The sequence below is a fragment of the Bos taurus genome, chromosome 17 (genome assembly GCF_002263795.3).
Source record: "Bos taurus isolate L1 Dominette 01449 registration number 42190680 breed Hereford chromosome 17, ARS-UCD2.0, whole genome shotgun sequence".
Lineage (NCBI taxonomy): Eukaryota > Metazoa > Chordata > Mammalia > Artiodactyla > Bovidae > Bos > Bos taurus.
The window spans coordinates 33,967,222-34,111,400 of NC_037344.1; the positions used below are offsets into that span (position 1 = coordinate 33,967,222).

The 144,179-nt window shown below is 39.5% G+C and overlaps 2 long non-coding RNA genes across 2 annotated transcripts; one reads left to right on the forward strand and one right to left on the reverse strand.

Annotated features, from left to right (window-relative positions):
* Nucleotides 1–15,667: 15,667 nt before the first annotated feature.
* Nucleotides 15,668–118,574, reverse strand: LOC132342562 (uncharacterized). Its single transcript, XR_009490971.1, has 3 exons — nt 118,518–118,574; nt 20,488–20,564; nt 15,668–17,355 (listed from the first exon to the last, which is right to left on the reverse strand). It is a non-coding gene; the product is annotated as an uncharacterized lncRNA (long non-coding RNA).
* On the forward strand, nt 55,495–71,344 carry LOC132342595 (uncharacterized). Its single transcript, XR_009491027.1, has 3 exons — nt 55,495–55,851; nt 65,603–65,686; nt 66,793–71,344. It is a non-coding gene; the product is annotated as an uncharacterized lncRNA (long non-coding RNA).
* Nucleotides 118,575–144,179: the final 25,605 nt, after the last annotated feature.

Consider the following 144,179-nt stretch of genomic DNA (forward strand, 5'->3'; position numbering starts at 1 on the left):
CAGACTTTCCAAGCCTCCATCTCCCAGGCTGGTTGGCAATTAAGTAGGACCCAAAGGAAATGGACAAAAATCACTCAGTTGTGTCGGGGACTCTTTAAGACCCAATGGACTATAGCCCACCAGGCTCCCCTGTCAATGGAATTCTCCAGGCAAGAATACTGGAGTGGGTTGCCATTTCCTTCTCCAGGGGATCTTCCTGACCCAGGTATCAAACCAGGGTCTCCTGCATTGCAAGCAGATGCTTTACGGTCTGAGCTACTATGGAAGCTAGAGTTCCCTAATTAAGGGTACTAATAACAGAAGGCTTCTATATACATAGCTTAAAAATAGGAAAAGGCAAATGGAGATGATTTAAAGAGAAAGTAGGACATTTCAATGAATTACCTATAACCAAAAGTTGTTTTAACTCTAGGCAGAAGCTCTAGCAAATACTAATGATCTGAGTTTAAAAAAATAAAAAGCTACATGAACCTAAAATCAATTACTCTTTCTGAAATACATGAAAAAAATTAGCTATAAATAATTGATTCACAAGCAACATTTGTGAATCAACTTACTGGGAAGAATTAGAGAGGATTTAAAGTTATCAGACAGTAAAGCGTCTGCCTATAATGCAGGAGACCCTGGTTCAATCCCTGGGTCGGGAAGATCTCCTGGAGAAGGAAATGGCAACCCACTCCAGTGTTCTTGCCTGGAAAATCCCATGGACGGAGGAGCCTGGTAGGCTACAGTCCATGGGGTCACAAAGAGTCAGACACGACTAAGCAGCTTCACTTTCTTTCTTTCTAAAGTTACTTATAACAGGGTATTATGAATAACTTGGAAATTTAAAGTTAAAAGCAAAATGGATACTTTTAAGAATCCAGACAGGTTGAACTATCTCTATTCATTTTGAATATGGAATAGAGATGACCTTTTCATTTCCTACTTTAGATTCATCTGAAAAGTTAAATGCTTAGTAGCAGAGCAATTGCAATTGTAAATCCTTCCATCAGATAAGGGCATAGAAAGACACTGCCACCACTGGTATAGGGTCTTCTAACATGATACTTGAAGAGAGTAGAAAGTTAACTCTGATAAATGTTGCTAACAGAAAAATACCTAACACATCTTAATGTCACTGTGTTAGGCTTTTCCCCATTTCACCCAGCCAAAGCAGGTAAACCAGCCCAGAGCAGGGATGTAGGTGAGGAGATTCTGAGAGGCGCACTCACAGTTACAGAACACCATTGCAAGGCCTTAAATTTGTATTATTCTTGAACTTTAAAATGCAAAAATAAATAAAGTGGAAAAGAAAGTTTCCTAATAATTTCTCATAATCATGTCAATAACACTATAAGATAGAGGAAATCAATTATGTTACAGATGAGGAAGAAAAGCCTCCACAGACTTGCATAGGTTTTTCCAGAGTTCCAAGACCTAATAAATAGAAATTTTAGAACTAAAACAAATGTCCTTCAGTCTGAAGCCAAAGAAATCTTCCTGCTATACAGGCCACAAGCCATCCTGTCCATATTCCTAACTTCATAAGCAACTGAATTGACTTGCTTCCTCCATGCAGATGTTCCCTGGAATTCCTCTATTATTTAAAACAAATGTGTTAAAACCTTGGTTACAACAAGACAGAGGAAACCTGCAAGTTATTCTGCATCTGTTTTTGCTACACATGGTAACCAAGGAGATAAAAACACCCACAGGCTCTTCTTCTGCTACTAGTAGTTGAGTATTAGTGTTTTATGTCCTTGATGGCCATATTTGATTTTTTTAAGAGACAGAAAATAAACAAAAACTCTATGTGCTGTTTCCTCTGTTTGCAAGAACTGTGACCTTTGACTCTCATAAATCTATTCAAAGCTGAGGTCTGGAGATGGGGTGTTTCAGGAATGTTCAAAATATAGCTTGAGATTTACAGAACTGCAAACTTTTCTTGGCTTTTCTTGGTCCATTTTATTTGATAAAACTTCACTGGTAAACAAAGTGACTGCACATCCTCTACAAAACATCCATTAGGTTATCTTGCTTTATCCCAAACTAGGGTTTGTTTGCACAAAGAATTAATGAGAGGGGTTATTGAAGGACTTTAGTCCTTTCTTTTCTTCCACTCGGACAAATTGTTTGCAATACCAGTACTAATGAAGGCAAATAAAAGTAATTGACATTCTAACATATAACTCATTTTCAGGGAGTCTACTGTTAAAATAGAAAAAGATGTTTCTTTCAAAAAGTCCTTTGAGGGGCTTGATGCTACAGCGGTTGAAATTTCTATTAGTGTATATAAAGACTATGCTGTTCCAACTAGCCCTGAACTGGATCTCAGAAACTTGAATAAGGCAGTTTCCTTAAGCTGTGTTTCAGTCTTACTATGTAAAATATGGCCCTATAATCAAGGCTGTATGTTATATTTTTCATAATGAATCTACCATTGGTGTTTAAATTAGTGGGAATGAATATAATACATTTCTGTGTCTAGAAATATTTCAAGAAAAGCCTCAAAATCTAATATTTCAGAATGTATTTTAAGAATCTATCATGACTTGAAAGATGGCACAGATAAACCTACTTGCAGGGGAGCAATGGAGACGCAGATATAGAAAACAGACTTGTGGACACAGTGGGAGAAGGGGCGGGTGGGATGAACTGACAGAGTAGCATGGAAATATATACTTTCCCTTATGGAAAACAGATAGCCAGTGGGAATTTGCTCTGTGCCCCAGCGAGCTCAGCCCAGTGCTCTGTGACAACCTAGAAGGTATAATGGAATGGAGATGGGAGGGAGGCTCAGCAAGGAGGGGACATATTTATACCTGTGACTGATTCATGTTGATGTATGGCAGAAAGGAACACAATAATGTAAAGCAATTATCTTCCAAGAATTTAAAAAAAAAAGAATCTATCATGAGACCAGAACACTGAACTAGTATTGATTACGTGCTATAGACGGTGGCAGTGCTGACTCTTCTGGTTGAAATGGTGATTCCTGATAACAGAGGTCGAATTCTCACTCCCATCTTTCAGGAGTCAGTCATCCTAAAACCTCATTTGATAGCTAGCCACTCTGGGCCTTACCTGATATGGAAAGATTTCTGACTCCCCTACCTCCTCAAAGCAGTTCCTAATAAGGGGATCACCAGGTCATCCTTTTATACTTACTTTTAATTTAAAAATAGGAAAGCAACCAAGTTTACTAGCATTTAATATACAGATTGAAATAGATTCCATGATTAAGCCTATAGGTCAGAGGGCTTTAGGGATTCTATCATAGCAAATTTTGAGATTGTATTACATTGACTGGAAAAATATTTGCCACAATCTGCACTAAAATGAGGAGAAGGCAATGGCACCCCACTCCAGTACTCTTGCCTGGAAAATCCCATGGGGTCGCTGAGAGTCGGACACAACTGAACAACTTCACTTTCACTTTTCACTTTCATGCATTGGAGAAGGAAATGGCAGCCCACTCCAGTGTTCTTGCCTGGAGAATCCCAGGGACGAGGGAGCCTGGTGGGCTGCCATCTATGGGGTCACACAGAGTCGGACACGACTGAAGTGACTTAGCAGCAGCAGCAGCAGCACTAAAATGAGAAGCTGACATAAAAATCTCAAGTACTGTAAGGAGACTGGTTGTCTCATGGTAAAGTCTTTTAAAAAGTTAGAGTATCTGAAGATGAGTTACATGTTTTTCTCTTATTAAAAAAAAAAAAAAAAGCTATTCCAAATTTCTTAACTTTCCTGTGATTAAAAATGCCTGCTTAGCAGTATCTAAACACACTCACACCCTTAATATGTCCCAATGTAAAAGAGGCATTTTGAATAAGAAGTGAGAAAATTATTGTTTTGGAAAACAATTCCTGCTATCAAGAGAAATTTTTGAAAACAGATGTTTGGCAAAGTTTTCATCATTATGCAACTTTGTTACTGAAAACAAGTTACGTATGTTGATTATAAAACACTTATCTGCACGTTTTGAAAATTAGATGTTATACATTTTATAGAAATAGATAATATTTGTTCATCTGTGTTACTACTTTAGAGTTTTTGCATCTCTGCTTACAAAAGACATTGGCCCATATTGTATTTACTTTTCCTCTCTCTCTCTCTGGCTTTGGGAAGTTGGGAAACCCATATTCCCAATTTTTGAAAATATGTCCTAAATAGATGTCATCCATCCTTTGAAAATTTAGTGAAATCTATACTTTAAAACAATATACAGCCTTGACGAACTCCTTTTCCTATTTGGAACCAGTCTGTTGTTCCATGTCCAGTTCTAACTGTTGCTTCCTGACCTGCATACAAATTTCTCAAGAGGCAGGTCAGGTGGTCTGGTATTCCCATCTCTTTCAGAATTTTCCACAGTTGATTGTGATCCACACAGTCAAAGGCTTTGGCATAGTCAATAAAGCAGAAATATATGTTTTTCTGGAACTCTCTTGCTTTTTCTATGATCCAGCGGATGTTGGCAATTTGATCTCTGGTTCCTCTGCCTTGTCTAAAACCAGCTTGAACATCAGGAAGTTCACGGTTCACATATTGCTGAAGCCTGGCTTGGAGAGTTGGACTGTGAAGAAGGCTGAGCGCCGAAGAATTGATGCTTTTGAACTGTGGTGTTGGAGAAGACTCTTGAGAGTCCCTTGGACTGCAAGGAGATCCAACCAGTCCATTCTGAAGGAGATCAGCCCTGGGATTTCTTTGGAAGGAATGATGCTAAAGCTGAAACTCCAGTACTTTGGCCACCTCATGCGAAGAGTTGACTCATTGGAAAAGACTCTGATGCTGGGAGGGATTGGGGGCAAGAGGAGAAGGGGATGACAGAGGATGAGATGGCTGGATGGCATCACTGACTCGATGGACGTGAGTCTCAGTGAACTCCGGGAGTTGGTGATGGACAGGGAGGCCTGGCGTGCTGCGATTCATGGGGTCGCAAAGAGTCAGACACAGCTGAGCGACTGATGTGATCTGATACTTTAAAACTGTCTCATTTTGTGCCCATTTTGTGAGTAGATTCCTGACTACCAAGTAAGTGACAATGGTTTTAGATTAATTCCTTTTTAAATTTCTTTTCTGTCAATTTTGGTGTCATACAGTCTTTTGGAAAATTGGCCAGTTCACTCAAGTGTTTATATAAAAATTTTAATATTTTAATATTTATTTTTAATGGTCCTTCTTATTAATAATATTTGTACTGCCTTTTTAAAAATCAGTTTTGTTAAAGGAATTTCTTTTAAAGAAATAGATTTTAGGTCTATGCCTCTTTGTTTTATATTTATGTTTTTGTTCTGTCCTCTTTATTTACTTAGTTTATATCCCAAGTTTGCTTCTTGAATGAAATTTGTTCTTATGTTTCTGACTTTTAGTGCTGAACTCTTAGAAAGAACATTAATTTTCAAAGTGTCTTTACCACTATTATATGAACTTGAGATAGGATTCCCTACAAGACATTTAGCTGCCTTCCACAAGTTTTGATATGTAGTGTTTCATTGTTGCTTAATTCCAACTTTCATTTTTATTTCTTCACATTGTCATGGTTTAAAGCATAGTAACTGAAGTCTAATTATCTGGACTTTCAGGCTTAGCTCCATCTTTCGTTAGAGCTATGCTTTAATTTCCTCATCAGCAAAACAATAAGAACAGAAGTAGAACCTACTGCTAGGGTTTTATGCCATATATAGTGTACACGGCACAGTACATGACCCATATCAAGCACTCTGCTAAAATTTGCTGCTACCTGCATCATCATCTAAGTGTCATCATTATTACGTCCAAGAAATACATTGGAGAATGCTGTTTTAAAATTCAAAATACATGTTATATCCATCTATTCAAAATATATTGCTATGTAATGTTATTGCCAATGATCAGACAATATCCTATTGATTTCCTGGTATTTGTTGTGACTTTGTAGCCTGTTCCTAGGGTCAATATTTGTATAAGTTTCATGAGTGTTTGAAAAACAGTACTCTGTACTGTTGGGTGAGAAATTTTCTAGATATACATTAGACCAAATGTCTTGTGTTATTCACTCTGTCTGCATATGTATTAAATTTATATGCTTGATACCAGTACTACACAGAGTTGTGTGAAAATCTTCCACATGAATTTGCTAACTTCTTGAAATTATTTCAACTTTGCCTCATGGATTTGAGGATGTGTTGTTAGTTGCACACAGGTTGAAATTGTTACATATTCTCAGGGAATAGATTTATCATTAAAATATGATTCTCTTTATCTCTAGTAATCTATTTTTGGTTTCAAATCTATTTGGTGTGATATTAATATAGCATGTCTAACATATTCTTCCATTTGTTTACTTTCAGGCTTCCTGTGTCACTCTTTTGCCATTTCTCACAAAGTACATACATTTAAAATAAGAAAATCTGTGCTTTAACTGGTCATATGATTAATCAGTTTGCATCCATTGAGATGTTTCATATACTTGAATTACTACACCATTTTGTGGTGTGTCATTTTTGTTTGTTGGTTGGTTCTCCTTTTCTGGCATCTAATGAACTGATTGAATTATCTTCATTCTCTCTTTACAATATTGGAAGTTCTTTTAGTGGAGACCCCGATGTTTTATTTTGTTTTTAAATGTTGGACATATGAGTTTAATTATCTTCTAGACCATTCACATGGAGGTAACTGAATGGAAACAAGGGGTCATAAACTTACAACAGAGTTAAGTATTTTAGAACAGCATTTTCCCTTTAAACCAATTTAGGTTTAGATATTTACCAAACTATTCACTTTTTAACATCTAAAATAAAATGTCTTTGCCAAGTTAAAAAAAAATGTATTAAAACCGTTTTCCAGAAATAGTCCAAATAATTTTTTGAAGCATGATTCAAGTGTGTTTCCTCCATGCTTCTTTAAATCTCAAGTTTTCTTTGGCAAATGTATCTAAAATGCCACATTTTCATTTTAGAGATTAAAACTTAGATTTTTATAACAGAGTGCAATAAATTGTTGTTCATAAGATAACTCCCTCTAAGCCCTAGTGGTTTATATTTCTCCTTTAAAGGCGGCGCTAGTGGTAAAGAACCCACTTGCCAATGCAGGAGACATAAGAGATGTGGGTTAGATTCCTGGATCAGGAAGATCCCTTGGAGAAGGAAATGGCAACCCACTCCTTATTCTTGCCTGGAGAATCCCATGGACGGAGGAGCCTTGTGGGTTATAGTCCTTGGGGTCGAAAAAGAGTTGGACAACTGAAGCGACTTAGCACATCACACATTTAAAATATATAAATGTCTTTTAATTAAGTTGTCATTCTCAAGGTTGTTTGGAGAAAAATTTGTGAATAATATATCTATAAATTCTTACTCTTTGCTCTCTCTTTTCCTTTTGTATCAGCTGGATACATAATTTATGAAGTACTAGGCAAGATGAGCTGCGGTCCATGGGGTCGCTACAAGTCAGGCACAACTGAGAGACTTCACTTTCACTTTTCACTTTCCTGCATTGGAGAAGGAAATGGCAATCCACTCCAGTGTCCTTGCCTGGAGAATCCCAGGGACAGAGGAGCCTGGTGGGCTTCTGTCTATGGGGTCGCACAGAGTCGGACACGGCTGAAGCGACTTAGCATCAGCAGCAGCAGCAGGGAAGATGAAGCCACGCAATAGAAAGACTTTGGTCGCTGACACTGTGTAGAAGACCTTGGTCCCAAACACTAGGATCCTTGATCTGCTCTTACATAAGCAAGAAGATAACTCCTATTGTGTTAAGTCACTGAAATTGTAGACTATTTGTCACAGCAACGACCATTATCTTCCTGATATATATTTTTTTATTCACTTCAACAATTTACCTTTTTAGTTGATGTATATATGTATTTAAAGTGATTATTAATATTAATTTCTACCATGCTTATCTGTTCTAATCACTGCACTTATTTTATTTCCCTCTTCTTGTGCCTTTCCAGTTTCAGGTGAGCACTTCATGATTCTTTTTTTTTTTTCCTCTTTTAGCATATCAATTATACTTCTTTTAAAAACATTTTTAGTGGTTGACAAAATTTCAGCTATGCATTTTAAACCAATGTAAATCCACTTTCAAGTAACTCTATACTGCTTCATGTATATGTAATACAGCTATTTCCAATTTCTCCCTCCTGTCTCGTTTTCGCTTATTTATTCACTTCACTTACCCATATCCCATAATAACCTAATACATTGTTACTATTACTGCTTTAAACAAAGTTATCTTTTAGTGCAATTAAAAATAAGAAAAGTAAAAGCCTTCATTTTACTTTGATTTATTACTTCTCCAACATGTTTCTTTTCTTCATGTAGGTCTGAGTTTCTAACCTATATAATTTTCTTTCTCCCTGAAGAACATCTTCTCACATTTCTTTCCGGGCAGTTCTGCTGGTGATAAAGTACCTCAAGTTTTATTTGTCTGAGAAAAACAAAACTTTTTTTTCTTTGCCCTTGAAGAATGATTTTACTGGATATGGAATTATATATTGATGATTTTCCCTCAAAACTTTAAATATTTCCCTCCACTGTCTTCTTATTTCTGACAAGAAGGTCACTATAATTCTTTGTTCGTCTGTAAGTATGGTGTATTTTTCCTTCTAGATTCAAGATTTTTCTCTATGCCTTTGATTTCCTACAGCTTGAATATGATATGCCTACGTGTAGTTTCTTGATTTGTTTTTGAAGGAGGACGTGCAGTAATTCTCCTTCGTGGTGTTCTCTGAACTTCCTAGATCTGTGGTTTAATGCATGATTAATTTTGGCTAGTTCTCAGCCATTATGACTTCATATATTTCTTCTGTTTCTTCTTTATTCTTTATCTGGTATTTCAATTAAGCATACGTTACTTTTTTTCAGTTGTCTCATAGTTCTTGAATGTACTTGAATCTTTTCTCCTTTCCCTTTCAATGTGGTATTAACATATTTTTATTCTATTGACCTATTTACTCTATCGACCTATCTTTGTTCTCACTAGATCTATACTCAGGCATGTCCAATCTACTGCCGAGTGCATCAGAGACACTCTGCCTTTTTGTCTGATTTCTAACATTTCCTTTTGATTCTTTCCTAGAATCTCCCCCTCTTCATTTTCATTACTCATCTGTTCTTATATGTTTTCTGCTTTTCCTTTAATCTTTAATTTATTAATCATTGTTACATTAAATCCTGATAATTTCAGTATCTATGTGAACCCAAATTTGATTCTGATTCTTGCTTTGTTTCTGTAGAGTCTATTTTTATTGCTTTTTGGCATGCTTCATAATTTTCTTAAAGTCAGATTTGTTGTACTAATGTTTGCTATAAATGTAGGGTCCAGAGAATTCAATTTCCTCTAGTATACTTGTTTTTATCTTCCCTGTTGACTTTGGACTTCCCTACGTACTCTTCTTCAGAGATAATCTGCATTTTACAGCTCTTTCCATTATAATCCACTACTGCTACTTTGGAGCCTGGTTGGTGTGATCAAGTGTGGGAGAAGGGAGGCATTATGTAGTCTAAGCATTAAATCTCAGGTTTTAGGATGCCTGGGTCCCTGGGCTGTGACCCTCATAAGAGCATCTTCATGGTATAACTTTTTTTCCCCTTAGGTGAGACCAGAAAACTGGCTGGAGTAAGGATGCCCTTCCCCCACCTGGGATAAGGCTCTGATAAGACAGAAAAGAATCTGCCTGCAATCAGAAGACCTGGGTTTGATCCCTGGGTCAGGAAGACCCTGTGGAGAAAGAAATGGCAACCCACTCCAGTATTCTTGCCTGGAGAATTCCATGGACTGAGGAGCCTGGTGGGCTACGGTCCATGGGGTCGTGAAGAGTCCAACATGACTGAGCAACTAACGCTTTTTTTTTTTTCCCAAAGTCTTTTCCCCTCAAGCATATGTCTTTGTTATGGACAACTCTCTGGGAATATTTCACCATGATTACTCTTCCCCTTTCTCTGCCAAAGCCACAAGAGGATTTTCTTGGATCTTCACCATGAGACAGGTTGGGTTTCAGGAGCTTAAAGCTCACTGAAGACCCATAAAGCTGCGGTTCCACATGTTTCTCCCTCTCATCCTGGTTCATATTCAGTCTCCAATGTTTCCTCAAAATCACCCTTTAAGTGTCCCTACCAGATTACAGCACCAGCAGCTTCCACTTCAGTTCATGAATAAATCTTAGCTGTGACAATGGATTTGCCTGCCTCACCAACATTCAAAGTGGGAGTTTGCCCTGCAGTCTCTGCTCTCTGATGGGTCCATGGAAAGTCATCAACTTTAAGTGCATTTATCTTCATCACTATGGAGACAAGAATGACCCCCTCCAAGTCCTTTATATGTTGGAAATGAAATCAACAGTCCTATTTTAATTTTCTATCCTATAGATAATTCTTCCCATCACATGAACTGACTGCTCTTACCCATAACAACTGTGTCAGCCTCACATGTTTGTAACATGCCATGGAGTAAGAATACATGTCAGTCCTTCTCTCTCAATGTGGAACAAAATCACCCACAGAATCAAGCCCTTGGAGATTTTCTGAAAAACAAACAAATGCTGTGTCTAGAAAGCAGGGGTGACCATGAATAGAGGACTTGGTCCTGCAAGCCAAAGAAAGAGGAACATTGTCTTTAAAAAAAAAAAAAAAATTTCTAACTGAGCTTAAGATATTCACCTCGACTGATTTATGAGAGTGTAAGTGGAAGCAAGGGCAGGGCTTGGATTTCCGCAAGCATGTTCTTCGTGTCTCTATATGTTGCTGTTACTGCATTGATTTGGCACTAAGTGTCTTACAAATGCTTAGGGCATGTTCCTGTAATATTTCATTATGTGCCAACGCAGTCATCATCTCCTGCAAAGTAGCAGTGTCTAGAAACAAGTTATCATTAGGAAATAATAAAGGCTATTCATTTTATTGACATCTAAAATGCATGAGAACATTTATGACCAAACTCATATATTTTTCTCATCATGAATATGTGGCATTAATTATCAAGCCTGCTCCAGGGATAGACATGTTTATAGCATTATGAAACAGATCTTTCTTCTAAGTTAAGGATGTTTGCATTTGGAAGGAAATTACTGTGCTGGTTAATTTGGCCCAGTCTCTGATGACATCTTTCTGAAACCATCAACATTTTTCTCCATGGGTAGCATTTCAAAAATACTTGATATTACATTCTAAACAATGCTGATAGGAAACTGTGTTTAATATTGTATATTATTACAATTGAGACATTACTTAACTAGAAAAAGCTATCTGAGTTATATTTCATCTGAAAAACAATATGACATGTAGTAAAGGATAAAAATAACTTATAATAGTTACTACTACCTCATTTAAGATATAACCAATTTACTGCATTAGCTAGCATGCCTAAAAAGATAATATAATATTATATTTCCATATCATTAATATTAATGATAATTGATATTTTTAGCACTACACTGAGAATAAAGACCGTTGAATCCTCTTATTTTCACAATAGTTTATTTTTTAATTGAAGGATAATTGCTTTACAGAATTTTGTTGTTTTCTGTCAAACCTCAACATGAATCAGCCATAGGTATACATATGTCCCCTCCCTCTTGAAACTCCCTCCCATCTCCCTCCCCATTCCACCCTTCTAGGTTAATACAGAGCCCCTATTTGAGTTCACTGAGACATAAAGAAAACTCCTGTTGGCTATCTCTTTTACATATGGTAATGTAAGTTTCCATGTTACTCTCTCCATACATCTCAAGCTCTCCTCCCCTCTTCCCATGTCCATAAGTCTGTTCTCTATATCTGTTTCTCCATTGCTGCCCTACAAATAAATTCTTTGGTACCATCTTTCTAGATTCTGTATATATGTGTTAATATAGGATATTTGTCTTTCTCTTTCTGACTTACTTCACTCTGTATAATAGGTTCTAGGTTCATACACCTCATTAGAACTGACTCAAAAGCATTCCTTTTTATGGCTGAGTAATACTCCATTGTGTGTATATAGCACTACTTTTTTATCCAGTCATCTGTCGATGGACATCTAGGTTGCCTCCATGTTCTAGCTGTTGTAAATAGAGCGGCAATGAAGAGTGGGATACATGTGTCTGTTTCAGTTTTGTTTTCCTCAGGGTATATGTCTAGGAGTGGGATTGCTGGGTCATATGGTGTTTTATTCCAAGGTTTTAAGGAATCTCCATACCATCTTCCATGGTGGCTGTATTAATTTACATTCCCACCAACAGTGCAAGAGCGTTCCCTTTTCTCCACACTCTCTACAGCATTTATTGTTTGTAGACTTTTTTCATGATGGCCATTCTGACCGGTGTGAGGTGATATCTCATTGTAGTTTTGATTTGCATTTCTCCAATAATGAGCAGTGTTGAACATGACTTCATGTGTTTGTTAGCCATCTGTATGTCATCATTGCAGAAATGTCTGTTTAGGTCTTTTCCCCACTTTTTGACTGGGTTGTTTGTTTTTCTGGCATTGAGTTGTATGAACTGCTTGTATATTTTAGAAATTAATCCTTTGTCAGTTTTCATTTGCTATTATTTTCTCCCATTCTGAGGGTTGCCTTTTCTCCTTGCTTACAGTTTCCTTTGCTATGCAAAAGCTTTACGTTTAATCAGGTCCCACTTGTTTACTTTGGTTTTTATTTCCATTACTCTAGGAGATGGGTCATAGAGGATATTGCTTTGAATGATGTCATTAAGCGTTATGCCTATGTTTTCCTCTAAGAGTTTTCTAGTTTCTGGTCTCACACTTAGGGCTTTAATCCATTTTGAATTTATCTTTGTGTATCGTGTTAGGAAGTGTTCTGATTTCATTCTTTTACATGTAGTTGTCCACTTTTCCAGCACCATTTACTGAAGAAGCTCTCTTTGCCCCATTGTATGTTCTTGCCTCCTTTGTCAAAAATAAGGTAGCCATAGGTGTGTGGGTCTATTTGTGGGCTTTCTATCTTGTTCCATTGGTCTATATTTCTGTTTTTGTGCCAGTACCATACTGTCTTGATGACTGTAGCTTTGTAGGATAATCTAAAGTCAGGAAGGTTGATTCCTCCAGGTCCATTCTTCTTTCTCAAGACTGCTTTGGCTATTCAGGGTCTTTTGTGTTTACATATGAATTGTGAAGTTTTTTGTTCTGGTTCTGTGAAAAATGCCATTGGTAATTTGATAGGGATTGCATTGAATCTGTAGACTGCATTTGGTAGTATAGTCGTTTTCACAATATTGATACTTCCTATCCAGGAACATAGGAACATGGAATATCTCTCCATCTGTTTATGTCATCTTTGATTTCTTTCATTCATGTCTTATAATTTTCTGTATACGGTTCTTTTGTCTCTTTAGATAGGTTTATTCCTAGATATTTTATTCTTTTTGTTGCAGTGGTGAATTGGGTTGATTCCTTAATTTCTCTTTCCGATTTTTCATTGTTAGTATATAGGAATGCAAGTGATTTCTCTGTGTTGATTTTCACAACAGTTTTTAATTGGATACTTTGTGAGAAGCAGAGATGACCTATGGCCTTAAAGAATGCATTGATTCCTAGAGCCCTTTCTAGGCTAAAAAGGCAATGCCCCTATATTTTTAGATCAGGTGAGTAAAGAACCCAATATGTGAGCATACATCCTAAAATTCTCCATACAGCAGAATCAATGACTGAAACAGCAAATTTCAGCACCAGTCAGAGCTTGGAAAGTCTAAAATAAAAAAGAGGTATGGGACTTCCCTGGTGGCTCAGTGGTAAAGAATCTACCTGCCAATACAGGAGACATGGTTTCTATCCCTGGTCTGGGAAGAGCCTACATGCTGTAGAGCAGCTAAGCCCATGCACTAGAATTATTGAGCCTGTGTTCTAGAGCCTGGGAACCACAACCACTGAGCCCACCTGCCACAACTACTGAATTCTCCTTACCCTCGAGCTCATGCGGCACAAGAGAAGCCACTGCAGTGAGAAATGCACACACTGCAAAGGAGAGGAGCCCACACTCTCCACAACTAGAGAACACCCAAGCCGCAGTGAAGACCCAGCACGGCCAAAAATAAAAATACATTAAAAATGTAAAAATAAAGTTATTTTAAAAACTCCAAACTCAATTATCAAAAAAAGAAAAGAGGTTTGAAAGCATTACTTTACATTATTAAAATCAGGCCAGTAGAAAATGTTAAGATGTTAGAATCAGCTAAAAAAAATGAATTTTTCCTATCACACATTTTTGTGTTCTCATTCCAATGCGTCCACTTACTAATTATGTATCCTAGACCAAGTGTCTGAATTCTCTGAGCCTCATCAGAAAAGAACTCTTTATGTCTTTATCTCCAAAATGAATTTAACAGTTTCTCTCCCACACGAACAATGATGAGAATTGTATGAGGTAATGTGTAAAAAAAAAGTTCAGTATAGTGTTCAGAAAATCTTCAAGACCCATCTAAATGCTCAGACTTATCTCCTTCTTCATCTTCTTCCTTTTAATCCAACCAGTAGAAATATTTTCAACTTACTGGTTAAAAAAATCAGTATAAAATTCCCCTTGGTACTATGGTTATTTAGAAATGCTCAGCTATATAACTATTTTGTTTAGGGTTTCAGGGAACACAGTAAAGTTTAAATTTGGTCACAGCTACATGATTATGATTTAATAAGGAAAATGGGACAGACACATTTTCTGTCTGTAAAAAGAGGAGCTGCAGTGATTACAAAAGTGATGAGTAGTCTAAAGGATCCAGAATTATGTTGGTGGTGTGGAGGCCACTGGATTTTACAGAAACTGTCCTGGAAGAAGTGTGTCCTAAACTATAATCTGAAAGAGAGAAACGAAATGGTGAGGCAGAGGAAAAGAGTTATCCAGAGCAAATATTTGGATTGACAGAGAGTATCATGGTCAAGTGAAATATGGCTCTTAACATGGGCAAACACCCACCCAGGCAGGTGCTCAGGACTTTCATTCTTCCTAATAATTACCTATAACTCTCAGTTAGGCTTCCCTGGTAGCTCAGATAGTAAAGAAACTGCCTTCAATGCAGGATACCAGGGTTTGAGCCCTGGAGAATTCCATGGAAAAAGGAGCCTGATGGGCTACAGTCTATGGGGTCGCAAAGACTCCATACCTGAATCAGCCCTAAGCTGGAGGTCATCTATACTCTAGGCTTTTTTCCTCCCCATTTCTCTCCATTCTATCAAAATAGGCCTGTCCTACTTTGCAATACTTTTCAGTATTGCATTACCCTCCTCTCTGTTTTTCAAGTAGACTAAGCTCATCTGAACCCGCCGTATTCTTGCCTGGAGAATTTCATGGACACAGGAACCTGGCGGGCTACAGTCCATGGGGTCACAAAGAGTAGGACATGACTGAAGCGACTAACACAAACACACACACAAGCTCATCTGACATAATAATATTTACTCATATGAATGTAGGTATAAAGTACAAAATCCACATTATCTCACAAAAGTACTAATCAGATTTGAACATTTTTCTAGAACTATCCCAGAATCCACTAATCAAAATAAACACAACCTGTAAACAAAATATAAAAGTTGAAAGCAATAGTTGCCCATTCCAAAGAATGAGCTAACCCATACTTGAGATAAATGGTAAATATGGTAAAATAATTTTAAACATTATAAATTGAGTTACAGCATAATCTAAAGTTATATAAATATTTACTTAGATGACAAAATACTTAGCTGTAAAATAATATTACCTTTGGAGATATTTTAAAATTTACAATATGAATGATTTTAATCTCAGATGGTATAAAACAAATGCAATAATATTTTCTCTTGAGTGCTTAGACTGTTTCAGAAACAAAGATACGAGTTAATTTCTATGCAGAAACATGTTTGAAACTACAACCATTATCACAAAACACCATTATCTCAAAGCAACATGCATTTAATGAGCTCAGTTATTTCTTATCCAAGAAAACCAAGGATTTTGTAGTCTATTAGGCACCAAAATGTGAAAGATTATCATTGCAAAAAATAAATGTGTGGGGTTTTTTTTCTCTTTGAAAATGTTCTTCTATTAGGAAGTATAATCTTACTTTTAAACAATGCATGCAAATCTCACTAAATTTAGTAGTTTCATTATACACATCTAGAAGGTTTTAGTAAACCAAGTTTTAAAAATGACCGTTACATATTCTCATGTCAATAAGCAACCACAGGGACTTCCCTGGTGGTCCAGTGGTTAGGGCTTTACCTTCCAGTGCTGGAGGTGCAGGTTCTACCCCGGTCGGGAAGCTAAGATCCCACATCCCTTGCAGTGGAAAATCCAAAACATAAAACAGAACCAATATTCTAACAAATTCAATATAGACTTTTAAAATGGTCCAAATAAAAAGTACTTCTAAAAAAAGTAACACATAGAAAGCAAATTCAAACCGTAAGTAAGAGAATCACAGTGTCCTCTAGGTAGTAACAGTGTTTGCTTTATAGTTAACACCCGAACACTCCCAAGGTCTCATAGAACCATATATTCAGTTTACATCCCAGATGTACCAAGCGTGAGTCAGAGAGCTCTGATAAAGAGGTATGAAGACGTGACAGAAGCCATCTCCTGATGCCAAGGCTAAATTTAGAATCATCATCTTCTTGTTTTTGAAAGACAGAGATGAGGAAACCCTTATTTTGAACAATTATCATCAGTCTCTGATCAATATCACCTATTTAATATATTTCAAGAAATGATAACCCTGCTGCATGAATATTAAGCCATTGTGACCTGACGTATTCTACTGGAAAGGGTTTTGTTGTTTTTTTTTTTTAATAAACCCATTTACCCTGGCCAGATTTTAAATCCTGCAGCTCTGAATACAAACTGCAAATTTTGAAATCAGGAATAAAAAGTGTTGGTGATGGACCCACTGTGTATCAAAAGTATAGCATGTATGTGTACTCTCTGATTCAGAAAAACTACTGAAAATATTAGGGAAATAATTACATATAAATGTGCAATTTATGGATCTTCATTACAGAATATTTACAACAACAAAAAAATGTTCTCAAAGTGTTCAAAAATTGACAGTAAGTAAAATGTCTACAATATAAAATGAATGAAACAGAGTATTTTGCCATTCCGATAAAAGTGTTATTCTAAATATACTTACCCACATAAAAAATGCTCATGTAAATAGCTACCTGAAAAAATGAAGTGTAAAATAGTAGGCTAAATATGATCCCATTTTTATTGCAAAGAAAAATAAATACATATATTAGTGGTTTTCTCTAGAAGATTGCACCTAGTTTTATCATTGAATTTAGTTTTTTCATTTTCCTTATATGTATCTTCTAGTTTTATTCAATTAGTAGGTATTACTTATATAATGAAAAGTTTCAAATTAGTACTAGTAAAAAATGAAAAATTGAAGTGCAAAATAGAGAAGTTCTTCTCTCGTCCTCTCTCCCATATCTAAAAATATACAACACAGAGAAAACCAGATTAAACACATTAGGATTAAAACAATCAACAATAAGCACTAAAGTACAACAAGTAAAATTCAACTGCATTTGATCTGCTTAAAACAGTATAAATATACATGTTATATCATGAAAAAAATTACCAGATTTAAAGGAAAGATAAGTATGTTTATATTTGACTTTTCCTCAATGTCTGAGTGATCTTCTTGGGCAAGTCACACTTACAGTTATCATACCCATAGGATGAGATGGGAGGAGTAGATGATTTCTGAAAGAGCTTCAGATCTAATATTCTATCAACCACTAGAATGTCCTCTTATCCTCGAATATGCCCTATGTCATAGAAGGTCCCACACCAGTTTTAACAACTGTGCACAAGATCCTCTGAGCAAGGAGTGTGTCTTGCATAAATATTTACACATTAAATAAGTCTCCTTCACATAATAACAGTTCAACAAATATTTGATAATAAATCATTCTTCTTGGTATAGTCACATGTTCATGACCTCAGGAAACCTGTCCCAAGATATTTACAAAAAAATCGATTGACCTCTCTGCACAAATAGCAATGGATAATCTGGTCTAAAATCCAATCATAGTGTAAAAGCTAATTATAATAAGACATAGTACACAGGGTCTGAGTAAGCTGTTTTAGTCCAGTTCTCATCATGAGAGAACATGGCCCCCCAAAGTCACTGAACACCGTTGTTCTTATGCTCTGTTAAAGCTCTGAGACGTCTTCCACAGTGGCTGCGTTTGATCCATCTTTCTGGTTTTGCCTTCCCTTTGCTCTGCAGAGGAGCATGAAATTGTTTTGGTAATTTCATCAGCTTCAGAAGAAGCCAGCCTAAGTATGCTGGTTAAAATGTTCAGTGAGCACATCTGTCGGCATGTTCGACGTGAGAAACAAAAGACTAAGGCTGCAACCGTAGCTTTAGGAACCAGCAAACAGAACGGGTAGCTAGGGCAGCCCACAGTCAGGAAACCAACCAAGCTAGTACATGGATGCTAGGGACACAGAGCCTCACAGCCAACAACTCCTTAGCTGGGCACAGGGACAGGGCAAAGTCAGAATGGAGGGGAAGAATGGAAAAGGAAGCGCCGTCACCTCAGTAAACGGAGGCAAATCATATCTCTGTCATTCTTGCTTCTATAAATCATATTTGTTTTGTGTTTTTTTTTTTGATGGGTAAATGGAAAATATGACATATGATTTAATAAAAATTAATCAAAACTTTCAAGACATAGTGTGGTCATCATTTTGCAATATATACAGGTATTATTTTGGTATACAACTGAAACTGACATAGTTACATGTAAATTAGACCTCAATAAAAAAAAAGAGCTTTCAAGTTTCTAGTTACCATGACATATTCAATGCACTGTAAAATATTTAGCAAAACTAAAGATACTTATATTACCAGCATTATATTCTCTTTTGTAAATAAGGATCAGGAAAAAGATCAACTATTAAAATAAATGCAGTGAATTATTTTAAGTAGAAAGATACACTCACAGGGGAAAAAAAAACATCTATGGAGGCAACTGTTTTCTGGGACTTTTTAATGTAAAAATCATAGGTTCAGCTCCGGGGTCCCTTCAATACTCCCTACTATATCATAATGGACTTTGGTTTGCAAATCTTTTGTGTTTCAACCGTTCTACAATCAGTTACATGAGTCAAATCTGCAGTGTCCAAAAAGGGCCTGTTTAATTCTTAACTATATATACAGACTCTAAATATCTTACATGTGTATATACAAGATACAATTTTTTCTTTGGGGAATATATTATCATTCATAAATTCAAGTAAATGCTTATAATTGTGAGTATCAAAAAATACAAAGCAATACCTGTAACAAAAGCCTCTTTTTGAGAAATAAGCTATTTTGATTGCACTAGGTTGCATATAGATGTGTCTATTAAATGGCATACATGAAAATATAAAACATCATGAAATAAAACAGACCTTAAGTAATCAATCAACTTTAAAAATATATCTCAGCCAAGATGCATGAAATTTGGAGAATGCCACCAACCACAATAGTCTACTTAAGATGTTGCCTTTTATGTCAACATCCCATTCACTCCCTGGAAGTGGTTTTTTTCCCTTCTCTAAGCGCCTTCAAATTTTCATCTTCATCTCCACTCTTCGTGTTCTAACTACGGTCACTGTTACGTACTGTGGGATGAATTTTTCCGAGTGTAAACTCCTTGAGGAAAAGTTGCGCCTTTAAAAATATCTGTAAACTCCAGCCACATTGCTTACCATACTGGAAACAGTACATGATGTTTTGGAGATGAATTCATACCTTCTTTTCTCTTAGGTAGCTCTGGAGCCAGAAGTGTGATAACCTTTAAAGGTTTTATTTGTTTTGATTTTCTCCCCAAATGAAATATATTGGAGATCTCAAAAGCCAGGATGGACTCCAAACAGAGCTGATAAAAGGTGCACAACTTCTAACTTAGTGATCAGGAGAGGAGCTGCTTTCCTGACCCCTTGTAATCCTCAGCCATCTCTAGACATATCTTGTGACTAAAGTACACTTTATCATTCGAATAAATTCTATCCCTGTGAGAAACATGGATGGCAGCAATGACCAATCAACTAGGTGATGAGAAGTTTGGAGTAAAACACAATGAAGAAACAGGACCTGAGTTTTCACCTGGAATGAGGCTTGACCCACTGAGAGGCAAGAGCCAAGTTGGTTCCCAAATTAGAAGTCAGTGGGCCACAGAAGAAGGAATACTGACTGCATTGGGTGTCATAGGCCTTGAAGCCAGATCTTAGCTGCCACTGGGTAATTCTTAACAGGGGGAACACCACTTAATATTCCTGGCCTCAGGATATTTTAAGTTCTCTTATAAATTGAAGAGGCTAAACTCAATATGTTCTGATGTTTCTATAAACTATTAAATTCTATGATTACAAATCAAACATATCTTAAGCCTCTCAGTAACTGTGCAAACCTGAACAGTATTTTCAAAAGTTTTTGAAAGCATAGTGTCTGAAACTGATGATAATAATAGTGATGATAATAACAGCTAATTTATTCAACACATTTGTGAGATGGTTTGGGCTGCTGTCCTAGACCATGAGGATACAGAGGAGAACAAAACATACCTGGTTCCATGGGGCTTATGTTCTAGTTCAGGGAGCCAATATTTCATAATCCAGTGCATTTGATTGCAGTGAGAACCCTGGAGAAAAATAATGCAAAGATGGTGATAGAAAGTGCCAAAAGGCATTTACTGCATACAACCGAATATTTACTACACATTTTACATGTATCCTCTCATTACATCTTAATAACAATCTTACAAGATAACTGCTATTTCCCTGCGCCCTATTGCACAGATGGGGGCAGAAAAGGGTACAGAGATATCAATCATATTTTCCAAGGTCACAGAAAAATTAAGTAATGCAAGTCCAGAGCTTGTGTTCTAACCATTATGTAGTTCTGTCCTCTGCTAGATGATACCATAGTACAAATCTTTTAAAAGTTCATTAACCAAACTAAGCCTCCGTGGTGGCTCAGTGGTAAAGAATCCACCTGCCAATGCACAAGACATGGGTTCTATCACTGGGTTTGGGAAGATCCCCTGGAAAAGGAAATGGCAACCCACTCCAGTATCTTTGCCTGGGAAATCCCATGGATAGAGAAGCCTGATGGGCTACAGTCCATGGGGTCTCAAAGAGTCATACACGACTGAGTGACTAAGCAACAGTAACAACAAAACAAAGTACAGATTCTGTGCATTTAGAAAACTCTGTTTTTTCAGCTATGCTTATCACCTAAAAACTATGAAAGGGTGTCAAAATTTTTAAAAGAAGGCATCCTGACATGTGCTTGGGCTTAAGTCAGTGCATCTTGGGCCATAAGTTTCAAAAGCAGCATGCAACAATCATAATTAAAAGATCAAAATTGAAAAAATCATGACCAACTCTTCACGCCATGGTCCTCAACCTTCAGCCTGCTATGCTAGTGAAGCATCCTAAATGAATAGGCATGAGAATGCCAATATTATCTCTGTCCCTCAAGCTTGTTCAAGAAGGAACAAGGAGTCACATTTCCATGGAACATAATACCAGAGGCTGCAACAGAATCAGATTTCCCATAAAGCAAACACACATGAGGGTCATACAGAGGAGTGGTTAAGTGCGTGGGTTCTGGATTCAAACAGATCTGGCTTCAAACTCACTCTTTAACCAGCTCGATTTTCTTAGGCAAGCCCACTAACATTCATGAACCCTAGTTTCCTTATCTTTAGAAGAAGAAGAAGAATACCAACACAATATGCTTTTGTGAGAATTAAAAGAGTTAACATATGTTAAAGACCGAACCCAACACTGGCACATAGGAAATCTGCAGTAAATGTTACCTACTGTTATTATTATGAATAAATGTACCAACTTGGGCAAAGGGATCTACATTTCTGGAGGAGTAAAGGGTTTGGCATCTAACAGGATATTTAATGTCATTTTTCAAAGAACTCTGCACATGAATGTTGAAGGAAGTCCCCACTGTCCCTTCCCAAATTGCTGCTTCAGAAATATTTTTAGGCACTAATAGTTAACCGGGCTTCCCTCATAGCTCAGTTGGTAAAGAATCTGCCTGCAATGCAGGAGACCCCAGTTCGATTTCTGGGTTGGGAAGATCCTTTGGAGAAGGGATAGGCTACCCACTCCAGTATTCTTGGGCTTCCCTTGTGGCTCAGCTGGTAAAGAATCTGCCTGCAATGCAGGAGACCTAGGTTCAATCCCTGGGTTGGAAAGATCTCCTGGAGAATGGAAAGGCTATCCACTCCATTATTCTGGCCTGGAGAATTCCATGGACTATGCAGTCCAGGGGGTCGCAAAGAGTCACACACGACTGAGCAACTTTCACTTTGCTTCCCTGGTGGCTCAGACAGTAAAGATTCTGCCTGCAGTGCGGGAGACCTGGGTTCGATCCCTGGGTTGGGAAGTTCCCCTGGAGGAAGGCATTGAAAACCACTCCAGTATTCTTGCCTGGAGAATCCCCAAGGACAGAGGAGCCTGGTGGGCTACAGTCCATGGGGTCACAAAGAGTCGGACACGACTGAGGGACTGAGCACAGCACACGGTTAACAGTAGCAGCATTTTCAAAGAGAAGGGCAATGACATAACTCTGACTTGTTTCTGTACATTTATATAAATAACCAGTTAGTGGCTTACAAGAAGAAAGAATGAAGATGACTCCAGCTGTGTGTAAAAATAGCCAGAGACACTCAGCCCCCTCAGTCAATGCACAATTGCCACCGACAATCTGCTCATTTCCTCTCTGTGTTTGGATGACCTGAAGGCACTTCCCAGCAAGTAAATTCATGACACTAAAGAAACGTTCATTCCCAGTTTACACAGACTTCATCCCACCATATCAATACCCACATAGCCAAAGAAAGGGCTCTCTAACACGTTGTTTCCATGGTGTCTATGTGTTTCTACCCTAAACAGACAGATGCAGATGAAGCAATGCATGTCAATCCCATTATGAGGCTGTGAAATGGGCAGAAGTTTTGCTCCACACTCATGCAATCACACACACTGTGAACATCCTGTTTATTTGGCTCGCCTTCCGATGATTGGCTGTGGTGTATCAGCACATTACTGACAGCTGGGAATTTCTCCAGTGGAACATGCCTTTCCTATGACAAACATCCAAATAGCAATGGGAACACGTGTCTGCCCACTGTGTCCATACGAAGCAGCACGGTTTCCCCAAAAGTAGAGCACATTGGGCGCCTGCATTTGGTTGGAACGGCACCGAGGGGGCCCCTGGTGACCCTTACAGGCCATATGAGATAATACATTCTTGGACCCCTATTTCCGGACTGCTCTGGGCAAGGTCAGGATGGCAAAGATTCCAATTCCACAATATCAGATGTTACGGTAATTCCTTGGAGTTAATGTGTAAGAGCAAAGGAATGCCTTCAAACCTCATCTAGGCCCTGTGGAATCTGTTGAAAATGCATGACAGCTGTGGGCTTTGGCGAGGCTGTCTGTGAATGTATGAGATTTGGAAACAATTCAAAGCTAGAAATAACTGCACAACTCCTAACCCGGTACCGCGTCTTGCTCTCTCCCTCTCTCTTCCCATCACTCATTTCACACGCGCTGTAGCTGGGTCACCATCTCGTCCTCATGACTTTGAGGCATTCTCCACGGCTGGGAACAGTGGGTCACATCCTCCCCACACAAACACAGATGTGAAAAGAAGAAAGAAACAAGGGGTGGGGGTCAGAGCACCAGAATGATTTTAATAAGGCACAAGAACAGGATATTGAGAAAGAGCCTTTTTTTTTTTTTAAGTATCCAATTGGGAGTTGAGAAGCAGCAGCAAACTTGCACACTTGTTTAAAAGCCCATCTGCAGCGCGAATCATCATCGAGTTTTCCAGTGATTTATAGAGGCACTCATTTTCCTAAACCTGCATCGTTTTTCAAGGCTGTGACTATTTACACTTGGCTTCTCCAAGTCTTCTATGTATTCTGTGCCCTTCACCATTTACTCTCTCACGGCAAGAGTTTGCGTGTAATACAGTTGAAAAGGACCTACGAGAAACCAGTTCTGCTCAAAGACTCTTCTTTTCTTAAATTGAATGTTCAGTTCAGTCGCTTAGTCGTGTCCAACTCTTTGCTAACCCATGGACTGCAGCACGCCAGGCCTCCCTATCCATCACCAACTCCCAGAGTTTACTCAAACTAAATCAAATGACTGTTATCCAACTGCCTGACTGATTTCAACCTCAAAATTCCTACTCTTGTCATTTTGACTTGTGTCATCTCAAGATGCAAAGACCTTCTACAACCTGACTCATAAACAGTATGACATCCTAGGAAACCCTGGCTCTCCTCCTGTATCTTCAGTACTGCTACGTACAGTCCAGTTCCCCCTCAGCATCTGTGTATGTGTTTGTGTGTCTGTGTGTTGGGGCGGGGAGTGGGGGGCAGGGATTGGTTCCAGGACTTCCGTGGATTAAAAAATAATAATAATAAAAAGACCAAGGATGCTCAAGCCCTTTACATAAAATGGTCTAGTAGAGCGGATATCTGAATCCACAGGCTCTGGTCGGTTGACTTTGCAGATGCGGAAATTGCGGTTCCAGAGGGTTGACTGTATGTTTAAAATATGACCTCTTGGCACAATCAGGTTATTCTCACACAGCTTTTCCTCTCTAGTTAACCCAGCTTTGACACACATGGTCTCTGCGTGTCAGTCATTAACAACACAGACTCTTAGCTCTTAGCCCAAAACAAACCACACATTACCATTATCCAAAGTTCGGCTAAGGTAACTGGCCAAGATGGAGGCTTTAAAAGTAAGGAATTATTTCTCCAGTGAATATTATCCCGTCGATATCCTAAAATGAAACAAAACCACATATATCATATTTAAAAATAACTTAGGGCCTGGAAAACAATGTAAAGGGGGGAAAAAAACATTCCTCCTGAGAACTTGCTGGATGCTGCCAACCACCTCCTTGGCCAGCTGGATCCGTGTGAGTGTTCAGAAGCAGAGAAAAAATTGCTCTGGCCGACCATGCACTAAAACTGATTACACCTAACTTGAAGAATAGACTCCCAAAGAAACTCACTCGGGGGCACAGATGCTTGCTTGGGGGCATTTACTCTTACATTAGGATCAATTCTAACAAGCTGTGTTACTTGGATTCCCAGGCCACAATGGATTAGAAACAGTACATTAAAGAAAGACAGCATGCTGGTAAAGAAAAGTGTGTTGGGAACTACCAGTAGCACAGCTGCCCGGCTCTACAGCAAGAGAAGAGAGCCCCAGTTCAGCAGTGTGATTGTCCAAGCATTCAGGGAAAAAAGCCCCAGAACATCGCACTACAGCACAGAACAATAATGGACATGCATAACAGCAACTCTGAGTCATCAAGGAAAAGATACAGGCTATATAAGAATTCATGGACGTGCATATATTAATACATTCACAGCGTAGTCACATCCAGCTCAGTGTTCTGTGATGACCTAGACGAGTGGGGTTGGGAGTGATGGGAGGTCCACGAGGGAGTAGATATATGCATACATATTACTGATACATGTCATTGTACAGTAGAAACTAACAACATTGTAAAGCAACTACACTCCAACTTAAAAAAAAAAAAAACATATTTAAAAAAAAAAGAAATAGTCGTCCTTCCAAAGAATTGACTTCTTTTACGTCTAAAATAAATAAATGTGGACTACTTCCCCAAATAACAGATTTTTTAACTATAGGATTTAAATAAGGAGACTTCTAAGGATTTAATGTCAGTGTCTCTTATTTTTCTTATGCTTGTACCCCACAAGATATACATTACATGCCATCAGCTTCATTTCAGCACTTCTTAAATAACTTCAAGAGTATGCTACCAGAAAAGAGAACCAAAGAGACAGAGATTCTGCCTCGATTACTTAATATCTACAAATGGAAAGCTATGAACACATCACTCTATACACACACTCAGAGATACACAGCACTCCACACCAATGACAGGAAGGACTAAAAGGAGGAGGGTGCCTGCCACGTTGGTTTCACAGAGAGAAACTGATAGAGTGGATTAGGCAAGTGAGTGATCCAGGAAAGAGGAAGAGGACAGGGCCATTTCTAACACACAGCATTTATGGACAGACAGCAACAGGTAGATCTGCTTAGGGATTCATGGTTTGGATGGAAGAGTGTGTGCTCTCCTTTCTCATCATCTCTGCTCTCTTGTCTGGATTTCACATGACCTCTTCCCAGCATTGACATTCCATCAAGCAATCACCAACCTGGCTCTCATCCTATATCTGTGACTCGACCTGCTTGTAACTCCTTTTATAAATCCCTCAATGGACAACAGCTCCACATCCCCTTCTTCTGATAACTACCCTTTATGCCATCGTATTTGTTCCCTAGGGCTGCCATAACAACCACAAACTGGATGGCTTAATACAGCAGAAATTTGTTCTCTCGTAATTCTAGAAGCTAAAGGTCACAAGTGAAGGTGTGAGCAGGGCTGTGCACTCTCTGAAGACTCTAGGGGAGAAGGCTACCTTGGCTCTTTGAGCCTCTGGTGACCCCAGGTGTTCACAGCTTGTGAGAGCATAACTCCACTCTGCCTCGATCTTCACACAGCCTTCTTCTCTGCATGACCCTGCATCTCTCCTCCACTCACCCTAAATCCATTACTATGCATCCCAAAGTCCTTAACTACTGACATCTGCAGAGACCCTACATCCAAATAAGATGATGTTCTGAGATTCTAGGTGGACAAATTTGGGGGGCAATACTATTGATCCCACTACCCCAATTCACAGAATTACTTTTAAAAGCAGTCATGCTTTATAGAATGACTCTATAGCTCTGGACATGCAGAAACATCCCAATAATAGACATTTATGGAAACAAATCAGTTCTCATTCAACAGTCAGTCTTCTCCCCATCTTCCCTAGTCTTAGATACCCATCTCCAAAGTTAGCTGCTGCAAGTTTCAGACACTCACTTCCCCAAGCTCCTTGCAGCCAGGAGAGATCACATGACTCAGTTCAGCCATGGAGACATCAGAGAAAATGAAACAGAGACGATTTACTTGGAAGCTGGACAAACTTCAGCTTAGGGTCTCATACTCACAATGACCCCAGTCAAGAAGCCCTCTGCCCAATTTTGTATTTTTAATATTGATTTGTTTGAAAGAAGATCCCCAGAATTATATCTGTTCAGGCCTCACTAATGGCTTCCCAGGTGGTACTAGTGGTAAATAACATGCCTGCCAATGAGGGAGACTTAAGAGACACAGGTTCAATCCTTGGGTCAGGAAGATCTCCTGGTGAAGGGCATGGCAACCCACTTCAGTATTCTTGCCTGGAGAATCCCATGGACAGAGGAGCCTGGCGGGCTACCGTCCATAGGGTCACAAAGAGTCAGACATGAATGAACTGACTTAGCATGCACACATGCAGGCCCCACCAAAGCTAAATGCAGTAATTTCTCTCCTAACAGAAAGAGTATGTTTTACAGAGAGTCTTCTTTTGTGTCCCCTTTCTTCTGCTTCAGAGGCTGCCATGAGGATATGATTATCATAGTAACTGCAGCCATCTTTCTATCACAAGTGGAATGTTGAAAGAATCCTAGATATTCTAACCCTTGACATCATTTAGTGCTGAACCATACCTAGAGCCAACTCCCTCCAGATCTCTTGTTATATGAAAAAATATATATACAATAAAGATTTTTTTAGTTTTTTAAGTCACACAGAAAGGAGAGACATCACTTTGCTGACAAAACTCCATATAGTCAAAGCTATAATTTTTCCAGTAGTCATGTACAGGTGTGAGAGTTGGACCATAAAGAGGGCTGAGCACAGAAGAATTGGTGATTTCAAACTGATGCTGGAAGACTCTTGAGATTCCCTTGGACAGGAAGGAGATCAAACCAGTCAATCCTCAAGGAAATCAGTCCTGAATATGCACTGGAAGGACTGATGCTGAAGCTGAAGCTCCATCCAATATTTTGGCAATGTGATGCAAAGAGACAACTCACTAGAAAATACTCTGATGCTGGGGAAGATTGAAGGCCAAAGGAGAAGGGAGCAGCAGAGGATGAAATGGTTAGATAGTATTACCGACTCAATGGACATGAATTTGAGCAAAACTCTGAGAGATAGTGGAGGACAGTGGAGCCTTGCATGCTGCAGCTCATTGGGTTACAATGAGTCAGACACAACTCAGGGACTAAACAGCAACAACAAAGGTTTTCTCAGTTATAGAGCACAAATTTCCTAACTGGTATAGCACTTGACCTAGGTTGGACCAGTTAGAGTCTTGCTCTGAATACCTGGACTTGAGTCCCAGAGAATCTTGTCATTGTCCCTTTCTTGGCTAAAATCACAAGCTATGAAATTCTGGGATATATGGCTACCTAAATTCTTGCCACATGAATAAAGCCATACAGAAAGAGAGATGAATGAACTTGACACAGAGAAGCATAGCTAAGAGAAAAATAAAGAAGCCTAATGCTCTCGCCCCTGATTCCCAATGTTATGAGAGCTTGTGGCCTTTTTCCGGTCATGGTTCTCCAAATGTTTCGCAGCTTATCTTCCTATTAAAATCCCCTCTTGTGTTTAAACCAAGTCAGGAGTGATTTCTTTCACTAGTAAGTTAAATAGGCTAATTAGTAAAGCTTCCTTTCCTTCTGCCAGATGTTACCATTTCCTGTGTCATTTTCTTTTCTTATTTCTCTTTACCTTCTGCCAAGGAACTGGAATCCAATCCCATGGCTTCAAATGCCCTTGGTGATAAACAGCAAGCTATGTCGTCCGAAATACCTTGGTTGACTTCCTTACTCTGTTACTTGCCAGCAATGAAATGTTGGCAAGTAACCATCTCAAAGCCTCATTTATATTCTTTCAAAGAAAAGGATCATGGTAATATTAATTTCATGTGTCCCTAAGAAATAAATAAGCTGGTATGCATAGAGCATTTAACAAAACTACTTTACACACAGTAAACACTAAAATGTACTAATTATTATTAAAAATGCAACTGTTAGCATTATAATTTCTGAATCACAAGACAAAAATCTTTCACTAACCTCAATCTCTGGCTTACATTTTAGTCCTACATCTCTTATTCCCTTCTGAGACTTTCATTAATATTTACCTATTTCACCTTCAACTAAACTGATTTCCCACTCTTCTTTCCATCACTCATCTCCCACCCACAGTGTAATCAATAGTCACACTTCAGTTTGTGACACTATTATTACTGTCTCAATGATTCAGCCTCAGACCTCAGCTGGTCTAATGTTGGTTTTGTTAATTACCCCATTACACGCATATGTAATGCATTCCTAACCAAAGAGCAGAAACAAAAAAATCACAAGGGTTACAGTTTATTACATTGTTACATAATGAATTACAGTTTGTTGTATTTTTCTTTTATTTATTTAGTTTAGCTATTCAAAAATTTTTAAAGTAAATTTGAGACTCTACAATCTTGATTCTTCATTGATTGACTGCACAAAAGCCTTTCACTACTTGGCTCACAACAAATTGTGGAAAATACTTTAAAAAAATGGGAATACCAGACTGCTTTATTTGTCTCCTGAGAAACCTGTATGCAGGACAAGAAGCAACAGTTAGAACCAGACATGGAACAACAGACTGGTTCAAAATTAGAAAGGAGTACGTCAAGGCCGTATATTGTCACCCTGCTCATTTAACTTATATGCAGGGTATATCATGTGAAATGCTGGGCTGGGTATTTTTGCACAAGTTGGAATCAAGATTGCTGGGAGAAATATCAATAATCTCAGATATGCAGAAGATACCAACCTAATGGCAGGAGGGAAGAGGAACTAAAGGGCCTCTTGATGAAGGTGAAAGAGGAGACTAAAGAGGCTGGCTTAAAACTCAACATTCAAAAAACTAAGATCACGGCATCCAGTCCCATCACTTCACGGCAAATAGATGGGGAAACAATGGAAATAGTGTCAGACTTTATTTTCTTGGGCTCCAAAATCACTGCAGATCATGATTGCAGCCATGAAATTAAAAGACGCTTGCTCCTTGGAAGAAAAGCTATGACAAACCTAGACAGCATATTAAAAAGCAGAGACATTACTTTACCAACATAGGTACATATAGTCAAAGCTATGGTTTTTCCAGTAGTCATGTATGGATGTGAGAGCTAGACCATAAAGAAGACTGACCATCAAAAAACTGATACTTTCAAACTGTGGTGCAGGAGAAGACTCTTAAGAGTCCCTTGGACAGCAATGAAATCAAACCAGACAATCCTAAAGGAAATTAGTCCTGTATATTCATTGGAAGGGGAAGGACTAATGTTGAAGCTCAAGCTCCAATACTTTGGCCACCTGATGTGAAGAGCCAACTCATTTGAAAAGACCCCAATGTTGGGGCAGGAGGAGAAGAGGGTAACACAGAATGAGATGGTTGGATGGCATTACCAAATCAATGGACACGAGTTTGGGCAAACTCTGGGAGATAGTGAAGGACAGGGAAGCCTGGTGTGCTGCAGTCCGTGGGGTGGCAAAGAGTCAGACACAACTGAGCGACTAAACAATAACAACCATCTTGAATCTACTGTGCTAGGCACAGGTGGTGATTTAAAAAAATCAAATAAGATATCTCTCGTTGGTCATAAAGAACCTGTGTTCTCTATGAGGAGATACAAGTGGACAAAGTGTTATTGTATTTATCATATCTTTCCAAGCATGAGGAGGAAAAAATACAAAGTGTTTAGAGATTTCAGAATGATAGATCACTCCTATACTGAGTACACTTTCTTTTAGAAACTTTTCCACTTGGGTAAGAAGAATACCTTTCTTTGGGTTCTACTCTTTAGGGAGATCTGCTCATTATAAACATAGAAACTGAATTTATTAAAAAAAAATACCTGGACACCATGTCAATTGCATCCATCAGACAGAGCTGATCCACCCCAATATGTGATTTTTAAATGATGGCTTTTACATCAAACTTCTCTCAGTTCCCAAATGATTATTCCTTTAAATCTCTTGCTGTCTATTCCCAAAACAAAAGATGAGTGCATCTGCATGCTACACTGGACTTCAGAGATGATATTGCTTCATTACCTAGGGAAGATTTGAGGAGCAGAATCAGTTAAATAAAAGCAAGTGCAGAAATGCAGTAACTGGTCCCATCCTTCTTCTCAGTGTGGATGCAATAGATTCTTACAAAAGAGGGATCTTTCCCCACTTGTTGATGAGCACCCATTTTTTTCTCCATATGTTCCAGGTGTGGCATCCTGACATAGTCCTCAGTTCAGCTCAGTTCAGTCGCTCAGTCCTGTCTGACTCTTTGTGACCCCATGGACTGCAGCATGCCAGGCCTCCCTGTCCATCACCAACTCCTGGAGTTTACTCAAACTCATGTCCATTGAGTCAGTGATGCCATCCAACCATCTCATCCTCTGTTGTCACCTTCTCCTCCTGCCTTCAATCTTTCCCAGCATCAGGGTCTTTTCAAATGAGTCAGCTCTTCGCATCCTACTTTACATAGTCCTACCTTAGCAAATTAGCATATTGGCAGTAGGTCTGCATGGCAGCTAAGGAACAATTTGCAATATTAAACATTTCAAATTTTTCTTAAATTTTAGTACATGTAAATGTAGAAGTAGCATATAAATATATTACCTGGTATACTGATTGTTTATATTACCATATGAATTTAGATATTATTTTAAAAGGTGATCAAAGAAATATATTATTGCTAGCACTTTATTCAAGAAAGTTAAAATACCTATAAAATATTTTCTGTGACGACGCTATTTTGTCATGTCTCCTTACTAAAATGTTTAAGCACTATGTATAATATTTATGGTGATTTAGAATCAGATACTGTTTTAAAAATTCTATTGACAGTTCCAGTTATGCTAGGTTACCTCAATATACATACATATCATCAATATACATACATATCATATAATTCTCCAAATTGGAAATTAAAAATACAAAAGTCTAAGAACAATGGTGATTCAATAAATGCTTTCTAAATTGGCATCACTGCCAACATAACATAATTATGTAAAAAAAAATCACGATTATAACAGCACAACTGATTTTGTTGAAATGAAGGCAAGAAAAATTGCATGAAATAAATGTATCAGATCAGATCAGATCAGTCGCTCAGTCGTGTCCGACTCTTTGCGACCCCACGGATCGCAGCACGCCAGGCCTCCCTGTCCATCACCAACTCCCAGAGTTCACTCAGACTCACATCCATTGAGTCAGTGATGCCATCCAGCCATCTCATCCTCTGTCGTCCCCTTCTCCGCCTGCCATCCCTCCCAGCATCAGAGTCTTTTCCAATGAGTCAACTCTTCACATGAGGTGGCCAAAGTACTGGAGTTTCAGCTTTAGCATCATTCCTTCCAAAGAAATCCCAGGGCTGATCTCCTTCAGAATGGACTGGTTGGATCTCCTTGCAGTCCAAGGGACTCTCAAGAGTCTTCTCCAACACCACAGTTCAAAAGCATCAATTCTTCGGCGCTCAGCCTTCTTGTTTATATTTTACTACTCATCCAAAAAATGTCAGTTGATCAACACAGGATTCCCAGACATTCACAGTAATTGTGAATTTCATAATCTTGGATATTAGCAACACTGTAGTCTTACACATTTTTCAATTTTGACATTATCTGGCAAGCAAGGTTTTTAGGTAAATTTATCTTTTATATTTTCAGACAAATGGTATGTGGCTCTCATTCATACTTCAGTCCTAGGCTTGCAAATATTAACAGCAAATCTAGTTTTAAAGGCACTTTATAGGTTAAGGACAATCTGAATTTGGCTTTGAAATCCATGTACAAGCTGAAAGAATCCTGAACAAAGTAGAGTTTGGGCAAACTTGTAAGGAGCACACGAAAAATGAGCAAATGGACAAAGCTGGGGATACCCCAGAGATGTTAGAATACAAGGTCCATGAGAGCACAGAGCGTGTCTGTTTCCTTTATTGATATGTCTTTGGAGCCTAGGACATAAATATTTGATGAATGAAGTAATGAATGAATGATAACTAGGAGTCTGATTTAACTAGACTGTAGAGCGTATAAAACACCATACAAGGGAAAGGCTTAAAGGAACAGATAACGGGAGACAGAAAACAGTTCAAATGATGTTTTATCTAACTCATCAGAAAACAGGGCATTGTTGGACTTCCCTGGCAGTCCAGTGGTTAAGACTCCACCCTTCCACTGTAGAGGGTGCAGGTTTGATCCCTGTTTGGGGAAGATTCCTCATGCTGTGCCATGCGGCAAACAAACAAACAAAGAAACAGGACATTGTTTTGTAATAGAAAGTGACAGACATCACTCCTCATCCTTTCTTCAAGATGAGGACAATATTGTCCTAGAACATGGAAATCTTCATTGTTAGGATCAAAGAGATTATTGTTGAAAAAAAAAAGAGTAGTCCTTGTTGGTTATCCATATAGCATGGGGAACCCTGCTCAATGTTATGTGGCAGCCTAGATGGGAGGGGAGTTTGGGGCAGAATGGATACATGTTTATATATGGTTGAGCCCCTTTGCTGTTCACTTGAAACTATCACAACATTAATCAGCTGTACCCCAATACAAAATAAAAAGTTAAAGAGAAGAAAGAAGAGAGAAAAGAAAGGAAAAGGAAGAAGGAAAAGCTCTACGTGAAGGATCTTTAGGAGACTTTGGCTTAAGTCTAGGCAGATCTTGGAGGTTTTATTTCTGTAAGACTTCTACACACTTCTGGGAAGAACAGTGGGAAAGTGTCTTGGAAATGATTGTGAGCTTCAAGAGTGAGATATCTAGAAACAGGAGAGGGACAGAGGCCACCTCCTCACCTCTTGGGACCTGTTGCCATTGAACATAAGAAGCTCATGCTTTAGTAAGGGCATGTCACCAAGCTGTGTCCTGTGCAACGATAGTGATTCCAAGTGTTAAGAGGAAGAAACGATCAGAGTGCACTGTCACTGATCCATTCGCTATGTCCTATGAATCCGTCCACAAAGAAATTCTTTTAAGTTCCCTTATGAAAGAAGAGCCTTAAAAAAAAAAAAAAAGAAAGAAAGAAAGAGTAATTCAAATCAAAGAATAACATTGAAGGTAAAGAAATAAATTAAGAGAAGTTCATCTACAGAATCTATCCAAAAAAAAAAAATAAATAAATAAACAATCTAGCACTGCAATGAAGAACTTGTGCAGAATTCTACAGCTAGAACTATAGGGAAAAAAGAGAAAAAAATAAGAGAAAATTTTATGAGCTGTTCACTTCTCACCCATATTCTAAGTTGGTTGTTTACAATTTCAAGTTTTCTGTTCGGTCACCAAGTTTCTGTAGAAGTCTCATTTTATTCTTTTAGTTCATAAATATTTTATTGCTAAAACTGAGGCTTCACTCTATGCCTCTTGAATCTGGGTTCCCATTTTGTAGTTGAAAAAATTATATAAAATCTAAAAAAATAATCAAATTGTTTGAATTTTAAGTTCTTTGCACCTAAAATAAATAAATGCCTAAGTTTGCCTAAAACGTGATCCTAATTCCCCACTGTATTGGGGGACAAATTTTTCAGCTAATCTGGCACAAAGATAAGAGTTTTTAATGATACCTGAGACCAGGTGAATTTTTTTAATGATTTTAATGCTAAAATTTCACAAAGCTACAGGAAACAAAAATTTTCCATTGCCAAAATGTTTATTTGGTGATTTTTAAAGACAGAAAATAAAGTTTCTTTGAGTAAGTTGTCCTATAGTACAATTCTTTTGTATTTTAAACTGTGGTTTCCCCAAGTAGGCATAGAATAATTTCATGCTCCCCTGTGACTGAGGTCTCAGTTAAGATTTTGAAACACAGAATAGAAGTTCAACTATTTCTCTCTATTTAGTGATTTCTTCCATCCAAGCTTCATAAGCCAAGGTCAATAAGAATAAATGTATGAGTGAATGGAGATTTTGAAGCAATGGATTATTTATACTATGGTTGTTATTAAGACGTAAGGTGGGGAAGTAAAACGAAATTCTATAAACTGACTTCATGAAGACTTAACAGTTTTTTTAAAACCCAGAAACTAGAAATTCCAATGGGAACATAATTTATCTTAGTTCTAAAATATTAGTAAATTGCTGAGAAGTAGATTTGCATACCTAACCAGGGAAGAATTGTTAAAGATAAGTTTAAACCAGGCTATCTTCCTCCCAGGGCTTCCCTGGTGGCTCAGATGGTAAAGAATCTGCTTGCCAATGCAGGAGATATAGGTTTGATCCATGGGTCAGAAAGAGCCCCCCAGAGAAGGAAATAGCAACCCACTTGAGTATTCTTCCTGGAGAATTCCATAGACAGAGGAACCTGACAGGCTAAAGTCCATGGGGTGGCAAAGAGTAGGACATGACTGAGAGACTAAACAAAACCACATCTTCCTGCCAAGACATGTTTATATTCTAGATACATATATATATATATTCTAGTTTTCACTGAGGATTAAGTGAACAAGTCTCTAGCAGGCTATTTCCATATTATGCATACATATTACTACATAAGACAGGAATACTGTCTTTCAAATTATTTAAGTTAGGTGGACCTAGCAAGCATAGGCAGGATCAATGTAGAGCTTCCAGAACACTAAATCATCTATAATTCAACTGCTGGATTGTACAGAACAGAATAGAGTTTCAGACAATATTTTTAAAGTTGTTAGCTAAAATTTAAGAACAAATAGGTCTTGCGTTGGAGACTCGCTGACTGCTAGTCCACCCTTCAGTTCAGCCACTCAGTCATGTCCTCCTCTTTGAGACCCCATGGACTGCAGCACACCAGATCTCCCTGTCCATCGCCAGCTCCCAGAGTTTACTCAAACTCATGTCCATTGAGTCGGTGATGCCATCCAACCATCTCATCCTCTGTCGTCCCCATCTCCTCCTGCCCTCAATCTTTCCCAGCATCAGGGTCTTTTCCAATGAGTCAGCTCTTTGCATCAGGTGGCCAAAGTATTGGAGTTTCAGCTTTAGCATCAGTCCTTCCAATAAACACCCAGGACTAATCTCCTTTAGGATGGACTGGTTAGATCTCCTTGCAGTCCAAGGGACTCTCAAGAGTCTTCTCCAGCACCACAATTCAAAAGCATCAATTCTTTGGTGCTCAGCTTTCTTTATAGTCCAACTCTCACATCCATACATGACTACTGGAAAAACCATAGCCTTGATTAGACGGACATTTGTTGGCAAAGTAATGTCTCTGCTTTTCAATATGTTGTCTAGGTTGGTCATAACTTTTCTTCCCAGGAGCGAACATTTTTCATTTCATGGCTGCAGTCACCATCTGCAGTGATTTTGGAGCCCCAAAAAATAAAGTTTGTCACTGTTCCCCAATTTATTTCCCAAGAAGTAACAGAACCAGATGCCATGACCTTAGTTTTCTGAATGTTGAGTTTCCAGCCAACTTTTTCACTCTCCTCTTTCACTTTCATCAAGAGGCTCTTTAGTTCTTCACTTTCTTCCATAAGGGTGTGGTGTCATCTGCATATCTGAGGTTATTGATATTTTTCCCGGCAATCTTGATTTCAGCTTAAAAGAAACAACAAAAACAATGAGTTGCAATGAACAGAGTTCATGGGCTAGGGGAAGTGGGAGGAATCAAGAAAGAAACAGAAATGCTGTTAAGAAACACTGGCAGGTAAGGATGGATAGCTGAGCTGCAGCTGGATACAGATGGTATAAATGGGGTGAATGGCACCCTCCAAAAGATATGTCTATATAGTTAGATGCTTTTGATTTGTGGTGCTGGAGAAGACTCTTGAGAGTCCCTTGGACTGCAAGGAGATCCAACCAGTCCATCCTAAAGGAGATTAGTCCTGGGTGTTTATTGGAAGGACTGATGCTAAAGCTGAAACTCCAATACTTTGGCCACCTGATGCAAAGAGCTGACTCATTGGAAAAGACCCTGATGCTGGGAAAGATTGAGAGCAGGAGGAGATGGGGACGACAGAGGATGAGATGGTTGGATGGCATCACCGACTCAATGGACATGAACTTATGAATGTAACCTGTTGGGCAGGGGGGAAATCTTTGCAAATGTAATTAAGTTAAGGACCTTGAGATAAGGAGATCATACTGGATAATCTGGGTGAACCTTACACCCACCGGCAAATATCTTTCTAAGAGTGAAGTAGAAAGATATCTGACAAAGAGGAACAGGCTCAGAGAAGAGGCACTAGCAAGACTGATGTGAAAACTGAAATCTTGAATGAGAAACCAAGAAATGCCACCATCTGCCAGAAGCTAGATGGGACAATGAACAGATTCTCCATCAAAACTCAAAGAGGGAGCTTGGCCTTACTGACACCTTGATTTTACACTCCTGTCCTCCAGAACTGTGAAGGAATAAACTTCTGTTGTCTTAATCCACCGAGTTGGTGGTAGTTTGCTGTGACAGCCCTATGAAAGTAACAAAAAGGACCTTGAGCTCCACACTGAGTCTGGGCATGCTCTGATGGCAAGTGATTTTATTTTGCTGTAGAGGTGGTTTAAAAGTGAACTACAAGATTGACAGGAAATTACAGCAAAGATTATAGGGAAGGAAACCTTTTGGTAAACAATTACAATAACTCACAAAAGAGGTCAACCTATTGTTGCCAAAATACTTCAAAATCTTAAGACAATATAATTCTCATACAGATTCACAAAGTTTTACTGAACTTATTAATAAGGAAATAGAAGTGAAGTGAGAGTGAAAGTCGCTCAGTTGCGTCCGACTCTTTGCAACCCCATGGACTGTCCTGAATTCCCCAGGACAGAATACTGGAGTGGGTAGCCTTTCCCTTCTTCAGGGAATCTTCCAACCCAGGGATTGAACACAGGTCTCCTGCTTTGCAGGCAGATTCTTTACCAGCTGAGCCACAAGGGAAGCCCAAGAATACTAGAGTGGGTAGCCTATCCCTTCTCCAGCAGATCTTCCTGACACAGGAATCCAACCAGGGTCTCCTGCATCGCAGGGAGATTCTGTACCAATTAAGCTGTGAGGGAAGCCCAATAAGGAAATAAGCAGGATACAAAAGCCAGTCTACCTTTCTGGTTCATTGTCCTAATACATACTAACAAATGTATGTAGAATTGGTAAAAGAAAAATATTTTGGAATGAGATTGCTAAATTACAGCAACAACAACAAAATAATTTATTTTGCTTAAAGGTCGGACATCATAAACTCTGGATTATCTTCTTTCCAGGGCTAAAACTATTGCATTACTACTGGAACACAATAAGCGTGCATCTTCTTTATTCTCTACAAGCGAATATTTACGCTTCCACCTGTAAAGTGTTCTCACAGATACCAGTAAACATCAAGTCAAGGAAAATTACATTCTTACGATAGATGACTTTTGGGTTTGTTTGTGAGGCCATCAGATCAGATCAGTCGCTCAGTTGTGTCCGACTCTTTGCGTCCGCATGAATCGCAGCACACCAGGCCTCCCTGTCCATCACCAACTCCCGGAGTTCACTCAGATTCACGTCCATCCAGCCATCTCATCCTCTATCGTCCCCTTCTCCTCCTGCCCCCAATCCCTCCAAGCATCAGAGTCTTTTCCAATGAGTCAACTCTTCGCATGAGGCGGCCAAAGTACTGGAGTTTCAGCTTTAGCATCATTCCTTCCAAAGAAATCCCAGGGCTGATCTCCTTCACAATGGACTGGTTGGATCTCCTTGCAGTCCAAGGGACTCTCAAGAGTCTTCTCCAACACCACAGTTCAAAAGCATCAATTCTTCAGCACTCAGCCTTCTTCACAGTCCAACTCTCACATCCATACATGACCACTGGAAAAACCATAGCCTTGACTAGACGAACCTTTGTTGGCAAAGTAAGGTCTCTGCTTTTGAATATGCTATCTAGGTTGGTCATAACTTTCCTTCCAAGGAGTAAGCATCTTTTAATTTCATGGCTGCAGTCATCATCTGCAGTGATTTTGGAGCCCAGAAAAATAAAGTCTGACACTGTTTCCACTGTTTCCCCATCTATTTCCCATAAAGTGATGGGACCGGTTGCCATGATCTTCGTTTTCTCAATTTTGAGCTTTAAGCCAACTTTTTCACTCTCCACTTTCATCAAGAGGCTTTTTAGTTCCTCTTCACTTTCTGCCATAAGGGTGGTGTCATCTGCATATCTGAGGTTATTAATATTTCTCCCGGCAATCTTGATTTCAGCTTGTGTTTCTTCCAGTCCAGCATTTCTCATGATGTACTCTGCATATAAGTTAAATAAACAGGGTGACAATATACAGCCTTGACGTACTCCTTTTCCTATTTGGAACCAGTCTGTTGTTCCATGTCCAGTTCTAACTGTTGCTTCCTGACCTGCATACAAATTTCTCAAGAGGCAGATCAAGTGGTCTGGTATTCCTATCTCTTGAAGAATTTTCCACAGTTTATTGTGATCCACACAGTCAAAGGCTTTGGCATAGTCAATAAAGCAGAAATAGATGTTTTTCTGGAACTCTCTTGCTTTTTCCATGATCCAGCGGATATTGGCAATTTGATCTCTGATTCCTCTGCCTTTTCTAAAACCAGCTTGAACATCAGGAAGTTCACAGTTCACATATTGCTGAAGCCAGGCTTGGAGAATTTTGAGCATTACTTTACTATGTGAGGCCATGCCATAGCTTAATAATGAAAGTCATGTCATTATGTTTTTGGCTTATTTTCAATTTTTCTTAATATTTGAGAATCAAGTTGAGTTCAAAGTACAATGGGAAACATGTATTTTAGAGACCTAAAAAAAATCTTACAAGACTAATACCTACCTCACTGTTATGAGAATTAAGTAAATTACTAGAAAAGGTCAGTTTTCATTCCAATCCCAAAGAAAGGCAATGCCAAAGAATGCTCAAACTTCCGCACAATTGCACTCATCTCACACGCTAGTAAAGTAATGCTCAAATGCTTTTGCAAAGTAATGTTTTTGAACTGTGGTGTTGGAGAAGACTCTTGAGAGTCCCTTGGACTGCAAGGAGATCCAACCAGTCCATTCTGAAGGCAATCAGCCCTGGGATTTCTTTGGAAGGAATGATGCTAAAGCTGAAACTCCAGTACTTTGGCCACCTCATGCGAAGAGTTGACTCATTGGAAAAGACTCTGATGCTGGGAGGGATTGGGGGCAAAAGGAGAAGGGTACAACAGAGGATGAGATGACTGGATGGCATCACTGACTGGATGGCATCACTGACTAGACGGACGTGAGTCTGAGTGAACTCTGGGAGTTAGTGATGGACAGGGAGGCCTGGCGTGCTGCAATTCATGGGGTCACAAAGAGTCGGACATGACTGAGCGACTGATCTGATCTGATCTGAATACATAAAAAGGCCCTGGAGGAGCACCCCCTCCAATATTCCATCATAATTTCACATTATCCTGATGTAATTTGTTTAGAAAGTCTTCTAAGAGGATATATTTTTAATAAAATGCACTTATATTCCTGTACTCAATAATATCTGAGCAGCTACTGTGCATATAAGGTTATATTCCTTCAAGGACTTTATTGTACTGCTAAGGTTAGAAAATGTTAGAAGTTTTAACATAAGAAATAATAAAAGCAATAGAAATAGTGTTGTGTTAGTTGTTCAGTCAAGCCTGACTCTTTGCTATCCCATGAACTGTAGCCCGCCAGGCTCCTCTGTCCATGGGATTCTCCAGGCAAGAATAATGGATTGGATTGTCATTCCCTCCTCCAGAGGGTCTTCCCCATCCAGGGATCAAACCTGGGACTCATGCATTGCAGGCAAATTCTTTAATGTTTGAGCTACAGGGAAGACTCCAGTAATAGAAATATCATATGATAAATGTTAACCATATTTAATCAAATATTAAAATATATGACTCCCTTCTTATTTAGGTCTCAATGTAGAGTTTCATGGAGAATTTGCATGTAATGGGGGAAGTTAATGAGACAAGATTAGAAAGCCAACAAGATCCATTGATGGCTTTGAATTTCATTGATGACCAGAAAGGGGAATCCAGATTTTGCTTGAATAGAATATAGAAGGGACAAAATTAGGGCTTAATGAATTCCATTCACATAATTTGTCCTCAAAACAGATTTAGTAACAAGACAAACTTCCTTGGAAACATGATACGAACAGAAGTCTTTGTTGGCAGCTGATAAAAATATATATATAATCATAATTTTTTGTTAAATAAAACTGATGATTTTAAAAAGAGCTGCAAGAGTACTAGCAACTTATGTTTTAGTGGCTACACAGAGGAGAACTTTATGTCAACTGTATGAGTAAATTGTGATATTAACATCAGAATTTGTCTAGTACTGTACATATGATGTGACACAGATTTGTTTTCAGGATGCCATTTCTGAGCCATGATTTCAATTAAAATGCTTAAATTTAATTCCCACAGTTCACAGCTGGCTCACAACTACTGCAGCATATATAATACTGTATTATAATTTTTCCTATTGTACCTACAGTGGAATGTAGCTCCTCAAAGACAGGAACCATGCTATTTTCATCACAATATTCATAGCACAGCACCTGACATACCCAAGATTCTCAATACATGCTAAATTGTAAAAGAATTTATCCATAAATAAACAAAAAATTTTGTGGTATTCTGCCACAAAACAAGCTTTTAGGGTAAGTTTGCTAAATTATATTATATATAATTACACCTCTAAAAGTGTTTGACTTCACTTTGTCAGCTTTTTGTATATGATATACAAAAGTTCTCTCAAAAGGAAATATTATTAGGAGTTTCTAATTCAAAGCACTAAACAATTCACACAGATATAGAGAGATATATTAATATCTTGAGGAAAACCAGGATATGTCACACCAAAAAATGCCCATTGTATGTTGATTATTTTGAACAAAAAGACACTTAAGAAACAGCAGGTGCAAAGATCCTCTGACCCTCCTCTGTTTCTACTGTGTCTCATGCCTGTTCTCCCTACAGATGATGTACACCACGTGATCACTCTGGTTGCAAGGCACAGGAGACTGCAGTGGTCACCCTCTACCCAAAGAATAGCCACACAGTGATGGTTAATTAGGGCTCAAATCACATTACATAAGCAATAGCCAATAGTCAAGGTGAATAAAGTCGAATTTTAGGACCTATCAGTTCAGTTCAGTCGCTCAGTCATGTCCGACTCTTTGCGACCACATGAACTGCAGCATGCCAGGCCTCCCTGTCCATTACCAACTCCCAGAGTCCACCCAAACCCATGTCCATCGAGTCGATGATGCCATCTAACCATCTCATCCTCTGTCATCCTTTTCTCCTCCTGCCCTCAATCTTTGCCAGCATCAGGGTCTTTTCAAATGAGTCAACTCTTCACAACAGGTGGTCAAAGTATTGGTGTTTCAGCTTCAACATCAGTCCTTCCAATGAACACTCAGGACTGATCTCCTTTAGAATGGACTGGTTGGATCTCCTTGCAGTCCAAGGGACTCTCAAGAGTCTTCTCCAACACCACAGTTCAAAAGCATCAATTCTTTGGCGCTCAGCTTTCTTTATAGTCCAACTCTAACATCCATACATGACCATTGGAAAAACCATAGCCTTGACTAGACAGACGTTTGTTGGCAAAGTAATGTCTCTGCTTTTTAATACGCTGTCTAGGTTGGTCATAACTTTCCTTCAAGGAGTAAGTGTCTTTTAATTTCATGGCTGCAATCACCATCTGCCATGATTTTGGAGCCTAGAAAAATAAAGTCAGCCACTGTTTCCACTGTTTCCCCATCTATCTGCCATGAAGTGATGGAACCGGATGCCATGATCTTAGGACCTATGGAATTAAACAAAAAGTAAGGAACTGGAAGAGTCTTGATTAATCAGGCAGATATTAAAGGTCAAACGTGTGTGCTAAGTTGCTTCACTCTTTGCAATTCTATGGACTGTAGCCTGCCAGGCTCCCCTGTCCATGGGATTCTCCAGGCAAGTATACTGGAGTGATTTGCCCTTTCCTTCTCTAGGGCATCTTTCTGACCCAGGGACTGAACCCACGTCTCCTGCTGCTCCTGCACTGCAAGTAGATTCTTTACCACTGGGCCACCAGGGAAACCCATTAGGAATCAAAGCAGAACTATAAATCCACTGGGATATGCAGGAAGGCCAGAAACAGGAAATATGGCTATCTCGCCATTTTACAAAGAGGCTGTCCTTTTCAATGAAGTTTTCCTAGAATTTGGGGAATCCTGGGAAGCTCAGCTTCTCTTCTTCACAAACAGCAAAAGGGGCAGTGTTTTTGATAATGCATGTCTCCACAGGTATACAGGGTTCAGTAAGTGAAACATGAGATGAAGTTTACAATCGAAGGTGAAAGCTAAATGCTATCTCTGATTCAAGAATGCCAAAGCAGAGCTCTAAAAACTTAGAATGAATTTTTAAAGTAATTCTTTTGATGAGCTATATATGTCAAAAGTCCCAGAAGTATCTGTTAAAAAACACTAGACAAAGAATACAGAGCTAAAGTTTCAGCCACACTTAGATTCACCTGAGCTAGATAAATTGGCTTCCCGGGTAGAGGTAAAGAATCTGCCTGCCTCTGCAGGAAACTAAGAGACGTTGGTTTGATCTCTGGGTGGGGAAGATCCCCTGGAGGAAGAAATGGCACCCCACTCCAGTATTCTTGCCTGGAAGTTTCCATGGACAGAGGAGCCTGGTGGGCTACAGTCCATGGGGCAGCAAAGATTCAGACACGATGGAGCACACAGCACACACCGATAGATTGTCTAATATGTAAGCTTATCTTGATTTCTCCATTTCAGTTTACAAATCAATCAGTTTACACTCAGCTCTGAAATTCAGGATGGTATAAAACAGTACAAAATGTTATTTAATCAGAAAAGACTCAAAATCCCTTAAAGGGATCAGCATATAGCAGAAACTCTCAAGTGAGGGACTCCTTACAATAAGGTGAAGGGAAACAGGCAACACAAACTAAAAGGGTTTCAAGGAGTCAGCACAAATTTAAGGAAATTCGATTCTGTTGACTACATGACAAATATAAAATACTTTGAACATGGTATTCCCTCCACATAGAATGTAGCTCTTAACACAGACTTCAGGTCACGTGCTTTTTGGAGAAGCCTTATCTCTTCTCATGGAGAAGGCAATGGCACCCCACTCCAGTACTCTTGCCTGGAAAATCCCATGGATGGAGGAGCCTGGTAGGCTGCAGTCCATGGGGTCGCTAAGAGTCGGACACGACTGAGCGACTTCACTTTCACTTTTCACTCTCATGCACTGGAGAAGGAAATGGCAACCCACTCCAGTGTTCTTGCCTGGAGAATCCCAGGGACGGGGGAGCCTGGTGGGCTGCTGTCTATGGGGTGGCACAGAGTCGGACACAACTGAAGTGACTTAGCTTAGCTTATCTCTTCTCAAGTAGGTTTCCTTATTTTCCATTCACATACAGTCTTGCTCTTCCCTTTATGTCACATTCCCCAATTTTTAACTACAAAATCCCTCATATATTCATTAATTTCTCTATTTTGAAGATATAGACATAGTCATAGCAGAGACTATATGTATTTTTGTTCACCATCTTAACTGTGCCACCTAGAATACAGCTTTCCATGTGCTAAGAGTTCAAAAATATTTCAAAATATTTCTTGCGTACATGAATGAATGAATACATAAATGAATGATATCACTAACAGAAGTCACTACTATAATTTTAATTGCAACCAAAACAAGTAGGGGGCTTCCCAGGTGACACTAGTAGTAAAGAATCTGCCTTTCAATGAAGAAGATGTAAGATATATCAGTTTGATCCCTGGGTTGGTAAAATCTCCTGGAGGAGGGCATGGCACTAACTCCAGTATTCTTGCCTGGAGAATCCCAGGGACAGAGGGGCCTGATGGGCTACAGTCCCTGGGGTGGCAAGAGTTGGACACAATTGCAGTAATTTAGCATGCACACAAGTCCACAAAACAAGTAGAATACTATACTTTTGCCCATAAGACTGGACAAATAGAAAAATATAGCCTAGAAAAAATCAGAACACAATTAAAGAGAGGCAAACACAAGCTACTACGAAAATTTCTGTTTTCAGAAAAATAAAATGAGTTAAAATCATGGCTCCCCTTTCCTCTGGCAATGCCTCCCCTAAGCCCAGTTACTGAAAGCAGACCATATAAGAAACAAAGGAAGACAGTAAAGTGATTTAGCCTTGCCAATGGAGGATGCTTTAAAAGTGGTTTTAGTCATGTTCCCATTACACCCACCAGAGGAGTCCCCCTTTGGAGCTTCCAGTCATAACTGTGATGAGCAAAGTTGGAGGAAAAACTCTGAAAATGATTAAAGAGCCAAAAAACAGATACCATGATGAAAGCCTAAAGGAATCAGGATTATTTCACCCCCAGAAAAAGTTGGCAGATTAAATATTGGAATGTTCTGGATGGTGAGCAGCTGTTGTACATTCCCAGGAGCATAGGTAAGGGAGGAAGGCTTCAAGTTCAGTCTAAGGAAGGACTCATTCTCCCTCCCACTCCAGTTCCCTATACCTTCTATGCACGGCCACAGATTTCAGGGGGGCCTCACACCCCTCAGTGCTGACCCTCTTCTATCTCTTTACTCATGGCTCCCTTTAAAAGTCCTTCTTATAAAAAATATCTGACTACAGAAGTTTCATGAAGACTCTCCCATGCAGCAGCCCTCATCCTCTGGAGCAACTATTTGAATCTATTGTTTCTGAAATCTTTTCAAAGCATGTGTTTAAAACTGGAAGCCTTAAAGGATCTCAGATTTCCTTAATGTCTTAAGTCAAAAGCAAAAATGTTTGATGTAGATAACATATTTTCCATAATATTGAAGATATACCCTCAGCAAGGCAACATTTTTAAGGGCACAGATGCCAGCTTGTGTTGTCCCCTGTTGGCTTAAACCTAAATTCCTTTTCCTGTCTTTTTAAGGTCATCAGCAGTTGCAGTTCTGCTTGAAGGTGGGTGAGTGAAGATGGAGGGAAGGAGACTGCAACATCTCTCACAGACTTAGACTAATATATCCTTGAAACAACATAGGCTCATTGGTGTTCACTGAACTGCACTTGATAATCAACTTATTGCATGAACTTTCTCCCTGAACCATAGGCTCTTTTCCCTTTGATGATACTGGAAAGTAAGGAAGCAACTACAGAAAAGCTCAAACAGAATGAAGATGAGTGGCAATTATAGCATCTTATCTGATCTCAGTATTTGTAATCACTGATAGACCTAAATAATATTTTCAAGGAGAACGATTATTTTCCTTTGCTGATACGTCATCTCAAACTTTCCTTAAGGACCAGTGATTTGGGTCTTTATTCATATAGTGTACAAAACAGTGTTTAATAAACTTCAGTAAACTCAGGATTTGGTATGAGCTCTTTTTCCTATTAAATAATACTATTAATGTGGTACTCAGTCAAATACAGAATTACTATTAAGATTCATTCAAAATCTATGGTGCAACAGTCCATACAAAGCTCAGCAACTTATATTATAAAAACTCAAGTAAATTTATTATAAAATTAATAAATAAACAATATTTCAAACTAGCAGAGAATCAAAACTCTCAACTAGGGAATTTCTGGCAGTCCGGTGGTCAGGATTCTGTGCTGTCACTGCCAAGGGCCCAGATTCAAGCTGAGCAGCAAAAACAAAAAGAGGGAGAGCAAGAGAGAAACAGATAAACACCTCTCAACAGTACTTTTATCTAGGAAACTTTAAAATAAAACCCTTAGCAGAGTCACAGTTCTTTATGAAGACAAGACAGAGTCATCCCATGTCCTAAAAATTCTAAGAATGAGTTATATTTTGAATTTTAATTGTCTGTGCTTATGTATGTATATACATGTGTATTTTAAGTGAAGAGAATAGGTTTTATTCATTTCCATATGAGTCAAATTAATTTTGGAAAGTATATAAGATCTATCTTTGCCCTGAAAAATTAGAACCCAAAGGGAAAAAAAAATTTTTTTTAAATCAGTTAAGAAGGAATTATAATAAGACCTGATTTACAATCTTAAATGCACTGTTCAAATATTCTAATAAGCCACATAGATACTGTGCACAAGTTCATTTTCATCACACCGAAGTGAACAAAAGTTATGACTAACAAAAGCATTTACCATCAGTCAATTAAAAATAGACACACAGTAAAAAAAAAAAAAAAAACAATTCAAGCAACTTTGGGGCTCAGTGCTAACAATTTTATTTCATGTGACCAAATCTGTAGCGTTTTTTTTCTAGAACCAATGAATTTAAGCCTGCCACAGTATTTCATCTTTGGTCTGCATTTATAGAACATATTCGGGGGGGAAAAATGCCTCTGTCAGAGTCCAATTCTAAAGAATTTGTGCAATGCTTCCAAGTTTCTAATTGTATAAATATTCATGCTTCCAAACTGCACATAATAATTAAAGTAGTGTGTTCTACTTCAAGAAAACCCATATTTCATATTGGACGTTACCCATGGTAACATGGACAGAAGTGCATTTATGTGCTCTGTTACACATGCTTTTCATTTAGTATCTAAAAATGATACAGCCATGTGATAGGCAACCCAAAAAAAATCAAGTTGATGGGAAAAGGCCTTGGAAGTATAATATCTTTTTTAATAAATGTTTTTTTATAAAAATAGACTAAACTTCAAATTTAACCAGGTCAGGGCTCCCTCCTCCAAGCAGCGTAAGAAAGTTTCACACAAGCTTATGATAAAGTGACCCCTTATCCATGCAATAGAGTAATACATGCACAAGTAACACAACTGCCTGTTGAGGCTAAACTAAATGCACTTCCTGAGTGTGAAAAGTCTTAAAAGAATCTTACTTACAAATAAATGGCTATGAATTGGCCACTGTCTCACTGGACTTCCATGTTTTTCCTCATCCTTATTATTCTCTTCCCACTCTGCTCCTTCTACATTCATGGTCAAATAAGGTAAATGGGAGATCAAGATCAAAAGGAACTAAAACTGCAAGATTAAGGAATTGAAATGGGAGAAATGGGACTTTTTGCATAACAACTACCGATTAGTAGGCTTCCAACAAGTGCCCCAAGGGCATTGGACACATCACACATTGCACAAATCATTCTTGTCACTAACAAGCTTGTGATAGACACAGCAGTGACTTTAAAGCCCATGTTTTTCCCTCCATGCCAAATTTTCTTCCTTTGGGGCACTCTGTTGAAGCTCCAAAAAGGTATAGTGTTCCAGCAGAATTAAATGAGTGAGCAAAACAAGTTTGCACAGTCAACGGAACCAAAATCAGAAGACAAGGTCTTGCCTATTTGGATGCCTATCTCTTAAAGGTCAGTCGTACTCGATACAAAGATGAGCCAATGATGGTACGAAATAGGATCCCATCCACCCAGGTGATAGAAGCTAATTGATTTAAAGGATCATATGGAGAGAGACTGCCTGTGGTTGCAATTATGTACCAAATAGAGAAGCCGAAGTCTAGTCTCAGGATGTGTCAGTGTGGAAAGGGCACAGAGGGTGCACACAGCCCCAGGTGAAGTCTTTGCCTGAATCATGTATCCCCATTGGCCAGCCTGTGGTGAAGGAAGTGCATGGGTTACCATTCTGGGGGATAAAGAATGTCAAAGATGTAAAAGAATGAACGTGAAAGTTGCGGATGTTATTTTATTCCATGTCACAATCAGGTTGTCTTCAATGTCAGAGCCACCTTTCCTTTAAAATAAACCAAAGATAGCTCGTTTTAGGGCTCTGTCCTCCCAGAGAACCAAGATTTCTCCCTGTGCTCCCAGGTGGACAAACTGATAATTTACCCAGCTTAGCAGACCAAGTAAATGACTCTAGTGTTTCAGAAAGTTCTACTCATATACAAAAGGAGAGTTTTCTTACTTCTTACTGAGCAGAAGTCAGTTGTATTTTTTATTCCCTTAACACAAGGCCATTAGTACATTTTTTGCTAAAACAAATATTTGCTAAAACAAAAGAAATGAATGTGAAAAAGAACTCATCAGTTTGATTTATAAGACAGTCTAACAAAATGAGTAGACTTAATACCACTCTAACCCCATGGATTTGTGAATTATAGCAAATTGACCTGGTAGGATTATTGAAGCCTGTTAATGAAATTTCCCAAAAAGGAAGTCTTGTGTTATTGTTGTTTAGTCACTAAGTCCTTTCTGGCTCTTTGCAACCCCAAGGGCTGTAGCCCACCAGGCTCCTCTGTCCATGGGATTTCCCAGACAAGAATACTCGAGTAGGTTGTCATTTCCTTCTCCAGGTGATCTTCCCAACCCAGGGATCTAACCTGTGTCTCCTGCATTGGCAGGCAGATTCTTTACCACTGAGCCACCTGGGAAGCCCCTTGGTATTATGTAATAACACATAAAATAATCTGAAAATGAGGTCATTCTTGATTTATTCCATTGTACATTTTCAAATCATTTACAATGTTTATTATCAACATGAATATATCCTGAGGACATTCCAGATAAATATACTCATTATTATCAGATAAACTTACATTGAGAAAGACTTGGAGCTGACATTCATGTAATGCTATCACACTGGACAAAAATCTGTTGTCAATTTTGTATAAGTGACAATAAAAACAATAGTTTATCCATGACTTTGTTGTAACCACATGTAGTATTGACATCATGAGTAGAAAAAAATCCCTACAAGAGTAAACCAGACAGAAAGAAATGGCATATATTTAAAACTCTAATATAATACAGGAATATTTTTCTTGGACATCGACTATTACATAAATATTTTAAAACATTTACATTAAGTATATTTCTATTATGCATATTGTTTGAAAGAAATCCTATCTTAAGCTCTCTGAGAAAAATTTAAAAGTTCTCAAGTGACTATGAAAACTAGTATAACTTCTGCTGTCTCCAACTTCAACAGCCAGATTCACTGGCTTCATCTGATTTTCAACAACCGATTTCCTAGGTTTAAAAAAATAGCTCTTATAATAGCTAAGGTTTCCAATAAGCTGTTCTTTAGAGGTCTGGCTTGATAATTACTCCAAGCTCCACAGGAAATGCAGTATTTTCAACACATTCAGAACAGCACACCTGTGTCCCCCACGCAGCCAGGCCTCCTGTAACCTCCATGCAAGTGTTTCTAACTCGTTGTGTCTTTTGGGTCTCCTCCATTCAGAGAGGGACACAAATGGGAACGTTTTGATGTATGTTAATTGATGTTTGTCCAAGCATTATGAAGTAATAATCCACAGGAGCCACAGAAACTTTTACAAGGCAAAGTCAAGGGAACAATCAAAGCTTTGAGTGGATTATTGCAAGTCCACACCCAGGCAAAGCTGACTTACAGCTTTTCATCCTTCCACAATGATACTATAAATAAAGCAAAGAAATTTTTGTTCTCGTCTAATCCCCTCTATTATGTGGTCTTGTAGGCCGTCTCACGCAATTGGTGCAGTCTACACCACGAGCTCGCGGTGTGGCGGGGTGAGGTCACAGAGCCTGTCTGCCGGTCTCTCACCGTAACTCAATGGGACCGTGAGGGACCGGCATGTTCCTGTGAGTAGAATCTCCGAAGGACAGGAAAAGAACTCATAAATCCAAAGAAAGAAAATGGTTTGCAAAGTTGAGGTTAAAATGCCCCAAATGCAATCTCAGAGAAAAAAAGAAAACAAAAACAAAACAGAAGCAACTAACGCTGAGTTGTTGCTCAGTGGAACACTCCATCATTTGCTTCCATTTAGCAAAGATAAATCACTCCTCTGTGTAATACGGTGCCCTTATGCTTCACCTTCAGTGCTACAAAGAACAAGCAGTAGCTGCCATAATTGAGGAAGGAGCAGACGCCCCCATCGGAACAATTGGTGTAAATTGCTGGATAATCATTTCAGCAGCAGTGATTGGTATATTTGAACACCAAGAAAAGACTGAATTGACTCCCTCCTATGTGATTCCTTGTTTACATAAAAGCCCTCAAGGTATTAACAACTTTGTGGTTCACTTAATTTCTTGGAATTACATAAATATATATACATTGTAAGAAAAATAAATTAAGCAATACCTCCAAGCTGTGCTTATTTCAACTCCTGTAGTCATTATTATTTTGTCCTTTTAAAAAATCAGACTGTATGTGTGTCCAGGCAAGTGTGTGTGTGTGTGTGTGTGTGTGTGTTGCATACACCCCTTCCACCTGGCAGAAAGCCCACTACACCATTTATTTGGTCATAATACAAAGCTAATAATCATGCCTGATTTAAGGCAGACAATAGAGAGTCATCATATTAATAAGATGGTGAATATAAATTATTATGGGAAGTGTTTAATCTGTTCTTATGCTGCCACCCTGAAAAAAATGGGTATAGACGTTGTATCAAGGTTATTTAGAAATTCTCCACACCATGCCTTAGAGGATTAGGGTTTGTGACAATGAACTCAGTACTATACACACTGGAAATAAAAAACAACTGCTAAATTAATGAACAGACATGAGAAAAACACAGTGGGTGCATGTGTGTTCTCAGTTGTCTAAAAGGGTAGGATAGAGGAAATCTAAGAAAGATTATTCCAACATAAGAGTGGGTGGGAAAAATCAACATTTGCATTACTGTCTACAGATTCAAGGTCTCTTAATTTAAAAAACAAAATCAAAATAAAAGATGTTTGCTTTATCACTGATGAGCAAAGGAATTGGTTGTCCTTGGGTCAAATGTTCATGCAATAACTGGGAACTTAGTGAAGGTCACAGGGTCCTGTTGCTTTCCCAGGACTATGGTATGACAAGTTTTCCTAAAAAAGGATGTGAGCAACACAGGCAATGAAATGAATTTATAAAGACACTATCAAGATAAAATTTGTAAAAAAAAATCATAGAAATGTTTATTCATTCATTCGAAAAGACAATGATCAACCTTTCCAGAAAAAGTACATAGGTTCTGAACAGGAGCAGTGTTACATTCAGACACTAAATGATTTGGGGAAGCCCAAGGATTATACTAATGTTTCAAATGCACACGAACAAACTGCTTTCAAAGGTCACCTAGAAAGGCTCACTTAGAAAAAGGCTTTAATGAAAAAAAAAAAAAAACCTCTCATCTTCACCAAACCAGTATTCCATGTATGGAAGTCATACTGGTTCTGAAAACTGCAGCGTAATTGGTAGAGAAACCAGTCTGGCCTGACAAATGTTACCACAATCACTCCTGGCTTTCTTGGTAGAGGCTGATGGTAAGGAAAGGTAAGGAAAGGTAAGGAAATTCCTTTTTTTTTTTTCTTGAAATCCGAAACTGCCTTGGCTGCTAAGTTGCCCAGCTTTACCACTGAGCAAAAATTAAGGGAAGATCTTGGAGCAGTCAAGGTTATTAGTACAAAGACTGAACCTGGAATACGGGGTTCCCACGGCCTATAGTCTTAAGCCCCGCCTCTTAGCATGGCATATAAGGCTGATCTATGATCCCTTCTTTCTGTTCTTCTCCATACATTCTGTGTTTCGTGCATTTCAGAAATCAATTAATCTATTTACATTCCCACCAACAGAGCAAGAGGGACTCCTTTTCTCCACACCCTCTCTAGCATTTATCATTCATAGATTTTTTGTTGAAGGTCATTCTGACCTGTGTGAGGTGATATCTCATTGTAGTTTTGACTTGCATTTCTCTAATAATTAGTGATGTTGAGCGTCTTTTCACTGTGCCTCTTGGCCATCTCTCTCAGGCTTCCCTGGTGGCTCAGATGGCAAAGAATCTGCCCACAATGCAAGAAACCTGGGTTCGATCCCTGGATTGGGAAGACCCCCTGGAGAAGGAAACAGCTACCCACACCAGTATTCTTGCCTGGAGAATTCCATGGACAGAGGAGTCTGGCGGGCTACAGTCCATGAGATGGCAGAGGGTAGGACATAACTGAATGACTAACACTTTCACTTTCACTTGGCCATCTGTATGTCTTATTTGGAGAGATGTCTGTTTAGGTCTTCTGCCCATATTTTGGTTGTGTTCTTTGTTTTTTTTATATTGAGCACCAAGAAAAATGGTACAGATGAACCAGAGCAGGAACAGAGACACAGATGTAGAGACTGGACATTTGGACGCAGCAGGGGAAGGGGAGGGTGGGAAGAACTGGGAGAGGAGCATTGATACACACTATCATGTATAAAACGGATAGCCAACAGGAGGCTCGGCTCGGTGCTCTGTGATCATCTTGATAAGTGGGATAGGAGGAAGATGGGATGGAGGTCCAAGAGAAAGGGGATATATGTACACATACAGCTGATTCACTTCAATGTACAATAAAAACTAACACAACATTGTAAAGCAACTATACTCTAATTTTTGTTAAAAAAAAAAAAGTCAATTTATTCCTCCAACGCACCACGCATGTTTCACAACCCCATGTATCTGCGTGTATCTGCCTAGCTGGTCCTTTGTTCTCTTTTCCAACTAGTGAATTCCTTCTCACTTCCCAAAGCCCCAGATTGAATGCTACACCCTTTATCTAGCTCTTCCTTATTCCCCAGATACTTTTAACACCCTTTTAGCATTGCATTTTTTACATTGCATCAGTTATTTATTTGTATGCATCTATCTTCTGAGACATTGAACTCACAAAGATCAGGACATCTTCTTATTTATCTTGATGTTGCTAGCATAGTACACAGCATCCAATAGGAGGAAGCTGCAATTTAAAGAATTAGGAAAATACTCATAATAAAAGCCATTAATGGAGAGAAGATTTTGGATAATTCTGAATGTCTACTAAAGTCTTCCACTTCCCAGTAAGGCGTGTCTAAGTTTCTCAACAGAAGGAAAAGGAGTATTTGTTTTAAAACTCTGTAATAACCTGTGTGTGGTTTTAAAAAAGGAAAAGAAAGGGTAAATATCCTAACACTACAGGGAGGACACTGCCTCACACACGTCAGAGTGCTGACCGAAGACAGGAGCCGTGAAGACAGGCTTTGTCATTGAATTAAGGGCATCAAGGTTAAAGAGCAGAAAAAAAAAAGTCTCAAGATGAACATGGGAGTGATAGCAGAAATAACCTCATACGATTTCCGAAAGGCAGAGAAAATAACAGCAGCAGCAACAGGAAATGACAAAGGGACCAAAGCAAGACAGACCTGAGAATGACAGTGTGTTTTTCGTGGCCACTACATGGACAGGAAACACTGGCGGCAGCACTCTTTCATCAGTAAACAAAATCAACAGTCAAGTCCAGGGAGAAAAGTGGGGCTTTGAAACAAAGTAGATCCGGAGTGAAATCCTGGCTCTACCAGTTACTATGTGTAAGAACGAGGGACCTTCCTGGTGGTCCAGTGGCTAAGACTCCACACTCTCAATGCAGGAGCCCTGAGTTCAAACCCTGGTCAGGGAACTAGAGTTCACATGCCACAACTAAAGATCCCACGTGCTGCCATGAAGATCCAAGAGCCCCAGCACTGCCAAATAAATAAATATTAAAAAAAAAAAAAAATCAACCTCGGGAACATCGATAGCCTGGGCCTTCTAAGAGATGCCATTTCTGGGAAACTGACCTTTTATTCACTAGATCCACAGCAAGCACTAAATGTGGAAGCGTTATTTTGTACCGGTGACTTGCAGATGGTCAGATGGATTTACAGAAAAAGCAGAGCTCATCTGGCAGAACTGTCACACTCTGTAGCACGTACGGGCTGCACCTGTACCTCCATCTGGGAGGGCAGTGTGTTGCCTCCTGCTTTGTGTAATTGGTACCATAAGCTTCCACATCCTTTGTGATGAAAGGAACTTCACATCCTTTCACTTATGTCTTTGGTGTCTCTCCATCAATCATTTCAGTACACTGTGATTGCACTATTGTGACAACCACATATTATCTATATGACCCTTGACAAATTACTTAAATTTCTAAGTCCCAGTCCCTCATCTGTGGTACCTGTCATGTAGTAGAAATTTGACAAATGATTGCAATGAAATAGCAAAGAGATTTTTTAAATAATTTCCCAGCTTCAACATCTTTTACCTTTGTTTCATTCCTTCTTACTTCTTGTATTTAATCAGTCACCAAGACACATCAATTTATCTTTCAAGATATTTATTATATGAGCCTTCCATTGGTTTATAAACCACTATGTACAACATCCCTCACTCTCTTGGAAATTTACAATACATATTACTATATTAAGACTAATAATTCCTAAAGAAAAAAAAAACTTTACTTAATATTTGCCCAGTGAAATTACCTCTGGAACTGTTTTTGTTTTTTGAATTTGAATTATTTCAAAACCCTAAGCTCTTCTGTTACCAACCAAGACGAAACCATAAACCATGAAAAGTTTTGACCTTGGAAAAGACTCAGGATGAGTGAAGCTGGTTTTCTACTTTACTTTAAAATGATAAATAAGGATACCAATATTGATGTTGGTGGGATAGTAACAATATATTCCTAAATGATTTTGTTTCTTCAAATTTGATTAGTTTTATCCTGATTTAAATTATAAAACATAGTCAAAGTTTATACTTTTATTTACTCCATAAATTTTACTTTAAAAATCTGTCTTTGTACAATAGAATTATCTCTTACTACCAGAGTCATTCTTGCTTTTCTTACCAGACACAGCTAAATTCCAGAATTTTAGATCCAGGAAGGAATTCCAACTAAAGATCTTAACCCAAGCCATTTGGTCACCAAGACAAGCACAGTTCTGTGCCTTCATGGGGTCATGACTCCACACTCTCACACAGAGTCGGACATGACTGAAGCGACTTAGCAGCAGCAGCAGCAGCCTTCATGTTTACTTTCTCACTCTCTATGTGTGGAAAATCAATACAAGCCTAGGGAAAGCCAAGATAGGATATTGTCTTTATGTGGCTGCATGTTAAAAATAGAGCAGTTCTAAAAGTAGATATTACTTGTAGTAAAGTAGATATTACGTGTAGAAAAGTCTAACGAGCCCATAACAGAAATGAAGGTTGTTAACGATCCAGAGATTTGGGAGAAAAGTCCAAGGTGAAAGAGACAGTAAAGTGGCAGCTAACTATAGATTGAGGGTAAGTATATTTATAGGAAAAGTTAAATAGTCATAGTTTTATATGAAATTAAGATTTGGTTTTTGTTTTGGTTCTGATTAACATTAGCCTATAATTAAGAAGTTTTCGCTGTTATTTTAGCTAAGTTGGACTTTCCAATGTGTTGCCTCTTTGTATAACTATTTTAAACGTCTCATTTAAAAAAAAAAAAAATACAACAGAAGTAAAAAAGCCAAATTCATTCAGTTGGCCACTAACAAAGAACGACTGGATATGATTTTTCTTCCAGAAGAAGAAAGGTTGAATATTGACCCCAATGAAGCAAAGTACACAAATCTACATGTGGTACTTACATATTTCACACAGAGATTTTCATCTCATACATTTTTGGGTGATTCACTCATACAACAAACTTTTATTGATATATTCTTTATGAGATATGCTATTTGGGGGGATACATGTTCTTAATAAACATGTGAAGAACCTCAGTTTAACAGTAACTTTGGCCTCCAGAAAAAGTTGGTTAAAAAAGGGAATCATAAAAAAAAAAATGCATACATACCTTAAATATTTTGTTCTAACTCAAAACATATAAATGAATATTCATTTGCCAATCTATTGATGTTGGGCCAAGATTGTTTTAGTACAAATCCATTCTTTTTCTTTCCCGAATGAATCATAATCAAAATGCATCATCTAAGATTTCCATTTGTGCTTTTTAAAATGAAAACCTAAAAATATATTTGAGAAACAATATAAGTACATAACTTTCCCAAGTGTATATATCTTCTGACATTTTATAGCTGTCTTGGTTACAATTATTTTGGTAGCAACTTTTTAGCATCAGTTTTTATAGATTCTTTCAAAACAACACTTGTTTGTTTCACCTTCCTACTTAGGGAAAGTTATGCACTTATATTGTTTCTCAAATATATTTTTAAGTTTTCATTTTAAAAAGGCACAAATAGAAATCTTAGATGATTTATTCCTTTAATCTCTAATTCAGTTCAGTTCAGTCCCTCAGTCATGTCCGACTCTTTGCGACCCCATGAATCCCAGCACGCCAGGCCTCCCTGTCCATCACCAACTCCTGGAGTTCACTCAAACTCATATCCATCGAGTCGGTGATGCCATCCAGCCATCTCATCCTCTGGCGTCCCCTTCTCCTGCCCCCAATCCCTCCCACCATCAGAGTCTTTTCCAATGAGTCAACTCTTCGCATGAGGTGGCCAAAGTATTGGAGTTTCAGCTTTAGCATCAGTCCTTCCAATAATCTCTAATTAAATGTTATAATTCCAAAAGAAATAAAGCTGAGAAAGGCTGATCTTCAAAGATACTGTCCAAGTTGACTTGTAGACTGGCATTATAGAGCAGACACCAGATCCTGTCCAGTGTCTACAAACCCCTTACAGAAATACGACATCCATCTCATGCTTTATGTTTTTTTTTTCCTTCTAACTATAAAATTTCTGGTACACTGGTGAGTATTTATTAAATAACTGTTGACTGAATGAGGGCACACAAGTAATTATCCAATCTTTACTGTACATGCCTGAAGCTGTGTGTCTGCAGCTAATCCTTTTAGGAGGCAACATGATTTGTGGCTCAGCCTGTAAAGAATCCGCCTGCAATGCAGGAGACCTGGGTTCGATCTCTGGTTTGGGAAGATCCCCTGGAGAAGAGCATGGCAACCCACTCCAGTATCCTGGCCTGGAGAATTCCATGGACTGTCCATGGAGTCACAAAGAGTTGGACATGACTGAGCAACTTTCATTTTCATTTTTCATGATACACTGAAAAGAGTATGAATAATGTGGTTAAACAGACCAACATAAGGATGCCAAGCACGTGTGACTTCTGGTGAGGTATTTCACCTAGGTCTTACCTTTATAAGAGAGCTAAAAAACCACGCTTGGGGAGTTATTATGAAGATTAATCAACAGAGCATACTGAAAGTGTGTCACAGGTCAGTTGTCCCAGAGGCAGACTGTGAGATGGAATTAGACTCTAGAACATTTATTAGAGAGTGCTTTTAGGATCAGCACCTGGGGAGGGAGGATAAAAAGGGATTGGGCAAAGGGAAGTTTGAGCTTTGATGCAGACCTGACAACAGCTCCCGCTGACCCCACGGGGAGCTTTAGAGCTAAAGTGAGCCATTGGAATTTCCCCAGGTAAGGCGAAAATGGCTGGATTTTATACCTGATGCTTGATCACCAGGGTGACCTTAGGCAAGGTGACTCTGTGCAGCTGAGGAAACCCCAGAGGGCTGCATGTGACCAACCCTCCCATGGGATGGGCAACAGACTCAAGGATCTAGGCATCCATTCTCCATATTCATCACAAAAGGCCTGACCAATGATATTAGCAAACAAAAGGTAGTTCCTTTCCTTCCAATCAGCAGTCCCTTTTCAGTTTAGACAGAGTCCTCATTCTCTCCAATCACAATCCATGCCAACATGCCCTCAGCTATCAGAGTTGACTCACTTCTCCCCGTCTTAGCATTTGAAGCACACCCTTCCCCATAGTTAACTTTTCCCTTCCTCTGCTAAACAGGCACTTTCTTCCTCTGTGCTCACCAACATATTGAAAGCACTCTTATGTTTTCTTGGTTACAAGATCAACTACAATTATACCAGTGTATGTAGTCTATATTTTTACTCGTCTGAATGGTCTGAATCTCTATTTGTTTTATCTTACAGAGCAATATTGCACCTAACACTTGAAAATATTTTAAAATTTTAACATATCCACCAAGAAGCAGGCATCATTAGTCAGCCTTTATCAAACATCTGTTATCTGCTCCCTGAAGATCTGAAAGCCATCCACTATTGGAGCAACAATTTCTAACCAGAGTTCAGGCTGCAATCAATGATAGATATTGGAAAATAAGTTGAGTTCTTCTGAACTAAAACTTTTTCTAGTAAGTAAATGTCAGAGTTTTATGAGTTCAGAATACATCAGGGATTTTAAAAGCCCTGCAGAAGTTAAGGCTGCGTAGTCCTTAAAGTGCCTTCAGATGTGGGTCAGCTGGTCACCCTGTAATGAGACCCTTTTCACTGAGCTCTCTCACCTTCTATAAATGGGGTGAAAGTGAAAAGGGGATTCTCCTCTAAATGACCTTGTCCTAACCCTGTAATCTCTTTTATGGTTTAGTTTTGGAGGCTGGGAGGGAGGGATATTTGTTTTGTAATCAAAAATTAACTTAAAAATGGAATGAGGATCATGGAAGTCTTAAGAATAATCAGAGGATAAGACTATTTCAGAAAACTTGCCTCATTCCCCTAAGATTGAGATTAGGATGCCCTTAGCTATGTGGGAAAATAAAAACCTGATCAAGGTTATCAACTACTGTACTGTTTCTGAAAATAGTCCAGCAAGTGGCCATAGAAGGGGTGGTGTGGTCTTTATTTAGGTAGTAATGACATGACATCCTCTTCCTTTGTTTTTTAACTATTTTTTTAATTGAAGTGTAATTTACAATGCTATGTTAGCCTCAGGTGTACAGCAAAGTGATTAAGTTATATATCCTTACATATATATAATAGCTATATTAAGTTATGTATCTATAAGCCATATGTATATATGGCTTCCCAGGTATTTCAGCTGGTAAAGAATTCACCTCCAATTTAAAAGACCCCAGTTTGATTCCTGGGTTGGGAAGTTCCCTGGAGAAGGAAATGGCTACCCACTCCAACATTCTTGCCTGGAGAATCCCCATGGACAGAGGAGCCTGGTAGGCTACAGTCCATGGGGTTGCAAAGAGTCAGACATAACTGAGTGAGAGATAGATATAGATATAGATATAGATTTTTTTTTTTTTTTTCCTTTCAGACATCTTCCTCTTTTGAATGACCACTTTGCTTAGAGGGAAGGAGATTTCTGTCTGCTTTGTGTTACTTACAGTCAGTGGACTGCTTCAGGACTAAGTTTGCTTCTAATGCAGCGTTAGGCAGCTTTTATAGAAAAAGAAAGGTCTGGGATTCTCAACAATGCAATTCAACACTGAGGTTTGATCCTGGTTCCTTTGTACATGTGAACATTCCCCATTGTACCTGTTGTTAAGAACTCTGAAAACTTTGGGGAGAGAAATGGGAGTAAGAGAAGAGGAGCCCCTGGAGGAGGAGAGAATAAAAATGTTGGGAAGGAGAAAGGAGGGGGAAGAGGAAGATGGAAAAAGGAGAAAAAGAAGGTATTGGCAATGGAGGAGGAAGGAAGTCAGAGGAGGAGGAGAAGGAATATGGTCTTAGAGAAGATCAGAAGTGGAATGGAAACTCCATGTGTGGCCAGAGCTTGGGGACACTGTGTATCTGTGCACACATATGTTCATGTGCATAGGGAGCCCTTTTGTTCCTCAGTTACACTAGAGAAAGCTTGGAATGAGCGGGGTGGGTGAACATGTAATCAGTTCTCACGGGGTCTTCTCTGCTGATTGTGGCACTTTACGTTCAGAAGCCCACAAAACAATCCTATAAAATAGACATTATTTTTATCTCCAATTTATATAGCAAGGAATCTGAAGTACAGAGGGATAAGCCACTTGCCCAAGGTCCTAGAGCGAGCAAATGGTAGAGCCAGGATAAAAGTCCAGTTCTTTTTGACTCAGAAGTCTTTGCTCACAATTGAAGAATGACTAGTGTTAATTACAGATATCATAACTGCTCTTGTCAGTCATTCTAGTTTATATTTTTGGTATGAATATAAAATTCTATTTCATATGAAATAGAGTATGTGGCAATAAAGATTTGATATGTGTAGCTGTCACTGGGTGAGTTCTTAACACAGTGACAGCTGCATCCAGGATCGCCTGGCTGGAGGACACCCTCTTCCCCTCTCAACTAGCGATAGTGGTATGGGCGGTTATGGCTGAGTCTTCCTGCCTTTGTGTATCTGGTCACAACTCTCCACAGTGTGGAAAGAAACGTCTCTCCCACAGACAAAAACCAGCGCTGGGTCTCTACACTTGTCACTCAATGTCTTCCATAAAGGCTCCATCTGGAAAGAGAGATCACCTAGGGGTGTGCTTTGAAGACCTCAAAATCTCCTCACCAAAATAAATATCTAACTCATTTGTTTGTTAAAATTTGAAGTCCCATAATTATCATCGTGAGCCAACCAGGAAACACGTTTTTTTTGTAGGAGAACAAAGTAAAATTGTGAACCTCAATTTACACAGTTCCAAAATTTCCTAACCCCTCAGCACGTACCACGGATACAGATGCTGGGAGCACATTACCTAAACCCAGCAAGATTGTCAATTACTAGGGATTACACTGACTAGGGTTCTTCCTCTGCAACCCATGCTTTCACACATTTATAATATTTTCTAAAATTTTCTGCATATGCAACCCATATCTTTTCATCTATTGCTTGTGTTCAATTCTTTAACACATTTTCTGAGATGTTGGAATATTATACAGAAGAAAACTAGAGTAAGAAATGCCAAGATGTTGCAAATGTTTAGCTGACATAATCCAGGGGAAGGGGGAAAACCTTCGTGGGTATTTTCTGCAAGACTATCATTAGATCCATGTAAGCTACACCTATATTTAATGAGTGTCCTTGGTGAATATTCTCTCGTATTACATGACAGAAAAAAATGTGAAATAAAATTCCAAGGATGTTAAAATGTTATGTTGTGTTCAAGACACATAATAACATTTATTTTGAAGGTAAAGAAAAGGCATACAGGGGCTTTCCTGGTGGCTCAGTGGTAAAGAATCCACCTACCAATTCAGGAGACATGGGTTTCGGCCCTGGTCCGGGAAGATCCCACATGAGGCAGAGCAACGAAACCTGTGCGCCACAACTATTGAGACTGTGTTCTAGATCCGGGGAACTGCAACTATTGAGCCCAAGCGCTGCAGCTGGCGAAGCCCATGCGTCCTAGAGACCATGCTCTGCAATGAGAGAAGCCACTGCAGTGAGAAGCCCGAGTGCTGCCACTGGAGAATACAGCCTGCTCTCTGCGAGGAAAAGAAACTAGAGACGCATACAGCAGTGAAGACCTAGCACAGTCAAAAATAAGTAAACAAATAAAATTACAAAAAGAAGAAAGAAAAGGCATATAATTTAGGGGCTGGAATTTTTTTTAATGTTTTATTTTGGAATAATTATAGATTTACAGATAAATTACAAAGAGAGTAGAGAGAATTCCTTTATAACCTCATCCAGTTTACCCGAATGTTAACATTGGCAGAACCATGTTACATTTGTCAACACTGAAGATGGACATACTATTAACCAAACCACAGACCTTATTCAAATCACCAGTTTTTCCACTAATGCCTGTTTACTATTCCAAGATCTCCAGGATGCCACATAGCATTTCGTATGATTTTTATTAAAGCATAATCTGGTTCTTTTCAACCCGTGAAATAAATGAATGATGGACAGATAGTTGGTTTAAATGGCACCAGATCATAAGCCTACCAGGGTGCTTGCAATTCTTGGTATTATCCTAATGAAAGAAAAACTGTAGGAAAAAAATTGGAAGAGAAGGTTCTGGCATCTCATGAGGACAGAGGTAGCCCATAAGCAATGCCACTCTGCCATTTATGTGTAGAAGGATAACTCATAAATGGCATAGAAAGTTGAACAGAGTGATCTAGTTTAAAAAAAAAAACAAAACACCTTTACTCTAGGGGATCCTATCATAGGCTGATAATGGGATGGGATATATAGGAGGTAATAAAAAGTATACCTTAGAGTTAAAAAAAAAAAAAAAAAAGGCCAATACAGGTGAAATCCTACTAGAAAACCATCATCTGGTTCAATATATTTTAAAAAATCATTTTAATAAACGAGCAGATGGCCCTAAGGAATTGCTTTGCCAATATGATTACAGGTAATTTTATTAAATTTTCAATAATGGACATCTACCAGGCCTCCTTATGTGAAACATTCTTCCATTTATCATCTAAATGGTAACCGCATTTGCCTTCAATATTAGGAGAGTTTTTAAAAGCTGGCCAAAGTCAGCATCAAGATAAGCCAACTACCAGAAGATCTAAACCAACATGACTTAAATTTGAAAAGACAAGATGAAAGAAAAAAGGTATTACAATAGAGAGAGGGAAACTTAAGCTCACAGGCAGAGCAGACACAGAGAAAACATGGAAGGAAATCCAAACAGCTGGTTTGTAGATGAAAATCTTCAGTCCAGCAGCTCCACACAGACACCCCTGTCTCACTCTTCACAGTTGGATTGGAGAGAAAGGAAAAAATGCTCTCTCCACTTTCTCTCCACCCGAGATGCAAAGTTTTGATTCACAGTCAATATTCTCTATGGGCTTCCCAGATGGCACAGGGCTAAAAAAATCCTCCTGCCAATGCAGGAGGCATGGGTTTAAACCCTGGGTCAGCAAGATCCTCTGGAGTAAGAAATGGCAACCCACGCCAGCATTCTTGCCTGGAGAATCCCATGGACAGAGAAGCCTGGCAGACTACAGTCCATGGGGTTGCAAATAGTCGAACATGACTGAGCGCACACACACACACACACATATACACAATCATCTATGAAATCTCAGCAAAATTTTGTATCAGGAAATTAGAATTATTTCATGAAATACTGACCAGGTTAATTAAAATATATAGAGAAAGTGTCATAAAACACTGCATACATGTAGGCTTAACCAATAGCCATGGTTATCATCATTTTACCAGGAAAAGGTAATCAACAAAGTCTAAATGAGCTAAGATTGTAATGTACCTAGAGGAGTGTTAGCCCTATAGTTTATCTTCAATAAACAGTACCTGTTGCTTTGAAATCACTATTTATTAAAAGACAGCTACTAAGGATTATCTCTTTGCCTTTTCATACTGTCCATGGGGTTCTCAAGGCAAGAATACTGAGGTGGTTTGCCATTCCCTTCTCCAGTGGACCAGTTTTAGTCTGAACTCTCCACCATGACCCATCCATCTTGGGTGGCCCTACAGGGCATGGCTCATAGTTTCACTGAGTTAAACAAGGCTGTGGTCCATGTGATCAATTTGGTTAGTTTTCTGTGATTATGGTTTTCATTCTGTGTGCCCTCTGATGGATAAGGATAAGAGGTTTATGGAAGCTTCCTGATGGGAGAGACTGACTGTGGGGGAAACTGGGTCTTGTTCTGAAGGGCCATGCTCAGTAAATCTTTAATCCAATTTTCTGTTGAGGGGTGGGACTGTGTTCCCTCCCTGTTGTTTAGCCTGAAGCCAAGTTGTCGACACACCCCTCCACTGGAGACTCCTGGACGCTCACAGGCACCTGACTCAGTCTCCTGTGGGGACACTGCTCCTTTCTTCAGTCTCCTGGTGCACACAAGGTTTTGGCTGTGTCCTCCCAAGAGTCTGTTTCCCCAGACCTGTGGAAGTTCTGCAAACAAATCCCAATGGCCTCCAAAGTCAAATTCCCTCAGAGTTCTCAGTCCCTTTGCTGGGTCCCCAGGTTGGGAGTTGGCATCACCAACTCCATGGACATGAGTTTGAGGAAGACCAAGGAGTTAGTGATGGACAGGGAACCCTGGCATGCTGCAGTCCATGGGGTTGCAAAGAGTCAGACATGACTGAGCAACTGAACTGAACTAAGGATTATGGATCATGTTTACCAAGCATTAATGTTTTATGATACAGTTGATGTAATTAAATTGTAGAAATTCAAATCCTGTACAGTAAGACCCCTACATACAAACCTTCAAGTTTTAAATGTTCAAAGATGCAAACGTGCATTTGCATGTCCAATCACATAAGTTAGCTCGTGTATCTGGCATACGTTGTCATGTGCGTGCATTCCCTACAGGTGGTTGTGCTTTTGTGGACTTTACTGTATAGAGCTGTCGAGGATAGTAGTACTGTATCCTTATTTCAAGACCAGGGTGTTCGGAGCCAAGCACATAAGCAGTGGTAATGTAGCTGGTATTGCTACCAGTCCCTGTATGCCAGCTGTTATACTCTACTACTGCACTTTTCATGGTACTGTACTGTAATATTTAAAATGTTTGTGTTTGCTTGTTTTTTATGTATTATTTATGTGAAAAGTATTATAAATCTATTACAGCACAGTACTATACAGCTGATTGTATAGGTACCTAGGCTTACTTTGCTGGGCTCTAAGAAGGGAACTCATTCGTGTGTAGGGGACTTACTGTAGTCATCAGGGGCCTAATTTCCTAAATCTTATTCCATTAGATTGCCTAATCTTTGACCCTAAGGGAGTTATGCACTAATGTAATTATAATTATTAAACATAATAAGTTAAATAAAGAGACTTATAGCACCTGTCATTTCTCTACTGTCCCTCCCAAGATTCTCATTCTCACAATTTGCTGTTTAAAAAAAAAAAATCAACTTAATCTGAAGTGGAAGATTATGATGCAATTGAAATAATTCCATGCCCATTAAGTACACCAGGGCCACTGAGGCTAAAAATCCCAACCATACAATGGTCAAAGTATTTCTAAGTGTTTTTCTTTCAAAAGTTTCTAAGGAATAGCATTCTTTTGAAGCATTCCAGTCACACTGGTATTACTGACATAAAATCAGTATAAATGCACAAATCTGATAACTGACCTTTCTAAATTTGAAAAGAGAGTGCTTTACTCCAGATTTGGAAAGAAAACTGGCCTGGACACTGTGAGATTTCTGGAATATCCTGATTTCCTAGCAGGTATAAACACTGTAAGAAATCTTTTTTTTTTTTTTTTGTAGCCAAACCTGGAGAAATACATCTGGAAAAAAAAAAAAAAGGTGGAGAATGTTTCCTTCAGAGTTTCTGTTTTGTTTTTTAACATAGACTGAAGCTGGGAAGACTGAAAGAAGGAGAAGAAGAGGATGACACAGGATGAGATGGTTGGATGGCATTATCCACTCAACGGACGTAAGTTTGAGCAAGCTCCGGGAGATGGTGAGGGACAGAGAAGTCTGGCATTGCAGTCTGTGGGGCCGCAAAGAGTTGGACACAACTGAGCAACTGAACAACAACAAGGGGGAAAAATATACCCAAAATTTGGTGATCATAAGTATCAGAAATAAAGTGAAGTCTGGTAGTAAGGTGAAAGTAAAGGAAACAAGGAAACATGGGCTTCCCAGGCGGCACTAGTGGTAAAGAACCTGCCACCAATGCAGGGGACATTAGAGATATGGGTTCAATCCCTGAGTGGGGAAGATCCCTTGATGAGGAATTTCAACCCACTCCAGTATTCTTGCCTGGAGAATCCCATGGACAGAAGAGCCTGACGGGCTGCAATCCATAGAGTCACACAGAGTCGGACACGAATGAAGCAGCTTAGCACAGCACAGCACTAAGGAAACACACAAGAGTGTTAAAGACTGTGCAAATCTTTAAACTCTATTCTTATCCCAGGTTTCCCTCAATGACCCATCTCTCCCATCAGCAATTTCCAGTTGGAAATAAACCAGCTAGTGAAACTAATTCATACTGAGATCTAACATTTTAAAGGCACTATTTGTTAACACAAATGACCCTCTAACAGGTAGAGCTCAAGCAATTAGGGGAGAATGTGGGTATGAGGGCTCCCCCAGTATCCTGAGACCATCATAGACCCTCCACCCCTAGGTCTGTTCTTCTTCTGTCAACACTCAATTCTCTTCCTGACCAACAGTAAATATTTAAAAGGAGGTTAACTAAGGCTCAGAGTGCAGTCAATTCATGGATTAGAGATAAATTAACCTGTTGGTATTGCTATCAGACCTGACCTCTAGGCCACTTCAGCCTCATGCCCTAGGGCCTTGGTACCCAAGTGTGGTCCACAGACCAGCAGCATTAGCATCCCCTGGGATCTTATTAAATATGAGAAATAGCTGGCTCCATCTCAGACCCACAGAATCCCCAAGCATATGCAGACAGGTGAAGTTTGAGGAACTGCTGTAATCTAAGAGCTGAACATGGCCAGCAAGTCTTGAACAGGTGATGTGTGGTTGCCTGTGGTGTGTAAGCAGATCTCCCACTCTTCTGATTAGCAGGAATCCTAGGGCTGTCTGCAGAACACCTTGTTTCCTATCTGGTCCGTGTGAAGTAATGAGACAAGAATGTACTGGCAGAAACAGTCAAGGCTGGAAGTAAGTTTTGCTCTGTTACCCTCATCTGTTCTCTGCTGCTTTCAGACTTCAAAACTGAACTTTCTGGTTTCCACCTTCACCCCATGGTATAGTCATTATGGCAGAATGATACCTAAGCTCGTAGCTGCCATATTGACACCTTGGCTATGCATTTCATTACAAAGCCAAAACTAAAGCTAAGGGCCATTCAACATAATTGCTCCAAATGACAAAAAAAGCCAAGCCTAATTCTTTAGCAGGCCTTCCCATGGCAAAGATACACAGAGAGAAACTTGTTACCTATAGCCACTAACGTATCATTTTATCATGCTCCTTTTATACTTAGGCTGGTAGAAAAATGAGGATGAGAGGTGAAAATGAATATACTGGCACCACATATAAGTCACCACATCACCTAGAATGAAAATAATTGTTAAGTTATTCCCAAGTAAGGAATAGAACCCAGTCCTGTTTGACTCATGGGACTACGGAAAGGCATCTCTTTCATTTCTAGAGACTATTTTGGCCATGAAAGCTAGTCATGTGCCAACAGTCAGGGTTCTAGCCTTCAGACTCACAGTGGGGGCAAAGAAAAAGAATTCCTGCGATCTCAGCTGCTAAGCCTAGTTGAAGACTTACATGGCTTCTCCCTGAAATTCTGCAAGCTAGCCTAGAATGAATGCAGAATAGCAGGTAGTGTATAATTCTACATAAGCTTTCAATGAACAGAAAAGGGGCCATAATGAAGAGTGTTTAAGAGAGATCAAGAGTTAATTTTCAAAAAGTAAAGCACATTCTATCCCAGCAGAAATAGCAACCTGATCAAAACCACATCCTGGTAAAATATTTTGCCAGCATCCTGTGTATCGAGTACCTTTGTTCCCTTTGGGTTTTCTCATTTGAAATGCAAATATTATGTGTGGGTTCTCCCCTATACACACCAAAATTTCCTCATTGGCCTTTTCCCACTAACTTGTGTCCTCATGAAATTAAGAAAAAACAACTGTGGGAAAGGAATAAGGGTGTATGTCAACACATGCCTGCATTCCTAAGGTTTACACAAATATCAGGAAAGGTTTATAGAAGAACACAGGTACTGGAACCCATGAAAATTTCATCTGTGTAATGTTTGGTTCTCATACAACCTGTCTCTGTAATTTCCCTAACTCTAGCTCTACTACAAGTACTCCTCCTCCACACCCTATTTGAATGTTATGTGTAAGGACATTTAGCGGGCATTCACTGGGCAAGGAGAATATCTTTTGAACTCTTCCTAATATTTATGTGGGATTTACCTGGCAGCTCATACACTAAAGAATCTTCCTGTAATGCGGGAGACCCAGGTTCAATCCCTGGGTCAGGAAGATCCCCTGGAGAAGGGTAAGGCAACCCATTCCAGTATTCTTGCCTGCAGAATTCCATGGACAGAGGAGCCTAGCAGGCTACAGTCCATGGAGTCACAAAGAGTCGGACATGACCGAATGACTAATACTTTCACTGTCACTCTGCCTTTATCTCACATGCTAGCAATGTAATGATCAAACTTTTCCAAGCCAGGCTTCAACAATACGTAAATGGTGAACTTCCAGCTGTTCAAGCTGGATTTAGAAAAGGCAGAGGAACCAGTTGGAGAAGGCAATGGCACCCCACTCCAGTACTCTTGCCTGGAAAATCTCATGGGAAGAGTAGCCTGGTAGGCTGCAGTCCACGGGGTCGCTAAGAGTTGGACACGACTGAGCAACTTCACTTTGACTTTTCACTTTCATGCATTGGAGAAGGAAATGGCAACCCACTCCAGTGTTCTTGCCTGGAGAATCCCAGGGACGGGGGAGCCTGGTGGGCTACCGTCTATGGGATCACACAGAGTTGGACATGACTGAAGCGATGCAGCAGCAGCAGCAGCAGCAGCAGCAGAGGAACCAGTGATCAAATTGTCAACATCTGTTGGATTATCAAAAAAGCAAGAGAACTCCAGAAAAACATATACTTCTGCCTTATTGATCACACCAAAGTCTTTGTATGTGTAGATCACAACAAACTGGAAAATTCTTAGAGATGGGAATACCAGACCACCTTATCTCTGCCTCCTGAGAAATCTGTATGTAGGTCAAGAAGCAACAGTTAGAACCAGACATGGAACAGATTGGTTCAAAATTGGGAAAGGAGTATATCAAGGATATATACTTATTTAACTTTTATGCAGAGTATATCATTCTAAATGCCGGGCTGGATGAAGCATAAGCTGGAATCAAGATTGACGGGAGAAATATCAATAACCTCAGATACGCAAATGACACCACCATTATGGCAGAAAGTGAAGAGGAACTGAAGAGTCTCTTGATGAAGTTAAAAGAAGAGAGTGAAAGAGCTGGCTTAAAACTCAACATTTAAAAAACATAGATCATGGCATCCTGTCCCATCACTTCATGGCAAATAGTTGGGGAAACAATGGAAACGTGACAGACTTTATTTTGGGGGGCTCCAAAATCACTGCAGATGGTGACTGCAGCCATGAAATTAAAAGATACTTACTCCTTGGAAGAAAAGCTATGACCAACCGAGACAGCATGTTGAAAAGTAGAGACATTACTGTGCCAACAAAAGTCTGTCTAGTCAAAACTATGGTTTTTCCAGGAGTTGGACTATAAAGAAAGCGGAGCAACGAAGAATTGATGCTTCTAAACTGTGGTGTTAGAGAATACTCTTGAGAGTCCCTTGGACTGCCAGGAGATCCAACCAGTCCTTCCTGAAGGCAATCAGTCCTGAATATTCATTGGAAGGACTGATGCTGAAGCTGAAACACCAATACTTTGGTCACCTGATGTGAAGGACTGACTCCTTGGGAAAGACCCTGATGGCAAAGATTGAAGGCAGGAGGAGAAAGGGACAACAGAGGATGAGATTGTTGGATGGCATCACAGACTCAATGGACATGAGTTTGAGCAAGTTCTGGGAGTAGATGATGGACAGGGAAGACTGGCGTGCTGCAATCCATGGGGGTCGCAAAAAGTTGGACACGACTGAGCAACTGAACTGAACTGAACTGAAAGTGTATATATATGTGTGTACTTTGCTCTACATCTGAAACTAATACAGAATTGTAAATCAACTATACTTCAGTTAAAAAAATAATTAATAAACTCTTCGATTGCCACAGCTTCAAGTTTGGTACAACATACACAAAAAGCACTCGGTGAGTACTCATTTATTTAAATGCATGGAACTCTCCAATCATTTGTAGCAGGAACTGAAAAGGAAGGTTAAATTGTTCTTTGGGTGGAGATGGAGGATAAAGTACGGTGAAGCATAAAAACACTGCTGCCAGTGGACAGCAGGGCCAGCCCACAGCATCTAAGTACATGCATATGCATGAGGGACACAGAGAGGAAATTCTGGGCTGAGCTACCTGAGGCCCTCAACCCTCCAGGCAGCCCTTAACAGAGGAGTGGTAGCCTTGGCTCTCGGAGAATGCAATGGCAACCCACTCCAGTACTCTTGCCTGGAAAATCCCATGGACAGAGGAGCCTGGTAGGCTGCAGTCCACGGGGTCTCTAGGAGTCAGACATGACTGAGCGACTTCACTTTGACTTTTCACTTTCATGCATTGCAGAAGGAAATGGCAACCCACTCCAGTGTTCCTGCCTGGAGAATCCCAGGGACGGGGGAGCCTGGTGGGCTGCCATCTATGGGGTCGCACAGAGTCGGACACAACTGAAGGGACTTAGCAGCAGCAGCAGCAGCCTTGGCTCTTACTCTGTTGACTTTAACCTGGACGGGAAAGAGGCTGAAAGCTGTACCTGGGTTGGCATCCCTCTCCTTAGGCCCCCAGAACCACAGAGCAAGTTTCAGCTCATGCACATTGTACTCATTTGCCAATAGCCCTTAAAATATGGACAAACACATGCATGGAAAAAAAGAAAGCGGCTGGCCTCCATCCCTCCAATGCACACAAATAGTGTGGCCCAGATCTCCCCATTTGGTGTGAGATTTCGCTGACACTGCACCATCTTCATTAATGCCACCAAGAAATTTCAACCTTAGGCAGCCTTTATCTTCATGGCTTTTTTTCCTTAACTACAATATCCTGTTACTTTTTTATTTCACATACTAATTCTGCATGATTTATTCAGCTGTCTCAGGAAAATGCTATGTTACCATACCACAGAAGACATTAAACTTCATGCAAAGTCCTCCAACATTTAGGGCCTTCATTTTTATCATAAAGCTTTCTTATTCAATCCCCCCAGAAGCAGTGAATAGGGTAACAATTTAACTATTTCTTTGAATGTGTAAAATGATTTTCAATTGCCCCCTGCTTATATTGAGAAAGGATTTTCATTTCCAAAGTAACTTCACTTGGCAGTGGACTTTCAAAATAAGTGATGGTCACAAAGCCATGACTAACTTCAGATACATGTGTGTTAGTGATTCCCAGAAGGTTGACTACCTCTGGCATTGCTAAATCAGGAGGGGACAGCCCACGAGTCTCCCTTTGGCAACAAGCGCCCACATGTAGTCAGAAGTACATAAAAGGAAAAAGTGAAAACAGCCTCTGTTTTGCCAAAAGCCTGTCTCAGCATTGCCTCTGTGTGTTGTAACCCCAACACCTCCTAAAGCCTGGACGCCATCTATTTTGATACCTCAGGAATGAAAAATTCTTGCTATTGATACTTCTTCTCTGGGTTTGACCTTTGCTCATTCTAATCTATGATATCCAGGGGTATCTTACTCTCTGAGTCCTAACTCCTTCGTTATCTGTCTAAAACCTAACCAAGCCCCTCCCACCAATTCATGACTCTTCATCCTGTGCCTCTTCCTACTTGCTGATCTACTGCTGCCCTGGGGTGACAATTTGGCACAAGTCTGCACACTCTGAGGACCAGCACTCCCTGAACAAGGCATTACATGCTTTTCAGAATTCATCACACACAAATTATTTAAAGAGTCCCTATAAATACACACTTAGATTTTAAAGAAAATGCAGTGCCACTGCTGAGATTTCTCCAGAGAAGAATTCATGGTGAAAAAAAAAGCCTTAAAGGTGGGAATGAAAAGGGCATGGCCTTTCATTCTACCAGGCCTGTGACTTGACCCCACAGAGGTGGACAGTCAGCTGTGACAGCAGCCTTCAGGGTAGCAAAGGCCCCACTTTCTGTTCAGCTCCATATCTGTGACCACCAATGACCAGTGTTATTCCCTCAGAAGGTTGACCCCCACCGCCAGCTGAGACTGGCACAGAGCCCACCGTCTGGTCCGCTTGCAAATGCCTTCTTAAACCACCTTCTACGAACAGATCGGTTCTCAGGCTACCCCCAGCACAGCTGTGGCCAGCTGCGCTCAGCCTCTGGCCCAGCCATGGATTATGTACCAGATGATTCTTGTCCACTGAAAATACTAGAAACAACTAGGAATACCTTGTATGGCTGAGAAATCAGATCCACCGAGAGAGACCAAAGGAAAGCTATGACATTTGAGGAACAGGCGAACATTTCTGCTGCGAACTTTCCCTGAGACAGGTATATTATGAGGAAATGTATCCTTTGGATTCCCAGACACCCATTTGTTTTCTGATTCCTTTTTTTTTTTTTTTCATTTTGTTTCTTTCTGGTGGGAGGAAATTTAGGAGAAGAATTCTCCCATACTTTATCCAATACGTTTTCTTTTCTCCTTGGTCAAAGACCGTAAAAACAACTTTTGCTGGAATGTTGTCACAGTTCTGAATTTGGAAACCGATATAACTCTGGCTGGCAAGGGTGAAGAACACAGGCTGCACACGGTATAATGAGCAACACTTTTTAGAACTCAGAAAACTGACCAACATCCACGAATGAACTTGGTCCACCCAAATATTTCTGTGTATTACAAGTAGATAATTAAACTCTGAATCACCACTTTCAGACAGATAATTTAAACTCCACAGAGTAGCTGGATGACTTCAAGGTAAAAGCGTTATTGACATCTAAGCATTATTAACCTTTTCAAAATGTTTCTTGGCAGAACTTTCTGGTGGCCTTCACTGAGTTTCTGTCATTCTTTCCCTCCTTCTGCTCCGTGCTGTCCCACACTCAGGGACTGGAAGGTTTGGATCATTTTTGAAGTGGATGAGGGAAGAGACTGAGAAAGAAAATAATTGAAGAGTGGGTTTACTCTCTAATGGTAACAAATATCTAACTTGAAAGAGGCCTAAGAATAAATCTCCTCTATGTGGACAGCCACATATAAAAATCTTTGAAAAAAATAATCCCAGTATTTAACTCTGCAAACATTAATGCAATTCCATTTGATTCACTTTTTCCCAATATACCTTAAGTCTACTCGATTTTTCCCTTTCAAAGAGCTAAGTGAACTCCTGTCTCCCTACTCACTAATTATTTAAAGAGATGATTCAGTGCCGTGTTTAAAAATGTAAGAAGCTTTATTAGTAAGGGTCAATATCCAGAGCATGGCAAAATCGTTTACTTCATGATACTTCTTAAAATTCTTTTCCCACTGACAAATTTGGCCCTTTCACAGAGGCAGGACCAGTGAGCTTCTGGAAGGAGAAAATCTCGAGTTTGCCAAGAGTCTCCCCTACTGGGCTGATGACACCTATTAAAACTCCAAAAAGGAAAATCCTCCAGAGGTCAGGCAGCAGGCGTTTCAGTCCCAGGTCCCACTGTTTCTCAATCTGAACTGAGTCTGGCAACGGCGCACCAGGGTTCCAGGTGCCTGAAGGAACATGAATTGTTTTGCAACTTTAAAGGTATCCTACTGAAAAGAGGGGTCATGCAGAGATGATGGTACTGTTTCTGAGAAATTTTAGTGGGACCCAACTCATGTGTGGTCAGTTGTGTTCGACTCTTTGCGACCCCATGGATGATAGCTTGCCAGGCTCCACTCTCCATGGGATTCTCCAGGCAAGAATACTGGAGTGGGTTGCCATTTTCTACTCCAAGAGGTCTTCCCAACCCAGGAATTGAACCCACGTCTCCTGCATTGGCAGGTGGATTCTTTACCACTGTGCTACCTGGGAAGCCCAAGTGGGGCTCAGAGCCTGCTGCAAATCCATTTGGCATTCCTTTTCTTCTAATACCAGCCATACCCACACTGTATCTCAGGGCATTAAAAGGAGTTTTTCACATGTCAGAGTTCCCTGGTAGCTCAGACGGTAAAGAGTCTGCTTATAATGCAGGAGACATGGGTTCGATCCCTGGGTTGGGAAGATCCCCTGGAGAAGGAAATGGCAACCCACTCCACTACTCTTGCCTGGAAAATCCCATGCAGAGAGGAACCTGGTAGGCTACAGTCCATGGGGTCGCAAAGAGTCGAACATGACTGAATAACTTCACTTTTACATTTCAGAAGCAATTGGGAAAGAACAGATTTCATTGAAAGCATGCTCATTGTGGATTTAAAATTATAGCTATGTGGATCCTGGGGCAGAGAAAAGAGCAAGAGTCATCTTGTGACAGAAACAGGTATAGTTATCCCTTGCTAACCTTTTGTCTTCTATAGTCATAGAATTCCTGAGCTAGTTGGGCATTTGGCCCCCTGGAATAAAGACTCTTTTTCCCAGCCATTTTGCATTTAGGTGTAGCCATTTTTTAAAAAATTCTTGCCTGAGGGATCTTAATAAAAGTAATGTGTGGATCTTATGATAAATATCCCTAAAGGGAGAGAGTGGACTTCTCTCCTTTCTTCTCCTTCCACCTGCTACCTGCAGAGTGGCAAGATGGCTGGAGCTTAAGCAGCATTCTTAGACCATGGGGTGACCTTATGAAGAGAGGTCACAGGTGATGAAACATTAAGCTAGGAGGCACGAGATCCCTGCAGGCTTCAGGGAGCACAGCCTTGCTAATAGCATGGAACTTCCTTTCTCCAGACATACAACAGAGACATAAACTATCTCGTTTTGAGTTTTAGTGTTACTTTAAACCAACTTTCCTCCCAATATATCATCCAACACATTTTTTACAGTGCCTCAGCTAGAAATGTTTCCAGATGCAGTTTGTTTTTGTTGTTTAAGTATCTCCATAGCTTTAAAACAAAAAAAAAAGCAAAAAAGAAAATCAAAGGCTGCCATTGACATGACAGTTTCCTGCATATTTATTTCCAAGCAGAAGAAAAACTAGGGAGTTTTTTTCTTCTCCCTTGTTTTGCCAGTTTCTCTCATACCACATCCTATTTCAGTTTTCTCACCCAGTCTATACCGTGGAGTTTTTAACCATCCATAGGATGGGGTTTTTTTCAGCAAGTAATTACAACACATACAAAAACTGAAGTGTTCACAGAGCCTCAGAGAACTTTGAAAACACTTTTTTGAGAACAGCCATTTCAGTAGTGCAAGGCCACTGATCAACTAAGAGTTCAGAGATCAGCACTGATATCTTCTGGGATCAAATGCTCAGCCTTGGAACTTAGCATTAGAAACTTATTGAAAAAAATGTTCTAAATATATCTAAATATTAATCAGTAATCCCCAAACATGTTCACTCATATGAACTACTCCTTTGAAAAGTGTAAGCTTTATGAGGTTAGAAAGAGGAAGACTATCTGGCACATATATTTACTCAATAACTATTTATAGAATGAATCAGCCAACATTATCTGGTCTGCTTATTTTTATTCATCTGCTTATCTCTTCCATCTCCTCCTAAACCTGGCTTCACAGCAGGGAAGAGAATGAGAACGACTCTGAGGACAGGCATCAGGGAAGGCACTTAATCAAGTGGGAGGTGGTTTCCATTTTCCACTCAGAGGAACTCCGGTAGACATGAATAGAGTGTCTTCCCCTCCAGAATCGCACACCCCGTTTAGACTTTTTTTTTCCACCCAAAATTCTGCATTGATCTTGTCACTCACTTACTTTAAACCTTCCATACTTGGCAACATAGCACCATGATTTAATGGTGAAATGGTTGAAAAGAGACTGGGTCTTGAAGTCAGGGAGACGAGGGTACAAAGCTCTTTTCATCACTCAGTTGAGGAAATGAATTCACCCTCTAACTCTCCTTTTTCTCTCTCTCTTTTCCTATTAAACTGAGATGAGAGTATTAATAAGGACTTTGATGGATTATTACAAGAGTGAAATAAGACACTAGCTCATTGTCTGGTGGGCTTCCCCTGTGGCACTATGGTAAAGAACCTACCTGTCACTGCATAAGATGTCAGAGATACGGGTTCAATCCCTGGTTGGGGAAAATCCCCTGGAGGAGGGCATGGCACCCCACTCCAGTATTCTTGCCTGGAAAAATCCCATGGACAGAGGAGCTTGCAGAGGGCAACAGTCCATGGGGGTGCAGAGTTGGACACAACTGATAGGACTGAATCACACATATAGTGAGGGCAGCACAACAACACCCACTGCAGAGGTTACACTGGTTGTGGCCATGAGTTCTGGTGATGCTCTGGAACAGGGCTGCTCTGCGACACAAGTAGCTGATGTCCCTGGAAAGATGAGTAGGCACATATGAGCTCGACTCTCTAGTTCTGATTTTCTCATCTGAAAATTAAAGACTTAGACCAAAGAATTTCTAGAAACCATCTGTCCAACTTGTCCAACTCATATTCAATTAGCATGGCATTATGACCCTTTGTTAAAACAATTGCAAAAAATGGTAAACATGTTTCTTTTTTTCTTAATCAGAATTTAGGGAAAACTGTATATTTGTATTGGATATTTCTCACTTGTGACTCACTTGTTGGATGACTTGTCAAGTCTAAATATACTCAATTTCATGTTCCACAAACATCAAATAATTGGGAATCCCATGATTCATATAACCAACAGGAGTATTGAGAAAACCATTTAACAAATGCAGAAAGAATGCATGCCAAAAAATTGTTGCCTTAATGGTATGATTCTCTGAAATAGTTTTATAAATTAAGCATAAATGCAATTCTCTTTTGTGAAAATTATTTTTAACTTACCATATCACTATGTCAAACATTTGAACCCATGAGCTATATTAAATGTGTAAGATAACAGAAAATATATATAATGGTCTATGTCCCGGGTTCCTGGCACTCAGCCCCTAAAATTTTTGTAATTTCTTAAGTGATAAAGAGGCTGGGAGCATCTTTTGTTCTAATATTTGATCTTTGACCTTGGTTCCTTACAGGGTTCCTGAATTTGCTGGGGAAAGAAGTGTCTTCTGTTTTAATGAGGCAACTCTGGCAGAGGAGGGGATCTCCTGGCCTGCTCCTGGATGGAGGGTACCCACAGGAAAGACTAAGCCATGTTTAGAAGCTTAGGATTCTCAGCCCTGCCCTCATTCTCTTGAGAAGAGAGAAGGACTGAAAATAGAGTAAACACTCAATCATGCCTATGTGAAGCATCCATAAAATTCCAAATACACAGAGTTCAGAGAGCTTCCAGGGCTACACATCGCCCTGGAAGGGCAATGCACATAACTCCACCAGGGCAGAAGCTCCTATGCTCAGGACCCTCCCGGACCGCACCCTGTGTTTCTCTTCATCTGGCTGTTTCTTTGTATCTCTTATCCTGTCTTTTAATAAACTGGTACACGTGTTTCCCTAAGTTCTATGAGCCACTCTAGCAAATTCATCCAACCCAAGGAAGGGGTCATTGGAACCTCCCATCTATAGCCAATTGGTCAGAAGAATAGATGATGACTTGAGTTTGTGACTGGCATCTGATGGAGGGAAAGAGGAAGTTGATCTTGTGGGACTGAGCCCTTGGCCTGCAGAATCTGACAGAGTGTCCAGATAGATTATATTAGAATCTACTTAAGTTCTAAGACACCCAGCTGGTGTCACAATTGCTTGTCATGGGGAAAAAAACCTCCACACATTAGGGGAACAGAGGTGTCAGGAGTGTTTTGTGAGTGAGAAAAAGAGACACACCAGGAATAAAAACATAGGAGGGAAGAACAGGGTTTTTCCCTACAGCAGAAGGGAAAGACTGGGTCATTTTTCCATTTCCATAAATATATAGCTTGAGATTTTAAACCCATTTTTCTCTTTGGCAAAACATCCAATATGCGAAAGACTTTCACATTAGAGACAAGATGATTTTTGGAAGCACAGACAATAAACAAGAAGCATTTTGCTTCAACTATAGCATACAGGAGTCTGACGACTTTTCTTTCGTCAGTGCTGGAAAGCCATCAATGTGGCTCCCCTAAGAGTAGGATTGTTGCTGTTTAATCACTTCATATTTGGTCCATGGACAGTGGCCCACCAGGCTCCTCTGTCCATGGGATTTCCCAGGCAAGAATACTGCCATTTCCTTCTCCAGGGGATCTTCCGAGACCAGGGATCAAACTGAAGTCTTCAGCTTTGCAGATAGGTTCTTTACCACTGAGCCACCTGCAAAGCCCAAGAGGAGGATACTCGATTCTTTTAAACATCTGGCATCCAACTTGCCACCACTGAAAATGGCTAAAATAGCATGTCTTGTTTCTTAACTATAAAAGTCATGAGTCAAACCCAGATCCCTGGGGAGCCTGTTGTTCCTGAACTACATGAGGGACTAAATGCTCAGAGTGAGGGAAAAAAAAAAAATTAGTTCTGAAACTTTTGGACAAATAAGGAGAATCACTCTGAACAGAGACTAAATTGGATTGGAACATATGTTTGGTTTATGCAGCCAAAGTACATAATCAAGTATAACAAAACAAAAGCTTGATACCAGACTTGCCAGGGAAACTTGTTTTGTCATTCTGAAATCTGCTCTACTTTAAGCAAATCTTCCCCAAACCAGAAACAAATATCTAATCACACACACTGTTATTGGTCTTGGTTCACTGCACTGATTGTAAAGGTAAGAGATCAGTCCACTATTGGGAGAAAATCCTGGTTATTTAAATTTAGTTTTCCAGTTGAGAAGTTACTTTGAATGTATCTTAGCTAAGTACACACCTACTGTGCCCTGTAAGATATACTTGCCAAACTGTTAGAAATCAATCAAAAGGTCACTTTTCCTATGTGCTTACCACTGAGGCAGCCACACTGAAAGATATAAAAGTCAAACCTCCTGTTTTCATGATTGCTGCCTAATTAACTGAGCAGTTATTAATCTTTGCAAACCCCAACTCTAAAAGCTTAGTAAGAATGAAATAATTCAGGGACTTCCCTGAAGGTCCCGTGGTTAAGACTCTGAGCTTCCAAGGCAGGGGGAGCAAGTTCGATCCCTGGTTGGGGAACTAAGATCCCACATGCCACGTGGTATGGCCAAAATAAAATTTTGAATACCATTGACTATCAATTCCAGTTCTCAAGTTCAATTGATTCAAAAACTATGATTCTAAAATTACTGTATAGGCTTATATTGATATACCTTACTGTTACTACTCAAAATTTCCACCTACATGTGGAACCATTTTTTCTGTTCCTAGAACCACTTCTTCCTGAAAGTAGCTTCCATTTCCAGTTTAATGCTGGATCTTTATCTTCTGCCCATCTTTTCCAACTCCCCTCTCAATCTAACTTGCTTTTCCTACTTTCCCCACCTTCTAGTCCATTCTTTCAGTCCTTCTCCTCTCTCCCCCAAAGGTCAGAAACTACAATCAAGACCACATCTTTCAGGGTACTCAGCAACATTACAAAGTTTATACACTAATATACTTTATTAAAAATCTATAAAATTCCACATATACTTCTTTTAAGTACACATGCATAAGTCTAAGGCAATGGCACCCCACTCCAGTTCTCTTGCCTGGAAAATCCCATGGATGGAGGAGCCTGGTAGGCTGCAGTCCATGGGGTCGCTAAGAGTCGGACACGACTGAGCAACTTCACTTTCACTTTCCACTTTCATGCATTGGAGAAGGAAATGGCAACCCACTCCAGTGTTCTTGCCTGGAGAATCCCAGGGACAGGGGAGCCTAGTGGGCTGCAGTCCATGGGGTCGCACAGAGTCAGACACGACTGAAGTGACTTAGCAGCAGCAGCAGTCTTAAGAAAATTATCTTTTATATCCATATTGAGAAGAAAAACAGTGAGATGTACGGTCTTGTTCTCTCAGCTGGAAAACATTCTAAAGGAACTTTTAGATGTTTCTTTTTAAAAAATATCACTTAGTATTTGTCTACAGGACAGAACATGAAATATATGATTTTCAATGTTCTGGCCCCAACCTATCTCTCCAGACTTTCTTTTTCACCAAACTTATGCCCATGTCCACTCTCTGAACCCAAACCTTATAAACTACTTAAAAAATAAATATATATGTTTCAAAGCCAAACTCAAGGATCACATTTTCATGGATCACAGATCAAAGCTGACTGATTCCCCTGGGTAGAATAAGCCCTGTTTTATGCCCTCACTAATATCTGATCCGGTTTCTGTAACAGCACTTATAATAACCAGGATACATACGGTTTGGCATTCTGGAACTAAGTCTTCTTCCACGATTGTCCTCACCATCTCAATCCATGTATCTATTTCCAGAGCTGCCACACTTTTACCTGACTCTCTCCCAAAGGCCACATTTGACCGGTCTAGAATTGGGCCCATGGTCTAAGCCAGGATGATCAGAGAACTTCTCAATAATTTTTTTTTTTCTTACACCAAAGCTTTGAACTCATTGGAAAAAACCTTGATGCTGGGAAAGATTGAAGGCAGGAGGAAAAGGGGACAACAGAGGATGAGATGGTTGGATGGCATCACCAGTTTGATGGACATGAGTCCGAGCAAGCTCAGGAGTTGGTGATGGATAGGGAAGCCTGGCGCGCTTTAGTCCATGGGATCGCAAAGAGTCAGACACGACTGAGCAACTGAACTGAACTGAAGCTGTGAAAGTTAATTGATCATCTTGGAGGAAAGCACAGCGTGGATGGCCAAGAGTTTCAGTAGTGAGACAGCACCACAGGGAATGAATCTGACCTGCAGTGAGGGACAGTGAGGGTGTCACTGTGAAGAAAAACACAGGTAGAAGAGAGAAATCCAGTGCTTGGGGAAGTTACCACTGTCAGTCGTCCCCAAAGTTTGGTTGCATCCCTGTCCTTCATGCTTTGTTCAGAACTTCACTGGACTCTGTAGGCCAATGTATACCCATTTTTATTAAACTAACAGTTTGGGTCTCTGTCACATGTCACCCAGAGAGTTCCAACTCAATAATTGCCCTAATTTTTTTTTTTTCTTCATACGTCTGTTTCCCTTGAACAGACTGCAAGCTTCTGGAATGCATGGGATATGTGTTGTTTATCCTCAGTGCAAAGCAAGATTCCTGGCACAGAGTAGCCTTTAAATGAATAAATAAATGAGGAAGTGAATGAGTTAAGTGAATATAACATGAACTAATTAATCTACACTAATAGCTACTTATTCTATTCAGCTGCATCCTATATTTTCACTCTGGCCATTCGTCAACTGTTTTAGGTTCTAAGGTAACTAATTTAAGCACATCCAATCAATCTAAAAAGGGAAATGGAATAGAAAACATATACAAAGATAAACACATAAACATAATTAGCCATGGAAATAGCTACTTATCTTGTTTATTACTGGTTAAATAACAATTTATATTAGGTAAAAGAAAAATCAACATTCTTTCTAAGTGGACTGTAATTTTAAACTTGGGGACCATCATGATACCAAAACACAGATTAAGTAAAAGTTTCTCTCTTTTTCTTGTTTTGACTTTAATAACCTTTATGTCAATACATTTTTCACACAGATCTTTATAGACACAATAGTCATAATACCAATGAAAGCTTTAAAATATGATGTCAATGTCATTGTAAAGATAATTTATTAAATCCTTCCTTCAAAAAAGTAACAAAATGTTTCCTCCATAAGGATAAATTTTTAAGAGAAATTAACAGAAGATTGAGTGAAGATAGTGTGGTTGGTTTATACTCTTTTCCCACCAAAAAAAATATAATTGGTGGTGGGAGTGGCCTGGGTCTCATAGCACTGCAAGATGACTAACAGTGTATAGACCACACAAACCACCCACAATGAGCTGTCATCCATTCAGCTCCATTTGAGGGAGGGAAATGAGGGTTTTAGGCTTCTAAACTTCACGAGGACTTATAGTACTCTGAGATTTCCACTTAGCTCCTGCTTTTGTCCAAATTATCTTACATTCCAGAATTCTAGACTCAGCCAACACCAGATGGATGCTTCAAGTTTCCAGAGATCTGAACCTGAAGCCCACAGGAAGCACTGCGAGCAGGCTCAGGGCCTGAGATGCTGAGAGGGCTCTCAAGGGGATGATAAACAATCGCTTTGCATCTAGTTAGCTCGACAAAGCTGGCAAGAGGCTCACCCTGCAGCTGTAGGGAGGTACAAGTCGGTTCTCTGGCTACTGGAACCCTTGGCCAACTCTTCTCAGAAATGATTCTATCACAATCACCAATGTTTCCTCCTCAAGGTCTTATTTCAAAACTATTTAACGTCAAATTTCTGAGACCTCTAAGGAGAGATATCACGGCAACTTCTCTAACCTGTTGGAACATTTAACCACAATGTCACATCACCATGATTTCTAAATTACATTCCTCAGGTTGCAGCCAAAGTCCTTTTCCATGTTCTCTCCTCAGGGATGATAAACTACAAATAATCCCTCTTCTGAGTGAACAGCACTCCTCCTATTTAAGATAGCTGTCCCACTTAATATTTTCAAGGTCTTATTTTATGACCAAATAACCATCTGTGTGCTTCTCCTCAGAACCATTCCCAAGTTCTTTTTATAAACAGAGAGGTCCTAAGCTGGATATAATATCGACAGGAACACTTCATAATCTCCTTCTACCCCAGTTTTTGAGACGTATGAGTTATGAGTGTGTGCTCAGTCGTGACTGGCTCTTTGCGACCCTATGAACTGCAGGAGCCTGCCAGGCTCCTCTGTCCATGGGATTTCCCAGGCAAGAATACTGGAGTGAGTTGCCATTTCCTTCTCCAGGGGATCTTCCTGACCCAGGGATCTAAGCCATATCTCCTGCATTGGTAGGTGGATCCTTTACCACTGAGCCATCTGGGAAACCCCTACAAAATTTAGCTGTAAAACCTTCAAGAGGTACTCTGCTCTCAACATACATATTCTCACACAACATAACCACAGTTCCTATGATCTTGCAAAGGAGTGTCCAGAAAAAACCATCTATACTCATCATTTCCTTACCCTACATGCCACCTCAACCCAGGATAATCTGGCTTTTGTTCACACAATTTGAACTGTTCTTGCCATAACCTGAGTTAACAAATCTAATGAACAGTTTTTGGTTCATATCTAAGCAAACTTCTTGGCCTTGTTCGACTACCATGCTTTCTTCTATCTGGTAACATCACTTATTCTTCCACTTCTCAGGAAGCACCTTTCAGATTTCCTTCAAGGGATCTCCTTGCCTACCTTTTAAATGTTCATGATCCCCAGGATTCCTGTCCAGGCAGCCCTCTCTTCTCTTCATCCCAGCTCCCTGCCCTCCCTGGGTCGGCCCTCTTCCTCCCATATTATTCAGTTCAGTTCAGTTATCCAGTTGTGTCTGACTCTTTGCAACCCCATGGACTGCAGCAGACCAGGCTTCCCTGTCCATCACCAACTCCCAGAGCTTGCTCAAATTCATGTCCATTGAGTTGGTGATGCCATCCGACCATCTCATTCTCTGTCGCCCCCTTCTCCTCCTGCCTTCAATCTTTTCCAGCATCAGGGTCTTTTCCAAGGAGTCAGTCCTTCACATCAGGTGGCCAAAGTATTTGAGCTTCAACTTCAGCATCAGTCCTTCCGATGAATATTCAGGACTGATTTCCTCTAGGATTGACTGGATTTCCTTTAGGGTTTCCTTTAGGATTGATCTCCTTGTAGTCCAAGGGACTCTCAAGAGTTTTCTCCAACACCACAGTTCAAAAGCATCAATTCTTCAGCCTGTAACATTAGCCATGCTCACATCCCAATGAGTATTAGACCAATGTGTTTGGCTTAGCTTTTCCCCCATAATTTTCAGTTCCTCTTTTGCAATGCCTGCTAGGAGTTGCACCCACTATTAAAACTCAACATGTTCAGAACTTCGTGTCTCATAAGGTTATAAGGCATCCTTTGAAGCAAATGGCACAGCATTTACCCAGATTCTCAAGCTAGAAATCCGAGAATGCCTGCCTCTTCTTTTATTCATACATTCATTCACTCAAAAACTCTCTATATTTGCATCTCCCCTATTTTAACACAATGCAACATACTTGGATAGGATAGTGAGCAAAACAAATAAATGCCCTACTGCAGTAACAAAATAGAGGTTAAATAAACTCCCACACAAATGTGTTCGTGTTATAGATTGTTATAAATTTACTGAGGTAGAAGTATGGTATGAAGTAAGGAAAACTACTTCGGGCTTTAAGGAAGTCACATTAAGCTAAGCCTGAGGGTGAGTCTTCCTGGTTCTGCCCATCTCCTTCCTCTCCTCTGCAACACACGTGTGTTCCCTTGAAGTCTCATAATTTCACGGTAGCTAAGCAATAGCATAAATATTTATTTCTCACCAATTACACCATCCAGTCTCCTAAAATGTAAATTGGATTCCTGTTGCTCCCACACTAAATATCCCTCACAATCTTCCCTTCAGTCTTCCCTGTCGGCTCAGTGGTGAAGAATCTGTCTTCAATGCAGGAGACGTGGGTTTGATCCCTGGGTCGGGAAGATGCCCTGGAGAAGGAAATGGCAACCCACTCCAGTATTCTTGCCTGCAAAATCCCACGGACAGAGGAGCCTGCTGGGCTAGGTCCGTACGGTTGCAAAAGAGTTGGACCCAGACCTAGCAACTAAAGAACAACAACAAAAATCTTCCCTTCACTGTGAGGTCAAAATCTAAGCCCATTCAATACCACACATGGGAACCTTCACGCACTGATTAGAGCTTTCTTTGATTCATGAAAACATTTGTGCAGAGTCGCTCATGTAGAATGTCCTTCCCTCCATGCAGTCCCTTACCTGATGATTTTCTATTCACTTTTTAGTACTCATTTAGTACCTATTCTAAATGACTTACAGTCCAGGCCGTCTGATTCCCCAACTCCAGAAAGCACCATTCACATGGGCTCTGGGGAGGTGCCAATGGTGGGGAATTCTAGGTCACCCGCAGATGTCCAGAGCTACACAGGGACTGAGCCCTGCCCCATGGTGCGGACTACCCACAGCAGTGCTTCCACAGGACCTGGACACAGAGCTATCAGAGTACTGTCCACACTGTATTGTCCTGGCTTGTTTTCCATGACCTCCCCGACTGACCCCCCTTGCAGGCAGGGTTCATGTGTTTGCTTCTACATACAAGCTCATGGCAACATGCCTGGCCTTCGGTACATGCTCAAACACTGTTTTGGGAAATTTGAAATGAAGCAAAATATTGTCAAACAAAAAGGAGAGAAAATAAAATAATGGACAATTTATTTTGCCATTCTTATGCAAGTTTGTATGAAAGACTGTGTCTTTGATGGGTGGTCATTTTCCAGAGTGCCTTAGGGTGTCTTCCTCTTTTCATGCTTTTGCCCTGAAGAACCTAATGGTTAATATATTTGCTTCCAGTGCTACATGGCCCTACTACTCCAGGGATAACTCCTTCCAGGACAGTCTTATAATGTCATCAAGCTAAAATATCCCTTTTTTCCATCTAACTTGAAAAACTGTGTTTCCATGGGCATAAAGGGAAGATATACAATACAGGAAACACTATTAACTCTGAAGTACATCTCCCTTCTCTCTCTATGCATTCTAGGAACCTATCTGCAAATCTTATCACTGCTGAGGAGATTCAGTGACTTAGAATAACAAAGTCATAAGACCCTGATGCTAGGAAAGACTGAGGGCAGGAGGAGAAGGGGGTCGCAGAGGAAGAGATGACTGGATGGCATCACCGACTTGATGGACATGAGTTTGAGCAAACTCTGGGAGATAGTGAAGTGAAGGGAAGCCTGGCGTGCTGCTGTCCATGAGGTCACAGAGTCAGACACAACTTAGCAACTGAACAACAAATTTAAACATTTCTTATTTATGTCTTTTAGTTTATAAACAACTTTTAATGAGCTGGGGATGAGAAAGCCAGGGGCCAAATCCTGTGCTGCCATATTCCTGCACAGAACTTTAAAGATTCCAAGAATTCTAAATTCCAATGTACTTTCCTGGCCATTATGAAGGTACATTTGTCAAAGGAGGAGGATAGAACATATTTTATTTAACAATCTATTACTTTAACTTCCAATTTCAAAATATTTAGACATATTATATGTGGCTCTCCATTCATAATTTCACAATGGGACCCACAAACAGCAGGGAAGTTCTGAAGTGTTAAAATTATTTGGTAATACTAAACAAGATGAAAATGAGAGACAGAAGTAGAGAAAAGAGAGAAAGAACCTCATATAAACAACATTAAGAATGAAAAGTGGACATTATTGGGTACAGCAGAAATTACATAGAATACTAAGAAAAAAGCCTGTTATTTAAAATAATCAAATTCATAGAAAAGCATAGTTTACCAGAATTGCTTTATGTTTAAAGAAAAAACCTAAATAGTCCTATCACATTAAATTAAGCAAAAAATTAAAATTAAAAAGTAGGTAAAATTTTTCCATAAAGGAAAAATAAAATAACTGAGATCTGAGTATTTTATGTGTAAGTTCTATCAAAACATTCAAGAAACAAATAATTCCAATATCATACAAACTCATTCAAAAATAATTAAGAAACAAAAATGTTCAACTCATTTTATGAAACTGTTACACTCTTGATTCCAAAACTAAGGAAGGACATACAGAGAAGAATGTGACATATTAATCCCATGTGTGAGTATCGATGCAAAATGCTAAACCAAATATTAGCAAGCCAAATCCAGTAATTAATAAAAATGATAGCTATACTAAGTTTAGTTTGCCCCAGAAGTGCTAGAATGATTTGTCATTAGAAATTTTATCAACAAAATTCATTACTTTAATAGATTTAGTGGGAGAAAAGTATGACCATCTCAAAAAATACTGGAAAGACATTAAACGAAGTTCAAATTTGATTCATAATAGGTATTTATAATGGAAGAATATTTCCTTAAATAGATATGAGTACCCAGTAAAAAATAGAAAAAAAAAATAAGCAAAAGTTATACTGAATGATGAAACATCAGAAGTATTCCCATTAAAATCAGGAACAAGTAAAGGAAAAGAAATAAAAAGTTAATTTCTAGAAGTGGAATAACTGAGCGATAGGGAATGAATATTTTTCAATAGACACTACAGAAATAACCTCCCAAAAAGGTTCTGCTATTACAACCCGCACCATCAATATATGAGTGACGATTTCCCCACACTTCTATCAACAATGTTATTCTCTTTAATCATTGCCATCTGATTAAAACAACAAAGTTCATTCTAGCTTTGTGAAGTGCCTATTCATGTCCTTCGTAGAGCCTTACTTTTACTTCTGGTTGTCAGAGCACACCATTAGTACTGAACTGGGGGCAGGGGGTCTAAGAGAGGTTGCTAGCAGTCTTAACTGAGCCTGATGGTTTCAGTCAAAACGGATAAGTATCTTGATAGAAATTTGACCCAAAAGAGATAAACCTGCTCAGTATAACAATGTCATCTGCATCAGAAATTGAGTGAGGAAATCCTTTCCTTTGTCTGATGCCTACTCCAGCCCTTCCAGAGGCTTCACGGTAGGCAACACAGAGAAATAGTTCTGGGGTTCTCAACCCTGAAACTCCCAAAAGGAATGGTCTTTAAGATTCCAAAGTGGAGATGATGCTGCCCTCAATCAAGGGTCCTCAGGTGAGTGTGTGGGCTACAACCTCAAGCCTAGAGAGGTGACCATCAACAGAGGCACTCCCCTTGCTGCCAGGTCTATGAAAACTCAGTGATAAGAAGACGAGGGAGCTAAATTCTCTTAGGTTTTTGATTTAACTTATTTCTCCCAGCAAAGACCTTTTTGACAGATGGATGTTTCCACAGAAACCCATTCTGTGACCACAGATTCAGCATCAGAGTTGGTAACCCAAATGTTAGTTACTCAGTCATGTTTGACTCTTTGTGACCCCACGATCTGTAGCCTACCAGTCTCCTCTGTCCATGGGATTTCCCAGACCAGAATACTGGAGTGGGTTGCCATGTCCTTCTCTAGGGGATCTTCCCGACCCAGGGACTGAACCCAGGTCTCCTGCATTGCAGGCAGACTCTTTACCATCTGAACCACGAGGGAAGACCAGAAGTAGAGAGAAGTAACTAACCCAAGCCTGTTGCTTAAATCACCAGGAATAGGAGGGCTAACACATTCCAGAGTTGTATGGCTTTTGAAGCCCTTTCCAACAGCCGGCTTGCTGTTATTTGTTGCTCTTCTTCAGGAACAACTGTAGTTGTTCCTCACTATACAGACCAAGGTTAAGATTTAATACGCAAGCAAAGAAGTCTTTGGACACACATGAAAGTGTTCGTTGCTCAATCGTGTCCAACTCTTTGCAACCCTGTGGAGTGTAGCCCACCAAGCTCCTCGGTCCACAGGATTTTTCCAGGCAAGAATACTTAAGTGGGTAGCCATTCCCTTCTCCAAGGGATCCTCCTGACCCAGGGATCAAACCTGCATTGCAGACGGACTCCTTACCATCTGAGCCACCAGGGCAACCCCTATAGATTCACAAAAGTTTGGATTAGACACCAGCTCCTCCACAGAAAGTCTGTGTGACTCTGATCAAGTTCCTCCATTTCCTCATATGGCCAATGAAGGAAACAATAGAGTCCTTCACTGGGAATTGTGAGGATTTAATCACACCTGCCTCTTAATAGGGCTTCCCTGGTGGCTCAGAGGTTAAAGCATCTGCCTGCAATGTGGGAGACCCAGGTTCGATTCTTGGGTTGGGACGATCCCCTGGAAAAGGAAATAGCAAACCACTCCAGTACTCTTGCCTGGAGAATCCCATGGAGGGAGGAGCCTGGTAGTCTACAGTCCACGGGGTTGCAAAGAGTCAGACACGACTTTAATAAGTGCTCAATAAATGGTAGCTGCTATCACTATTATTTCTCTCGAAGAATTTTCCATCTAGGTTGCCCAATCATTCTTATTCTTCACAGGAATGACTGGGGGAATGATTGAAAGTTCCTCAAAGAGCTTCCAAATCCAGCCTTAGATTAAGAATCACCGTCACACAGTCCGAGCACAATTCACAGCTATGTCTATAATGCGCCCTCTAGTGGCAGCCCAGGGACTATCAGGCACTTTGGAGGTGTTTGCTTATGGCCTCCAGGGTGACCAGAGGGGTGTAAGTCCCTATCTCACAACGCCAGGGACACACTTTCCACTCCCAATTTCACCCAGGGCTTAGCTGTGGTGGTGCTCATGGGGCACTGATACGCCCTCAAGTTTGAATGAGGCTAGACTCCATAAGGTAGGAAATCACCAATCAGGACTACCAGGCAACCTTCAAGTTCCAGAAACCAGAAGTCTTGGCTACATGAACACAATCGTCTGCATATGTCCACCTGGAACCACTGTGTACACAGGTGTAAATCTTATTTAGAGATAGTTCTGAGTATCTCATGGTTCTGTAGCACAGATGGCAGATGACTAATTAAACCCTATTAGTCCAACCAGGCAATCCTAAAGGAAATCAGTCCTAAATATTTATTGGAAGTACTGATGATGAAACTCCAATACTTTGGTCACCTCATGTGAAGAACTGACTCATTGGAAAAGACCTTGATGCTGGGAAAGATTGAAGGCAGGAGGAGAAGGGGACGACAGAAGATGAGATGGCTGGATGGCATCACCGACTTGATGGACGTGAGTTTGAACAAGCTCCAAGAGTTGGTGTTGGACTGGGAAGCCTGGTGTGCTGCAGTCCGTGGGGTTGCAAAGAGTTGGACACAACTGAGTGACTGAACTGAATCAAACTGAATTAACAGCTTGAAATGATATCTGCTCTTGGGCTTGGCTGTTCCAAGGCAGTAAAACCAAAACCTTGGTTAAATCTTAGAAAAGCCACAACAAATTTGTTGATATAAAACAGCAACATGGCTTTTCAGTTCAACAGGAGTAGGAGGAACAAGAGGTAATACCTATACAGCAATATGTTTAGCTGCTATTCTAAGGCACTGCATATATTTTGCTCATGTAACCCTCAAAGCAGAATGACAAGGCATTTATTTTCCCCATGTCTCAGATGAGAAAATCAAGGCACAAAGACATTAGTAAATTGCCTGAGGTTCAGTTCAGTTAAGTCGCTCATGGTGTCTGACTCTTTGCGACTCCATGAACCGCAGCACGCCAGGCCTCCCTGTCCATCACCAACTCCCTGAGTTCACTCAGACTCACATCCATTGAGTCGGTGATGCCATCCAGCCATCTCATCCTCTGTCGTCCCCTTCTCCTCCTGCCCTCAATCTTTCCTAGCATCAGAGTCTTTTACAATGAGTCAGCTCTTTGCATCAGGTGGCCAAAGTACTGGAGTTTCAGCTTCAGCATCAGTCCTTCCAAAATACCCAGGACTGATCTCCTTCAGAATGGACTGGTTGGATCTCCTTGCAGTCCAAGGGACTCTCAAGAGTCTTCTCCAACACCACAGTTCAAAAGCATCAATTCTTCGTTGCTCAGCTTTTTTACAGTCCAACTCTCACATCCATAAATGACCAATGGAAAAACCATAGCCTTGACTGGATGGACCTTTGTTGGCAAAGTAGTGTCTCTGCTTTTTAATATGCTGTCAAGGTTGGTCATAAGTTTCCTTCCAAGGAGTAAGCGTCTTTTAATTTCATGGCTGCAATCGCCATCTGCAGTGATTTTGGAGCCCAGAAAAATAAAGTCAACCACTGTTTCCACTGTTTCCCCATCTCTTTACCATGAATTGATGGGATCAGATGCCATGATCTTCGTTTTCTGAATGTTGAGCTTTAAGCCAACTTTTTCACATTCCTCTTTCACTTTCATCAAGAGGCTCGTTAGTTCCTCTTCACTTTCTGCCATAAGGGTGGTGTCATCTGCATATCTGAGGTTATTGATATTTCTCCCAGCAATCTTGATTGCAGCTTGTGCTTCCTCCAGCCCAGCGTTTCTCATAACATACTCTGCATATAAGTTAAATAAGCAGGGTGACAATATACAGCCTTGATGTACTCCTTTTCCTATTTGGAACCTGTTGTTCCATGTTGTTGTTGTTCCATGTCCAGTTCTAACTGTTGCTTCCTGACCTGCATATAGGTTTCTCAAGAGGCAGGTCAGGTGGTCTGGTATTCCCATCTCTTTCAGAATTTTCCACAGTTTATTGTGATCCACACAGTCAAAGGCTTTGGCATAGTCAATACAGCAGATGTTTTTCTGGAACTCTCTTGCTTTTTCGATGATCCAGTGGATGTTGGCAATTTGATCTCTGGTTCCTCTGCCTTTTCTAAAACCAGCTTGAACATCTGGAAGTTCACAGTTCACATATTGCTGAAGCCTGTCTTGAAGAATAGCCACAAAATGGCAGAACTTAGTGACAAATGGTTTAAAGAATCCTGAACTACAACTTGAGAGCTTGTCACTGAAAGAAAACACAGACTGAGAAAAGAGAGCGACTCATGACATATTCTAACACAAAGCAGGCCCCCGTCCATGTAACTGGATGATGCCAATAGGATGTTGAAAGGACTCAGTGTGAGGAAAGGAACTTAAAAACTGTTGAAACAATCCAATCCCTTCCTTGAAATTCAGACGGCAGTCCAACCTGAGTTGAAGAACCATTATGAACTCCTCTTGCTCTGGGTCACACTATCTAAACCCAAGCCACATCTCCTGCCATAACACTCTAAACCATAATTCCCACTATGAAATATAAGAAATGTAGCAGCTCTCCTAAGGGGCTTCTTCACCATACAGGAAGATGAAAATATGGACAGGTCTGTAATCGTCATGCTCTCGAGAAGTTACTATCATGATGCACTTGTTGAGACGTGAATTATACAGACTAAGACTCTAACGCTAAAACGTGTCCTCGATTAGAGCTTATTCCACTCTGCAAGCAACAGTTATCCAGTTCATGTGTCTCCATTTACTTCTTGGTTTGTTATAGGCAGTCATCGTGGAGGACCTTCAGCTCAGTACTAACAGTGTGGTTTTCAGCTCGTGTCCTGAACCAAGTCTGCATCAGTGAAACTTTCCTTGACTTTTACAGCTTCTAGGAAGTGGGTCATGTCTTGTCCTTTTTGGAGTACGTATTGTTGTTGTTTAGGTGCTAAGTCATGTCTGACTCTTTGTGACTCCATGAACTGAAGCACGCCAGGCTTCCCTGCTCTTCATTATTTCCCTGAGTTTGCTCACACTCATGTCCGTTGAGTCAGTGATACCATCCAACCATCTTATACTCTGTCCCCCCTTCTCCTCTTGCCTTCAATCTTTCCCAGCATCAGGGGCTTTTCCAATGGGTTGGCTTTATGCATCTGGTGGCCAAAGTATTGGAGTTTCAGTTTTAGCATCAGTCCTCCCAATGAATATTCAGGACTGATTTCTTTTAGGATTGACTGGTTTGATCTCCTTGCTGTCCAAGGGACTCTCAAGAGTCTTCTCCAGAACCACAGTTCAAAAGCATATAGTATGTATAATATGTATAGTTCTCAGTAATCCTCTTCTCAGAAGTGGGGCTCCTCAAGCACCCCCAGTACTCTTCCAGCACCCTGCAGAATCCAAGGCCATCAGTGCTTGCCAGCCATTCACACCACCTCACTGTCTCTCCCCAACAGGAGATTCTGTAGCACAGACACTCTTGACCTACTTAAAGAACTCTAAGCTCTTGCAGTTATAAAAAAAAAAAAAATACATGCATAAATATGGACCAGATGCACAGATCAAATTTAAGGGGAATAGATTATGGACACAGAGCTGTCAACAGGGCCCTCACAATCACATTCCTTCATCCTCCCATGTGGTATCCACCTGCAGAGCATCATCTGGGTGGGTTTGCAGTGGGTTCCCACTTTCAAAGCTGGCTCTGTGCCTATGGGGTTTTTCTTCAGCTTTGTTTTTAGCAGTGTGACTGACCATGAAACAGCCTTTTTTTTTTTAACCATTCAGTTCAGGTCAGTTCAGTTCAGTCACTCAGTCGTGTCCGACTTTTTGCGACCCCATGAATCACAGCACGCCAGGCCTCCCTGTCCATCACCAACTCCCGGAGTTCACTCAAACTCACGTCCATTGAGTCGGTGATGTCAGCCAGCCATCTCATCCTCTGTCGTCCCCTTCTCCTCCTGCCCCCAATCCCTCCCAGCATCAGAGTCTTTTCCAATGAGTCAACTCTTCGCATGAGGTGGCCAAAGTACTGGAGTTTCAGCTTTAGCATCAGTCTTTCCAATGAACACCCAGGACTGATCTCCTTCAGAATGGACTGGTTGGATCTCCTTGCAGTCCAAGGGACTCTCAAGAGTCTTCTCCAACACCACAGTTCAAAGGCATCAATTCTTCAGTGCTCAGCTTTTTTACAGTCCAACTCTCACATCCATACATGACTACTGGAAAAACCATAGCCTTGACTAGACGGACCTTTGTTGGCAAAGCAATGTCTCTGCTTTTTAATATGCTATCTAGATTGGTCATAACTTTCCTTCCAAGGAGTAAGCATCTTTTAATTTCATGGCTGCAGTCACCATCTGCAGTGATTTTGGAGCCCCAAAAAATAAAGTCTGACTCTGTTTCCACTGTTTCCCCATCTATTTCCCATGAAGTGATGGAACCAGATGCCATTAACAACATAATAAAAGTATATCAGGATAGCTACAAGAATCCAGTATTTTACTTTTAAAACTACTCTCCCAGATGAAAATGCTTCCTATGAAACATGTACCAAACTCCTCTGAATAGAGCCTCATTATTTTTAATATGGAGAAAACAAAACAGAGAGGTAGAGGTATTGAACTAAGTAATAAGAGCCTAAGTCAAGTTCACCTTGGACAAAAAAATACATGTCCCTTGTACTAATCAAGCATCTTGCCTCTTTCCCATTCAGGAAGGTTGAGAAGCAATTCTAACATAACAGCTGTTCATAAAAAGAACATAGATGAGAAAGATTCAGAACATGTCTTCCAGATTTAGTGCTTCTCAAAGATGAAATATGATCTTCCATGTAGTCATACAAAGAGCTTCATACAACAGAATCTAGGCTATCTGAAGTTCTTAAAACTGGACCATCTTCTGGCTGCAATTGACTGGAAATGGGATTATTCCCAAAGGTAGTCAAGTATGTGATAAAAATATTAGACTCTCCTACCTCTTCATTTGCACAGCTAACATTTACTAAAGGGTGTGCCAAGATTCATGCTAGTCTCTTTTAGTTTCATCACTGCTAGAGACTTAGAACGTAAATCTTATGTAACTGACCAAGAATGAAAGAACAGGAACAAAACGGTCACTCTAAACTCATCAAACAAATTGACATGTTCCTTCTGTAGTAGTAATCAGTGACTAGATTCCCTCTGTTCTCCCCCAAAAATTTAACATCCATCCTCTTCCCTCTATTCCCAACTCCTGCAGCCTTAGTTCAGGCCTTCCTTCAGTACTTCTTATCCAGATAATTATAATAGCCTCATGCTTATTTCTTCTGCCTTCATACTTGACCCCTCAACTCCAACCTTCCTATAACGATCTCCACATAGCATAAACCCAATAATGTTACAAGTACTTCACTTGTTCCCATAAACTTGTCAATAACTTTCAAACATGGTATCATAATATCTAGGGACTTTATGAACCACAATGCTGACTATTTCGCCAGCCTTACCTCCTGACTCTCCCTAAGCAGACTGGCTCTTTGAGTCAGGATTTTACTGCTAGGATGCGTAGCAAGTATCAATACATGGAGCTGGAGGCCAAGCAGTAAAATAGATCCAAGAATAAAAAATGTTAAGGGCAAGATACCCCCCAAAGCACTTCAAAACAAAGGATCAATGAGATAGTTAAGGTGCCTATGCGTGGAACCTAGGAGATACTCGGGAGAAAAGAAATAAGATTAAAAATAGAGGAGATACCATGGAGTAAGTGGGTGGGGAGGGATAAATTGGCAGATTGGGATTGACATATACACATTACTATATATAAAATAGATAACAAATAAGGACCTACTGAATAATACAGGGAATGCAGTAGGGGAATTCCCATGTAATGCTCTACATGAGAAAAAATATCTTAAAAAAAAAAAAGGATATATGTACATGTATAACTGATTTACTTGACAGTATACCTGAAACTAACACAACATTGTAAATCAACTATATGCCAAAAAAAAATTTTTTTTAATAGATAGGAGACTTAATCATGCAGAATGAAGAAGTTCTCAAAAACTGCTGTACATTAGCCCTGTAATTAAAAATACTCTTTTACACACTGAAACTTTTGTTAAGAGGATAGATCTTACATTATATGTTCTTACCACAAGAAAATAAAATAAAAATAAGAAAATAAAAAGAGTGGAAAGGTAGTGAATCTAAGAGACACTGGGCTTTTATGCACCCAAGGCCATGCTGGCTCTTCTAACTGAAGCACTCTGCCCTTCCTCTTTCTCCTCACCTGACTGACTTCAACACATTGCATTTATCAAAGCCTCTGGAAAAAAAAATTCAGACTCTTAGCTGAGTTGTATCACTTGTTTGTGCTCCTTAATACTCTGCTTCTGTTTATGTCAATACCCCTTTCCTCTTTGCTGTAATTGTCAACATAACAATTACACAGTAGACAGCCTGTAAGCATTAGTACATATCTGCATGTCATATCTCTGAGCCACGTGTGACGTTAGAGAATAGGAATCAACAATACTGGAGGAACATCTTCTTTTTTAAAATGTACACAGACACTACTATTTCTTTACCTGCAAGACTATCATGTGACAATTTGAAGAACCTGGTATTAAAATCAATCACTATTTATCACTACAATCACCTCGTTTCTCTGCATGAAACCACAGGAACACAAGCCTTTCCAAAGATTTCCATGGTATCTTAAAGTTTAGAATTCTAGGGAATAAGACCCAGTTATCTTTTTTTAGGAGTTCTAAGTCCTGAAGTAACCAAGACAGTTTGACAAATTGGTCCTTTTCCTGATGGATGTATAAATTTCCATTGGTTATTATCCAAATTATTTCAAAAATAAAAGAGTCCCTTATCATCATCTCAATTTGCAACCTTTTAAAATTAACTCCATGATTTCACAAGTGTTTGATTTCACTTTGTCATCATCACTACATTATATTTTTAAAGTACGTGGTGTGTTTGTACTGATTTAGAGATGACAGTGCCGTTGGCAAAGACTTAGAAACATATTCAACATTAATCCAGCAACTTGGAAGCAAAAAAAAAAAGAGAAAAAAGAAAAACTTAGAAAGCCTCTAAGTTTGAAATTGTTAAGTACAGTTGACCCTTGAAAACATGAATTTGAACTGTACAGTTCTATTTACACATGGATGTTTTTTCAATAGTAATACTACAGTACTACACCATCCAAGGTTGACTGACTCCATTGATGCAGAACCTGGATTCCAAGGAACCACTGTGAAACCTGGTATGCAAGAGGGTCCTGGAATCAACCCCTAGCAGATACAGAAGGACAACTGCAAGATCTGGGGATATTTTTTTTTCCTTAATACAAATTTTAGAAAGGATCTTTCTTATACTTGAACTTAATTTCTTTTCCTCCTACCCTCTTCTGAACTTTACATCCCACCTCCCTCCCCTTTACACTGAACTTCGACTCTACTCAGTGAATTAGCATTCCACAATTAGCCTGGAAACCTGAGATGTTCCCCAGCTAGAAGATCAATGAGTGTAGAGGAGGACAGAAATAAAGGTTGGAACTCAAGCAGAGTTGCAAATGTCAAGGAATTGACAGAAAGAAGAGAGAAAACTATATTATATATAACCTGAGACAGTTATCTGGGAGGAGAAGGGTAGAACGGAGTACATATCATTAACTTTTTATGAAATTTTATAAACATAATATTTACAAAAGCTCCTCTTAAAATTTCTTGTCACTTATATAGATCTAAATTCTATCCTCTTACACTTCAAACCAATGAGACTACACTTTACTGCTTGAATAATGTTGAGTTACCCAGACAATATTCCACAGCCTGGGTTGTGTACTCACGAACAGCCAACAAAAAACACACAAAATGTAGATCTCACTCAGTGACATGCCCTTCTTTCAGGGGAAAATTCTCTCTGATTTCTGCTTGCTTTGGGTGACTCTTTAGTGTTTTCAAATAATGAGATTTTTTCTTTGTTATTTTGTGTAGAGTTTATGATTGTTTTCTGTAGGATAGTAAGTCTGATACAAGCTACTTCACCATCACTGGGGTCGAAGCTCAACTCCATTCTTACTTAAAACACCAAAGAAAATAACTATCAAAGCATCTGCATCACAAATAAATGGAAATAAAAAATGATACAAGGAAATGAATATCTTCCCATCTGCGATCTACAAAGTAGATGAAGCAACCTAATATAATCAACATTGCAAGAGATGGGATTAACACTATAACTAAACTATTTATTTTACTACAAATCAACCCCTGACATTGGAGCTAACTAAATCTCATTTGGAAATCAGCAACATCTATTCTACCTTGACTCTCTGAATGTTTTTTTATATGCACAATTGTGTGAGTGTGTGTGTGCTTCATACATGCAAGTGTAAGAAGAATACATAATTCATTCTGGTGGTGAAAGGGAATCTATCCTCATTGTGACTGGAAATTACAGGTGAAAATAAGTTTTTTACATATCATTGATAAGCATTCTATATATCACTGTCCACTGTGTGGGGTCAGAAAACTAAAATATTTGAAAAAAGAAAAAAAAAATCACTTTGGTAAATGGAGTCATTTCCAAAGCCGGATGTATTTAATGCTGAAGAGTGGCCTACCACCAGAAGTTTTGTTTTCATGAAGGATATACATGAACCCATAGAAAATGTGCAAATATTCTAAACTCTTTGGATCCCCTCTTCTATCACAATTGAAGTGAAAGTCAAAGTGTTAGTTGCTCAGTTGTGTTTGACTCTTTGTGACCCCATGGACTGTAACCTGCCAGGCATCTCTGTCCATGGGATTCTCCAGGCCAGAATACTGGAATGGGTTGCCATTCCCTTCTCCAGGGGATGTTCCCAACCCAGGGATCAAACCCAGGTCTTCTGCATTGCAGGCAGATTTTTTACTGTCTGAACCACCAGGGAAGCCCATCACAATTGCTACTACCCAAAAAGGGTCAGGGATATCCACACACCCAAGACATCTGTCTGTGACAGCAACTCCTGTCACAATGACAATTCCTGAGAGCAATGCTTTTCAAAATATAACATGTATGGGAATTACCAATATCTTCCTAAAATGCAGATTTTTGTTTTGTGAGTCTGAAATGGGGCCCCAGATTCTGTATTTCTAACAAGCTCCCAGGTGGTACTGCTGATTCACAATCTACACTTTCAGTAGCAAAAGTCTAAGTTCAGACAATTACTCATGATCAGGGGTCAGGTTAACATCGTCTTGCTCCCCAGGGATTTCACATATCTAAGTAGGAGCAAGGGAGATACAGAGAGCACAAAATGCAGAGACGCTCAGTCTCAGGTGTTGACTCTGCATTACCATGCCCCAGAGAAAGGATGCCGCCTTAACTTTTGTCCCTAAGCACCTCTCTAGTCTGGCTCAAGTCCTGACCCTGGGTGATAGCTGAGACAAGAATCATCATGGAATAGGGTATTGAGATTTAAGACCAAAAAAAAAAAAAAAGAAATGACAAAGAGGAGAAGGGTGATTGGAAATGTGACATAACTTCCATCTAGAAATTATAATGGCTGTAATTTTTCCTTACCCTCTGCAGTGGCAAGGAGCACACGAAAGAAGGAAGTCAGTCTGTTCCCCTAGAACAGTAGCAGTAGAGTGTTGCAGAAGGCACCCCATATTTCTTTATTTTTTTTTCTGTTAGTGGCACAAAATTTATACTCAAGACATTAAATATTTCACATAGATTGAAGAAATTTTTCACAGGGATTTTGAATGACAACTTCCTATTTTATAAGTAATTGGAATCAATTTATCAAAATTATCAAAATCAAACAAATCCAAGAAAATATTAAGAACCGTGTTTAATTCCCTTAAGGGTTATGAGTTCTGCTATTTAAAAATTATATCTCTAAGAGTGTAATAACATGAAAAAGTGTCAGAATACAATATTAAGTGAAAATATGGATGACTTAAAATTGCCTTTGCAATATGATTGCAACTATTTTTTTTGAAAAATTTTACAAAGAATAATTAAAATAACACTTGGATTTCAACCAATCATTTCCTTTAAGTAAAGAAATATGACTGATTCATTTTTCTTCCTTCATGCCTTTTTTTAAAAGTTTATGTGACTTTTTAATTAAAAACAAGCTCTGCAAGTAGCTTTCAAATCATTACTAGCATCACAAAATCTTCATTATCCCCATGCTTCTCCCCAGTGCCTATTCCTCTCCAAACTATAGTATCACTAGTCTGACTTCTAAGACCATAGATTGGTTTTACCTAATTTCATACTTTATAAATCATTCAATTTATATTCTTTTATGATTTCATTCAATACTATACAACTCACCTGTATAGCTGTGTATAGTGTACACCACTCATTCTACCTAGTAACCTATGATTTGAATATAACTCAAGTTACTTATTCATGTTACTGGTGATGGACATTGGTTTTTTCCTAAATTTTGCCTGTGACTAGACTGCAGTGCACCAGGGGGCTTCCCTGGTGGCTCAGAGGTTAAAGAGTCTGCCTGCAATGCAGGAGACCCAGGTTTGATCCCTGGGTCAGGAAGATCCTCTGGAGAAGGAAATGGCAACCCACTCCAGTATTCTTTCCTGGGAAATCCCATGGACACAGGAGCCTGGTAGCCAACAGTCCATGGGGTCACAAAGAGCTGGACACGAGTGAGCGACTTCACTTAGACTGCAATGATTTTTTAGCACATATCTTTTGGTGATCATATGAATACATTTTTGTTGGGTATATATCTAGGAGGGAATTACCAGTTCATGGGATAGGCATAAGCTCATCTTTAGTGAACACTGCTCAGCAGTTTATATCAAATTTATTCTTCAATTTGAAGTGGATAAGATATCCAGTTCCCTCATCAACACTGGATTTTTTTCCATCATTTTTATTTAGCCACTGTAGTGGTAGCCCATCATGGTTTTACTTGAAATCTCCTTATATTTAATACAATTGAACACCTTGTCATATGTTTAAGGCTTTCCTGGTGGCTCATCTGGTAAAGAACCCACCTGCAATGAGGGAGACCTGGATTCGATCCCTGGGTTGGGAAGATTCCCCTGGAGAAAGGAACAGATACCCATTCCAGTATTCTGGCCTGGAGAATTCCATGGACTGTATAGCCCATGGGGTCACAAAGAGTTGGAGATGACTGAGTGACCTTCACATTTCACACATTTTCATATGCTTAGTGTACACTTCACTAGTCTTTTTTGTGATGTTTTTGCCCACACTCAAATTGAGTTGTTGTCTTTCTTACTAATTTATGAGATTGCCTTTCATATGAGGCTAAGTTCTTTGTCAGATACATCTCTAATTATGTCTCTGAATAAATAGTTCTTACTTGTATTATACTCTCTTGTATACTATTTTCTTCCACGTTAGGGTTTTTGATTCCTGCCTTAATAATTTTGACTCCTGCAAAGTCAGAAAGATGTTCACGTATTTTTTTCTTCTAATGTTTTATTCTTTTATCTTTTACACTTAGATTTACAATCCATCTGAAATCATTTTTTTATATATTGTGTTTGATACATTTTTTTCCATAAGAAAGAGAAAGACAGTGAAGTCGCTCAGTTGTGTCCTACTCTTTTTGACCCCATGGACTGTAGCCTACCAGGCTCCTCCATCAGTGGAATTTTCCAGGCAAGAGTACTGGAGTGGGTTGTCATTTCCTTCTCCAGGGGATCTTCCCAACCCAGGGATTGAACCTGGGTCTCCCACATTGCAGGCAGAGGCTCTACCATCTGAGCTACCCATGGCAGCACCATTTATTGAAAAGATCACCCTTTCCCCACTGTACTCCAGTGTTACCTATGTCATAGGCCGTTAGGTGTATGCCTGTTTCTTCCTAACTTGGTATGCAATTGGTGAAAAAATTATCTCATCCCAACACAGATTGGGAAAATGCTCTAGGTAAGAATGGAACAGTAAGCCATTTTTTTCTCTTATTCTTATCCTCTTATTAACCATTTTTACCATCACCTTACTCTTTCTTTCTAAATTTTTCTTTACAAAAAGACTTGGCTTCATTTCAGTTCAGTTGCTCAGTGGTGTTCAACTCTTTGCAACCCCATGAACCACAGCACGCCAGGCCTCCCTGTCCATCACCAACTCCCAGAGTTCACCCAAACATGTGTCCATGGAGTTGGTGATGCCATCCAGCCATCTCATCCTCTGTTGTCCCTTTCTCCTCCTGCCCTGAATTTTTCCCAGCGTCAGGGGCTTTTCCAATGAGTCAGCTCTTCGCATAAGGTGGCCAAAGTATTGGAGTTTCAGCTTCAGCATCAGTCCTTCCAATGAATATTCAGGACTGATTTCCTTTAGGATGGACTGGTGGGATCTCCTTGCAGTCCAAGGGACTCTCAAGAGTCTTCTCCAACACCACAGTTCAAAAGCATCAATTCTTCAGCACTCAGCTTTCTTTATAGTTCAACTCTCACATCCATATATGACTACTGGAAAAACCATAGCCTTGACTAGACGGACCATGTTGGCAAAGTAATGTCTCTGTTTTTTAATATGCTGTCTAGGTTGGCCGTAACTTTTCTTCCAAGGAGTAAGCATCTTTTAATTTCATGGCTGCAATCACCATCTGCAGTGATTTTGGAGCCCAGAAAAATAAAGTCAACCACTGTGTCCACTGTTTCCCCATCTATCTGCCATGAAGTGATGGGACCGGATGCCATGATCTTCGTTTTCTGAATATTGAGCTTTAAGCCAACTTCTTCACTCTCCTCTTTCACTTTCATCAAGAGGCTTTTTAGTTCCTCTTCACTTTCTGCCATAAGGGTGGTGTCATCTGCATATCTGAGGCTATTGATATTTCTCCCAGCAATCTTGATTGCAGCTTGTGCTTCCTCCAGCCCAGTGTTTCTCATGATGTACTCCGCATATAAGTTAAATAAGCAGGGTGACAATTTACAGCCTTGATGTACTCCTTTTCCTTATTTGAAACCAGTCTGTTGTTCCATGTCCAGTTCTAACTGTTGCTTCTTGACCTGCATACAGGTTCTGAAGAGGCAGGTCAAGTGGTCTGGTATTTTTATCTCTTTCAGAATTTTCCACAGTTTATTTTTTTCTTTTTCTTTTTTTAATTTATTTATTTTAATTAGAGGCTAATTACTTTATTGTGATCCACACAGTCAAAGGCTTTGGCATCGTCAATAAAGCAGAAATAGATGTTTTTCTGGAACTCTCTTGCTTTTCCCATGATCCAGCGGATGTTGGCAATTTGATCTCTGGTTCCTCTGCCTTTTCTAAATCCAGCTTGAACATCCAGAAGTTCACGGTTCACGTATTGCTGAAGCCTGGCTTGGAGAATTTTGAGCATTACTTTACTAGCATGTGAGATGAGTGCAATTGTGCAGTAGTTTGAGCATTCTTTGGCATTGCCTTTCTTTGGGATTGGAATGAAAATTGACCTTTTCCAGTTTTGTGGCCACTGCTGAGTTTTCCAAATTTGCTAGCATATTGAGTGTAGCACTTTCACAGCATCATCTTTGAGGATTTGAAATAGCTCAACTGGAATTCCATCACCTCCAGTAGTTTTGTTCGTAGTGATGCTTCCTAAGGCCCACTTGACTTCACATTCCAGGATGTCTGGCTGTAGGTCAGTGATCACACCATCGTGATTATCTGGGTCGTGAAGATCTTTTTTGTACAGTTCTATGTATTCTTGCCACCTCTTCTTAATATCTTCTGCTTCTGTTAGGTCCCCACCATTTCTGTCCTTTATTGTGCTCATTTTCACATGAAATGTTCCCTTGGTATCTTTAATTTTCCTGAAGAGATCTCTAGTCTTTCCCATTCCATTGTTTTGTTCTGTTTCTTTGCATTGATCACTGAGGAAGGCTTTCTTATCTCTCCTTGCTATTACTTGGAAATCTGCATTCAAATGGGTACGTCTTTCCTTTTCTCCTTTGCTTTTCACCTCCCTTCTTTTCACAGCTATTTGTAAAGCCTCCTCAGACAGCCATTTTGCTTTTTTGCATTTCTTTTTCTTGGGTTTGGTCTTGATTTCTGTCTTATGTACAATGTCATGAACCTCCATCCATAGTTCATCAGGCATTCTGTCTATCAGATCTAGTCCCTTAAATCTATTTCTCACTTCCACTGTATAGTCATAAGGGATTTGATTTAGGTCATACCTGAATGGTCTAATGGTTTTCTCCACTTTCTTCAATTTCAGTCTGAATTTGGCAATAAGGTGTTCATGATCCAAGCCACAGTCAGCTCCCAGTCTTGTTTTTACTGACTGTATAGAGCTTCTCCATGTTTGGCTGCAAAGAATATAATCAATCTGATTTTGGTGTTGACCGTCTGGTGATGTCCATGTGTAGAGTCTTCTCTCGTGTTGTTATGAAGAGGGTGTTTGCTATGACCAGTGTGTTCTCTTGACAGAACTCTATTAGCCTTTGTCCTGCTTCATTCCGTATTCCAAGGCCAAATTTGCCTGTTACTCCAGGTTTTTCTTGATTTCCTACTGTTGCATTCCAGTCCCCTATAATGAAAAGGACATCTTTTTTGGGTGTTAGTTCTAGAAGGTCTTGTAGGTCCTCACAGAACTATTCAACTTCAGCTTCTTCAGTGTTACTGTTCAGAGCATAGACTTGGATTACTGTGATATTGAATGGTTTGCCTTGGAAACAAACAGAGATCATTCAAGTCTTTACAAAAAGACTTGGCTTAATGTATATTATTAGCTCAGACTCCTTTAAGTCTTAAACATCTAAGTAGCTTAAACAAAAAAAAGGAAATTTTATTATAAGAAAAATGATGTCTCATAAAACCATTGGAAAAAAATTTTTTTTTTTTTGTGAGCATTACTAAAAGCCACTAGAGGAAATGCTGGCCAACTCTAACATGAAAGTGAGCTTCACAGTGGGACTGTCGGACTTCAGGTCCTAGGCTGACTGAAGTGAGTACGGTTGCCGTTCTGTTTAGTGCTTTGTAGAGGATTTTTGTTGTGAAGAGTTTGAGGGAAGAGCAAACGAGATGCCACCCGCATGCCTGCAGGTGGCAGGCATGCCAGCATGCCCTCCACTCTCTGGCCATTTTCCCCTGTCTCTATAATTTGCTTTCTTCTCTCTCATACTCTACAAAATACTTTTTCTAGTTCTCTGAAGCACACAGCTGAAAATCTGGCCCCAAAACTCTTGAGCTAGAGCTTCAATAATCTGAGGAAATTTCATTTCCTTGGTCTCCCTAATCAGAAAATATTATAAATAATATATATTTTCATCTATCATAGAATTTAACATAGGTAGATATGATGATGATGATGATGCTAGCAACAATTAGATATGAACAGGCAATAACAGCTCATAGTTATTCATCATCTCAAGGGTCAAGTTTAATTGCTGGCACTCAGATGATCAGTATAGGACCAGATCCCACCCTCTCACCACCCCAGCCATTGATGGGAAAAGAAAATTTTTTCACATTATCAAGCTGGGCCCCATTGGTTTAAGAAGGAGCATGGTAGATCCTAGACAAGGGTAGATGTCAAAATCTACATCTTGGTGAGTGCTATGTACTGAATTGTATCTCCTCGAAATCCATGTTAAAGCCCTAACCTCCCATGTGACTATATTTGGAATAGGGCCTTTAGAAGGTAATTAAGGTTTAATAAGATTATAAGGGTGTGGCCCTGATCTGATAAGATTAGCAACTTTATAAGAACAGAAAAAAAAGACCCACTCCCTCCCCCCCAACCCTCTCCCTCCTGTACATATAATACAGAAAGTACATATGAGGGCATAGTGAGAAAGTAGCCATCTGCGAGCCAGGAAGAGAGCTCTCATCGGTAAACAAATCAACCAGAACCTTGACCTTAGACTTCTGGCCTCTAGAACTGAGAAAAATAAGTTTCTGTCATTGAAGTCTCCCTGTCTGTGGAATTTTGTGATGGCAGCCTGAGCTGACTAAGACAGTGGGCGTGGACAAAACCCAGCAAACCTTCCTTGTAGTTCTGTCTAGCAGGCCTCTACTGACTAGCCCTAATCCAATTTCTAGTCATCACTACTCCCCAGCCTAAGTCTGCTGATTTCCCTAGTGACCCTATGAGAGGACCCATTGTTTATTTTGTAAGTAAGCAATTATTATTTAATTTGAAAAACCTAAGGTAAAAAGCATAGCCAGTAAGTTTTACTATTCAATAAAAAGCAATTCTACTAATCCACTGGTAATATACTAAACAGAGTTGTAAAGCACTTTAATGAAAGCAAAATATTCAGAGAAAATAGACATTTATACAAAATTATATAATGCTTGTAATAAGAATAAGTAAAGCATATTGTGTATTTCACAAAAAGCACAAACTTATTTTCATTTATAGAGCCACTTACAGCCTTAAAAAATTTAAGTGGAAATTTAAATGTGCAAAAATGTATAAACATTCTATGAAAGATGGTTGTTCTTTTTCTGATTCAGCTGTGATTTAGCCCCCTGCAGCTTATCTCACCCCACCAGCTCATGACTCATAAGCCACTCTGAGAAAATTCATTTTCTTTTCACTAACTTTTGTTAGTCATCCCCAGCGTGCTTTCTTTCCCCAAGTCCTCCCATTTGGAGTATCATTTAATTCCTGAGGCCACTACCTTTTCTCTAATTTACCATGCTAAGTCTCAGGCCTGCAGCCAAGCATCCACATCTGCCGAAATGCCTCTGCAAGACCAGTGGAGTCCCTGGGTGTGTTAGGGGAAACAGACTGACTGAAACTGCCCACACTGGCCAGGCAGGCATCATAGAAACCATTTGTGTGAGTTATTCTTACCGGGAGGTCCCAGTAAGGAACACGAAACTAATAAGTCACCACCAATGGGAAGAGTTAGGTCAAAAGGAGACACCATGTATCCTACCACCTCCCAGAATCCTTTTCACTGGCATCCATCTTGGCTGAGTGAAGCATGGGCCACCAGGAAGGACCCTGAGTCAGAATAATTGGCCAGAGACAACCCAGAAACTAATCCCATCACCATAAAGCCTGAGCCACTTGGCAGAGTAGTTCTCCTGGGTTCGCTTACCCTACTGCTCTCTGCCCCGGCGCCCCTTCCCAAAGAAGTATCGGTTGCATTGTCAGAACATCTGTCTCTTCAGACAACTCATTTCCAAGTGTTAGACAAAAGCTCCCTTTTGGGCCCTGGAAGGTGTCACCCTTCCTGCAACAGGTGTAGACTGGGCTCTTCACAAAAACGGGTCATGAAGTGTAGATGGATCACCAGTTCTGGCATCAAAGGCCAAGGGGTCCAGAGAGGAGGTAGAAAGTCAGTCTCCAGACAAGTCAACCGTTACAGGGCCTTGAAAATGCAAGAGATCTGGCCTGCCACCAGCTTACTATAGTTTGTTTTTGTCCCTCTTTATGCCTACCTAAGACCCTTCAACTCCTCACTTTTCACATATCTGGAGGCTAATCCCATGTGAGAAACACTTAGAAAAACAAGTGTGACGGCTCTGCTTGAGGCCCAGAGAGAAGACTCTTTCTGAAAGGGGCCCTGTAGTTGTTTTCCCAGGTAAGATGCTGAAGACTTGATCCCTGTTGCCTGAATTCCTTTCTCACCACACCCAAGGTCATTTTAATGAAAATTCCAAAGTCCAAGCCAAGAGGATAGAATTGCTCTTAATCCTCCAGCAGTGCTGTCATTCGATCCCTAGACCCGCTGGGGTGATTATGGTGTGTCTGAGGGGCACAGCTGAGCAGACAGCAGAAGGAAGTGGCCGCTAGTGCAGGAGGCTGGTGTCCTGACCCTTCTTTCTGTGTTGATGTCCTGTTGCTCCTTCTCAAAACCCAGAGGCCTACAGCCACCACCCCTAGCAACTGCTTCCCCTATCACTGCAAAATAACACATCACAGCTTTTCTTCATCTTTCTGAGAACTCCAAGAAGTCACTGATATTTTCCTAATATTATTCGTTTTATTGAGAAGGTTGAATCAGAATATAATTCATTTCCTGATTTTCTGCCAGACAAGGGAGGCTAAGGTTTGTGAGGAACACGCAATTAACTTCTCGAGACCCTAATATCTGTGACTGAGAATTTCATTAGAACACTGAAAAATTGTGTTGAAAAAGCAAATGGAAAACGAAAGAAACAACTCGGGTCCTTGGCAAAATGTTTAATTTGTTTTTATTTTTTTTCTAACTTCCTGAGTGATGGGGGTATGAAGAGGCTGATGACCAAATGTCTAGGATGTTCTGGGACCTCTCTGTCTCCTGATCCAGATAAGTGTACATTCTTCAGCACCACAAGGACTAATCAACAACCCTGGCCCTTCCTAATGACCAGACAGAGCAACAGCCCCCAGCTTCCTGTCAGGCTGAACTCTGGAAGCCAACCTGCCAAAGTCATCTGCTTTGGTATTTTCTTACCTCTGAGATTAAAGGAGTAGATCCTTCTCCCTACACCCGGCTGAGCGGAAGGGAGCCAGGGGAGGCTGTGCTGTGGGGTGTAAAACAGATTCCTTTCTTTTCAAGCCCTAGAGGCAAACATGTGTAGGGAGTATCCGTCTCACAGAAAAAAAAAAACAAAAAAATCTTTCCTTCTCTTAAAACACTCAGGCTTAAATAGACTGACTACTTTAGAAGAGTTTTGGAAACCAAAAATCTAAAATCTGAAGAATGATCATTATAAATAATGTCTTTAACTTTCTTATTTTTCTTTCCACTAAATATAAAACTACTTAGGGAAGATGAAAGTGAATCTGGCTGTTTTCTCCCTGAATGATACCATATTGGCCGATATTCCCTAACCTCCTTCTCCTCCCCCCCCCCCACCCCCCGCCAGACTTTTCTCCCACAGGTACTGTTCAGCCAGAAAGAAGGCAAGGAGAGGTTAGGCAGCAGGAGGCAGTCACAGTGCCAATGGCTGGGAGCATGCAGCGCCCGTGCTTTTCGTCATGACTCATTCCACCAAGTGTCCCCTGGAACTTGACACTTAAAAAGCACAGTTGGGGACTTCCCTGGCAATCCACTGGTTAAGACTGTGCCTACCAATGGGTTCCCTGCTGGCTCAGATGATAAACAACATGCCTGCAATGCAGGAGACCCTGGTTCAATCCATGGGTCTGGAAGATCCCCTGGAGAAGAGAATGGCAACCCCTCCAGTACTCTTGCCTGAAGAACCCCATGGACAGAGGATTCAGGTGGGATACAGTCCATGGAGTTGCAACAGTTGGATACGACTGAGCGACTAACACTTTTACTTTCCAATGTGAGGGCGAGGGCAGGGGCAGGCTGGAGATGGGTGTAAGGGTGTGGCTCAATCCCTCCTTGGGGAACTAAGATCTCCCATCCCTCTTGGCCAAAAAACCAAAACATAAAACAGAAGCAATATTGTAACAAATTCAATAAAGACTAAAGATGTTCCATATCAAAAAAAATCTTTTAAAAAAATTAACATAATACATGTTTACATCATTTCTATAGATGGTATGATTAAACTTCTTGATTTACTAAGAAGTATTCCTAACTTCCTTCTGAGAATACTTAGATTTAATTCTCACAGAAAAAAAAAGAATTAAAAAATATATATATATTATTTAGAAGGTCTACCAAGAAGACAAAAGATCACTATCCCAGAAGGCACCCTATAAACGTCACTGCCTTTCCCCTTGCCTCGATCCACACCTGTGTGTACACAGGGAACAGTGAAGTCATGGCTACAGTTCTCAGACTTTTTCAGGAAAGCCAAGATAATCCTCTCCATATAATTGTTGGCACCATACCTAACTTCCTAAAACAAACCAATAAATGTTTTAACATTCTTTGACAGTTTTCAAATCCTACATAAATGTATCTGGTCGTCCTACTTGACTCTGATTTACAGAGACGTAACTGAGGTTCAAGAAGGTCAGAAAAACAAGGAAATGAAGTAGGAACCAGAACCCAGGGCTTCTGGCCCTGACTCTTCAGTCAGATTGTAGTCCTGTACCTGTGACCACTCACGCTCCGTCTAGCCTTGGGTATGTGGATAAGGTGTCTGAGTTTAGATTCCTTTATTGCAAAAAAGGTGAGAAGGAGAAGACGGTTGAGGAGGGTTCAATCAGTTGATGTTTACAGTCTTAGTTTCTATAGTTCCAGAAATCCTAGAGCCTTCTCAAGACACTTGACTGGTGTGGCCTCTTCTCGAGTTTCTTGAGAATAATCAGTAACGATTTTTGCCTTTGCTTTCTGTAAGCAAGAAGTCTGCATAACTTTTGAGATTTCCACCAACTGGCAAATTCACATCAAAGAGGAAGGCTGTTGATCTGTACATAATCTCCGCAGATCCGTGTGTCTTATGCCCTAAGGTTTACATCAGTGTTCTTGTTTCCATCGAAATCTCAGTTTCCCCATAACCTCTAACAGCTATTACTTCCGCTTTTCCAATGAAGACTCAGATGTCAGCCGCTGTAACATCTCCATGCTTCTCCCCACCAGACACCACTCACTGAAAGTACTGGAATGTATATGTGGAAGAATTTTAATGAAGCTTAAGTTCTAACAAAGAAGGTGGCATCACAGTGCTTTAAATTAATTTCCATTATGACTTATAAGGCTCCTGGGTGCCTCAATGGTAAGGAATCCATCTGCCAATGTAGGAGACCCAGGTTTGATCCCTGGGTTGGGAAGATCCCCTGGATAAGTAAATGGCAACCCATTCCAGTATTCTTGCCTGGGAAATCCCATGGACAGAGGAGCCTGGGTGGCTATAGTCCAAGGGGTCGTGAAAGAGTCAGACATGAGTTAGCCACTAACAAGGACAACATGACTTACAGGTACTCCACCACCCAGTCCATGAACATCCTCAGTGGCTGGCAGATCCCCAGCAACCCCTTTCCAGAGATGCCTTACTGCCCGAACCTCCCAGCACCAGCACCATCAGGGGAGATGGGGATGGAGGGCTGGCCATGTTGATTCAAAGGACACAACAAGGACATTTTCTAGATAAAAAGTCACCACCTCCTGTCAGTAAGTGCTTCCCTTCTTTAGGGAAGATGGAGCTGTAATCAGCTGTATTTTTAAGTAATATTCTTTTTCTCTTTGCCTCACTGATGTCAACTAATATGGTGGGGCAGAAAGAGCACTTGGTCTGCTGCCCAGTCCTGCTTTTGCATCTGGATCTGTTTTCAAGTTGAAAAAGAAAGGGCTCAGAAAAGAATAGATTCTGAACTTAGTCACGGGGAGAAGCTTCTTTATAGGCTCCCATTAAAAGACAGAAAAAAAAGCCTTATGGTTACCAAAGGGGAAAGGGGAGAAGAGATGAATGAGTTTGAGATGAACAGATACATACTACTATCTATATAATAGGAAAACAACAAGGACCTACTGGATAGCACAGTGAACTGTATTCAACATCTTGTAATAACCTATAATGGAAAGCGAAAGAAAGTGAAGTCACTCAGTCGTGTCCGACTCTTTGCAACCCCATGGACTGTAGCCTACCAGGTTCCTCTGTCCGTGGGATTTTCCAGACAAGAGTACTGGAGTGGGTTGCCATTTCCTTCTATAAAGGAAAAGACTCCAAAAAAGAATAGATAGATAATATATATATATATATGGATGGATGAATAATTGAATTACTGTGCTGTACACCTGAAAATAGCACATTATAAATCAATTAACTTCAATTAAAAAAAAACACCTCCCATCAAATTTGAGACTATTGGATGGAGAAGAGAAGGACACAGGGCTGACCAGGGGCTGCAGGTAACATCACAGCTACTGAGAACAGGAGAGGGGAGGCAGACGGAGCCCCATCAGCTGTGAAAGGAAGCTGGGTACCACAGTGCTCTGGACTGAAGTCTAATAACCTTGTCTGAATCCCAGCTCTACATAACTCCTAGAATGCTGATCTTGGTCAAACTGCTTAACTCATTTAGGTCTCATTTTACTAATGTGTATAAAAATGGGTAATTTGGGCTCTATCCATCTCAGAGGTGATTGCAATCAGGTAATATATGTGAAGTCATGTAAACTGGTTATACAAAATATATAACATTTATTATCAGGTGATCCCTCCTACTTTATTGGTCAGCAACATCAAGGAGACATCCAGTGTAAACACTTCATCCAGTGTAGATTTTACTAAATGGACCACAAATCAATCATACCAGGATTGTCTAACATCAATTTTACGTCAGTGTCTAAAGCACAAACATCTTGGAAAGTACAGATGATCCTATATAATGCCTCTGGGTGATATCTGATTGCATTTGTCATTTTGTGTTAAAATATTGGCACAGGTAGCCTAAATCAACATTAGGCTAAATCAACATCATAGAAATTCATGAGAAATATGTTTTTTTATGAAACTCACATGGAAGGGCAGAATTAGAAACATAGTAATCCTCTCTTATATCCTATTCAAAAAACACAAAATTTGGAGTATTTTAGTAGTAGTAGTATTGTTATTACTATTATAATGATATATGATATTGTTACTATTTTTATTATCATGCTGATTATTTTTATTGTGGTATACAGATTATTTTCCTTTCTGGCCATTAACCTAAATGATCTAAAGCCTCATCCTTTAAGATCAAGGGAAGATTTACAAGACATCAAAATAATTGTCATAATTTATTATATTAGTTTGGGCTACCAGTTACATCATTCAGAAGTTATACAAATTGTGCCCATAAATATCATGAACTTGAAAAATCAAGAAACAGTAATTATATTTGAACACAGAGATTTCAGGGGAAAAAATGATGAAATTAAGGTTCAAATATGCAGAAAAATTAGGGAAAAAATTTCTCCACACAATAATTTACTTTCTTCAAGTTCCAAGGAATAGAAATATGTTAAATTACTTACAGGGAATTGCATTTTAGCATTATTTGCTTCTCTTTTTAAATACAGATTCTGTGGACTTTTTACTAGAATTATAAATTTCTACATGCTTATTTCCACTAAGGATAAACAAAGAGAATAAAACCTACCCCTTAGAGGGAACCACTGTGTAACTCTTTGGACAGAAGGAAGGGCCCTTGAACACTTATAACTTACAGCATCCAAAATGATCTTTTTCAGTCCTGAGTGTTCACTGGAAGGACTGATGTTGAACCTGAAACTCCAATACTTTGGCCACCTGATGCAAAGAGCTGACTCATTTGAAAAGACCCTGATGCTGGGAAAGATTGAAGGTGGGAGAAGAAGGGGATGACGGAGGATGAGATGGATGGATGGCATCACCGACTCGATGGACATGGGTTTGGGTGGATTCCGGGAGTTGGTGATGGACAGGGAGGCCTGGCGTACTGTGGTCCATGGGGTTGCAAAGAGTCAGACACGACTGAGCGACTGAACTGAACTGAACTGAATTTACTCAAAATATATATGAAATACCTGAAAAATCATGAATAATTTGTATCAGAATTAACTGTGTTTGTTACATATTCTCAATATTATACTTACCACTTATTAACCAAAAAAAAAAAAAAAAATGATCTTTTGAGGAAAGTGGTTTTGGCCAATTTCATCTCATCCACATTCCTACATTCCCCTTCTGTTTCTCTGGATTCAAGAGCTTGCCTGATGGCATAGGATGGAGTCAGGCATTGCTCTAATCCTAAGGATGGAAGCTGGCCCCACTGAGCTAACTGAAAGCACAGAGGGAAGAAGCCTGGCTCTCTTCTTGGACGGACCTCTACAGAAAGAATTGGTCTCTCACTCTGACACCAAACCCACCCAGGCAGCTGCTTGCTGCATAAAATATAAATGCAGAGTGAACAAAGAGTGTAAAATCTCTCAGCTTGGAGAACTGCTGCCCCAGCCACTCTGAGCAATGCTCATGAAGGCTGCTCTGCATTCCAGAAAACCAAAGAGTGAGAGCCCTGATAAGATAACCAGGTAATTAACGAGGCAATTTCCCCTTCCTGCTCGCATGCTGGATTTATTTTTTAATATAAATTCTCATCATCTTAAGCAATAATACACTCTCTTCCTGTAATCTTTAAGAACTTGCCAAATGGAGCAGTACAAACATATTACTCACATTTTTTTGTGTCCATTTTTTCAGTTTTTAACTTACACACAAAAAAAATCTTGTAAATACAGTCAGCCTTTTAGCTTGTTTTTTTTCCTTTGTTTTGTTTCACATTTTTTTCCTCTTTTACAGAAATAATTTTAACTTCTAGTTTTCTAATCAGCTTTTTTTTCAGGTTAAATAAAATGGACACTTCCCATGGTATCAAATATTCATTTATTATAGTAATTTCTTAAACCATTTTGGCAGTAGGATTATTTTTTCAACTAAAATGTATGTGGACCCCAGAATATAAAAAAATAGTAAGAACTTAGCCATATTCTAATAACATCATGTATGTGTTTAGTTGCTCAGCTGTCCTACACTTTGCAGCCCCATGGACTTTAGCTCACCAGGCTCCTATGCCCATGGAATTTTCCAGACAAGAATACTGGAGTGAGGCACCATTTCCTACTCCAGGGGATTTTCCCAACCCAGGGATTGAACCCATGTCTCTTGCATCTCCTGCGTTGGTAGGCAGATTCTTTACTAGTAGCACCAGCTGGGAAGCCCCAGTAGCATCATGCCTATGTTTTATAATCCCACATATGAGGTCCTGCCCCATCCTTAACTCATACGCTGTCCAGGAAAGACAACAAAACATAGGTTAATAAAGAAAAAAAAAACAAAACAAAAAAACTTTCGGCTGCATCATTTGTAACAAACGTATGGCATTAAATATTGTTTACTGTTCAATTTTTTCCACAGTCTATTGTGATCCACACAGTCAAAGGCTTTGGCATAGTCAATAAAGCAGAAATAGATGTTTTTCTGGAACTCTCTTGCTTTTTCCATGATCCAGTGGATGTTGGCAATGTGGTCTCTGGTTCCTCTGCCTTTTCTAAAACCAGCTTGAACATCTGGAAGTTCATGGTTGACGTATTGCTGAAGTCTGGCTTGGAGAATTTTGAGCAATACTTTACTAGCGTGTGAGATGAGTGCAATGGTGCAGTAGTTTGAGCATTCTTTGGCATTGCCTTTCTTTGGAATGGGATGAAAACTGACCTTTTCCAGTCCTGGGGTCACTGCTCAGTTTTCCAAACTTGCTGGGATATTGAGTGCAGCACTTTTGTAGCATCATCTTTGAGGATTTGAAATAGCTCCACTGGAATTCCATCACTTCCGCTAGCTTTGTTCATAGTGATGCTTTCTAAGACCCACTTGACTTCACATTCCAGGCTGTCTGGCTCTAGGTGAGTGATCACACTATCGTGATTATCTTGGTCGTGCAGATGGTGATTGCAGCCATGAAATTAAAAGACACTTACTCCTTGGAAGGAAAGTTATGACCAACCTAGACAGCATATTAAAAAGCAGAGACATTACTTTGCCAACAAAGGTCCTTCTAGTCAAGGCTATGGTTTTTCCAGTGGTCATGTATGGATGTGAGAGTTGGACTGTGAAGAAAGCTGAGCACCAAAGAATTGATGCTTTTGAACTGTGGTGTTGGAAGACTCTTGACAGTCCCTTGGACTGCAAGAAGATCCAACCAGTCCATCCTAAAGGAGATCAGTCCTGGGTGTTCATTGGAAGGACTGATGCTGAAGCTGAAACTCCAATACTTTGGCCACCTCATGCGAAGGGTTGACTCATTGGAAAAGACTCTGATGCTGGGAGGGATTGGGGGCGGGAGGAAAAGGGGACGACAGAGGATGAGATGGCTGGATGGCATCACTGACTTGCTGGACATGATTTTGAATGAACTCCGGGAGTTGGTGATGAACAGAGAGGCCTGGTGTGCTCCGATTCATGGGGTTGCAAAGAGTCGGATACAACTGAACAACTGAACTGAATTCAACTGGACTGTTCAATTTAAAAATATTCTTGTAAAAAAAAAATTCTTGCACTTCTTTTTTTAACCTCTTTAGGTAAATTATTCAGATTTTCAAGAGGAAAATCATTAGGTTCCGAATTCCATAGTGAGCAAAGTCATTAATGACTAAGTGGCCAGGATCAGGCATGATGTGAAAATACTTGTTCTGCCAATCTGTTTCATGGAGAAGTCTGAGCAAAAGTATTTTTACAATTTGAGATCCTGGACCTTGTCAGAAAATTCACGTATGCCAAATTGTTATGTAATCGTTAAAATAACAAGGCTTTAGAAGCACTAGGAAATAATTAGAGCAATTTTTTAAGATACATTTTGAGATTTTCTTTTGTCTCATCAGGGCAATTCATGTTTTGAATTACGTGTGCGACCACCTTGCAGAGCACAATTTCCCAGTGAAATTGTAACTTGGCACATTTGCTCCAATGGCAGCCTGCCCTTCATCCTGATCATGGTTCCATTTGAAAATAAAGACCGTCGTAAGTAACAATGGCTTTCCTACAGAACATCTTAGTTTAAAAGTCTGAGTAACTGACTAATGACCAAGCTACATCAGTACTCCAAATTGTAAAGACAGTGCCATGTTCTAAAGAGATTTTTCTGATAGAATATATGTACGTCTCTGTAAGCTAAGAATTCAGACGATTCCTGCCACCACAGAAGTCAGACATTGACACAAGTTGATGGAAAAGAACATGGAACCCTTTTGTTTTAACAGACAACTTGTGGTAGGGAGAATTTGCTGAGCTCCTTTACAGTATGACCAAACATGCTTCCCACCTTTTATGGTGAGAACCTCTATGATTTGTTTCCCAAGAAAAACAGATGTGTGTGTGTGTGTGTGTGTGTGTGTACAGACAAATGCTTTGAGCAATAAATGTCTTAAAAAAAAAATAAATAAATGTCTTATTTCTTCATATCTTTTTTACCCCCTTGAAGGACAAAAATTATGTCAGACTTCAGTTGATATTTACTTAAATTTCTAATCAAACAAAACACATGTACCCAGCATATTCACGTCTACATTAGACTGTAAAAGTGAAAAATGCTATCATCTGTGCATTTGACTTTGAGTACAATATAAATAGAAGTATTTGGTGAACTATCTGTCAAATGAGAAAATCCATGACAGATCAGGGATGTGTTTATGAGACAGTGAAAGGAGACTGAAGAAATCAAGGGAGTAAATTAGATAATTTCTAATTACTTGGAGAATTGGGGTCTGATGAAGATGGGATGTTTGAAAATAGTCACTTTGAATTTAAAGTTGGAGATTGTTTGGTTGGCATTTCTGTCGTCCTTTTAGAAAGGAAAAAGAAATAAAACCAGATGAAAATTTGTAAAATAAGGACGAATTCAAAATGTCCCTTGAGCAGAAATTTAACACATAGATAATGAGGCTGATAATGGAAAAATTGCATAACCTTTATCCCAATTTCTTCTTCTATAAAATGCATCCGACTTATACTATAGAGTCATTCCCAGGGGTAAATGAGACAATGCAGGTACAACATTTAGCAAAATAAAGTGAAGTAGATGTTCAATTCAGTTCAGTTCAGTCGGTCGTTCAGTCCGGTCCAACTCTTTGCAACCCCATGGACTGCAGCATGCCAGGCTTCCCTGTCCATCACCAGCTCCTGTAGCTTGCTCAAACTCATGTCCACTGAGTCAGTGATGCCACCCAACCATCTCATCCTCTGTCACCCCCTTCTCTTTCTGCCTTCAATCTTTCCCAGCATCAAGGTCTTTTCCAATGAGTCAGTTCTTCGCATCAGGTGACCAAAGTATTGGAGCCTCAGCTTCAGCATCAGTCCTCCCAATGAATATTTGGGACTGATTTCCTTTAGGATGGTCTGGTTTTATCTCCTTGCAGCCCAAGGCACTCTCAAGAGTTTTCTCCAATACCACAGATCAAAAGCATCAATTCTTCAGCCCTCAGCTTTCGTTATGGTCCAGCTCTTGCATCCATACATGAATACTGGAAAAACCATAGCTTTGACTAGACAGACCTTTGTCAGCATATTCTATTAGTATATATTAGCTATTAGTATGTATCCCCTGGAGAAAGGAATGACAACCCACTCCAGGATTCTTGGCTGGAGAATCCCGTGGACAAAGGAACCTGGCGGACTACAGTCCATAGACTATCAAAGAGTCAGACATGACTGAAAGGCTAACACTTTCACACTAAGTAAGTGTTAGTCACTCAGTTGTGTCTGAGTCTTTGTGACCCCAAGGACTGTAGCCCACCAGGGTCCTTTAGGCCATGGAATTCTCCAGGCCAGAATACTGGAGTGGGTAGCCATTCCCTTCTCCAGGAGATCTTCCCCACCCAAGGATCAAATCCAGGTCTCCTGCATTGCAGGTGGATTCTTTACCATCTAAGGCACCAGGAAAGCTCAGCAATTAGCATGAGTTAGGGTAATTCACATTAAGAGTATCATGACCATTTGTATTATTCACAGAACTTACATTACTGTGTTAGCATGATTTCATCTTCTAATAATCAATTGTTCTGGGTGTCAAGTCTTGCCATTCCTCACTTTTTAAAAAAAAATGTTTAATACTGATAATAAAGTTTATAATATAAATAATATTAGAAAAAATTAGTAACAGTCAAATACGTTCCTAAGATATAATAATGATCTTTAGCTAACTTTAAATAAATTTTTTTCCTGTAGAAATAATACTGAGGTCAATTTCCTATTTTTTAATCCCCTGCCTAAACGTGATTTGGATGTCCCAGGATTCTAAGAAAAACAACTAAGTCTTCCTCCAAAATATGTTTATACTCTTCCCCAACTTCTTTTCTTTCCTACTGTTTTGTTTTCAAAAGATCATTTACAAAATTAAAAATCTCACTTTGCACAAGCACTCATCTTACAAGGAGAATAATCTAATCATTCTTTCAGAGGAGTTACCACCTTTAAATTTAAATTTATATCTATATTCCAACATGATTATTTTTGTAAGCATGAGCTCTGAGGACAGAAGCTTTAGCTTCTTTTATATACATCTTAGTAGCTATTTCAAACCTGTCCACAGAGCAGATAATCAATACATATGAATTAATGACTAATATGTTAGGAATGAGAAAGGGACAAGAAGCAGAGGTTAATTGTTAAGGCCATCTGATTTTAGATTTATAACAAGAATTCACTGAGTCTTTTGGGTTTCACCTCTTTCACTATGATTGAAATGCCAAGTACAAGCGAAACAGTCTGCTAACAATCTAAAAAGAAAATATATTACCATGATTGTACAGGGAAACTGGAAGCGATTTTCTCTTGGGTTGGAGGTTTAAACAAACAGGAAGCCCTGTTTAGGATTTGTCTCCATCATCTTTCATCACAAGTCAGCCTGACTTCCTGATGAAGAAATGTGGAACTGCTTTCAGATACTCAACCAAAGGGGACAGAAATGCCAATCCAACAATCTTCAATTTTAAATTCAAAGTGGCTATTTTCAAACATCCCATCTGTATTAGACATTAACTCTCCAAGTAAAACGTTGTCTCTCTTTTTTTAAGCTTTATATTTTGTATTGGGGTATCATATTCAAAGAAACACCTTATTTCCACCATCAAACATCAAAAAGGGATGAGAAACAAACTTTATACTAGAGAATAATAATAAGCACAAACCTCTTAAAGTGTTTGCTTCTCAGCATCAGGATAATAAGTTTTCTGTAACTACCTGAAAAAAAAAACACAAAAACATTATGAAACGAAATAAAGACTTTCTATTAAAATCTGTTACTTCAGGATGGAAAAATAACATTTTATCATTTATCTCTAATCCATGTATTTAAATTTTTACATACATCTACATTTTGAAGTTAGCAATTCTTTCTTAAACTTCAAATTCCATGAAACTGTGGATTGAACTGTCATTACTAAAATAATAGAGTCGACACAACTGAGTGACTGAATAGCAATAACTAAAATAAAAAATATTACCAGCTTTTAGGGAAAAGTACAACTTGAGGATTTTTAATTCAAATAATGTTTTGTACAAAAAGCTCAAGATGAATTGATAATTCTCTTACATGAAGATGCTAATGTCAAAATTTGAATCTGAACTTCCGGATACAAACTGCAAAAGAATGACTAGTGTTTTATCTAATATAAAGTGGAAAATACAAAATCAGGACTCTCAGTACTCTAAAAGTTATAATGAGTTACCAGTTCACACAGTAGATTTTTATCTGCTAGGACTAGATACACCATTACTTCACTTGATGAATTGGTAAGACCTAGTCTCACTAATATTTCCAAACATGATTTATTCCAAGGTTCCATTCTTACAATATCCTTGAAAATGCTAGTTTAATATAAGAAAGGAAGAATTATTGTAATACAAAGAGAAAGAAACAAGAGTATATTTATTAAATATTATTTGAACCAGGCTAACAACAATAAATACCTGCAATTTAAATATATCCTGAATCAATTAAATTCTAGAAGTCACTGATTAACGATGAAGCCCAGAAGACAATGCAGGCAACCGCCACATCACAAACATTCCAGATGCTTCTTGAAGCCATGATTCTCTCCCCACTTATTAAGCCTGTGACAACTACCACTCAGTCTTTTGTATTGCCTTTCAAATTGCACACTACATATTTATTTTTAAAAAACAAAAGAAGCAAGTAGAGAGACGAAAATAAACTCAAAGACACACAGTTTGTCTAGATGAAAAGAAAATATGCATTTGTTGAGAAACATAGGAATGAATTTCCTTACAATGATGCAACCCCTCCAAAAAAGTCACAGGAGTCATCACCCTGGGTGGTAGGATGCTGAGTTTCCCACAGGAAGCAGCTCAGGTAATTGCTTGTTTGTGTTTGTACTGAGAGGCATGCCATCATGTGCCTACGGGCTTCTTCTAGGAGAAAATCTGCCGTGTGGGTCATTTTCTTTCAGGTATTTCATGGGCAATTGTCTCTTGTGTTTAGAAAGTCCGTCATTTTAATAAGCATCCTGGAAAAGAAATGACTAAATGGGAAATACACGTTGTCAGCCAACAAGCTATGTTACAACATAAAGAAGAAAGTCTACAAATAATGTAAAGATATGAATTCAAAGTTAGGAAAACAGTCACTGCTGGAGTAACACCGCAGATCGGAGAAGGATTGGGTTATCCAGCCAGTTCGGTTGTTTGGAAGGAATTCCAGTGCTGAGGCCACAGTCAGGCAGCCCCATGAAAGGAAATATGGGTTAGCACATCACTGTCTCCATCCCCCCAGCCTCCAGTGAGGTCAGTGTTAAAAGTTCTACGCATATTAATAAATCTGGCTTGGGTACACTGCACCAAGCACTGAGCTACACAGTGGGGAGACAAATGAATATGCTCTGGTCCCAGCAGTCATAGTCCATCAGAGAAAAGAGACCCATGAACAGATCCTTCCAAAGTAAGGGAGGACATAATGACAGTCATTTCCAGTGTGCAGTGGCATCCGTGCAAAAGGCAGGCACTTGGTCCAGTATGAAGAAGGGAAAGGCTGTTCAGGGAGACTTCCTGGAGGAGACAATCCCTAGACTGAGCTTTGAAAGATGGGCTGGAGGTGTGCAGTCAGCAAGGTGAAGAAGAGCAGGGGAACATTACAAGTCACAAAGAGTGTGAAAAAAGATGCATACTTTCTAAGTAGGGTGGGATGTGTGGGCAACTGCAAACCAGGGGACCAGGGTATAAATTTAAAATATAGCAGGTATACATTTTAAAAGTTAAGGTTGAAGAGGGTGTAAGGACCCAAGCCTCAGAGAACATGTGACCCACACTGAGGAGCTTGGATATTATCCAGTGGGTATTGGGAAGCTGAAGCTCTAATACTTTGGCCACCAGATATGAAGAGTCAACACACTGGAAAAGACCCTGATGCTAGGAAAGATTGATGGGAGGGGGAAAAGGGGACCACAGAGGATGAGATGATTTGGACGGCATCATTGACTCAATGGACATGAGTTTGAGCAAGTTCTGGGAGATGGCAAAGGACAGGGAAGCCTGGCATGCTGCAGTCCATGGGGTTGCAAAGAGTTGGACACAATTTAGCGACTGAACAACAATTGGGAAGCACTTGGAAAACCAAACTCCTCCAGTCCCTTCATTGTCCCTCCCCTGTCACCAGCACACAGGACAGTCCTCAATCCGTCACCTCAGAAAGTGTGGGCAGGAGGGGAGGGGAGGAGAGGTACCAGTTTCTTCTTTCTCTTTCTGCTGCCGTCTCTGAGTTAATGTTAATTCTCTTCCCTTTGCACCTCATTGGATTGAAGGGTACTGGGGACGCAATAAAAATTAATGAGCATCACAAACAAGCAATATTAGAAGAAATATTAATTCTAATACAATACAAGGAGAAAATATATCAAGAGCTAGAAACCAGAGGAAAAAACAGTTAAACAAGAATATATAGGGGCAAGCATGGTGTCAAAATGTGCAGGTATGAGATGGTGAATATTCAGGAACACATAGATGAACATTCAAATTATGGTAAGAGAGTTTGTTCCACACATAAAATAATGTTTCATGCTTAAATAAGTGATTTATATACATATTGTAGGAGGTGTAATTATAATGAGATCTATTCCAAAATCATCACGTGGGAACCAGCCCCACAATTTTATAGACTATGCTCTACACTCATGTATAAAAAAATAAATTAACCAGAAAAGGACAAACAAGTGCACTTGGGAAAGTTGAGTGACAGGTTGATTTGAGAAAAAGAAAAACATAAGAAGAAGGATGACTGAACACAAGAGTAGAAACACAAACTCCAGCTACAATACTCTAGCGTCTCCAGCGAATGTTACGATGGCTACTCGGGCTACCCTGCTAAGGGTCTTAATTGCATCTCATTAAATCTTCACACAAATAACCTTACTGCTATTTGCCCCATTTTATGAATGAGGAGACTGAGGCTCAGAAAGGCTGAGTAGCAGAGCCATTAAATGAAAGTCGTGCTGGAAATAAATGGCAAGACTGGAGTTGGAAACAAGGGGTCAAGAATGCAGGCCCCCTAAGTGGAAAGGGGTTGCTCTACCAAGGAGAAAAACTCCAGGTAGAAACCATGGATTCAGTGAAGCAAATTAACCCCAAATAATAACCCCCAAAAGGCTTCCCTAAACATGCTATGAAAAATAAAAAAGCTAGTTTTAATTCTTTTCAGAATATCCACAATAAAAAACATTGACATCTGTGCTGTTTTCCAGCATGCTCCAAACCTACGTACTACCATCAGTTATGAAGCGTAAATAACTTGTTACTAATAACAAACCATCTTGGTTTGTAAGCAAAAATTCCACATGGAAAAAAAACGATTTTGTATATCTACAAAGAAGCTATACACTTTTTTCTTTATGCTCACAGACATATCCTCTCATCTGAAAAAAAAAATAAATGGCATGCATGTGAAGTCTGGTACAAAAGAGAAGAATATGCCTAAAGTTATGACAGAGCAAGTGGAAAATAACTTTGGAGCAGATCTCTAGTCGGTAAAATAAATATCTAATTAGCTTTATCTGCAATTAGCTAAATAGAGAGAGTAACCAATTACCCTGACCAGGAGTTTATTTATTCAATACTCTTCATTCAAAGCTGCTAACCCTTACAGCTTCATGTTTCTGAATGTTAATCATATCTGAGCAGAGTTCATCTGGTCTGATTTCTCTATAAAAGGACAATGTCATGAATACTGCTATATTACACCAACTATAGTTTACTTCAAACATGCACTAATGTTGACTTTAAGAAAAGTCCCTAAATTATTATTTTTACACTTCTAATGTCTATAACGGCAAGAAGATCAAATTAGTCAATCCTAAAGGAAATCAACCCTGACTATTCACTGGAAAGACTGATGCTGAAGGTGAAGCTCCAATACTTTGGCCACCTGATGCAAAGAACCAATTCATTGGGAAGGACCCTGATGGAAAGGAAAGATTGAGGGCAAGAGGAGAAGGGGGCGACAGAGGATGAGATGGTTGGATGGCATCACTGATTCAGTGGACATTAGTTTGAGCAAACTCAGGGAGATAGTGAAGGACAGGGAAGCCTGGCATGCTACAGTTTATGGGGTCACAAGGATTCAGACACAACTTAGTGATGAACAACGAACAGCAACAATGTCTGTATTAATCCTTTTAATGAATAATACCATTAATATCACTGTTAATACTTGTTGGTAACTGATATCATAAAATGATTAACAGATACTTATATTCCAAGCTTCTTAAGATTCATTCAAGTCTGTCAAATATCTAACAGGTACAATAGAGGGTGTTAAGTGATAAACAAGGCTGCTAAGTCACTTCAGTCGTGTGCGACCCCATAGACGGCAGCCCACCAGGCTCCCCCATCCCTGGGATTCTCCAGGCAAGGACACTGGAGTGGGTTGCCGTTTCCTTCTCCAATGCGTGAAAGTGAAAAGTGAAGGTGAAGTCACTCAGTTGTGACCGACTTTTCATGACCCCATGGACTGCAGCCTACCAGGCTCCTCCGTCCATGGGATTCTCCAAGCAAGAGTACTGGAGTGGGGTGCCATCTGAACTGGAAATCAAGGACCTTACCATGTAGTCAGCACCTCTTTTTATCTAATAACTTCCATAATCACAGCATAAATATTTAAATAAGCCTGTAGGCTAATCTTTCACAATACCTCTCCTATGGATAACCTTTGTTCTTTTTTCGGTGTATCTCAACCATATTAAGAAACCCAGCCCACACAATAAGATTTCTATTTCTAAAACAGTGGTGAATATGACACCTGATATTTTTACTTTCTATTTCTAAATGCAGCAAAGTTCTAAGTGTTCCTGCAGAGGAAGAAAACCCATGACAGAAATTATTTGCTTTTTTAAATTTCAAATTTCAAGTCATCTTTTCCACAATGAAAACATGTCCACTTGTTGACATGCTCTACTCTCACTGAAATGATACAATCATTTCAACCCCCTGAATTTAAAACTGAAATGTCTTTTTCTTCTTCCAGAAAAGAAAGAACCACCCTATGATTCAAACTTCCCACAGTTGCTTTTAAAGTGCTGGAACTTAAAAAGCCCTCCTCTATTTTTATCAGAAATCACCCTTCCTAACAAACACTGTGGCTAGCTCTGAGTGGCTGGTGAGTTGAGTTCTTTGCCTTCCTCCCACCTCTCCTCCATTGCCCTATTCTTTCCAGGAGTACAAGTGGGCAGCCACATTTGAGCATTTCCTATCTTGTTCCACTTCCCCCTCCAAACACTGGTTCCCTTCCCCTTTCCAGCTGTGGTTTCCCTCAAGTGGCTGAACCGCATAGAACGTCCTCTTCACCTTACATGAGTGCCATAGAAAACTGAGTCTTTAGATGGTATAATGTCTAAACATTACCTCCTCAAATCTTTCCAAACAAAGATATTCCTGAATTGCTTTTATTTTTTTAAGATTTTTTTAATTTATATGAAGCATTTGTTTTTAAGGTCTTTATTGAATTTCCTATAACACTGCTTCTGCTTTTAAAGTTTGTTTTCTCAGCCATGAGGCATGTGGGATCTTAGCTTCCCAATCAGGGATCAAGCTAGCACCCCCTGCATTGGAAGACAAAGTCTTCATCACTGGGCTGCCAGGAAAGTCACTGAATTGTTTCTGAAGTCACTAAGTGTACACCTACAGAAGCTTGATTAGGCCATTGTCATTATTAAAATATATATTTACTCAGTACTTACTGAGCATCTATATTACACTAGGCACTTTACTAGGCCCTGTGGTAGAAGACTTATGAAATGACAGCATGACTGTCCTCTGGGGACTCTTAGAGTCTACAGGAGGTGGATGCAAATCTACATAGACCAACATAGACAAGGAAATGCTACTGAAGCACCGACCCAAGGGAAAACAAAAGGCAGAGGGGATGGTGGGGGGCAGGAAAAGAGGAGTTGTTGACGTCATCAAGGAAAGGTTTCACTGATACTTTGAGATTCAGCTAACTGAAAGATCAAAAAGTACTGAATGAAGTAAAGAGAGACCACAGATTCAAACAACTAGAATACAAATTGGCGTTCTTTTTTTTTTTTTTTTTGGAATAACAATCGGTTTAACCATACCTGAGTGTTTACAGCTCAGAGGGAAATCCCTGGGAAATATAATAAAGATTTATATACATCAGATCAGATCAGTCGCTCAGTCGTGTCCGACTCTTTGCGACCCCATGAATCAGGCTTTAGAAAATATTCATTGACAGACACCAACTATGTGTTCCCAGGGACCTGGATGAGACTGGAACTTCTCTCTAGCTGATTTCCACTCATTGTAACAATCTACACTCTCCCACTCTCCCTTCCTTTGGCTCAAATTTAATTAAGCCCTGAGGACATCTTCACTATATTCTCTCTTTTTTTAAAATTTTATTGACTTATAAAAACATTGATTTACAATGTTGTGCTTGTTTCAGGTGTACAGTAAAGTGGATCAGCTATACATATACATATATCCACTCTTTTTTTAGATTCTTTCCCATATAGACCATTACAAAGTATAGAGTGCAGGTTCCTGTGCTATACAGCATGTTCTTATTAGTTACCTATTTTACATATAGTAATGTGTAATCTCCCAAGCTACCCCCTTATCCCTTGGTAACCATAAGCTTGTTCTCTGTATCAATGACTTAACTTCTGTATCTATGACTTTACTTCTGTTTTGTAAATAAATTCATTTATACCCCCCCTTTTTTTTAGATTTCATATAGAAGAGATATCATATATTTGTCTGTCTGACTTATTCACTCAGTATGACAATCTCTAAATCCATCTATGTTGCTGCACATGGCAATATTTGTTCTTTTTATGGCTTAGTAATATTCTACTATATATATGTACCACAACTTCTTTATCCATTCCTCTGCTGATGAACATTTATGTTGCTTCCATGTCCTGGCTATTGTAAATAGTGCTGTAATGAATACTGGGGTGCATGTATCTTTTCAAAGTATAGACATTTCTCCAAAGAAGACATACAGATGGCTAACAAGCCCATGAAAAGATGCTTACATCACTAATTATATAAATGCAAATCAAGACTACAGTGAGAAGTCACACCAGTCAGAAAGGCCATCATCAAGAAAATCTCCAAACAATAAATACTGAAGAAGGTACGGAGAAAGAAAACCACCTACGCTGGTAGTAGGAATGTGAATTAGTATAGCCACTATGCAGAACAGTATGGAGATTCCTTACAAATCTGAAATAGAGCTAGCAGATGACCCAGCAATCCCTCTCCTAGGCATATACTCAGAAAAAGCCTTCACCTTATTCTTACAAAGTTCTACCACATTCAACCTTCATTCAACAAACATTTATGAGTACCCAACTCCAGTATTCTTGCCTGGAAAATTCCATGGACAGAGGAACCTGGCAGGCTACAGTTCATTGGGGCCAAAAAAGAGTTGGACACGACTGGGCGACGGAGCACACACACGCACTATAGGCAAGTCTCTGGGCTAACAGCAATAGAGACGAAATACAGCCCTTAGCTTTAAGGAAGGCACTTCTAACAAGTAAAACGAGTGAAATGAGAGAGGCACTGAAGTGGGGAAAGGCGCTGTGGACAAATAAGGGAGAGAGCATTTAAATGGAGGAGGGGGAGAGAGAAATAGTCCAGGGAGACCTCACGGGAAGGTGACCTCTGAGGAGCATCTGGAAGAATGCTGGCCCTTTTCTTATAGAACAGTAACCAAATTTCTTGGAATGAAGGCAAGAGCCAGAGTTTACAGAGTCAAATTAAAAGAGTTAAATATGTCCTATCAAGGGATTCATACTTTAACCTCTAGGCATGAGGTGGAATATTAAGCTACTGAAGAAGGTTAAACAAAATGAATGTATATACATATGTATATTACATTTATTTGTATACATGTAGTAAACAGATGGATATTTATGTTATCTCTATTTAATACTATATTAGTGTTATAATTAATGTTGAATTAATTACATATATACATAAGTACTCTGGCAAATCAGTGCAAGACTGATGGGAGAAATCAAGCTAAAAGCAGGAAGATGAATTAGAAGACTACTCCAGTATTGCAAGTAAGAGATGTGGGGGACTTGAACTTAGTGAAAATTGAAATTGAAAGAAAGGGATTTTAAAAATGCATCAAATGTTTAACTGAGAAATCTTGATTATCAATTCCATGTGTGGGGCTTCTTGCTCCCAAGGAGAATTTGGAAGGCTCTCTAGATTTCTGATTTAGAGAAGGGGGTACAGAATTGCCAGTAAGGCATATATTAAGCATAATAGAGGTATTATATTTGAGGTGGAAGAAAATGAGTTGATTAAAGCTTGTTAACTATGAGGTACCCATGGGTAGTTCAGATGGATTCATTCAAAAGATACCTGAAAAATTGTATGGTGATATTCTATTCCCCACACAAAAGTACATGGGGAAGTAGAGAAAAGAATCCAGATTGGTTATGGCTTATACTAAAAATTTAACAGAAACACAGCTGGAAAATCTCCAAATACTTGGAATTACACAACACACTCCTAAATAGTACAGACATATCCAGAAAATTTAAAAATATTTTTAACTAAATGAGAATACAACTTATCAAAATGTAGGATACTGTTAAAACAGTACTTAGAGGAAAATTGAAGAAAAGAATAAAGATCTAAAATCAATAAACTAAGCTTCAACTTTAGGAAACAAGAAAAAGTAAAACAAATCTATATTAAGCAGAAAAAAATGAAACAATAAAAATTAGAGCTGAAATGAATGAAACTGAAAACAGGAACTCAACAGAGAAAATCAGTGAAACTAAAATCTGGTTCTTTGAAGACAAAATCGATAAGACTCTAATCAGAATAACTAAGAAAAAAGAGAGAAAATAAAAATTACTAATACCAAAAATAAAAGGGGGGGTGTCATTACAGATCCTATGGATATTAAAAGGCTAGTAAATAAATACCATGAACAACTCTATGCCTATAAATTTGGTAACCTAGTTGAAAAGAATTCATTTCTTAAAAGGCACGATCTGCCATACTTACATAAGAAGAAACAGACAATCTGAATAGGCCTATACTATTAAATAAATTGAATCAATAATTAATAACCTTACAAAAGAGAAAGCACCAGGCCCAAATATTGTATTCCAATATCAAATGGCAGATTTCAACAATGCAAAAACTCACAACATCAACAACACATTTGGTCCAGGAACTGCTATCGAATGTATAAAGCAGCAGTGGTTTGAGAAGTTTTGCACGGGAGACAAGAGCCTTGAAGATGAGGAGCGCAGTGGTGAGCCATTGGAAATTGAGAACAATCAATTGAGAAGATCATCGAAGCTGATCCTCTTACAACTACAGGAGAAGTTGCTGAGTAAAACTTAACGTCAACCATTCTATGGTCATTCGGCATTTGAAACAAACTAGAAAGGTGAAAGGAAAAGGCAATGGCACCCCACTCCAGTACTCTTGCCTGGAAAATCCCATGGATGGAGGAGCCTGGTGGGCTGCAGTCCACGGGGTCGCTAACAGTCGGGCACAACTGAGCGACTTCACTTTCACTTTTCACTTTCATGCATTGGGGAAGGAAATGGCAACCCACTCCAGTGTTCTTGCCTGGAGAATCCCAGGGATGGGGGAGCCTGGTGGGCTGCCGTCTATGGGGTCGCACAGAGTCGGACACGACTGAAGCGACTTAGCAGCAGCAGCAGCAGAAAGGTGAAAAAGCTTGGTAAGTGGGTGCCTTATAAGCTGACCAAAAATTTTTTTAAAAATCATCGTTTTGAAGTGTCTTCTCTTATTCTACACAACAACAATGAACCATCTCTCAATCAGATTATTATGTGCGACAAAAAGTAGATTTTATATGACAACTGGTGACACAGTTGGACTGTGAATAAGCTACAAAGCACTTCCCAAAGCCACACTTGCACCAAAAACAGGTTATGGTCACTGTTTGCTGATCTGCTGCCTGTCTGATCCACTATAGCTTTCTGAATCCCAGAGAAACCATTACATCTGAGAAGTATGCTCAGCAAATCACTGAGATGCACCAAAAACTGCAATGACTGCAGCTGGCATTGGTCAACAGAAAGGACCCAATACTTCACCAGGACAAATGTCCGACCGCACATCACACAACTAGCATTTCAAAAGTTGAACAAATTGGACAACAGAGTTTTGCCTCATCTGCCATCTTCACCTGACCTCTCACCAATGGACTACCACTTCTTCAAGCATCTTGAGAACTTTTTGCACGGAAACCACTTCCATAAACAGCAGGAGGCAGAAAATGCTTTCCAAGAGTTTATTGAATCCCGAAACACAAATTTTTATGCTACGGGAATAAACAAACTTATTTATCTTTGGCAAAAATGTTTTGATTGTAATGGTTCCTATTTACTTAATAAAGATGTGTTTGAGCCTAGTTACGATGATTTAAAATTCACCATCAGAAGCCACAATTACATTTGTACCAACATACCAATACTCTATAATCCCTCCCAGGAAACATAAGCAAAGGGAATAGTTCCTAACTCATTTTATGAGGTCAGCATTACATTAATACCAAAAACAGACAAAGACATTGCAAGAAAACCACAGACCAATATCTCTTATGAATATGGATACAAAACTCCTCCTCAAATACTAGCAAATTGAATTCAATAATGTATAAAAAGAATTACACATTGTGACCAACTGGGATTTATCCCAGGTATGCAAAGCTGGTACAACATCCAAAAGCCAGTTAATATAAGCAATCACATCAACAAGCTAAAAAAATAAGATCACATAATCAGATTAACAGATAGTGCATTTGACAAAACCCAACACCCATTCATGATAAAAACTTCAGTACACTATGGATAGAAGTGAATGTCCTCCAGCCTTCAGAATGGAAGAAAACGATAGCAAATGAAACAACTGACAAAGAATTAATCTCAAAAATATATAAGCAGCTCCTGCAGCTCAATTCCAGAAAAATAAACGAGCCAATCAAAAAAATGGGGCAAAGAACTAAACAGACATTTCTCCAAAGAAGACACACAGATGGCTAACAAACACATGAAAAGATGTTCAACATCACTCATTATCAAAGAAACGCAAAGCAAAACCACAATGAGGTACCATCTCACAATGGTCAGAATGGCTGCTATCAAAAAGTCTACAAACAATAAATGCTAGAGAGGGAGTGGAGAAAAGGGAACCCTTACACTGTTGGTGGGAATGCAAACTAGTACAGCCACTATGGAGAACAGTGTAGAGAGTCTTTAAAAAACTGGAAATAGAACTGCCATACAACCCAGAAATCCTACTGCCGGGCATACACACCAAGAAACCAGAATTGAAAGAGACACATGTACCCCAGCGTTCATCACAGCACTGTTCACGATAGCTAGGATATGGAAGCAATCTAGATGTCCATTGGCAGATGAATGGATAAGAAAGCTGTGGTACATATACACAATGGAATATTACTCAGCTATTAAAAAATGCATTTGAATCAGCTCTAATGAGGTGGATGAAACTGGAGCCTATTATACAGAGGGAAGTAAGTCAGAAAAAAACCAATACAGTCTATTAATGCATATATATGGAATTTTAAAAGATGGTAACAGTGACCCTATATGCGAGACAGCAAGAGACATGGTGATAAAGAAGAGACTTTTGGACTCTGGGAGAAGGCGAGGCTGAGATGATTTGAGAGAACAGCACTGAAACATGTATATTACCATAAGTGAAATAGATCGCCAGTCCAGGTTTGATGCCTGAGACAGGGCGCTCAGGGCCGGTGCACTGGGACGACCCTGAGGGGTGGGATGGGGAGGGAGGTGGAAGGGGGGTAAAGGATGGGGATCACATATACACCTATGGCTGATTCATGTCAGTTCAGTTCAGTCAGTTCATTCAGTCACTCAGTCGTGTCCAACTCTTTGTGACCCCACGAATCGCAGCATGTCAGGCCTCCCTGTCCATCACCAACTCCCGGAGTTCACCCAGACTCACGCCCATCGAGTCAATGATGCCATCCAGCCATCTCATCCTCTGTCGTCCCCTTCTCCTCCTGCCCCCAATCCCTCTCAGCATCAGAGTCTTTTCCAATGAGTCAACTCTTCACATGAGGTGGCCAAAGTACTGGAGTTTCAGCTTCAGCATCATTCCCTCCAAAGAAATCCCAGGGCTGATCTTCAGAATGGACTGGTTGGATCTCCTTGCAGTCCAAGGGACTCTCAAGAGTCTTCTCCAACACCACAGTTCAAAAGCATCAATTCTTCAGGCGCTCAGCCTTCTTCACAGTCCAACTCTCACATCCATACATGACCACTGGGAAAACCGTAGCCTTGACTAGACGGACCTTTGATGGCAAAGTAATGTCTCTGCTTTTGAATATGCTATCTAGGTTGGTCATAACTTTCCTTCCAAGGAATAAGCGTCTTTTAATTTCATGGCTGCAGTCACCATCTGCAGTGATTTTGGAGCCTCAAAAAATAAAGTCTGACACTGTTTCCACTGTTTCCCCATCTGTTTCCCATGGAGTGATGGGACCAGATGCCATGATCTTCATTTTCTGAATGTTGAGATTTAAGCCAACTTTTTCACTCTCCACTTTCACTTTCATCAAGAGGTTTTTTAGTTCCTCTTCACTTTCTGCCATAAGGATGGTGGCATCTGCATATCTGAGGTTATTGATATTTCTCCCAGCAATCTTGATTCCAGCTTATGTTTCTTCCAGTCCAGTGTTTCTCATGATGTACTCTGCATATAAATAAGCAGGGTGACAATATACAGCCTTGACATACTCCTTTTCCTATTTGGAAGAAGTCTGTTGTTCCATGTTCAGTTCTAACTGTTGCTTCCTGACCTGCATACAAATTTCTCAAGAGGCAGGTCAAGTGGTCTGGTATTCCCATCTCTTGAAGAATTTTCCACAGTTTATTGTGATCCACACAGTCAAAGGCTTTGGCATAGTCAATAAAGCAGAAATAGATGTTTTTCTGGAACTCTCTTCTTGTATTCATGTCAGTGTATGACAAAAGCCACTACAATGTTGTAAAGTAATTAGCCTCCAATTAAAATATATAATTTTTTCAAAAAGAAAAAAAAAAGAAGTGAATGTCCTCAAGTTGATATGAAGAACATCTACAAAAAACCTACAGCTAGCATCATATTTAGCAGGGAACCTGGAAGCTTCCCACTATGATCAGAAATAAGTCAAGGATGACCCTTCTTGCCACTCCTTTCATCTTTATACTGGAAGTTAGAGCTAATAAAATAAGCCAAGAAGAGGAAATAAAAAATTTGGAAGAAAGAAATTAACTGTCTTTGTCCTAAGATGACATGGCTATTAATGTAGAAAGTCTGAAAGAATTGACAGAGAAACTCTTGGAACTAAGAAGAAACTCTAGAAAGGTTGAAGGATATAAAGTTAATACACTAAAGTCAGTCACTTTCTTGTATAATAACTGTAAACAATGGGATTTCAAATTTAAAATAAAATTCCATTTACCAACCCCCCTAGTAAATGAAGTGCTTAGGTATAAACCTAACAAAATATGTACAAGATCCAAACACTTAAAGGGTAAAAAGTACCATATTGTCCTATATACAATTTCCTTATATATGGCTTTCTGCCAAGTTAAGAATCTCTTTGGCTTTAAGAATCAAGTAGTAGAGCATCTTCTTCAGGGTTTTAGTCCATGTAATAAACCAGTTCATTCATATGTATTAATTAATCAGATTCAGTACTTATGTTTATAAACTACTGTGCTGGAAACTGGGGACAAAAAAAGACAGTAAGAGACAGTTCTGACTCATTTGATTAAAGTACCAAAGAGGGGAGGGGAGAGTGAGGTGACGTCAAACAGCAAAAAACTCTATAGAGTGACATTTGGGCTTATATTCCCCAGGTCTGACATGGCTTACATTTTTATTTGTCTCTTGGAAATATAGAATTAGAAAAGCCACCAAAACCAGTTAACAATTAAATAATTTCCCAAATGAGGCACTGTTAGCCAGATCAAATACTAGACACCCAAGCCCAAGAACTAGCCCTCTAATGCAGTTTCTTTACCATAAGGTATAGGACATCAAACCAAGGATCTCTGAGACAGGAAAAGTACTTATCTTCCTGGTAGAGGCACACTTAGGGTTAGGCACCACTTCAAAGAATGTTTACTGTCCTATCTCTTGGACGCCCTGGTCTAGTAGCCAGTACTAACACTCCATTAGCACTTCATTAGCCAGGGCTCAAGAATGCTGGAAGAGTCCTGGACCTCGGAAGCATCCCCAGACTAAAACTAAGAGGATTCTTCCATTTTTCTTACCACTTTTATAAATGCTCCAAAGGTCATTTATGACCCCCAAACAATACATATCCGAGCTGGTGTCACCTAGAAAAACATAGCAAGGTAAGACAAATTTTAATATCAAGATATCACATACCCAAATCTTTGAAAATACACCAAAATAGACATCAGGTCTAGGACCACTTTGACTATACGTGAATCCAAAATCCTTAACTAACAACGAAACTTTGACATCCACTTAAGATTTTTACAATAACTTCTTGGTCTTTTCTTTCTACTAGAATTCCTATAGCTTGTATACCACTTAATCCAACAGTTTATATATACCTTCAACATTGCAGGCACTGAAATTCCAGTACAACAGTTCAAAACATTCTTTCTTCATGAAAAGCAAAATCATCTTCCCAAAGATGCTGTTATTAGCACATGTCATCTGTTTCCATGGGTTCCTGCAGGAGAACCAAACCTCCTTTACAAATTTTTCCTGATGCACATAGTACGTATTAGACTGAATGAATACACCAGCCTAAAATGTTAACATAAATGTATAGCTTCCAGATAACAAAGATTTTAAGAAACTTCATGTTATTGAAATGTTAAAGGAAGGTCAAGAATTCTAACTTGTTAAGGGTTAAAAAAAAAAAAAGAGAGCAAGACCTCTTGATGCTGTTTTGTTCCAGAGTACAATACAAGAGTTACTTTCTCTAAGTAGTTAAAAAGAAAACTAGAAATATATGATGAAAATTGAATTCTTCATATTCCTTTAAAATAATGAAAATATCTGATAAAGCTGTTAGTGCACTTAAAATCTCATGACCTGGTTGAAGGATCAAGTTTTCCATAGAATATCAAGCAGTGATTCCACTTGGAAATTCCAACTAATAAAGAATGAAAGGAAAAACCTTACTTGATAAGCTATGTTGTGAAAACACATTGGTAAAAGTCATGTTTGCAATTCTAGGCCAGTTGTATAATCTAAGAGGAGTAGCAGAAAAATTTACTGACTTTGCAAATTCTAGTTTGTTGTTAAGAATAAGACGAATGATTTCATGAAAGTAATAAAGTAAAAATAGTATTCAAAGGGGGATACAATGAAAACTGATAGCTTCTCCCACTCTTAATGTCACTTACCACCGTCAACAATTTCTTCATCAAATGTTCCATCAAAAATCTGTACATATTTTTATTCAAATGGACATATATTATTTACATTGTTCTGAATCTTCCTTTTTTATTTAACAATATATTTGAAGCTCTTTCCATATCTGCATAAAGATAGCTACACATTCCTTTTTAATGGCTACATAATATTCCAGTGGCATTTAACTTTACTTTGGGTTATTTCCAGTTTAGCAACCTAGACGTGAAATCTCTTTTTCAGGATCTTGTTTCAAAGTGTGGTGAAAAAAAAGTGTGGTGAAAGTGAAGTCTCTCAGTCATGTCCAACACTTTGTGACCCCATGGACTGTAGCCTACCACACTCCTCCATCCATGGGATTTTCCAGGCAAGAGTACTGGAGCGGGTTGCCATTTCCTTCTCCAGAGGATCTTCCCAACCCAGGGATCGAACCTGGGTCTCCCACATTGTAGGCAGACGCTTTACCATCTGAGCCACCAGGGAAGTCAAAGTGTGGTAGCTTTGCAAAAATTGAACTGTAGCATTTCTCTACTCAGTTCCAAACAGTGTATAGGGAGCTTTGATATCATTTCTCAAGATCAACTGATTCTCCCAGAATGCTTTCATTGAGTTTGCCAAACTTTCACCCAACCCATGGTGGTGACTGATAAACAAGTGTGGTTCAACATGAATGTTGGATGATATTTTCTCTTATGTTAATAATTCAAACGAAAGTGAAACAGCAAAGACGTGCATCTGGGAACTTCACTCCTTTGTCAAGGACTTGAGCAACTTATTTGCTGAACATAACAGATTCAAACACTAGAAAAATACATCCTCAATTTTTTGTGCTAGAGACATAACACTGTTAATGTTAATCAGTGTGATTAAAATGTTTTCCATCATTTTAAGACTAAATAATAAATAAGGCTATAAATCCAGGGCTGATCTGTAGCATTTGCAGATTTTCATGGTATAATTACTCCCACCATGGCTAATTTCAAGCCATCATACCTGTGATATCTCTGACCATAGGGTTAGGAAGAAATGCACAGTAGGACACTTATATAATCCTCTCACCAACAAGCTACAATCAATGTAAATAACCTTATGAACAAAGATAATAGTAAATTATCGTAACTAAGGAGTGACGAATTTTGGGTACTTATTGCTTTTTAAATATAATGTATTGTACATTTATAATTTAATTTTTAATAGTGACTATGTATAACAATCGACTTGCAAAATTTCAAAAATTTACTGATTGTCTCCAGAGAGCAGACATGAGCTGGCTCCAGCACATCATACATGTCTTCAGCTGCCTGTAATTTCCTATAAACTTTGTTGGCCTCCTAACATCTTCTCTTTTCCTAGAGGTCAGCCTGATTCTGATAAAATGGTTGCTGTTGTTGGTCAGTTGCTAAGTCATGTCTGATTCTTTGTGATCCCAAGGACTGTAGCCTGCCAGGCTCCACTGTCCATGGGAGTATCCAGGCAAAAATACCAGAGTGGGTAGCCATTCCCTTCTCCAAGGGATCTTCTCGACCTGGGGATCGAACCCGAGTCTCCTGCATTGGTGGATTCTTTACCACGGAGCCACCTTGGAAGCTCAATAAAATGGTATGTCTGATAAAATGGTAAATCTGTTTAACCATCACCCTGCTCCTCTTTGGCTCTGTAAACCTGAATTCACTGACCTTCCTGTAGCCAAACCCCCAAATTCTGGGATTCCAGGGGAAAATCCTTGGTTGGGCCTCCAGCTTATAAAGTGCTATGTTTACCACCAGAGATCAGAGATGTCCATGCCAGCAGACTGAAGCCATCTCAGTTCACTCCTAATTTCACTGTTTTGGGCACCTACGCTTTGCCGTCTAGTTTGCCTGTGCCTGATTTCATCAAACACAGGGTTTCTTATTTGTTTTGCCTTGTTGTTTCTTAATGTTTCAAGGAATAAACTCGGCTACAAACACATTTCCTCTAACATCTTTTGTCAAAAATCTGTATTTGGTCTTAAACATTTTTCCCTTGACAGCCATGGTTCTCTTGACAAGCAATGCCCTTGAGATACATAATCTTAAAGAGGTACCATAAGAATATCACGGAGAAGGCAATGGCACCCCACTCCAGTACTCTTGCTTGGAAAATCCCATGGGTGGAGGAGCCTGGTAGGCTGCAGTCCATGGGGTTGCTAAGAGTCGGACACGACTGAGCGACTTCACTTTCACTTTTCACTTTCATGCATTGGAGAAGGAAATGGCAACCCACTCCAGTGTTCTTGCCTGGAGAATCCCAGGGACGGGGGAGCCTGGTGGGCTGCCGTCTATGGGGTCGCACAGAGTCAGACACGACTGAAGTGACTTAGCATAGCATAAGAATATCAAGTATAAAAGTACCAAAATAAATGTCCCTCCCCAAAGAAGGTGCTGAGTATATAGAGAAAGATTACAAAAGTGAAAAAAAAAAAAATCATCTGTGTCAGGACATTTGCTGATTGTATGCAAATATTCAAAGAACCAGAGGTTTTTTTTAATCTTCAGCTGAAATGCATTACACACATTGTTTAACGATATGAAAGCAAGAACTCTTTACATATGTTTCCCATTTATATGGAAGAGACAGCTTTTTAAGGAGGGAAAACAAGGACAGTCAAGTCATTCCAAAGTAGTGGATCTTGTGGTATTTATTCTCTGTGTGTGGAACATTGACAATTGAGGGGTAGGGAAGGGAGGGGGCCCATACTATTCCCACAAAGTCTTCTATTTGCTGAAAGGAAATGTCATTCAACAGTGGAGGTGTGTAATTAACATTCTCTGGGTGTTGTTGTTGTTTTTCAATACAGATTCGTTTCAGAACACTTTGAGATCTATCCTAACATTTAACATGGAAACACTTGAACACATGCTCATTTTGGCATGTCTTCTTTTCTTCAGAATTCACCTCCAAGTGTTGGAAAAAAGACAATACGACCTAAAACAAGACAGAACATTTTTGGAGGACAGACATGTAAGGATGATGCCCATCCTGACAGCAAGGCCTCATTCAAAGCTAAACTGTTTATCAGGCCAAAAGTCAACTATCTTCCAATAGAAAGTGGCAGGAGGGGAACACTGGCAAATCTTACATTCTGAAGGAGACAGAGAGTCCCCAGAGTAATGATGACCCAATCAAGTTTGTACTGAAGAGTTTCTAGATAAATAATGTCTTCGCACAAATAATTTGCTCTCGAAAGGCAGCCCCCAGACACAGGAAGCAGAAGGGGTGGCTAAAGGCTGTGGAATTTTTGAACGTGAACAGTAAAGAATGTAAGCCTTTGTAATTGAGAAATAACATCACTTTGAAAAAAAAAAAAAAAAAAACGTCTAGAACCAGGACTATTGCACAAGGTGGCACGTTTTCAGAGCCTTGGGAAGGAAAAAAAAAATGCAGTCTCAAGATTAATCTTTACATCTGTTTCCAGGGACTTCATTCAAAAGTTGACACTTTTGTACAAAGAACACCCTGATGCTGACTGTCACAAGCAGACACCATTGCCAGCAAAGCACTAGCAACTCATAAATCTGTGGGATGTAGTGTGTGTGCCGTGCGGTCACCCCCACTAAGCCCCTGCAACCTCTCATTTGCCCCACAAATGTGGAGGCTTAAAGTGAGAAAAGAAAAGCAATATAGAGTGTGAGAAGAAAGTGGCCTAATATGTAAAATAAAAAACAAAAGCCGACTGGATTATGCCAGCCAGCCATCTGCACAGCTGAAGGCTTCTTCAAGCAAAAAAAAAAAAAAAAAAAAATGCTCTACTGTTCTTGAATCAATTGCTTCCTTTTCACAGGCCCTCTGTATAGGGCCAAATTCAAAATGGCTCTTGGGAAATTCTTGCCAATCCTGTGGTCTGATTTTAGGCTCCATTTTTCCTTTTCTTTTTAAGACCCGAGGATGTAAGTATGTATCAGTGCTGTAACCTTGCCAGCATTCGCTGGAATGAGTCAAAGGAACCTGGCATTAAATCACACAGATTTGAGTTGCTAATAAATACAGCAGGCCCCATCCATTGTTGATTAATTCTGACTGAAATCTAAACACCAAACAACAAACACTCTTCTGAACTGCTCTGGTACCCATTAGTTTGATGTGTTTATTAGACAGGGCTGTGTTCTTTCAAGTATATTAACAACAGATTAAAAAACTGCAAACAAATCTAGGTTTCTTTTTATGATTTAAAAGTGCGGGTACCATTTACTAATGTTTTTAGCGTTTGACAGAAAATCCAAACAAAATGAAAACATGCCATCATGTCAAATTAGGATCTTGGTACCAAGGATGAATATTCACTGTCAATGTGCAGCTCCCATGATTCAAACAAATAATCAAAATGTCTACTTAATTTTTTAATGTTTAGAACTGTCATGTTATTTAAATCCATTATTGAACAGGGATTTAAGTGACAGTGTAGGATGAGATGTAAAGATCTTTGCAAGTCATAGGATTTATTGCATGGTTTTAAAGAGGACAGAGGTTAGTAAGATACGTTCATGGTATTTGATTATATTTGTCACATAGCAAGAGTTCCTGCAGGTTAATCTGGACTGGGCCAAGTAACACATGGTCATGAAAATGCCATATATTATATATTAGCAGTGCCTGAAAGTAAAAAAATAAAAAGTACAAGCAAATGTAAGTGTACAGAGATAATCAGTGGTGGCTCAGTATCAAGGATTCAAGAGATCAAAGACCACAAGTACAAATTTTCACACTTTTGAAATGTATTAATCCTAAATACTAACGCCTGACTGAATCCTTGGAAATTTCCAAGGTATGCAGTTTTAACAGACAGGTAGAAGACACAGAAGTCTCTGGGTGTCTCACAAAGGCCCAGTTACTGTTATTTCAAGTTCATCAGCGGAAGCAAAGACAACAGAGACATATATGCCATATTTACAGCCCCAAGAAAATGATCATAAAGGATATTTACCTTAATTCAAGCTGTCCAAGACAGAATAGATTGTACTGGCTTAAAGACCATACATTTATATCCTGTTTATAGTTTTTGCAAGCCATGTAATTTTACATGACCCTTTAAATATTGTTGTGAAAGGGAACCATTTTCAAGGTTTGGTTAAACAGAAAACTTCTGGTCACATCTAGAGCCTTGGGAGAACCATCATGTCCTAAGGTCGCATGAGGCAATATCCTGAAATGAAAAGGCTTCCATAAGTGCATCTGCTATTGCATTCACAAAACATTCCAACCCAAATCTGTTACCGCAATATCTGGATTTCCCCCAGAGTTCTGCAGACCACCAGAGCTCGGCTCAGCAACTCCAAAATTAAATCACTACCTCCTTTAATCCTAAATCATGTCCTCTTAATTTTTACAGCATGTAAACTACTAAGCTTTCATTCTCTACTTCTTTCACAAATGTATACAAGCCACGATAGTGAACATCAGAAGACAACTCTAACAGATTATAAAATCAATTCATTGATTGAACCCAAAGGTTACTGTTACTCTGGTGGTATTGGTGATGATTATGATTACATGAACCAAGAATGATGTTTGATTTTATGCCATCTGTAAACAAATCTTTTTTACCAAAAGAAAGTATTGTAAATATTTCAAAGACCATATGGTATGAAAATATAGCTTTGTGCCAAAATTGGTAAAAATTCACACACCTCATTGAAAAAAATAATCACTGCTAGGCTCTGCCCACATGAATAACTGATTGATTGCTAATCAATTGAGCAAAGAAAAGAGCGAACGGGAGTATAGAAGGGAGGAAAGAAAGAAAGAAGAGGGTGTACTAAAGGTTATTATTATAAAACAGTCAAGTACTATTTTCAATCATTGATAGTTAATCAAGAAAATGGAAAAAATAAAAGAATAAATAAGACTGCCAACAATTAAGGGGCCTCCCAGGTGGCGCTAGAGGTAAAGAACCTGCCTGCCAATGTAGGAAACATAAGAGCCACAGGTTCAATTCCTGGGTCGCAAAGATCCCCTGGAGGAGGGCATGGCAACTCACTCCAGTATTCTTGTCTGGAGACTGCTATGGACAGAGGAGCCTGGCAGGCCACAGACCACAGGGTCACAAAGAGTCAGACATGACTGAAGTGACTTAACACACCAACAATTAATGACTAAAGAGTTCACTTCTATCTATTAGAAAGTTAGTACTTCATAAAACTAAACTTCACATTGTCAATTTTTTGAGGAATACATCGACATAATTATATGTCATACTCTATGTTTCAAGATAGATGTAGAAAATGGGGAATTTCAGGGGAAATTTATCTGGTTTTCTTTGATCCTATTTGAAACAAAATTCCTCTACCCAAAAACTAAATGGTATTTTGGGTTGGAATCCTAGATGCTTAATAATATAGCCCCACACAACTTTTCCAGACTTTTTTCCTTTGGTGCCCCGATTTCTGATTCATGTAGCTTTGACCCTGTCCTTTGTTTTATGTAGAACATTCTTTCCTCTGTATGCATCTGTCAACATTAGACCTATTCTCCAAAGTCTATCTCAGGGTTAATGAAAAGAATGTCAGCTGTGAGACAGATGACCAAATCTAAAGAAAGAATGAGCAATGATTATAGGAACCAGAATAACTTAATGTGTACAACTTCCTTCTAAAATTGTGCCAAAATCAGGATTTTTAGAGATCCCTGGTCTTTCCATTGAAAAGTAATCTTGTAGATCCATTAACTATTTCTTGCCTACTGACCACATGCTGAGTCCTGAGCCCCTAGCCTCCAGGTGTTGTTATAGATTGACACCCTTTCCTTTTTCCCAAGTTCGTCTAAAGCACCGCTTTGAACCTCAGCTTTGACACTTATACTCAACCTTTTCTGGTGTGATTTTTTTCCCCCTTCAATCATTGTTAATTTATTTTTAGTGTCCTACTATATTAAAAAGTCCTCCAAAACAAGGAATTTGTCTTTAAAGCCCCCACATTCCAGCACCTGGCACATAGTGAATGCTCAGTGACTATCGCTGATTACTAGATAAATTAAGCGAAGACACAAAACTGATGTTTAAAAGAACAATATCCAAAATACAAACTCCATTTTCAGTACCATTTGGAGATAGCTAAAGCCCAAATCACAAAGCATGTGTGGTGGTGGAGCAAGAGAAGGTAAGCATGCTGAGAGGACTCTAGGGTCACAGAAAGAGCCCACTAAGTAGACTTTCCAGTGCTGAGAAGCATACTCATCCATGAAAAACCTAAATTCCATTTTTTTTGACAGGAGTTGGAAGAGTATGTTGTGTCTGGTCTCTAGAATTTCTCTGTGGTTTGGTTCCAAAAAGCAAAGAAGATAGGGATCAATAAGAAGCCACACAAACAGGCTGTATTTGCAAGGAGCAAGAAAAGAAGGGAAATTGCCCTGTAGAAACAAAACACACACACACTCACAGGACCTCCACAAATGGCTCCCTATCTCTCTAAGAAAAGCAAAGGCTAACCACAGTTACACACGAAGCCCTGACTTATAACACAAACTCAGTTGTCCTGAAACCAGCCCTGACCACTCCTCCAGGGGAGCCTCCTACAGATAGCTGGCCCCGGGAAAACTCACTTCCTTCCAAGACAGTTAATCAGAAAAGAACATTCACAGTATCGACTCAGACATACTTCACAGAAAAGGAGAAAAGAAGCAGGAATTACAAATGACCGAAACAGACCACTCTCCAGAAAAAATTGCCACTGAGGGGATAAATAGCATGCTAAACATTTTCACCATTAATCTGGAAACTTCAAGGAGGTCAAAACATCTATGATGCTAGAATACAAAACTGTGGATACAAGATGCAAGAACTCAGAAAGCAGTGAGACTGCTAGAGGAAATGAAACATGAGCTTAGAGCTCAAGCAAGCAATACAGGAAAAAGTAAGATTATCAAAAAATGAAGGTGAAATCAGAAGACATGCAAAGGAAAACAGACATTGCTAAAGTACACTAGGGACATAGAGCATAAAAAGAGGAAATCAACCCCCCAAAAAATGGATCCAGAGAGATAAAGATGATTAGGAAAAAATGATTAAATGGCAAAAATAAATGTTTCACAAACCCAAGAAGAAAACTAAAATAATGGAATCACACACACTCACATATATATATAATTCAAGAAACCTTTCTGAAATAAAAGAATTTGGATCAAGATGTTGAAGCGTACATACAATATGTCCCAAGAAAAACTGGTCCATTAGTAAATAGCAACTAGTAAAATTTAAAGAAAAAAATAAAAGCAGGCATTGGGAAGCCAGATAAAAATACCATGTGACTTTAAAGGAGAGAATGTCAATTTGGGTGTATTTCTCAAAAGCAAGATACAGCTAAAAGATATTCATTTACAACTGCTCCTGCTGCTGCTGCTAAGTCGCTTTGGTCGTGTCCAACTCTGTGCGACCCCATAGATGGCAGTCCACCAGGCTCCCCCGTCCCTGGGATTCTCCAGGCAAGAACACTGGAGTGGGTTGCCGTTTCCTTCTCCAATGCATAAAAGTGAAAAGTGAAAGTGAAGTCTCTCAGTCGTGTTTGACTCTTAGCGACCCCATGGACTGCAGCCCACCAGGCTCCTCCATCCATGGGATTTTCCAGGCAAGAGTACTGGAGTGAGGTGCCATCGCCTTCCCCCTCATTTACAGCAGAAGATGGTAAAGATGTAGCTATTTCACATCTAGAAGGTAGCTACGTCCAGAAAATCATCAAATCACCCTAAGATTTGCCACCCATACAAACTGTCATTTGATAAAGAGAACAAACAATTTTGCACATACAAAAAAATCAAGGAATATGCCTCAAGAATATCTGGCTCCCTTTTCATTTGCAGAGACTCTGAATAAAGTGGTTCGGGGCAGACTGTTACAAGTATGGAAATAGGTGAGAAGCTATGACTATCAGTTATGGTGAAGTACTGTTCCCCAAACCTAGGCTACTTGCAGTTATAAAATTCAGGTTGGACTTCACTATGTGGTTCAACTATTCCAGTACTATAGGTACCAGAATTAGCGATTGCCAAAAACCCTCCAGATCAAACCATCCCATTAGCTATTCCAACCCACACATTGCCTCATAGCCTCTAGCACAATGATTCCTTCCTTCATTCCCATTAAAGTCAAGTGAACCATTTCAATCAGTTGAACCATTTCAATGGCAGCATCTCACACCTTGCTTCCTGGACAGCAGTCACTATAAAGCTGGTGCTTCCACTGCTCCAGTTATGCACCCTTAACACACTATTTCTCAACTGCTTAGTATAGACAGTGTACTCTGGGCTCTCCTAGGATATGTAGTTAGGAAGTGAATGAGTAGGTCACACATGATATACACTCCTAAATCTTTGGATTCCTTAATCAATGTTTTACCAATGACTTTCTGGCATCATGATTTCATTGAGTTTAGGAGGACACTGAGATTTCAAGCCAAACAACTGACACAGTTAGAGCCCCAAATTCTCAAGTTTATGTTGAATTCAGAATTTTTGGTAAGTGTACCCAGACAGATGAAATAAGCCTAAAATTTATGTTCCTTTCTTCCCGGTCGAGCATCATTTTACTCTATTCCATGCCTTTTCTTCAGACTTCTTCTTTCTTTTTTGATCTAAGAAAAGTGGAAAAGTACAATTTCTAGTCTACAAGAGATTTCATCCAAGAGTGATATGTGTATCTCTGCACAGATCTTTTTGCTAGTAAAAAAGAGAAGGAGAGAACGAAAGTAAACATGTTGGTTATAGCCTTTAACAAAACAATTTCTTAATGTAGAAGAGAGAGACCTGAATCTAATCCTCAAGAGAAAAGTATATATATATATATATATATATATATTTGAGATATATATATATCTCAAATATATATATTTGAGATATATATATATTGATATATATATCTCAAAATTTACATGTCTAAT